General features: G+C 36.3%; 2 long non-coding RNA genes across 7 annotated transcripts; one reads left to right on the top strand and one right to left on the bottom strand.

The window, feature by feature from the left end:
* The first annotated feature begins 9,550 nt into the window (after window positions 1-9,550).
* On the top strand, window positions 9,551-57,871 carry LOC125691912 (uncharacterized). Of its 6 annotated transcripts, XR_007376325.1 has the most exons (10): window positions 9,551-9,644; window positions 30,388-30,476; window positions 31,842-31,906; window positions 37,702-37,826; window positions 38,801-38,990; window positions 39,406-39,506; window positions 42,205-45,262; window positions 45,515-45,600; window positions 51,739-51,877; window positions 54,679-57,871. It is a non-coding gene; the product is annotated as an uncharacterized LOC125691912 (long non-coding RNA). The 6 variants fall into 6 exon arrangements; XR_007376321.1 differs by having other exon boundaries at window positions 42,205-42,332; window positions 42,778-51,877; XR_007376324.1 differs by having other exon boundaries at window positions 42,205-42,896; window positions 44,058-51,877.
* On the bottom strand, window positions 51,867-115,419 carry LOC125691914 (uncharacterized). The gene is made up of 11 exons (XR_007376327.1): window positions 114,929-115,419; window positions 113,786-113,866; window positions 112,566-112,693; window positions 105,554-105,624; window positions 91,843-91,934; window positions 82,014-82,126; window positions 75,564-75,685; window positions 67,903-67,998; window positions 63,342-63,514; window positions 58,400-58,529; window positions 51,867-51,957 (listed from the first exon to the last, which is right to left on the bottom strand). It is a non-coding gene; the product is annotated as an uncharacterized LOC125691914 (long non-coding RNA).
* Between the last annotated feature and the right edge of the window lie 2,273 nt (window positions 115,420-117,692).

Below are 117,692 nucleotides of genomic sequence, written 5' to 3'. Positions count from 1 at the left end.
TTCATGACAAGGTTGCTGACTGAACAGATCATTAGAGAGAAAAGGATCAAAGCTACTTCCACATGTTATGTTTCAGTGAGATGTAAGTACGTCACTGACAAAAAAGCGAAAGTAGCAAACATCACGTCAGGTAAAGCCCACTCTTGTCTTCCTCTCCTCCTCATTTGCTTGTAGCAAATCACAATCTATTTGCATTTTGAAAGAGGCATGTTGGAATCTGCCTGCAAGGGTTAATATAACTCTGATAAGAGATTTATGAATACAAGCTGTCCTTTGTTACTAGTGGTCATGACAAATTACAGAATCACAAAATTAAGTATTTAGTTCTTAATGGCTCTCCACTTCTGTCTGGAATTGCTTTTTATTTTTTTTCTTTCCTGTAAAGAGAAGGCATGCATTTAAAACCAAATGTATTTGCAAAGCACAGAAAAAATATAGGTGGTTCAGCAAAACAGAAAGCTTCTACTGTTATTTTGCAAAATATTCCTAGTGACGCTGTAGTCCCAAGCACAAAATTCCCTTCAATTTAATTAGCATGTAAACCTATGGTTCTCCTTTTCTACCTGTATCAACTGATAGGAGATCCAATGATTTCTTCTAGGTATATGCAGTGTAAAACCTAGAGACCAAGGGCAGGGAAGCTAAGTTAGCTTGTAATAGCAAAGTATTCTGCAGGCAAGAGAGGTGCTTATGTTGCGATATAATGTCTTTTGAATATGTTGGATTGTCATTACTCACATTCATCTTTAAGTGCTTATCAGATTCTTGTATACCTGAAAGAAAGTGAGGAAGAGCTGCCCTAAGTTAAATGTTATGCAGTATGGTTGTAAGACATGTAGCCAAAGTGTTTCTCAAACTTTCTACAGATACTCCAACATATTTGAAAATTTTGACAGAAAAGAATAGGCAAGGGCAACGATGATTGATCCATGTTTTTAAGAAAAAAATTGAAGCCATATTTCCACCAGAGGCTTTAGACGGACATTGATATATTTATCAAGAAAAAAAAAACAAACACAAGCACAGCCTTTGCATCACTAACGTTGTAGCCTGGTGCCAGAATTTACAGCTGTAATGTAAGATTCATTGCCACTCTCTTTATTTATTGGAAAAATCTCTTGCAGCTGAGCAAAGGCATAAATATAAAATTAAATCACGAAAACTACTTCGAACTAATGCTAAAGATACTCCTTAAACTCATGGGACCAGGACAACATCAAACTAATGCTGAAACACAATTGAGACAAACGGTTTTTATTTAGCCATCCATTATGCCAAACATCACTTTACAGTCAATATGTAAAACCACAGATTATTTGAGAGTATTTGTTATGTAAGCTCAACTAGGGTATTCAAAGACAGCATGCTCAATGAAGATACTTCCATGAATTTCTGTCCTTACGATGTCTCATTTTCGTGTCTCTGTAAAATTACTTTTATAGTGTGTTTTACTAGTGTATAATGCAAGGAAACTTTATATGCTCATGAAAAATGGCTTTATAAACTACTCTAGTCTGCCAGATGATTCTTAGACTGCATAGATATGAGTATTAATGCCTGCAATATGTTGATAATATTTGTCCTTTTAGGTCAGTACAGACTTCTCAAGTATTTACAGTCTACAAAAATAGTGTCACAAGTACAGAATAATAGTTATTGAATATTATGGGTTTATAATACATACATATTTAAATATTTCTCATAAAAAATCTTCTTAAGAGTGCTAGTCTTAACTGCTGGACAACTTCAGAGATAAGTTATTTCAATTTAGACTTAATCATAAAAATCAGTATAAATTTTATGTAAAACATGCAAACATGTCTTCTTGCTCTAGTCCTGCTTGGTGCTATATGAATGTCCTGCACATGCTTGTGTGGTTGCACCTTTTGAACAGATACCACTTGGAATCACAGGACATGTCAAAGGCAACTCTCAGAGCTGAAATCAAACTGACTGTGGGACTGTGGGTAGGGCTCATGTGGGCAAGAGGGTCTGATTCCAAACTCATTCCTGTGTGCAGCTCCCTTGGGAAAGCTACTAAAGATGTTGCTGCCCACCATGAGCAGAGTGAAAAGGCAAAAAAAACAACTGTGTGTTCTTCAGTCAGCCAATGAGGGAACTAGGGCCAGCTAGATTTCAGGGATTTTAAAATGGAGCAAACTTCTTCTGTGTATGTAAATGATAGCGACTTCAACTTTTTGATGCCAAGATGTAAAATTTTCTCTACCACTTTAATCATTATGTTTGAGTACTTAAATCTGCTCAGTCTTGAGACAACAGAAGAGATAGAGATCTGCCCTTTCCCAGTCATGCTTGATTTCTTAAAGCCTTATTCAAGTCCTGCTAGATGCAGGCCCCACTGAAATTGAAAGAAAATGTTTATGCTGACTTCAGTGCTTTCTTTGTCACATCTGTAACTGCCACTTACCAAAGACCTGACTATAATTGTCCTTACAATGTCTCTATTTTTGGGATATTCTCACATCCTTGTGTTACCTTACAAACCAATGGAGGACTTCTTGCTTTCTGTCTTAACACTTCTTGCGCTAAGACATCTTATGCTTATCTGAAGCATGAAACCATTCAGTGGAAATATCTTTCAGGGATATTCTGAGCTTTCCTGGAGCATGATGTACTGTGTGCTTTATAAAGAACTGAAAAGAATATGGTATAAAATAGATGAGAGTATATATGCTAGAAAGAAAAAGAGATGTGGAGAGATGAGTCGTGTAGATGAGAACCTGCATGATGGTTTTGCGATCAGTAGAGGTCTCGTACCTGGCTGAATAAGAGGAAAACAGGAAAGAGCAGAGGGTAGCACTGGCAGAAACCAGAGCTAGAGATATTGCCTTGATCACTCATGGCCATGGGAGGAGACACACGGAGGATCAGAGCTACTTTCTTGCTCTAAAAACCAGGCGAAAGAGGTCAAAAGACAAAACAGCTCCAAGAGCAATTGGTGCTAATGTGCTATTTTAGATAATGATGGTCCTCATTTCTTATATAGTGACTTTTCATCTCTAGATCTCATAGCTCTTTATCTCAATTTTTCAGATTGCAAAACTGATTAATTACACTAGCAGCATTAGTATAATTAGTGCTGAGTATTCTCCAAGCTTCCTCTTCTTTAATCATCTGGGCTTTGAACCTGTAAATTGGAACTAAATCCCTATTTATCAAATAGCATAGATTTTAGCATCTGCAGAGGGTAGATTTTTGTTTATGTTGCTCTATCTTAAACTCAGATATTGTTGTAGAAGCTTTGGAAATGTGTCTGTGGGAGTGTACTGAAAATAGATAGACCAAGATTTGTCTGTCTCTCTCTTTTTTTTTCAGGTTTTTTTTTTTTTTTTTTTTTTTTTTTGTCACATTTGATCTCTTGGACATTAAGCATTTTGGAAGGGAAAGGGAAAAAAAGAGCAGTACAATGTGTGCTTCAATGTGTAGGTGGATTGAAATGTCTGGTTTTATCTATCTTGGATGCATAACAGTTATCACACGAAGTGAAGACAAATTGTGCAACTTAAAAATGACAAGGACAAGGGAAAGGCCTTTGTTCTCATCTGCTAGACTTCATGTCAAGACCTTGTGTCACCAATATTTACTTTCAGAGAAAATTGATGAGATTTACTTGGAGACACCACAGTTTATATGGCTCGGTCTCTGGTCTGCTTTCCATGCCTCTTGGATTAGCATAGGAGGTTGCCTTAGTTTTCTTTTTCCTCTTCCTAGTAGACCGACCCAAGTATCTGTGAAACCTCAGGATTCCGTAGCTTGCACCACCCTCCTCTTACCTCTACCTTCAGCTCAGTACTGAGGAGCTTCTGTTGACTCCTAATAGCAGCAAGTTCTCTAGTTTGCTTTTACTAGATCTTGGTAATATTCTGGTAATTCTTCGATTTTTTAATTTTGTTGTTGATATAACAACTCATTCTTTATCTACAAATGTGGAAATAAAAGCATGGATGGCTTACTGAAGACTTTCAGAAATTGCCTACCATGCTTACAATGTTATTCAGAAACTGAATCTATATAAAAGAATTAGGGAGAGAATTTCAATGGCCAGTCAGGACAAGTTGGAATTGTCTCTAATCAACAGTTGACAGAAGAAAAGAAAATATATGGAAGCAATATATGAATATTCTAAAAAAAATCTAAAAGATACAAAATCTAATGCAGAATACTGTTCATTCTGTGCTCCTTGTATTACCGAAGTCTAGTTGTGATGACATATCACACCTTCATAGGAGAGGAAAGAAGTGAACCACAGCTGTGATTAAATGATGTAAGTAAGGGAAGCAAGCAACTTGCTTCATCTTAAATGGTTCAGCAGCTCTAGGAGCTGATAATTCTTACCCTTTCTTTTGGGGCTTTCTAAATTTTCCCTCCTTAAAATGCTGTGAAAGTATTTACTAATTATGATGAATAGTTTTTTCTAGTTTCAGTTTCTCCTATATAAAAATCTTTTTTTGGCACACATATCATATAAATGTCTACTTAGTTCAATGATTTACTATTGATTCCTTTCATTAAGGCTATCCTATTACTCATTTGCTTCTAACTCTGGCATGTTTTTTCTGTGTTTAAATTTTTAATGTTCCAAGCTAATATAAAGATTTCAAGGTTTTAAGGATGCGTGCTCAGACTTATTATATTGCCCTAATAACTAGCACCAGAGCATGGACAGGTGCTGGCAGCTCAGATGGAGACAGTCCCAGTGAGGAGAGGGCAGGGTTTCCCCACACCTCTTTAGGTCAGTGGAGAAAACATGGGATTTACATGTGCACATAAAGAGCCCAGAGGAGAAGACCAAATCAGGGGTCTGATTCCAGGGCATCGAAAGCTGGGAAACAGATACTCTTTTTTTTTTTTTAATTTATATATAAAAAGTTTTAAAATTGGAATTTAACAATGTTTTGCTGTAGTCTTTGCTACTTTGACAAGTTGATAGCAACAGGGAGCTTACTTTCAGCTTTTTCCTGCCCCAGTCTAATCATCATTCTCTGGGAAAGTCAGTGTAATTCCGTAATTCACCAGCTCCCAGCATGTTACCCATTACATTATTTTTTTTCCATTTTTACTCAAAATGAAAAGAAACATAACAAGAGGAAAAAAACACACAGTCATATACCCTGGTTCTGTCCTGAACCACTGCTTAGGTAAACAACTTGCCTGAGATCTTTAATTGTTGATCATACTGTATTGGAATACGAAACATTTCGACTGTGCCAAAACCATTTCTTTTAGTTTATTAGAGTTTGTAAGTAATTATCTGCTACACAGAAGTGGTTGAGGACCTAGAGAGTAAGGGGAAGAGATGCTGGGTTGAAACAGTGGACTGTGGAAGCTTTTCTTCTTCTTCCCACCCTTCCCCACGTGCGGACTGACTCTCTTTGATCTGGTTCCAGTGCCAAACAGGTTTCTAACAGGGTTTTGAGGGATACCTGTAACCCTTGGTGTCTCCACAAACTTCTGTCCATTTCTGAGGGTTTCCACAGACATGGTACTGTGAATCAGCTGCTGGCCTTATCTTGTTCAGCTATGCATTTCAAATTTATTTAAACTTTATTTAAATTAGGTTATTAAGTTATTATCGTGTTTCTGTCATTTAAGTTATGCTTAGTCTTTTTCCTCTGTGTGTGAAATATGTATATATATATATGTCTATGTATATAAAGAAATATGTATCTTTAGACATTGATTCATCTTCTTTATTTAGCATTTCAATATTCTATACTTTGCGTATTTAAATTGCATTAATATAATTTTGAAGTTCAGTTTCAGTGATATTACTGAATAGGGTATGGTGCAGTAATTGTAATGTATGATATTTAGCAGCATTCACTGGAGATTTAGCATGTATAAATTTTTATTAGAAAAGTAATACTTGCCTGGCAAACAAGGTTATAGTGAGAAGGGAAAATTAATCTCTGGATTTACAGGATCTTTTTATTTTTTTAAAGGGAAGGTGTTTGTGTTTCCATTCCAAGTAGTGCTGGGTCCATGCTTGTCCTCGCCCATTTATTTGTACTCTATGTACCATCAACTGAATTCTTTGTTTCATGTTTTAATTAGACACAGGAAATACATGGTTCTACTTCAGATTTGGTTCTGTTTTTCTTCATGTATACCTTCTCTATCTGAAGAAATTTTAGGTATAGTTATTTTCTTCAGGTCTTTTGAATCAAAGATGTTCCTGTAATTAAAATCCACTAGTGGATTAAGAGGTTGGAGAAAGTCAGACTGCTGTTGAGGACAAAAATGTGTAATGTGTGTCCAGAGTTGATGGCTTTTTAGTCTAAGTTTTTAAAGTTCTTTTGTCTACATCAGTAGGGGAAGTCAGCAGGATTGAGTTCATATGTTGTGTGCTACCTCAACTAGGAAGATGTTTGTTATTGTTGTACATAAAAAGAGACTTGACACTGAAGAACCACAGAAATGAATGTTTTTTTTCTTTGTACACTGGACTGATATTCACATTGTGGTGATCTACAGTACATTTCACATATTAAAAGAAAACAAAACAGAAATACTGAACCTAAATTACACTCCTATAATACTTTCAACCTGATCTGACCCACACCCTAACTTCTTATTTATTTGGCATTTGAGACTCTGTACAAGTGCCAAAGAACCAAAGAACTCTGTACAAGTAACAAATTATCCACTTCTGTATAATGTGCTAAATCACACATATTGAATGGTCTTCATGACATTCTTGTGTGTTCATCCCATCTCTTCACTGAGTCAAAGCAGTAGAATGCTGAACACAGTTGTTATTACCTCTATATTGATCTCTACAGGCTGGTGGCGCTTGAGTGGGAAGAAATCAGAAGGGAAACGGGATGTTCTTCAGTATCATTTGTGAAATGGGAGCACAGGTGGAGTAATGACAGCAATAATACTCTTATCAGCCTGAGAAGGGGGCAAAAATAAGGAAACTATTGATTCTTTTAAACATTGTTAGAATCAGGAATGTATCACTTCCTTTTGAGAAATTAGCCATACTCCTCCCCTCCAATCCTTATTGGATTTTTATAATGAACTTTTATCAGATATCCTATTTTCTGTAAATCATCTGTAATAATATGGCACAAATTTCCTAACAGACAATAGTTTTCTCAGTAAGAAGGTTTATTAAATTCTTTATTTCGTTTTGAAAAATAGCATTAGGCAGTTAAGTCAGAATTGCAAGAAAAGTGATATTTAAAATATGAGTAAAAAAAATGTTATTTGTATTCCCTGTTTCTTTGTCAGACAAAGCATTCATCTTAAATATATGTTTAAATATTTCTCGGTTAGGATTTGATGTCAAAGACCATTAGAGGAGTAGCAAATTCTCAAGTTTAAGCAAAGATGTAAACTGTAAACAACTGGGCAATCAGCAACCTTGAGAGAATATGAAGGTGGCAAAATTCAGATTTGAGACATCTTTTGTTAATTAATTATTTGAAAGAATGTGATGCTCTGATTTGTATCGTACTGGTGAACACTGGAGTACAAATACAATGCAGTATCAATTATTTAAATACTTCTTGTAAGACAAAAGGCTCAGGAATTTCATCCTTAGACATTCCAGTGTTTGTATATCAATATACCAAAGCTTCTGTGTTTTTACATCCTGATATCTCCTCACAGTCACTCTTACCACTGATCTGAGGAACACCTCTACCTTAAAGGCAGATATTAAAAACAAAATAATCTTTGCACAACTCTTAACATCTGTTTCACAGTTTCTTGAAAGATTTAGCATATTTTCTTATGGAATCAGAGAGCTCATTTTCTCTGAAAATGACATAAGTTATTATTTTTTGGGGGTTTGAATCTCTCCCTGATGATTTCATTGAAAAGTGTTTCTTTTCTAGTGTTTTTATCAATAATATCTTGCACTTCATATTAAATATAATTGTATTTTTAGAGGATAAATCTTTTTAGATGAAGGCTTCAAGTTTCAACTAAAGGCTTTAAATTTAAAATAAGAAATTGACTGATTGGCCTGTGTTACACAGTACCAGAGTAGCCTTGTTCATACTTAAAAAAAACAAAAAGACACACAACTTGAATAAGGAGTTAATCTTTCTCTGTACTACCAGATGTGATAATGCATAGATGGGTATCAGTTCCTTGAGAAGTTTCAGCATACAAAAGTTGTTCTGCCTCTAATTCCAGTAGTGGTGGGAGATGCAGAGACAGACTCAGTGTTTTATCACCTGGTCAGTGTAAGGTTTGTGCATAGGAAGATGATCAATATGTGTTAGCTACTTTTCTGTAAACTCTGCAAAGACTCACAGAATGGTAAACATTGGAAGGGACATCTAATCCAACCTTCTCCTCAAGCAGGGCCACCCAAAGCAAACTGTCCAGGGGCATTTTAAGTCAGCTTCTGAAGACATCCAAAGGTTGTTAAGATGGTCCCAAACCTCCTCTTTTCCAGGCTGAACAATCCCACCTCTCACAGCCTCTCCTCACCTAAGAGGTTCTCATGTCCTTTGATCATCTTGGTACTCCATCACTAGACTTGCTCCAGTATGTCTAGGTTTCTCTTGTAATTGGTTACCAGTATAAGAATTGGAGCTATTACTTGGTGTTTGACCTCACCAATGCTGAGCAGAGGGAAAGAATCAATTCTCTTGACCTGCTGGTGATATTTGCTTAACACAGCCAAACCTTCATTCTGGCAAGGGCACATTACTGATTTGTGTTCAACTTTGTGCTTACCAAGACTCCTAGATTCTTTACAGCAGAGCTACAGAAAAAGTCCTGTCATTTTTATCAAATGTAACCAGACAAAGATGATGATGTTTCTCTGCTTGTGATTAACAATTTTTGAATTCATTTTCATCTACTGCAGTGTTAAAGAGATTGACTGTAGTTCAGTAGTTTTCCCATTTACCTAGGGAGTGGGGGACTGAAGCAAGTGGGGTTGTTAGCAATTAATACCTTTGGCTATTTTTCTTCTATATGGTGAAATATTTCTGCTTAGCTACTGAAACTCCATTTTTCAGACCTTTTGGGATAGACATCAGAACAGTGTGAACTATTCTGCTCAAAATAACAGCATAAACAATAGCAGAGGAAAGGACAGCACTGGAAAGAATGACATCAGAGGGATTTATTTTCAACCTACATCTTTTAAATCATTTTTACAGTTCTCCAAATAATTCTGACTTCATATACATATAAATAATCACAAAGTATGCGATGTTTTACCAAAGGCACATGGTCCTATTTTTAAAATAGTGTATAATTCTATGAGAAAACACTGAAATAGGATCAGACATTAATTTTTAAAGCTCTGTTCTGTACACTGTCATTTTTGAAGAAAACTAAAGAGACTTTTAGCTCAACTGATTTCACCTATACACTAGATCAGTACTTGTGATTAGTTTCAGTGTGAACAACAGAAGGTACTTTTTCCCATGAATTGCTTAAGTATCAGCTCAAATTGACTGTTTGTCATGCATTTATTACAAAGAATACTTGGAGACAAATATAAATATACTGCATTCTCTCACTGCCTTATAGCATTTCATTATTTCCATTTTTTAAGTTCTCTTTGCGATGAGAATTCTGCAAATGATGAATTCAGCTTGGTTTCGTAATTGCCATGGCATCAAGAACTTCTTTCCCTCAAGCTACTGAAGGTATGTTTATTCTTTAACAAAGTAGAGAAATCAGAAAAACTAAACAACAGACACAATTTTCCTTGAAACTTGCTCTGGTCTCACATCTTTTACTCTATACTCATGTTTCAAAGGGTTAAAACAATTGTTTTATCTATGTGATTCCTGTTCCAGAGGGTAATATTTAGGTTGGATATATCAATCCAAGCACTCAAAGAATAAAACAGATAAGAAATAGATATGAGGATGCAGTTACTGAGAAAATGTGTAGATTCCGGATAATGATTCAAATAGTGTGGTAGGATTCAAGGTCCCAGAGTGGCAAAATATAAACCATGCCACTTAGATTTAAATCTGTATTTGTGCATCATAGTAAATTTCATTCTAGGCTTCCCTAGGATTCAGGCTTATGTTAAATGTTTTACTGAACTGAGATGGTAATAGTGACATAGGAAATTACAGCTGATTAATTGTAATATTGTTGACAGGACATACTGATGCAATATTCTTGCGGTAGATGAGTTAGGGCAGCCAATTTATGAAATGTAATGAACCTGTAAGATCTTGTGCAACGTACACAGTTTTGTGTAACTGGAACAGCAGATTCTTTGTCCTCACTGCTAAGAAGCATGTAAGGTTCTAGAAAATACTTGCCTTTGACCAGCAAATCCCCAGTACAAGAACAGTGATTCTGTGTAATTCTTGTTCTGGAGTATTTGGGCAGTGGTTATCTGACCTTTTTCACCAAATTGTTTTAGGGATCCTCATGCAAGAATTTAATCATTTTATCCTTTGCTTGGTTTTGTTGTTCTTTCTTTGGTTTGTGCTAGGTGTTAGAAATGTCAAGTGAGCTTATCTTTCTCAAGCTAATCTTTGGGTCCCCAAGCTAAGTAACAACTGCTGCTTTAAACTATTTCTAAGTGGATTTGACCTTAAGGTTTACTCACACCAAAGAGCCAAAGAGGAAAGAGTTGAAAATATGAATGAAGTAATGAGTAAACCACTGTTCCAGAAAAGCTACCTGTCATTTTTAATTTAAACAGATTTTTCAAAAGTGAACTTTACAAAATAGACATGGTAGATTGAAGGGGAAGTAATCTCCAGCTACAAAGGGCAGTGCTGGCAGAAAAGTGACCTCTGCATATGGATGGGGGAAAGGTTGGACAAAGATCACTAGTCCAAAATGCCAAAATTAGCACGAGAAACAGGGAAAATGTAATGCCAGGAGATTATAATGTTTAAAGTAATACATAATTTCGATTGATGGCTTCTTATGTTGGAAGTAATGTGATTGTAGATATTCATTGGATAGACACGTGCAGCTCTTGAGAGAAGTGGTAACTTAATGGCCTGCCCTATGCCTCACCAAGTTGTTTAGTTCTCAGGTGGCTTTCTAAGATATCTGTAAGCAATCTAGCCAGTGTTGAAGAGGAAAAGCCATTTGTTAACTTCCATCTTGTATCCACCAATCTCTATAGAAAAATAAGGATGTTCCTTCGTTTTGTATATTCCTGGATAAGCACTATGTTGCCCACCTCAAACATTTTCTGTTTAGTGTATGACATGAGAGAGAATCAGTAAACACTGCAAAATGAGAGAAATAAGCATCCTGTCTTGGGGCATACACATAATCTCACAATTTTAAAATATTTTCATATGAATGTGTTACCTGATGTTTATTGAAAATGGTTTTTCTCCAGCTAGTCTATTCTGCAGGACTGCAGTTCTCACATGGAGTTGAGAGCTGGATCTGGAACCTGTGTCACTTGTGGGTTGTCACGTCAGGCAGAGTTGTGCTTCTGCCTCACGGTGCAGATGTGATGAGCCAGTTGTCCAGTTGCATCATGTGTGAGAACCACAGCAGGAAATGGTATAATTCATGAAGGAATTGATAAGGATTATAACTAATGTGAGGTGCCAACTAGTGATTAGCTGTTGTAAAAGCTAGGGTGAATACAAAGACTGAGAAGTGCCAGCTGCATGTATCTCTTATTTTAGCACAGCTGAAACTTTCAAGTATGCGTTTGGAACCATTATGTCCCAGGGAAATCTACAGATGTCAGGGCACTTGTCTCTCAGAGGTGTGTTCCAGAATGTAATATACAACTGGTTCTTACTTTTGCAAAAGAACTAGAGAAATTTTAGCTACTGATCTTCATGATTTGGCCCCTCATCTTTTTATTCATACATAATCAATTGCTACAAGTCTCTGAACCTGACAGAACTGAGTCATTTATAAAAATATAAATAGGAAAAGGCTGTTTTTAAAATTTCCATTTTCTTGTCCATAAGGCATGTAAAATCAACACATCTGCAGAAATGCAAATAGCTTATATGTGAGGACAAGCTGAAATTTAGCATTCTCAGGCAAATTACATTTATCCATCAGCATCCATAAACTGTCTCATCAACACATCTAGGCACTGCTATTTTTGAAAAACCTATTTTCTCACTTGTTGAATGTTTGAATCTGAACTTTTTTTTTTTTTTTTCCCTCAAAAATTACTTCTTAGATTGACAGATTTGCATTTGAAATAAAGCAAGCATAAAAACTCCACACTGCTATGCATGGAATGTAATGAGCCACATATTTTCTGTATGAAAACTTTGAACATATAAAAATGAAAGTTTTTGTTAGGTGGCATATGAACTTATATTAACTGATAGTTGTACATTTTTAAGCACTTTGTAGACATTTTACTGCCATTATCTTTTGTCCCGTACTATAAACAAGATTCAGGATAGGAAATGATTATAGATCTATATTTAGTATTGAATTAATCATAGGCAAAACTGTGCTGTGTCCATGCTGCAGTGAATGACCTGAAGTAGGGTCTGGCCTCTGACTTTTGTTTTATTAACTTTCTAGGAGGAAATTTGATCACCACAATTCAGTTGTTGCCATGGCCTGGCTCCAGCATGCATAGGGGCTGCTCCAAAAGTAATGCCTCCTATTTTATTATGTTGGCCCATGATATCAGAGGCAGATGTCAATAGTGTGGCAGTAGAGGTTGAACCTTCCCACTAATACTCCATTACATTTTGTTGCTGAGCAACAGATGGCAGCAGAGGGGCAGTCTGACAATCTAGCATGGAAGTGTGTATGAAACAAAGGGGTGGAATCGAATTCTGGGGATCAACATGCCCAGTACTACCTGCATGAAAATTGTCTAGAACAAGAAAAGCATATGAATCACAGAGCTAGCACATGAGCACTGAAGGATGACCAGATTTTCTGATCTCTATATGCTTCCAGTTTCTTTTGCTGTTTTTATTATTTTACTTATTTCACTGACAAATGTACTCTGAGTTCACAAGAGTTCCATTATCGAAGGCAAAAGTGAACAGATCTGGTATTTCTTACCTTTCTTAAGAAAAAATACTGGCAAGCAAGAAGCAAATAATAAAAAAGAGAAAGAAAAAAAGACCCAAAAAAACTAATTAAACTTACCTGAAATTTAAGGACAATTCAAATATGTAGTAGTATGTATGTATCACCACATATTGAGGTTGCATATGAAATATGTTAGAAATTAATAATGAATATTTCACATTTAGAAAAAAATTATATAGTTATACAGTACACACATTTCATTTCATGTTGTTTTTATAATTAGCTGTTCTGTTCCTGATAATAACTTTCTTTTCTTTTTTACAGATCACAGAATCACAGAATCACCCGGGTTGGAAGGGACCCCAAGGATCATGTAGTTCCAACCCCCCTGCCTAGCAGGGCCACCAACATACATATTCAGATCAGGTTGCCCAGGACCCCGTCCAACCTGGCCTTAAACACGTCCAAGGACGGGGCATCCACAACCTCCCTGGGCAGCCCGTTCCAGGGCCTAACCACTCTCCTAGTAAAGAACTTCCCCCTAACATCTAACCTAAATCTTCCCTCCTTAATGTATCATGTATCAGATGTTCATGTATCTTCTTTAATCAGCCAATGTACATATTTGTCTTACAGACAAATGCATTTTATGTTATGTATTGCATCACTGAATGGCTTCCAAAAATTAATTTATATGTCTAGTCTTTACAGATCAACAGAACACCACTATAAATCTTATGCCCTAGAAAGCTTTTTTTTCTTTTTTTTTTCCTTTTTTTTTTTTTTTAAATAGAGTTAAATTCTCATTCTGATGTTCTGTAATCAGCTTTGTAATCAGAAACACTGTGGATATTTATTTCTTTAAAACATTAGCTTACTAAAAATTCAAACCACTATTTATAAGCATCAGAAAGGAATCTGCATATTTGAAATCATTAAAAGATTGATGAATGGAAAAATCCTGTTAAATTAATTTCTTTACAACAGCCTTTGCAATTAAGCCATGAATGAATACTTGTAAAAATGTTATTCCTTACTCTCTTACACTAACTGAGATGGATTTCAGTTTACAAAACCATATTTTCCTCTCTTTAATGGCATGTACGTGTGGGTCAATTATAAGAAACCATAAACACAAGCCTTGAAGTACACGAAGATAGGATCTGATGTGTATTTTCTGGCTGCCTTTTGTTGTAGCAGTGAATGAAGTAGAAGTAACCACACGGAGCAAATATTGGTTTTGTACAGATGTGAACACCTGCATTTACCATGGTAAATTAGCCACCTGGTAAGGTTTAAGAAGGTACCTGGAGAAGAATGAAAATCCTTTAATCAACAGTGCTAGGGACCTCTCCCTTTGGCCATCTGCCAACAAAATTCGTTCTGGTTGGATACAGCTGACCACATAGCAGTATCTAATCTGAAGCAGGTAACTCACAAACTTTATTTAGCATAACTTGGTGCCTTGCTTAGTTAATTACAATCTGCATCATTTCTCTGGGATTTTTCAAAATGTCTAACCTAATTTTAATTCACTAGGATTTAAATCCTTCTAATCTTTTTTTTTGTCAGCTATAGACATAGATAATTATTTCCTTCTTTCTTTAGATGTGCCTTATATAAGCTTGTGTGTCATCTGTCTTCCTCACTGTTTACATTCTTAATCTCAATTAAATAACTCTATACTCCATCTTTGGAGACTTTCAAGGCGAGGCTGGAGAAGGCCGTGGGCAGCCTGATCTAGCTGTGGTGTCCCTGTTCATTGCAGGGGAGTTGGATTAGACATCCTTCATAGGTCCCTTCTTACTCTAAGAATTCTACGATTCTATATGAGGAGTGATAAGGAAAGAGTCTGTTCTTTCTCTGTGTGAGAAATGTGTAAAACATTCATAGAAATTGTCAATATTGAGGAAAAAGTGCAAAATGAAACATAACATAACTATATAAGATTGAGGATGCATGCCTACACTCGCTTCTTTCCATAAGGTGGGAACACCAAATAATCTGCTGAGGAGACAGTATGCTGCATACATACACTAAAAACCTGGCTAAATTATCATGATTGAATACGCACAAACTAAGCCTACATCTGATAATTGATTTAATTTTATGGTTTTTTAATGCAAAAAACAGTTTTTCTTGTTACAGTATGGGATAAACTACAGATGAATATTCTGATGTTGTTTTATGGTGTGTACAAGAAGAATGTATGTGCAATAGACATTTCTCTCACCAAAAGTTAAGCCAGTTGAAAAGTCAGTGTTAAAACAAATCTTATTATTGTTTTCAGCTAGTGATTACAGTATCTGTACAAAAGTAGGCATGCCTTTAGGCTTATTCTTGAAGTGTATTTACTGGCATATGGAATAATAAAACAAACATTTGATAGTTTGGAGCAAGACCAGCATCCAAAACAGGCTCTAAATGACAAACAAATTGGAGTAGGCACTTAACATCCAGAATGAGCCAAACTATACTGAATTTAGATAGTAAATGCACAAAATTATTATGTATGGGAACATCTTTCTGAGCTGAAAGTACCTGGAAGGAGGAATAGTACTTCAGGGATGTATCATATGTTTGCTCTGTTCTTACTTGTCGTTTGACAGATATCTTCACGTACCTGCTGCTGGAGGAAGACTTGAGATACCTGACCAAGTACTGTTTGGCATTTGTGTATTTTTAGTTTGCATTCAAGGGAGGATATTGCCCACTACCTTCCATCATTCCTCTCCTTGATTTACTTCAGCAGCTATTTTGGAATAATTGTAATGCCAATTCTGGGTTAAGTCACATAGAAATATTTTAACTATCTGAAATTGCCATGCTCATTTTACCTCAGCATTCTCAATGTTTTGTGGTGCTTCTGCAAGCATGTTCCACAGTGATCCAGCTCTGTTTAGCCTGGAAAAGTTATGAGTAAAATAGCTGAAGGTCATATGGCTACTATCCATGCATGGCTTAATCCTTTATCAGAACAGAAAATATCAGAAGTGAATTGCAAAGAAGGTTAAAATCTTATGCGTAGAAGAGTTTTGATGTTAGCTGATCTGGAAACAACCAGAACTGAGTGAAATATCTGCAGTGAAATGAAGATGATTATCTCTTTGCTTACTTACTCTGAACTGGTGGAAGTACTGTATGCTGAAAGCATTATTCAAATCAATGTTCATTTAATCTAATCTGATATCTAGGTGTGATTCTGTCTAGAGTCTAAGGAGATTAATGAAACTTTTATTTGTCTAAAACTGGCATAGTCAAAACCAGGTTTATTATGACTTACATTTTTTGGTAGTATAAATACCCAAGCCCAATAAAGTCTACCCTTTGTGTAGTGTATCTTCTGAGTACACTGAAGTGATATTCTGACCCTGAAATAAAATAGCTAACAAACATTCCAGTTTGACTCCACATGGAATTAAAATTAAGGAGATACATTTATTTTGAGAGAAAGACTGAGTAGATCAACCACAACAGCTGTAAAACAGGCAGCAAATGGTAGAATGGTCAGACTGTCCATCGTCTTATAATAAAAAAATAAATAAATGGCCTCTCATCATGAAAAAAGGCTTAAATTGAAGGAACTGCAGCCTAGTCAGCCTCACTTTGGGCTCGAGGAATTTATGAAGTGAGTCATCCGTGAACACACTTCTCGGCACATGAAAGAGAAAGTGGCTGGGAAGAGGCAGCATGGATTTAGCAAGGGTAAATCTTGCCTGACCTTGATATTTCTGTGATAAAATGACTAGATTAGCGGGCAAAGGAGAATAGTGAATGCCATTTACCTCATCTTTAGCAAAGCTAAACTGAAATGTAGTTCCAGAAAGTAGCAAGAACTTCTTAAAGAAAGTTTTAGTGCAGTTAGTCTCTGCTAAGCCATTCTGGGGAAAAAAATCCAACAGTACAGTATGGGATCTAGTAAGCCAAAAGCAAGTGTAAACCATCCCTCAATCTAATAAGGAAACAGTGCACCTTATGAAATTGCCTGTATATCTCATGGCTGGAATAAGTTTTTTCATTTTGTCACTGTTACCATAATCATAATTTGTGCATGTCAGATGCACAAATTCAGTGATGATCTAGTAAAATCTGAGTCAGTTCTATTTGTGTCTCATATGGAAACATATGTGCATATATATATATATATAAGTATGTATACATCTGTGATGCACGTATTGTTCAGTAATGAATTTGTGTTATAAGCAATAAAAAGCAGTACTGACTGAGACCAATGTAATGATGTCTTTTGGTAGTTTCAGCTACTGCGTAAGAAAAAGATAAACATCAATTTCCTATGCATAATTGATAGTGGTGACAATTATTAATTTGCTTTAGTAAGCCTGAAGAATTTAAGCCATGCAGCTGATCTGAATTCTAACATTTCTTTCAATTTTTAAGAAAGACACACTAATTGTACATGTCCGTTTTGGTGGTGACTAGATACAGTGGTGATAGATTCTTCAGAAGTGCTGAGAGAGAGATAAAGTTAGGCTAAACTGATGTATTTCATATTATGAGCAGCTGTACGAGCCCTAAATACCATACCCAAGTGATTAATTTCTGAATGGTGGTGAAAAGAGAGGGGGTGCTTAAATAAATCAATGGTGATTTTAATAAACTGGGAGCTTCTAGGTATTAAATCTGTCTGCATCTGATCTGAATTGCAATTACCTGTCAAAAATTCATCCATCATTGCAAGTTGCAGACAAACTTTCTGGCAGCAGATGTTTCAGGAAAGCCATTTCATATGGGAAATATATCGTTTGTTGTATAGCATTCCCAAGAACAAAAAGCAAAGTAGAAAACATTTCATGGATAACAGCAGTAACTTCTGTGTCATATCTAAGCCTAATTTATTGATGAATTTAATATGTAAATGTGAATTTCCAACATAAATCAGTCAATGAAAGACTACTTATAATTCAGATGATCTCAAATAGATGTAGTAATTAATTCAGTTTTTGAGTACTTGTGAAAGCTATAGTATTTCTAATAACTTTAAATTCATTATCAAATGCTGTCTGTTAGGTTAGAAGACTAGTACTTGCATTTCAAAAAAAAGTACTATGCTTCAATCACCATGCTATAGAAACTGCTTGCAGAGCTAGACAGCCTACAAAATGGTGTTCTACTCTCAGATATATGTTGGTTGTTTCTCCAAAAATAACACCTCCTATTTTTGTGTTAGGAAACTACAACAAAAGGAGAAAAGGCTGAATGTGGATTGAATTAAGTATTGAATTCAAAATACCTAAATTTCAGTTTCTCATTTACACCTGTTCCATCATTTGATACATGACTGGTACCATCTCATATGGCAAGAAGGCAACATAATGAACATTTCTTTGCAGCCATCAGTGAAAATGTCATATAACACTGCTATCTCTCATATGAACATGCACCTTGAAAATGACCTCTGAAGACAGGCTGGACATATGATTAGACGATTACAGTCCTAGCCAAATGATAGACCAAGAGCTGTTCCACTGCCACCTCTATCAAAATCCTTCATTCTGTTTGCCAATTATAATAGCAGAATCTATCATTCTTTTCAATTTTCATTATATCAGGAATTTACTTTGTACAATTTCTTTCTCTGTATAATATTTTAAAATCACATTCCACTAAATGTTGTTTCTAACATAATTGAAAACAATTCACTTATAAATGGATCTATCTGTCAGCACTTACTTTATATCCTCTATATGATATGCTGGTCTTCTTATCTTGTCACCTGTCTGGTGCTTGAGAATTCATCTTTTATATTAGTAGCTCAGAAAGCCTCAGCTTGATACACTATATCAAGTGTGTTAATTTGAGTTCTACTCTCATCATCCTATAAAACTGACAGCTACCAAACATTTGGAGAAACCATCTTGATTTGTCATTTATGCTGCAATATGTCATTTTTCTAAACTCCTCAAAAAGAACAAATGCATAAATTCTTGTGGCCTCTTCCAAAACACTTTGAAAGTAATAGGACTGTTAGTTCAAGAAATGGTGAGTCAGTCTATGAATGCCTTAAAGAGACAAATAGTTTAATATATTATGGAGATTAGGAATTTTCACAATGCAGTCTGGTCAGAAACACATTTTACAACTCTGCCAACTTCCATTTTTATTCCTGTGGTCCATCTTTCTTTGTCAGTGCATAATGTCACCGCACTACATGTTTTATGCATAAAAATGCCTTTAAGAATATATTTAAATGTTGTATTTTCATTAGTCTTCTTTATTTCACTCTTGCTTATTTATGCAGTATTAGCTGTAGGTACTTTGTGCAAATCACTTCTCAGGCTTGTAACGAAAGCTTGTGTCTTCTCCAAAGGGTTTACTGCCTTAACACTGGTCTTTCCTACCATCTGTCTGTTCCCCTCTGCCAAATACACAGAGGAAAACCAAAATATGGGAAGCAAATGGTCATCTGCATTTAACAGTGTAATACATGGGTGCTTGAACTGGCACTGTGCACTAATTAGAGAAGAGAGTCTATTTCTGGATAGTTAATGAGAAGTAGTAAGTAGAGTGTAAATTACAGTGAACCTTGAAAGTAAAGACAAATAACTTTTTTTAAATGCAGTAGAGAAGCTGGAGCCAGCAAGGGGAAAATAGAAAGGCAAATGGCATGGAAAATAATCCTGGCAGGAAGCTTCATAATGAGCAAATGGGGAAAGATAACTCGTATCCAGCCCCAAGCCCAGCAATAGCTAAGACTGAAGGGTGCAAGCCTAAAACTCATCCTTTTCCTCTCTCTGGTATAGGGATCTCAAAAGGACAACTGCCAGTTTTAAGGGCAGATGAAGAAGCAAATGCTTCATTCTGAATATGACAACCAGATGGCATGGAGCACGCTGAAGCAACCACCAAGCAGTGCCTTGAAAAGCAGTATAGCGTCGGTGCGAGAAGGTCAGATGTTGGGGCATGATTTTCTGGGGCTCCACATCCACGAGATGGTGTAACAGCATCACTAGATCAGCAGAGGAAACAGCTTTGAGGTGAAGTGGTATAGCATGCAAATGAGCATTTTCTTGTCCTGATGGGTTACTTGGCTCCTTGTGCTAATGGTGAGGGTATGATGAGAACCTGTTTAGCTATCAGCCATAACTGTGTTGCTTAAATTGCTTAAAGAAATCTTGTGAGGTGACAGTGGATTCATTATTATAGAAAAAAATAGGACTTACCCTGGACAGGGCAAGGTGCCAGTGCCAGTCAAACAATGCCTACTTGCTTGATTAGAAGCAAACCATTTGAAAGCAGAATTCTCCACAATTGGTGTTTTTAATTTCATTTTGCAATGAAAAGGTTATTGAAAAAAGATGTTACAGCTACTTTGATCATGCATTCCTACAGCTTTAAACTTATTCAAAGTACAGACCACACACATTTCAGGCTTGTATATCTAATATATTTCAACACTGCTAAAACACCTTTGCTCTCAGCACAGAAATATCACGAGAAGGGATTATAGAAGCCCACTAGAAGAAGGACAAGAGGTCTAAAACATAAAATAACTTCATTAAAATGATTTTATTATTATTATTATTTAAGCTTGACAAAATAAATAGAACAACCCTTTGAACCATTTTCCTGAAAGAAGTGACCAGGTATTTTAGAGGCATTTTTCATTTTATTAATGACATTTTATTAGAAGAATGCAAAATGTAGCATGCAGTAACTATGAAGGCATTCGGGGTCTTTTTTATTATGACCATGAACATTTATTTGTGGGATAAAATTGCCCATAAACAGTAAAGTCTGTTACTATTGTGTATATATATATATATATTGTGTATATATATATATATATATATATATATGTGCCTGGTTCTGTTAGCTATTGCTTTACCCATGACTACCATAATGCAGTACTGACTTTAGATGCATCAAATATAATGAAAATTATCATAGATCCAATACTGCATGACCACAATTCTGATATTCTTCATTGTGTACTGTGAGCTTTCTTTTATTAAAGAGAACAAGTATGAAACTTGAGTCATCCAAAGGAATTGCAGTTTGCAGCTACCTCCCAGAACTATGTGTTGATACCTAAAGAAAGCAATTTAATCCAGTACTTCTCAACCCACTCAATAAAGAGACAAAAATTTCAGTTTGTACTACAATAGCCTTGAAGTCAACTTAAAGATAAATAATGTTCTTTGCTGGTTTACATTAGAAATCAAGCATCTTTGTTCTGAATAACACTGTGAACAAATTAAGCAAAAAGAAGCACATCTTTTAGCTTTTTTTTCAGCGTCTTAGTTTATAATTTTTATATAGTATATTTCTTTAGTCTATCCAGCACGAGGCTGCAGTAATGATGTTTAAGTAGTGTTGAAGACAAAATATATATATATTGTATCAGGAAACATCTCCTTACCTTTTCCCTTTCCTAATCTAAACATGGACATTTTTCTTAATGATGTCAGAACTTTGAGGCCCCTGTATACAATCACTAGGTGTACAAAAGTTAGGCTTAGTAAGATTATCGCAATGGAAAAATAATCAAAATAAATGGAAATACTCACCAGTGTTGTAGACCTTGCAATAAACTCCACAAGGAGCAGTCTCCAGAAGGAAATCCTTCCTCAGTGGTAGTCAGCATTTAAATGGAATCTAGGAGAGATGAAGCCAGGCTCCACCCCTTCCTTCTGTGGCTGACTCATTGCTGCCTCAGGTGGTCAATCAGAAGTTCAGGCCATGATCAACAGTTCCTATACACCATGTTGAGATCCAGCTTGAACTTTTCAGTTCTCCATAGGAGATCCATCACATATTCTGTGATGAGAAATCTAATTCATACTGATCAGTGTGTTATTGATGTATGCAGAGCTCAATGAATGATTCTTATAATGCAGAATCATCTCCTCCCACATTTGGAAAATATTTTCAAAGCTCCATGTAACTCAATATTGTGAAAATGTCCCTGGTGTACAGTCTAAAACTGTTGTTACTGGATCCCAGCGCCAAATACACTGTGGCCATTGTAAGCTCATCACAACTGTGATGTCTGAAACATTAAGCAAGTTTCTATTCTAAATGCAGGTCACAAAATCTTTTTTCTAAGGAAAAAAGTCAGAAAATCCAGTTAAAATTCTCTCTTTTCAACACAGAAGATGAATAACTAATTAGGTAAAAAGAAAAAGAAATTGATTTTTGTTTTATGCAAGATGATAGTTTAACTTCTTCATGGAAGGTGATTTTGCCTAGTAGAACACTGTGTAGTCTTTCCATCTCTGCAAAATTTGTCATTTTATCAGTACCTAACCAAAAATTTATATTTTGTTGAACTGTTGAACTAAAGCAGAGAGCGTTTTTATATTTACACATGTGACTTATTGCCCCTTATGTTCTTGAGACTTCTCAGAAAATTGAGAAGGCTAAGGACACTTCCAAATCTTCCATACAGAGCTGACTCTGAGATAGTCTGTTTTTTTTCCTAACTTTCCTTGTTTTTTCCTTTTCACTCTTTCTTTTTTTGAATTATCTCTGTTTTGCTTCGCATTATGGCTTTTAATACTAACACCTGAGCACAAAAAATGAAAAATTAAGATACTGTTCCACTTGACTTAAACCATTATGCTAAGCTGTTGAAATAGTCTGAGTTATGCCAGCTATAGAAATTAGGTGAAGATAATTTTGCCATGTATAAAAGATTTCAAAACTAATTGCATTCATTTTCAGCTAGGGAACTGTAGTATTTAGTACTTCCAGTTTCAATGAGCTTAAGCTGTTCTTACTGGACATGAGTCATACAGAAAAGTCCAGCAGCTAAAAAAACCTAAGAAATAGAATTTAAAAAAAAATAATACGTTGTGTGGTTTAACAGCCTACTTGGAAAACAGAATATTGTTTAGTTTCATAGCAGATTAAGAGAACTGGTTTTTTGGTTTCTGAATATATATGGCTATGATTTAGCATAGCAAGGCAATAACTAGCCATGACTGTAGAAAAGAATATTATGAGACATATTTTCCTGGCTTTTTTAAAATTGAAGCTGTGTCATTTCCACTGTAAACTTTTTCCTTATCTATCCAGCAGCCTGTCTTTTTTCTTGCACTATTTCAAGTCTACAGTTAGAAATCTGCAATGCCAAATCTGTCTCATTACCGGGGGAGATTTATACAAGACAGAAGGTAAATGGGTACTAATTCTGCTTCTGTTTTCATGTTCTGTAGCAACCAGTGCCAGACCAGGTCTGCAGGATGACTACCAGGCCAGGAAGCCCACTGAGTTTTTGCCAAAATGTGGTCAAAATTATAGGACCCTTGGATGGATGCCAGGCACTGTGTTTTTAACTAGCAGGCTCAGGCAGGGCATGACCTTAGAAGGCACAGTACTGATACTGGCATCTCCAAAATGCCATACATAAGGTGCACCAAGAGGTTTTGTTTGTTGTTTTCATATTGCTGTATGCCAAGAGCACCCCTTGCAGGAAATTTGTGCCCAGATGCACAAAGTATGTCAACCTAAATTCCAGACCTCTGTACTGACAGGTTTAATTTTACTCCTCTTTTGAATTTGCTTGTAAATACATCCAGAAAATTTTCTTATGAAGTCTTCAATGGAAAAAAAAAAATAGCTTAGAGAGTCAAATCTTACAGCTGAATGTGCTCAGACTTAGAAGTTTCTATCTGTTTGGACAAGATATTTTCATTTCCGTTCCCAAGCAATGGCAAGTATTGGACTTTTGCCTAACACAGCTTAAATCATATTCAGGTACTCTCTCCCCAAATAAAATCTTCTGCCCAAAGGAGCTGTGGGTATATCCACAGATTCATCTGCAGCAAGAGGACAGTGAGAAGCAGTAGGGGACTATGTTGTGGTTAGCAGACATGACATGGCAAAATGGACTTTTATTAAATGTAGTGTTGGCCAACAGAGTATGGAAAAAAGCTACTACTACTACTCTTAGATGTCAAAGTATTTTCCTCATAGTTATGTGGGGGTTTTGTTGTTGTTAGTTAGTTAGTTAGTTAGTTTTACCTTCATGGAATAACTGGCAAAGGTATTCTCAAAATAAGGTATTTCCTCCAACTTATACTTATTGTCTCTTCAGATAAAACACCATAAGCGAGACAGAAGGATGGAATAAAGGAAAAAAACTATTTTAGGACATCTGTAAATAAGGCCTGTGGATTTCTTTCCTTAAATTCTTCAAACATCGTTTCCAACCTTGCAATTCTATGATTCTATGATTCTAAACAGGCGGTAATTGCAACTGTCTAAAAATTCATCTTCTTTCCACAAATAATTTTGATTTTTTCAAGGTGCCAAAAAACATTTTTCCATTTTGAGACACTTCTGATTTTCAAAATATGACATTTACAAAGGATGAGGAAGATTCTTAAAAAAGAAAAAAAAAAAAAAAAACCAACACTGAAAACATGAATTTCTACATGAATTTCTAATATACATACATATTAATATGTGAGAATCATACTGTACTCTGACAGGTACAGTCTTGTAGCAATAATTTCCAACAACTGCATGGCCTGGTGGGCCACAGAAATTAAAATTTTGCACAGTTAGCAAGATTTTTATTCTTTATAATCAAGTCATAGAAAATTAAATATGCGAGATTTTAATGGAAGAAACACAGGACTGTCATATGTCACCCTATAGATGGTGGTATGTCTTGGGGTTGCAGTTACATGGGCATCTCTGATCTGTTCTTGTAACAATGAGCTGTGAAATAATATTGAAATAGCTTTAAAATTCCTACAGCAATGCACCTATATGGAGATAAATGACTTTAAATGTATCTTTAAGCAATTGTGTAAATATCTAAGCTAAGATTATTCATATGAAATTGTAATAAAGCTCTGAACACAAACAGAAATTTGGAAACTGCAGCTTTTGGCTGCCTTTCAAAAAAGGCATTTTATTTTCACTCTACATCTACTAATCCAGAATGAAAATACGATTGAGATTGAAGGGTAACTGCTATGTCCTGCATTGATTGTGCAAGTTATTTTACATAGTTCTGGGAACATACAAGTTTTTCATGCTTTCATTTATAAAAATATTGCACAATTAGGTGTCTGGGGTAGGCTACTAATAATATGAGAGACAGCTCTTTACCTCGTACTTGTAAGAAAACATGCTGGAACAGTAAGACTGTTCCATGTAAATGGTGCCCTTGCATAAGTTTAACACTCCAGTTCTGTCTTCCTTCCTTCTCAATTTATTGCCTGATTTTTATTGACTCATTTTAATTTTAAAATCCCCAAGGTGAGGTCTTTATGTTCCTGCTCATCTAAAAAGCATCTTGAAGCCTACAGGGATAAATACGTATCATTTGCGATTAATGCTTAACAAGGTGCCTTGCAGTTCTTGGCCTTAATATTGACTGTTGGCTTACGCATGCACCAGCCAGAAAGTGGCATTAAAAATCATTTTTTCTTAGACTTCGGTGTGTTACACTACGTGATATGTGTAAAATAGTGGTATGGGGTTATGTTTGTTTTCAACCACAGATTCCATCTTTGCTAGATTGTAGTGAAAAACATGAATTGTTCTGTGGTTAATTCATATAAGAGAGATCATATTTTACAACTAAGTAGTGAGAAGCTTAAATTATTTCAAACAAAGCTCTAACATCTTGGATGATGTTTTTCCTATTTCTTTGTTTTCTTGCAAGTTCTCTTTGGTAGAGAGATGTAGTTTCACACTATTAGTCTGTGCCTCTTGCGCTTTCTAAATTTTTGTTCTTTAACGAATAGATGAAAAACAAGCAATGAATTTGCCACCAAAATACATTCAGTGTTAATCATTCATTTGTAATTATTAATAGTTTTTCTTCTAAGCATCTTCTAAGCATCTTCTAAGCATATCTATCACAGATAAAGTGTCAGTTTCTCCATCTCTCATTTGCACTGATTGATACCTCAACATGATGTTTCAAAGTTGAGTGTAATTACTTACTAATTTCCCAGTGTAAAAACTATTTATTTTACAGTAGCATCTTTTTAACCTTCTTTTAAATTATAAATATTCTTGACAAGCCTTCAGTCATTGAAATATGGAAACAACACCAGCAACAAAGAGGAAAAACAAACAAACGACAACAAAAATTACCATAATTCTGAAAGTAAATACTGAAAATCTTACCAGACTTTGTGAACAGTTTTAAATTGGTGAAAAAAACACATTTTTAGTAGGTGATACTCGCCTTTTTTTTTTTTTTTTTTTTTTTTTTTGGTCATATAGTCCTTCTTGACCTTGAGATCCAGACAAGATTTGCAGATATTGTGCAAAACAGCATTTGATATGCAAAGCATTGGTTACCAGCTCCTGAGTTTGCCTGAGCTTGTTCTGTTTAACAAACGCTCTGCTGGGTTTTTTTTTTGATCAGTTGAGCTTGTTAGCACATGTAAGTAATTCATGGAAACCACTAATTTTCATATTCCTCTTGTATACTTCAAGTTTTCATTCATTGAGCTTGTTGGGATCCAGCTAAAATGAATGTTTCTTGCTCAATTTTTCTCCACAAAAATAAAATTGCTCTATTTTAATCTATTTCAAAGTAATAGAAGTCTAGGGGAAAGGAAACAAACAAGGAAATATTTTATATGTGGATTTATCTTTTCATTTTTTAGCAGATGAGTCAGATTTTTCCATAGCCACCTTTTGAAATCACTATGTTATTTTGTCATTTCTTTCTGAAAGAGTAACAGTACTGAATCTTTATCATATTGATCATTTTACAAGTTTTCATCTGGGGTCCAAGATAATACATAACATTGTTATTGCATTATTATTTTTCATTTGTATCCTATTGATTTGCTGCCAGCAACTTACAGGTCAATTTACAAAAAGATGAGATATGATTTATTTTTTTTCTAAAAGATTATGCCACAAAGGGGATGTTTTTATAAGGCTGTAATATCTCAGGGTTTGTTTTTCCTTCTCACAGGAATGCAACACATTCATAAATTAATAGTGAAGTTCTACCTGAATTTACACCCAGAGTATCCATGGCTTCTGTATAATTCATATGAGTAAGTGGCTAGGCACAAGCTTACACTTAAATTAGAATTTTACTCCCAGGCATGGTTCTTTTGTCATTTCTTCCTGTTTAACTTAGAAATAATACCATAATTTCAGTATAGGTATACACATATAAAAGGGATTAGAGAGACTTTATATATCTAATCACAACAAGCTGCCAAGGTTTAAGACAGCCAAATGACAGCTACTAAAATTATACATGAAGATTTATTTTTGGCATTGACCAGCTTAATATCTGCACTGAAAATTCCCTTCTTACTAGGATCTTGCTCTTTCCCAAGGCCCTGCAATTCTTCTCCAAAACACTGGTATGAGTTTCTCCCATGGGATCAGCATTTAGCCCTGCTCAGTTCTCAGACATTTATAACCTTTTGTGGCCAACCTGCTTTGCCAGCATAGAAGGGCTGAAGAATTCTTGCATTCTCCATTCTCCATATCTGTACTGGAATGGGTACCATTGGGTCATGGTTTGCAAAAATGTTTGTTTTCTCACCCACATCTCCCTAAAAAATGTACTGACAGTACATTACTGTTAGTACACTTGTCTGTATTTAGGAGGCACACTTGAAAAGGAAAACAGGAATACTTAGCCAAATTTCCTTACTACTTATTTTTATTGTCATTAGCTACTTGGAAAGCAAGTATTAAAGCAGTATGTAGAACAGCGCAGGTATGCATGTGTTTTTATTCCTTCAGTATAAATCTATCACATAATTTTCAAGGGGTTGTTTTTTAATTATTTAATGCAAAATGTGCTAAATGCAGTGAGCTTGTGTATATATACACCCTGATATGTGCTATTATTTTTCTCTGGAACCCATCCAGGTATATCAAACACACAGTGAGCAACACAGGGCCTTCCAGTTCATGCTATGCTTACAGTGTATTGAATTTGTCTGGCATACTTTCAACAGGAGCAAGTCTGACGAGAATTTTTATAGCACAGAATACCTTTTCTGCCAGTGGAAAATTTCAGTTTTGGAAATGATCTGGCATTCACAGATCACACACAGCCTTTTAGACTGAAATCAGATACTGACATTACACCATACTCTTCACGACACAGGACACTGAAATAATCAGATGGCCCTAATACATTAATATTAAATTCTTCCAGAAGTTCACTAATGCACTTTTTATTGTTTGATATAATCCTAGTCCTGGGCAAAGTTGAACAGCTAATCTACTGTCAGGGTAGAATGTGTCCTTCCACAGCCAGTAGGTCTTTGAAGGGTTACTGATCACCGTCTGCTAACTTGGCCCTTATAATGTGAATAATTAATGGAAAGATCCCAAATGTTGAATAACAGGTTCAAATTTGCATTGAGGATAAACATATTTATCTAGCTTTAATGCAATTACTTATACTATTTCCTAATATCAAGGCAGCTCTTTCAGAAATTTTTGTATGTAAAGCCATCTATTCTGGTAAGTTATGAAAGCACATTACAGGGCTTTGGCAAACAATTCTATTTTATACAGTGTTATTACGGAGGAGCTGCCCAAGCAAATCAAGTTAGCAGTCTGCACATCAGAGCCTTAATCATCTGAGTTTTGCCTTTGCACACAGCAGCAAATAGGACCGTCATTCATATTATAATAACCTCTAATTTAAGTTCAGCCAGTGTTGCAAAACCAACAAATTGTTTAGATGTTTTGTTTCTGATATGAACACTTATTAGATCAGATTTCAGAAGACATTTGATGGCTAACCTTTGTCAATATCATGACTGTATACTGCACAGACCTATTGTGTTTGTTTTGTGGGCATAGACGAAACATTGCATAGATGTTATCAACGATCCCTTAGCGGTCAATCAAAATATAATTTATTCCTGTGCAGTACAGGTAAAACATATATCTACAAACTCTTTTTCCGGGGAGAGAAGACAAGATTTCATGCCAGATCAAATCATGTAGATTAAATGTCAACAGCCATAAACTTCAAGTAAGACTTGGAGATTCAATTACTGGATTATGCTAGGCTGTTCTAATTCTTCATAAATCTTTTATATATGTCTTTTGATTTCCTTACATTATATCTGTGATGATAAATTACTGCGTGATGACACAAACATACAGAAGCACCCAAAATTAAACTTGCTAATAAAAACTCTGTTAGGAAGCAAATGCTTCATTAAAACCAGAAGTTGTTATCATAATGTGGAAGTGGTGTGGACAGGACATTGTTCCATGATAATAAACATATTTCTCAATTTAATGTTCATATATTCTTTGAAGAGGACCAATTTCCTCAGTCAGTACACTGGTATTCTACCATTCAGCATCAGGACATTTGTAGATAGGGCATCCTCCTACTATGCAGTTCTACAGCGTAGATTATTGCACAGCTTTATTTAAGAATAATTGTCTTCTGGTAGTTGATATTTCCCATTTTTCATTCTTTCATATTGACCTAGAATTCATGTAAAAAATACGTGTTTTTTTACACAAATTACATACATGTATTGCTGTTCTTTTTTCCTTAACAAGTTACAAGTCGTGTCAAAAGTCTGCTTTAATGTTATGTTTAAAAGTGGAAAGAAAAGTCCCGAGTTTCTTGATTTTGTTAAAGCCCACTGAAGAGAAGAGTATTTCCTCCAATATCAGTGGTGTGACCATGCAATGTATTTCTGAACAAAAGCTGAAAGTTTTTTGTGATGATTTTTTCCCTCAGTTGTCTCTTCTGTTCATACTTCTAACCATGCAATGAGAGCAGTGAAGTGCACAGTTTATATTTCTGTGTCCCAGCACATCCTCATCTCCTGAACTTTTAGTTCTTAATAGTTTTCTTTTTCTCTTTTTTGAGTTATGAAAAGATCCAGCCATCACAAGAATCCAGACACCATGTTTTTCATTTGTGCTGGTTTTTTTGTTTGTTTGTTTGTTGTTGTTTGCTTTTCTTTACTATTTAATAATAATTCAAGGAAGCATTTTTTAATTTTTAATAATTAATTCTCTGAAAATTAAGCACACAGGCACTGTAACTACCTCTCTTTTCCCCATGACATCTATAATTGTTATTAAATGACTCTAGAAGCACCACAATCATTGGAAATCCTGTTGAGATTTAACAGGTGGCCATATGCTACTCTCGATTAGAGGAAGCAGAGGGCAGCAAGATGAACCTGAAAACCTGTCAAATGTAGGCAGAGCTGAGAGTTTACTACATTCCCACTTGGGGACCCCAGGACATATTTTTGCAAAGGGAAAGCTCATTAGCTGCAAGAGAGCAAGTAGCAGTACTCTGTGAAATCTTGGGATACGAAGCATGCTTTCCATCAGGGATGTATATATTACTGGCACTCAGCATCTTAATACTTTCTACTATTCTCCCCGCAAATCTCCACAGGTCCAGAACAGAGCAATTATATTTAGCTTGCTGTGTGTAATTTTTTTTTTTTTTTTTTTTGCTAGAAAGAAGGTGCAGCAACAGACAGTTGTTTTGGCTTCTCCATGCCTGGTTTGCTGTCAGTGTGATCAGAGAGAAGGAATCCTTCTTGAAGGTTTGGAAAACTAATGAAATACTGTGAAGTTAGTTCTTTCAAAGATGTAGATTTTAATGTAATCTTTGCTTTGAATGTATGTGTTTGTGTTTGCAATATGTATGTACATGCATGTTTTTAAGGGCTTCCAAAAATATTCCTTAATTTCTATTTTTTGAATTCTCAACATGTTATTTTCAGTTTTATGTATTCCCACAAGTAAATTCAATTAGATATATTTTTAATTATGGGCTGTTTGATGACTTGTACAATTGATATCACATTTTTTCCCCACTGCAAAACATATATCTTAGATTTTAAAATAGACTCAGTATGATGGATGGAAAGCACCTTCACCTGATGATGCTCCAAACCAATCCTGTGGTTTGCACTTTAGCAGGAATTTGGTTCACATGCCACATCCAGCAGCCAAGAGGAGTAAAACAGACATTTTTCCCCCCTGATTCATAACTTTTTGATTCTCTCAGTGGACACCAGCCCCTATATTAGAAGGTCTGTTTGCATGAGCTAAGAAAAATCCAGAAAAAAAAACGAAATACAAAATAACAGCAAGATCATGAAGAGGTATTCCATTTTGTCATAAAATCCAATAAAAGCTGGGATTTCTTCTCAAGTATTTACAAGAGACTATGAATCTTTCGCTTCTCTAGTGCATAATTTGTGTTCCAGTCTCTGAGTTCTTCTGAGTAAAAGGTAACTCTGTTCAGCAAGTCCTATATCTGCAGTCACTAGCAGGAACTTATTAACCAGCTATGCAGTAGAGCTTGCAATGTATTTTCTTTCTGTACTGTGGAAGCCATCAGTTTTCAAACTCCTGTAAGACTAGAAGAGCATTCACCGTGGCAGCACAGAAACACCTAAGGTCTGGACTGCCTACTCTGGGAGATCAGTGTCTTCCATTTCTGTCAGGTCCCAGTCCTCTTTTGGTAAGGGGTATTTTGTTCAACCACTTGGTTCTCCACTCATTGCTAAACTGTAGATTATCTGCTGTTACAGGGATCGTCCACAGAAGATCCATGACTGTATTCACCTTGTAAGACAGTTCATTTTGCTGGTCTAACTTCTGCTTCTTACTTTTCTGCATAGTAACTTTTATTCAGCAAACTGAACTGCTGAAAGTTGGAGCTAAAATTCTGAGCTAAGTCTGCTCTTCTAGTCTACAGTCTATAGTGCATGATAATTCCTTCCTTGTTTTCTTGTTTGTTTTTCAGCCATCGCGCTCCCTACTCCATTATTCCCTTTAAGAATATATGGTCATGCTTTTCTTAAATTTTCATATCACTTAAAAATACTTCTATCAGTCTAAAGAAAAAAAAACCATCTTTATTTAAATCTTTTTTTTTTTTTTTTTTTTTTTCCTGGCAGGATGTCTTCCCAGAGCTGAGGTGTCACATCTGAATTAAGTTCACAAAGGACAAACCAATTCTGAAGTAAGTACTATTGCTTCTTTTTAACCATTAGCACTGATATTTCCCACGGTAGTTGCTTTTTAATAAAATCTAAATATGTGAAGTCATTCTGGCTTATTCCCTGAATTATTTAATCATCTATGGACAGGCATGAGGATCTTCAGAAGTGTCTAAATTAGTTCAGAATGAGACAACAATGCATGTGTTTTACTACTGAAACAGCATACCAAAGAAAGTGTTAGACTTTGTCTTTTCAGTGCCCTCAGATTAAGACTTGGTGCCTTACTAGCTATACATAGCATGGGCTACTTGGAAAGATTCCAGGGCCACTGGGTGAGGTTATTTACTGTATTATGCAGGTGGTGAGTCTAAATGATCTAATGATCTTTATGCCCAGAAAAATCTCTTATTCTACATAATACTCTTGACATTTTTCTTTGTCACTTATTTATCTACACTTAGGAAAGGCTGATGTGTGACTTATTTTACTGATGGCATGCCCTGTGTCCCTGTACCATTGTTAATGTGCTGTGATTTTTTATTCAGTCATTAAAGTACTATTAAAGACCTCAATATTGGTCTTTATGTGGTCACTGGAAGAGTTTTAAGCAGGTTGTTATTACTCTTAAACTGTCTTGCACTATTCAGCATACTCTAAGCAGCAATTACAAAACGGGTTACTTAACATCAAACCTGTACACAGTAAGCTGGTGAAATATGTTTCAGAGGTATAATTCACCCATCCACCAGAGCACAATAAAACACCATCTGTATTTCTGATTTTATTGGTTCTGTCTGCTTTCATCTGGTGCCTGAACATTTTATCTGTTCATACTGTTTTTTCTAATGCAATAAAAAGATCGGACAGGATTTTGCCCTTTATTTTAAGTGTTTGCTGCATTTAGAGGTAAATAACAACCACTTTTTGTGTTGTATATATTCAGACTCTTGAAGGAAGAAAATATTTTGAGAATAAGCATTCTCTACTGCATCCAAAGTATGGTTTAATATGAACAGCCTCTTCTTAACATCTTGTTTTTGTTTTGCTCTCAAATGTGCCTGTCCCTTTCTACTTCAAAAACAAAGGAAGTGGAGTGGAGGAACTGATTTCCTTGCAGTAGGTTTGCATGTTGAAATAGTTGTCAGGTATACCTACCTTATAAAAATTTCCCCTTGTGCCATTTCCTCCAGTTGTCTCCACAGCAACTTGCTTTGTCATCTTCTACAATTGCTATGGAAGTGAATGCATGTGTTCTTATTAATCTAGCCAACAACTTTATTCCCAAGACAGCAGCATCATCCATTAGGGATGGGTAATAAAAGTGTCCTAATATTCTCCCATCTGCTATCCATGCTTCCAGGAGACTCATCTCTCTAGCAGAAAGGTGGCAGAGATAGACCCCATCAACTTGTGGTCTGCATGGATTGTTTCCAAAGTGTGATAGAGCCTGATTCTAGGCCTCAACCTGCAAAAAATAAGTTCAGATTGGAGCATCTAGTTTTTGATACTGTGTCCTCTAGCTCAGTAGGATACATCTCTGGGATTTAGGGATTTATGTTTCTTCATGCATTTTAAAAGAAAAAGTGACGCATGGGATGCATAAAAAATAAATTAGGGAAATACAAAATTTAACCAACCACAAATGCCCTTAGCCATGTCTGAAATGCTGCTGAAAGGTGCATCACAACACAAAAATTAGAGAATTTCAGTACAATGGTCTAATTTGAACTAATTTCTGACCATAGGGATCAATCAGGACTCTGAATCATATACTTTCCCATAAAATAATGCCGGTGAGGCCACTCTATAACTTATTAAAACACTGAACAAGTCTTTTAGCATATATAAGTTCCATTCCCCTCAGCTCAGAAGAGCCCAGCAGGGTTTTAACTTGGTGGTGGGCAAAGTATGGGTCCCCCATTAATTCTATCAAATCTATTGCCCTTTGCATGTAGAAATTAAGAATTAATTCATCCAGAGAGACTGAGCAACTTAGTCGTTAAGGCTTCACAGGGAGAGGAAAGATTTGGATTCCAGTCCCTGCAAAGATGGATTCTAAATCGTTTACATCAGGAGTGAGATGAGTAGAGATCCTCTCTTACAAGCAGATAAGTCTTTTCAGAAATGAGCTGACACTCTGAGCACCAAAACAGATCACAGGAACTACAATAAAAATCAGTGTTCTGCCAAAGCTAAAGGGATAGGAATCTGTCAGGGAGAATGATGGAGCAAGAAGAGTTTATTATAACAGGCAAAAGAAAAAAGCAAGTGAAAAGTGTAAGGAACTGGAAAGGACTTTAAGGAACACAGTGCTGTTTAATGGGGGAGAAACTGAGAGACAAGCAGTTAACAAGCCAGTGTGATGATTAGCATTTTTTTCAAGACAATTTGCAGAAAGTGACAAGTTAAAGGCTTTGATTTGCCTTTTTCTCACTCTGCTCATGTACTTACATCACTCATTCAATACAATAACCTATCCTAAGCAGTTGTAGGAAGCAGCATTTTTTTTGTTAACTTTTAAATAAGGAAAAAAATTGGAATTTGAAGTATGCATTTCTTTAATAGATAAAGGGTAAAATAAAGAAGTATAGCTGAGTGAATTTTTTGCTTGTCATTTGATAAATTAACATTCAGCATAGGAAGTCCAAAACTATTTAGTTCACATGATGTCAGTCTTTGTCTCCATTATAAAATTGTATCAAAATGAAAACATTCATTCCTGAGCTTGGAAGAACCTAATTCTTCAGATATTCCCTTAATGGGAGTCATGAGTGTTATTTTATTTGGGAGTCAGAAGTGCTGAGATAAGAAGCAGTAGCAGTTTTGGGATTTCTTTCTTCCCTTCCTTCTTATTCCTTTCTATTCAATCAGGAAGAAGTGCAATCTAGGTAAGTAACAGCAAGGCATCCTACATTAAGATAGCAAGTGAGGTTGAAAAGTCAATCTTACAGGCTTTAGAGGAGCTGATACTAGTAGAAAAAGAGTGCCTGCCGATCAAAGCCAGAAGATATAAACATCCTTCGATCTGCTTCCATAAGTCAACAAAGCACATAACCTAGAAAAAAAATGCTTTCCTCTGGTTTGTTTCCCAAAAATGAGAAACTGCGAAAGCCTGTAAGTAAAGAGTGAATATGAGATAGTTGTCAGTGTAATGTCAGCTTCTAGTAGAACAGAAATAACTCACAAATCTTGGAATAAGTTCTCTACTGCCTTGCACATTGTACAGTCTTTTAATCAAAAGCCAGAATGAACAGTTTCCATCCAGCCTCAAAATACCATGTTGTATTATGCAGAAAGAGGACTATTGCAAAAACGTTGCTTTTCCTGTATTTAAGATCTAAAACCACTACTATGCAGGGTTCTGCTTGAGTAATGACTTCAGTGGCATTCCCTTTTTCCTTTTGTATAAAATATATTTTGGCTTATGTTTTCTTTCAGCATACTTCTATAAATTCTCGTGGGACACAGTATGGGAGCCCTTCCAGGATGTGACCTTTAGATATAGATAGAGGAAGTGTGAATGCATATATTCTCATATGGTAAATTATGTATTGACCATAATGACAATTTTCCCTTGTTCCTTTCTAAACAGTTTCATTTTAGGTATTTGTATGACATCACAATATAATTAGTCTTCCATAACATATAATCTTTGGGTCAATTCTGTTTGTTTAGAGTCTTAAACACTGTACTGCATTTTGATAAAGACATTATACCGTTTAATGCCAGTGTACTATAATATCTTCCATCAAAAAGTGAAACATAGGTAATAATCTATTATGTGAGGCTATTAACTTATCTATCATTGCAAAACTAGAGCCACAGATAAACCACCTCCTATCCCTTTGTGGTCAGAGGTAATTCTTTTTGCTTATTAGCTGTGTGTTGGTTTTACAGATCTTGTCACTGGTGCCACATTTTCTGTGGCCATTTTCTATTGTGGAATGTTCTCTAATGACAATTGCATGGCAATTCAATACAAAACTAAATTCCAGTGGTGGAGGCCAGTGTCTTATCTACTTAATTGTTTAGTGCAGACAGAAATTTTCTCTCTGATTTCTTGACTCACACGGATAAATGATTATCCTTAGGAAGTAACTTACTTGTCTTCTGGTCATGCGTAAGGCTGTGTTCGAGACTATGATGCTTGGCCGCAGGCACAAGGCACTTTTTTGTGAGATCGAAAGGGGTGCTGTCACCAGTTGCATCGCAGCCCTGCAGCTGATATCCCAGTGCACAATACTTGCAATTGGCATAGCAAGCCAACCAGCTGCAGATCAAGATAAGCAGCTACATCTCTCCCTGCCTGCAGCCCTCACTACATAGTAATTAATGTAGGCTTTCAGTACTCCTAGGGTTTTTGCCTTGAGAATTAGAGAGGATATACATCTTCCTAATGATGCTGTGCAGCACTGAATAGACATGGTTGTTTATGGTGAAACAAAACTGTGATGTAAATAAGCAATCAGTTAAATCCAGTTAACTATTTAATAGTTTTGAGTGGCAAAGTATCCAAGTCCATGAACCTCAGTACATAATGATAGCTTGATATAAACGTCTTCTAGAAATTAAAATGCACTGAAATGCTGCAATATATATATAAGCATTAACAAACTTTTTGTCTTTCTTTCTTTCTTTTTTTTTTCCCCCACACTCTCTATTTGGTCTTCTAACAAAATCCTAATCAACAAATTTTTCTATGTATTACATTTGTATACATATTTTATACATTTACTTAAAAATACATGGAGAGATCTAAATATACTTCTCTTTGTGTTAGTGTAGGTTTAGCAAGCATGCAGAAAGCAGTCTTGCCAAAGCATGCAAAAACATTTTGGCTTGACTGTACTAGTATCTTTTTCTGATCAAAGTAGGTTATTCTTTTGGACATATATTTTCTTATACTGAAAATGCCTGGAAGCATAACAGGAGTAAATTAATTGCATGGTAACAGTTACAGCACTCCCCAAGTTCAAAAGGATGCAAAGTCAACAAACAATACAGTAAATGAGAATGTGAAGACAAAAAGTTTCTCTGTATCTTTTTGGCAAGGATGTAAGCTGGCATTGTTGCTCTTGGAATATCATCTTGGACCTCTGCCAGCTGTGCAGCATCTCAAAACATTTTCTGTTTTTGTTTCTTGCCTTTGTAGCAAGTGCTGAGTTTTGCTTGGAGATTTTAGCTTTTAATGAGTGAAAATCTGAGTGAAGTCCAGCTAAAGACTTCAACTTTTTCCTGTAATATCTGCAATATTGAGTTAAATTAAATAGGGCAAAATTGATCTCCAGTCAAGTAAGCTAGAGCTTTTCTGTTGACTGTTAGGTCAATTTTCATGCAACGCCCCTAAATTTTAAGGAAAAGCTTTCCCTTTGCATTAGGATTAACTAATAACTACAAAATCTTCAGTCGTGTAGTGCATGATCCCATTAAAGCCATCTGTAACATCTTGCCTTCAAATTATAATTGGGGTGCATCATTAACAATGAAACTGAATTGCAAATGGTGATTGTAGAGAAAGAAAACTGTACTGACTTCAGTAGGATCAGCATTTCATTTAGAATAATCTTATCTGTAGAAGATCATGGCCTGTGTATGGAGATGCCTATGTAGAATTTAGTGTGTAAGAAGGATTTTTACTTTAGAAGGATTTTTACTTGTATTTATTGCATTATTTGTGCAGAGGATTAACTTTCAGTTGGGATAAGCATTGTTAAAAGTCAGAAATCCCATAAACTTTAATGAAGTACTGCCTGAACATTCAGCTTATTGTGTATGTTCATTGTATTATTTTGTTTTCTATTTATCTATTGAACAGTTTTGTGCCTGCAGTATCCCAAACATGTATGGACAGTTAGTCTGAAAGTATAACAGGGACAAAGAAATGGACTTTGCCAAAGAAATATCAACAGGACTATCAAAAAGCTACTTAAAATGTTTAAGGTTAGTATTTGGAAAGAAGCATTGGTGTGCTGATGGTCACGTGGGGTGATTGCTTGCTCTCTCCCCTCTGTGACACTGAACAAGGATGTACCTTGCTTAATGTCACCTGAAGGCAGCAGAAATAGTCAAGGCAGTTTATGGAGTTCTGATAACTGTGTTGGAGTGTGCTGGATTTCTGGAGAGAAAGCATCTGTTTTCTAGAAGTGTGAAATGATGTGAAGTTAAATTGCTGATGTTGGTAAATAATTGTGGAGGGCACTAGGCCTATTTTTACAGGCAGTGAGTCCAGGAACCCATGATCACTTGCCTCCTGAAGAACATGATAGTCCTGTTCCACTCAAGGCTGCACTTAGTCACATTTGTTTCAAAATCAGAATATTTGTGCCTGGCACTCACAACAGCATTTTTCTAATATTGTCTTGATACAGGAGCTGATGAATCTACAATTTATAAGTGGCCAAATGCATGTTCTCCATGACAGGGTAGGGATTGGAGCAAATGTAGCAGTTAAGACAAATAATAAAAGCAGAAAGAAAAGAAGCCAACTTTCCTTCTCTTACTGTCACCTTCAGAAGGCAATTGTCAGAGAGACTTTTCTGTTCAGTGTATATCAAGGTACGGATCTGGTTTAGATTTTTGTGAATAACTTGAGCAGGTGAGTTAGCTTTGATGTCCTGCTTAGTGTGGTGGAAAGACCTATGCTGTAGTCTAGCATACATGCCCCCCAGCTAGGGCAGTGCTGCCTGCGCTCCAGCCTTCCAGACTCAGCTGAGGAAGCTTTGGTTTGTTTGCCTCACGGAAGCGGAAAAGGGGATGTAATTTTTTAACTTTTTGTTGTTGTTGTTGTTGTTATTTCCAGATTAAGCCCAGTAGGTAGATATTATTCAAATTTTAAAAATTACAACTTCAACCACATACAGAGTATGAGATTAAATGTTATGGCCATTTGAACTCAATGGAAACTACTTCTGCAGACTGTGAAGACTTGGGGTTTGGACAGAAGTGACTTAGCACATTATGGAGGAAGGTGCTTGAATGTGCTTCTGAGGGCAGCTGTTTCCTTTCACTTCTGCCCTGTACCAAAAGAAATGAAAGAAGAAAGAAAAACATAGGAAGAAAGAGAAAGAAAGGTGTGAGAGAGAGCTTTCATGTACAACTGAAGGGGTAAGTGGACGAAATACTGGGAGAGTGAGAAGAGAGGAAGGTCACTGTCCCAAAGGACAATGCCAGATGACTACAAGCATAGATTAAGAATTTTGCAGATATGAATTTTATGCTTACTGTTTGATTTTTTTTTAGCATAATTTGCACTGCTTTATTTTCATGACTGTTGGTAAGGGGTCAGATTGCTCTAAAAGCAAATATTTTATTGTATACATATAGTGGGATATTCAGAGACACTGCTGACATTTAACCTTCTCAGATCAGTTATGCCAACTGAGATGACAAGAACAAAAAAATCTGAGGATCTCTTACAATTGATATGCAAAAATACCCTCTTGTTTTCCTTGCATAATTATAACACATGTGCTTAGGTCTCCTGATGTTGAACAACCCTTTACTGCTTAAATTTATCCAGGTTTCTGTGCTGAATCAAAAATGTTCGGTGTTGAAGAGAATGCTTTGGCTTTCAAATATGGAGAGAAGGAGACATTTCCCATCAGTGTGACTAGTCTTTTTGTAAGTAAAATAAATGGTGGCTGCACAGTCATTTCTAACAGAAATTTAAAACCAAACCAACAAAATAACACACAAGCAAAAAACTGTTTTTTAAATTGTGGTTAGCAGGGAATATGCATAAGTGTACATTAGAAACATTTCCATTTGAACACCAGAGAATACTTTTTTCTCCTACAGAATAGCTAAAGAAGTTCAAAAAATACTAAAGTAAACCATCATTCATGTTTATATGAATTCTATATAACTGAACAATCAGGGCTTCAGATGTTTACTTCAGAACTCTTTGAGTTTTTCTTCACTTTATTGTGTTTATATTCTGTATGTATTCATTCTTGGATTCAAAGGAGTTAAAAATAATAAAAGGAAGCCTAGGGTAGGACAGGCGTAAACAAATGTAACTGTCTATGAGAAATGACACTCACATATTTTTCACTGATCCTTGAAAAATTAGATGAGCCTCAGACTTACTTTTGGATTTATCTGCCCTGGTTGTGCTAATGTCTTAGGGCATTCCCAAAGTACCCCGAAGGAATAAAGTCCTTATTTTATCTCCTTTTTCTTGTAAGAGCAAAGATGAACAAAGTGAAATATCGATTCAATTGCTTAATAAACTGATAAACCTGTAGGAGAAAAATGTTTTCTGCTGCATCATTTGTCATAAATGAAATTATTAAAATTAAAAAACAAACAAACAAACAAAAAAAAAAAACACACAAAAAAACAAAACCCTGGTGGCCTTTGCCAGAAATTGGATAAACACAGTAATCGTAAAACAATTGTTCCTTCAGTCTTCCTAATCTCTGGAGACAACTAAATTAACACAGAAATCAAAGAGCTTTCATTTACCCTGAAGCCAAGTGTTCCTAAAACCACGAAAACTCTTATTGATACAATTTATTGCAGACTCTGTCCTGAAGCAAAAAAAGTAACTTTGCACATATTTATTTTAATACTTTTGCCCTTTGACTAAAGCTTGCTTTTGACTTGCATGGTCCCATTGAAGAGCAATGCCTGGCAGTGACATACTTACTTAATAGCCTCAGTGCATACTTCATCTGTTTATGCAGAAGCATCATTTTTGTGCACACTGCTGAGAATAAAAACCAAGGTTGATATACCAAAAAGGAAAAACACCACTTACCAATTTTCACTTATGCTCTACAAACAATCTGCATTGAATGTAATGCATAGATCTGTCTTTCATAGAAATGCGCAGCCAAGTAAGTGTGAAACAAAGTTGGAGACGTTTTTAAGATACCCCTAAAGTGCAAAGACAAGCTTTCAGAAAACATTTATCTAATAAATAAATTTGATGAAGAATACTAGAAGAGACAAAACAAAAAAAAGCAGAGGAATTGTAGTTTCAAAATGCACCCAAGTTAGGGAATTGGAATAGATCTTCCCTCCTGACTCTTCAACATCTTCATAGCTCTCCCTTGGACATTTTCTAATAGTTTCACGTCATTCATATATTGTGACCTCAAACCCACATACAGCACTCCAGGTGAGGCCACACAGTCTAGAGCAGAGTGGGACAGTCCCTCTTCTTGCCCGGTGGCAGCACTAGACCTGATGCATCTCAGGGTATGTTGGCCTTTTTGGCTGCCAAGGCACAATGCTGACACTCATTCAACTTCCTATCACTCAGAAACCCCAAAGATCTTTCTGTGGGGCTGTCACTAGCCTGTTGTCCCTTTGTACATTTATCGAGGCTTGAGGCTATAAACTAACATTTCTGGAATCAGGACTCTCCAAAGTGTTTCTAACAAAATACTCCATCACTTCCTGTCACTTTTTATTCAGTGTAAGTAAGACAATTTCTGAGATCAACAATGAAAAGCAATACATAAAATCTAAGACAAATGATCATAAATGGCCCTGCCAAGAAACTAGATCATATATAATTTAATGGACGTAGAAGGTCATTCTAAATGCATTAAATAAAAAATCACATTACAGACAGCCAAAGCAGATCCTTATGTCATTGTGATATTGAGATGGAGAGATAACAAAATTGAGAATAATTTAAAAGGGAAAACAAAACATGCAAGGTGTTTTGGAATGTATTTTGCTAACTTTCTTTAGGGTTACATCTTAACAACAAAACAAAAACAGTGGTTATTTGGCACATAAGCTGACAAATGCCTGCGAAGTGTTTACAAAGTTTAAGTGCTTGGCAAACGGAAAACCACACCTTTCTACAGCAGTGTCATGCTAGGCACCACAGTATGAAACACCACAGTCATCCATCACTATCAGGACTCCTGAATTCATCCTGTTTTGGAGTACACAACAATAATTCAGATTGAGATTAAGGATAGCATTTAATAAGGGAAGAGGAATGAATGCTATCATCTGCATTCAATATTGGCAGAGTAAACACAACAGAGCACTGACTCTTTTATCTCCTTAAAGAGTTGAAAATGTGTGTGTGCATTTTCATAGTATTATTCGCACAGAATTTGTGTGTCCATTTTCAATCACATGGGAATTTTTAATATAATTTTTCTTAGCAATATTTGAAAATGTCTCCTACAAATAAACTTGGCATGCTTCCATGGCGAACTATTATGGTTATTTTAATTATGCAGAAAATTGAAGCTGATAGTGCTATTTTACATGGTGTCAAGACATTAAAGTAAGCTATGTAGAATATAATCAAAATTGCAAGCACTGTGCTTTTTTGCTGTCACTGCAGAAATGGAACTGAAATGGAACTTTCCAAAAGTCCACCACTTCGCAGCAACTGGTGTCATCTGCGAGAGGGAGGCAAAATGTTGGAATTTTTCTATAGAAGATATGTAAATGCAAAGCAACCTGAGAGTAGTAAGTACCAACGTGCTCCCAGTGCAGATTTAAGAGCCAGACTTCACATGCACTGCCTGTGCTGCCGTGTGTGGTGTTTTTTGGAGAAAGCATTTAAAAAGATCAAAAAATTCACAAGAGCATATGCCCTGCTGCCTTTTACTGCTCTGGAGCAGGGTTGAATGTGAAGGACTCTTTCAAGCATCTCTATTTTACCCCACGTTTGTGGGATAGAAGATGATGTTTCCTTGCAGATTTCTTTGCCCTGAACACAATAGACTTATCCCTGTGAACAACAAAAGACTAAGCTTTTAGTGATGCTCTTGATAGTATAACTTGATGAAGGAGCTGTACTTTTCTGCCATATTTATCTGCAGTATATTTTTTTATAGCAGCAATTCTCCTTACTGCAAATAAAAACATTTCATAAGATTTCCCTATTTTCCTTAACTCTCACTGATTTCAGGCAGTCTCACTTCCAGTAGTCTTCATCAACCTGAAGTGTGTTTCTCTTCATTTGCACAAGAACTGCATAAATGTATTTCTGCCTTCATTTGAAGGAAATCTTGGCATCAACCAACTCACGTAAGGCATATATCTCTTCCTGTGCAATATGTTTTTATCTTTCCCTTCCATTTAGTGGTTTCCAGATCATTCAGTTCCTCTGAATTGTCCTGTGGCACTCGCAATGGGTCTGTCTTGGAGCTATCCACTGAGACAAATGCTTTTAAAACCTTGAGGAATCAGATGTCTTCCTGTTAGGGCAATTTCTGCTTGAGTTAACTAGTCTATTTCCATGTTTTTCTCAGCTTAAGGGTCTGCCAAGTGCTAGGAGCCTACATTTCATTTAATTTTAGAATCTTCAAAATATTCAGCATGCACCAAAAACTAAAGAGTAATTCACATCTCACGGTTTCCATATAAGTGGAATGATGCACTAAAACTGAGAAACGTTTTTTGAAAGTGATACAATAAATTATTTCTACAGTTCACTAAGATATCTGTTAGTCTAGAATTAGTTCCCTATAGACTATAGATTGACTATATTTTCTTTCCTCAATGAGATTTATTTTTCCACAACACATGCTGTTTGGAACTGTGATGTAAGTTCAATTTTTAGCAAGTTTGCAGATGAAAGTAAAATCTGAATCTGTTGCTTGTACCTGAAAAAGCATCTCTAATATAAACATTGCTGTGTAAGTGAATAGTGCTAAGAAAGTATAAGAGAGAATATTTAAAGTTACTGTATTATATTATGGTAGTTAAAGTTTTTCTACGTGTGAACATCTCCTTTAAGCAAATAGCACTGTGATGAAAAATGACTGTTTCATTTCTGAATTTCGAGCTGGCAAGCTATAATCATTCTATCAGATTTTCTCACAACGTCAGATTGAATTTATTGTTTCCAGTACACTGGGAAGCGTGAGACTTATGTGAGCCAGTGTGAGATGAGGTGCCAGAGAAAAAGTTCAGAATCACTCAGATGGAACAACTTTTAAGATGGGCTGTGATTTTCAGTATCTAAAAAGATTAAATGTTTGCTTCCTGAAATTAGCATTTGAATTTCTCTATGAAGCAATGGGAAGGGCTGCATTTAACTTATCATGATGTCCATTGCTCAGAAAATTCAAGAACTTCTGGTAGTATTTTAAGAAACTCGAATAAATGTCAAAGAGCATACAATTTATACAATTGCTGCTCTGCAAGTAATGTCTCCTCTTTTATTATGTTGGCCTATGACATCAGAGGTGGATGCAGGTGGTTTGGCAGTAGAGGTTGAACCTTCTCCATCACATGTTGTTTCCATGTGACAAATGGCAGCAGAGCGGCAGACTGACAGAATGGCATCTGAAGCAAAGGTGTGTCACTGAATTCCTCCACGCAGGAGAAAATAGTCTCCTTCAGCTAAAAATATATCTTTTATCAATTATAAAAATAATTTTCATCTTTAATATTTTTAACAAACCTTGCATAAATTAAGAAAAAGAATGAGAAAAAGCAATGTGATATTTCCCAGAGATCTACAGAGCAATATTTCTTTACTGTTTCTTTCTTCTGAGGTTTCAAGGAAAATAAAATAACATTGAGGAGATCCATTTTCTATGGAAACCCATAAACAGGCTAGCCACTACTAAAATGCAATTGAAAAAAAGAAACATAGTTTTCCATTTACGACAGATTGTTCAAAAGGCAACTGACTGCATCAACTTTTCTCTCTTGCAGTTCTGATGACAGTACTAAATGTAACCTCAAGAACCACTTGGGATTTTCTTAATATTTCTTTGACAAAGAGCTATTTTTTTTGTCAACATAGCAAGTGAAATACACATAGGCAGTAGGAGCATGGAGGAGTTTATCCTTATGTTATTTCTGGTATAAGCAAGGAGGCTCGCAAGCTTTGTTTGTCTGGATGCTATCAGTGAGAATGGTGGTGGTGGTGGCAACAGCAGCTCCTGACCTGCCAATCCCTCTCAGAGAGGGACAGCTATTTCTCAAGCAAACACATAGTTTACCTGCACTGTATGTGCATTATATAGTCAACTCCTTCCAAAATATCTTACCCAATATGCCTATGTGTGACAGCAGATGTCCTGTGCAAAGGCAGTTGAGTGTAATTGGAAAGTTTTGTTTTCTATTATATAGCATGATAGTATGTTTGTGCCTTTGAAATGTGGGATAGAAACACAGCAGTCCTGTCCATGATCTCTAAAGCTAAAATCCTAAGTTAGTGTCACCTGTGTTAACTCTTGGCATTGCACTTACAGCCAATACTGTACCATTGTTTACAGAGCACACTCCAGTACTGCATGTACAATCCAGAGCTGAGATTTCCTGAGGAGAAAGTGCCCAATGATGGAATTTTACTTTCCAAGTGTGGACGACTGAAGGACAGTTCGAAAAGCCTTCTATCAATATTAGAGGATACTCAAAAGAGTTTACAATCTGCTTCCGTAAGTTGCTCAGAAATCCATTTAGTTTAAAATAGAAAGTCACACAGTAACAGAGCAGGAATGTAATGCTGGTCAGGTGGAGTAGACTAGCTTCTTGCCTGGTCTTCTTGCTACCTCTGCACTCACTGCAGAAATTGTGTCTCTTCCTTTGTCCAAAGTCAGAGGAAGGACCAGGCAGGGGGCCAAAGCTCAGTGTAGCTGGCTTGTATTCACATATGAAATTCATCTGATGGCAGCTTTCCTCTGCGGTAGGCTTTGAGATGAGGAGGAGACAGATGTGAGAGAAGGCTGGCACTGGCTTTGAGACGAGGAGCCACAGGCTGTCAGTGGTGCCGCTGGTAAGTCTGGGAACCATGTGCTCTTTAAGCAGTAATAAGTCACTGGGTTTAATATTCATTTTAGGTTTAAATACCACAACAACTAATACCAATATGCATTATGCAAAATTGCCACAGTAACTGCAGGCTTCAAAACAAAGATAAACAATGCTATTCTCCTTTACTTATTTTTTATACAATTATACAAAATAAGATTGATAATGCCTGCTGACATTTTCTTCCTTAAAATTCTAGGCCAATATTGTGCTACTAATGAGATTTCAAAGGCAGGAGATGAAAATAATAAATTAAAAGCAATCTTTGCATATTTAGCTTTCCATTTTAGAAATCTCTGTATTTATCTACATGGTCTTCTATTATCTTTTATTTTGTCTCTCTCTAATCTCATTATTATATCTTAATTCTAACCTGTTCTGCTTTTCGCAGTAAAGCTTGCTGTAATCTTTTCTGATAACATTAGCATGGGAAAACATTTTTATCAAATGGATAATAACAAAATAAATTACTTTTGCTCATTCTGCAATAAATAATATGATCTAAAGTTCATGATGTTGGGGGCTGAGGCTGTAAAACAAGATGTTACAATTCATAATTAGCTTTCTAAATAATGAATACTGAATCAAATGTAAGTCATAGCTTCAAAACTCATGAGTTTTCAGAATTCAGGATCAATAAAAAGCTCAGGTTTATCATGTCTGACTACTTATCCAAGGGGCTGACTGCTAATTGCTTTGGTCTTTATCACATTTCAGAATGGAGCTGTTCTTTTTGAGGTCTTCACCTGCAGAAAATATATATTACTGCAAAATACCACCAAAACAGAGATTACCACTTAAGATCTCTTTGCCATTTCTTAACACAAGAGGAAATAGCAGTCCATCAGGAAGGGGATAGGCAGTTAAAGCATCTTATTCCTTCTTTTCACTGGTCTTGGATTAACCTGTTTGACATTATAGATCATTCTGATATGTCTGCTTATTTTAGTGGAATCCCAGCAATGTGAAGTTACAGCAATGCAGAGCTGAGCCAAAACCCAGCTGTTTGTATGATCTTTTTAACTGTTTATCTCATTGGGAATTGCCATCTCCTGCCAAATCAGATGTGATTCAAAGGACATTTAAAAACGGATGTGATTATTTAGACATGTCCAGACAATCATTTAACTCGTGCAATGTGAAAATGTAAGTTTTGCTCACTTGCATGATATGCCATTGGCCTTGCGAGGGCTAGCCTATATTTGAAGGCATTTCATTGCATTCTCTTTTTTTTTCTTTTTTCTTTTTTTCTTTCTGATAGGAAATGTTATCTGCAATGAATTTTGGTATATTACTCAGAGAAGCCACATGAGCTCTCAGTCTGGAACTGTGTGACTTGGATGCCTTGCCCATACAAATCAACGGCGAGTTTTTTGTACGCTGTTCCAGAAACACTGGCCTTACTGGACATCATCTGTTCATTTGCAGCAAATCCAATATATCTTCTAAACACTGGGCTAACTGCCCATGGGTTACGTGCTGCATTAGATGCATACTTTAATCTAGTATATCCCTAACAGGAAGACGCTAACCTGTAGAGAAGTAGGACGAGAAAAAGACTGTCACCCTGAATTTCAGGATTAATTCAATGATCTTTTTATCATCCCAGTTTATGTTTTCTTCGATTTTTGCTTTTTCTTAAATTTTTGATTTTTACTTTTGTCAATCTTGCCACATTTAACATCCAATTTTTTAATACTCTGGCTTTTCCAGGCTGCTTCTGGTTCAGCTCACCTAACAGTTGTCAGATATAGCATGATCTTTTTAGCTTTAGCATCTTGTTCCATTTACCATCATTCCTAATTGCTATATGAAGGTGAATTCCCATCTGTAAATAGAGATTTGGTATCCAGGCCAAGAGAAGCAATCACCTGTGTCTACATTTCATAGTGTCAGGTGATATTTTATACACAGTTGTTTTCACAGACCTCACAGATCACTTGCAGTACAATATTTGGGGAGCTGGAAGCCTGACTTAATGATCACTGCTCATGCACATGGTTGCTGGAAAATCATTCATGAATATTGAATCCAATTATTATGAACAGGTGCAACCAAGTAACTACATTTCATGCTCACTGAGATATCACAAACACTTAAATTTGATAAAGTTAATACACAAATATATACTCTGGTACACAACAATAACTTCATGTACATTCATGAGAATGCAAATATAATGATCATGATTCTCAGTTTTGAGGTTGTGATCAAGATTCATTTGCAGTAATTTTAAACAATTATTTCACCTCATTGCTTAATTCTTTCTACAGCTGTGAATTCAATAAGGGGAGAAAGAAAATAGCTTGTGGTAATCCCTCTCATACTGAAAGCTGTAACTCATTTAGGTCTCGGGGAGAAAGAAAGGAAGTGATTGGTGCTTTCTGAAAATCTTTCTGAGCTGCATTGTTCAGTTATTTCCAGTAGTAGGCATTTCCTTTTTTAATTGGGACCAGGTCCCAGGCTCCTTCTGGAACTTGAATGAGTCAGTCATGGGCACATACCTGAGCATGTACTCACAGTATATACTCAAGTCTATTGGTTATACACTTTTGACAGCAACTATGTTTTTAATCATATGGAAAAGCATAGCAGCTTGTAGGTAGTCAAAGCCAGTTCACAGAACTCTGGTGCCACCGTTGTCAATCCAGCCCCACCAGAAACTTTTTAGAATCCAATTTAAAAATATGGAGACTGCTCCAAAAGTAATGCCTCCTAATTTATTATGTTGGCCCATGACATCAGAGGCTAATGTTGCCAGTATGGCAGTAGAGGTTGAACCTTCCCACCCATATTCCATTATATTTTGTTGCGTCTGTGTGACAGTTGGCAGCAAAGAGGCAGACTGACAAAATAGTATCCGACATGGAAGGGCATCTGTAGCAAAGAGATGTCACTGAATAATTCATCCATGCAGGAAAAAATGGCACCCATTGGCAACTGTCAATGCTTGTTGAATGTTTCTGGGTAACAACAAGTGGATGTGAGCGCAGTGAGGTGGTGGTGGTGCATTTCAGCAGTGTTGACAGTGACAGTCAGCTCCACTGGTGCAGATGTTTACGAGTGCAGTATGAAGGCTCTTGCTCATTGTGGGCATAGCTAATGTTAGTGACAATGTTGAAAAATAGTATTTTGTAGCCGAAAATTTGCTCTATCAAATAGAGTTGTTGTATTCTTTGTATCTGTTGCAGTTTCTGTGGACATAAATAGGAGTTCTTACTTTCAGAGAGACCTACATATCTTTCATCACTGCAGAAACCAGAACGTAAGAACTGGCATGAGAAAACCATGTCTGATTTCCTATCCAAATTATATTTAATTTCCCAGGATTGTCCTTTATCTTGCATAATTCTTCCTGCAATCTATGTACCAAAAGAAAAGATGCATATCCTTTTTTAGCCTTCTGCTGAAGATAACTTCCTGTCTTTCAGAATGAATGACTTTCTTTTATACCTAAAAATCCTTTATCTGCATGTATTCTCATAGTTTGTATTCTTTCCTGAGCTAGGATACCACAGACCTAAGCAGTGTTGTTCAGCTCCATTAATGCTTTTTGATTTGGAAGCACAAGTGGTGAGTTGCCTCCACTGCTCTGCTGTGATTGCACATTGCGTTCACAAGGGAAAAATGTCCTTATGAAAATTGGTCTCATTATTTTTATGCTTCATAGTTTCCAATAAAACAATTTTCACCAGAAATGGGACTGTTGTACATCACTGAGCAGAAAAGGAAATGTTCAGCAACCTGATAACCTTGTAGAAATTGTTGTTGCTGACCTGAGCCCTGAGCTGAAAGTTAAAATGATAACAGCAATAATAATAACAATACTATTAATCTCTAATGACTTCAGAAAATACTTCTTCCTGTTTAGAGAAATTCTGTGTACTGAATCTTTGAGTTCCATCCTCAGTATTCACTTGGGTTTCTGTATATAATGATTCCTTATATATTTATCAAAAGTCATCTTCATCAATTCAATCTTCTGTCTGTTGGGCCATATTCTCCCTCATTATTTCCAAGGTGATGGCAGGGCACTTTGCAATTGGCCTTCAGTGAGATCTGCTAACAAAATCTCTCTCTCCTTTAATATTTTTCTTTAACAGCAAGGAATAAAAAAAGGCATTTGAGTATTCCATAACCTAGACAAGGACTGAAAGTGGCCTGAATATGTCTGGAATAATAGAGACCAATTTTTGATTAGTTCTGGTTATGTAAAACCGAAGATAATTAGGATTTCCTCCAAAACTTTAAAATTAAAAAAGGAAGAGATTATTAAAGTCTATCTAAATAGTCAGATTAAGGTTTGCTCCTCAAGTTTTTAGCTTTGGCACTTCTTTAAGCAATGTGGAAATGTAGACTATGAGTAACTGGGATATGCAGCACAGAATGGTACTTGGAGGTTGAATTCATACTCCTACCCAAATCAACATACACATGTGCACACTCATTTTGCATTTGACTTAGGCAAGGACAGGAATTCACTTCAAAGTGTTAATACTGCCTACTTACCAGGAGGGTGACTTGGAGAACAACCATTTGCCTTTCTTATGTTTAGTGGGCATCCGCTGGGCAGATGTAGGATAACATATTTTAGATTAAGCCTTGTGTAACTGCTTAGAAGATGCTGTGTCTTATTTACATTTTACCATCTCTCAAGGAGAATGTAATGCTATTATCCATATGTCATCTGCTTATTGTTCTTGAATAATGCATACAAGATTCGTGACTTCCCACTGTGGTACTTCATACTCATGTTGCTGTAATATTACATCCATTTAAAGCTGTACTAATGTAGTGGCAAATAAGGCTATCCATACGTTCAGCATGTCTTTCCTATCCATAAAGAGAAGCCAAGTCACAGATGGTTTTTACAATGTTATAATTAATAATCATGGTATCATGTTAGTGTCATCTTAACATAATAAAAAAGTGGATCTATAAATTGTTTTCAGCTTTTTCACAGCATTTACAATGACTTTTTGTAGCTTTTCCCAGCAGCGGGATCTCTGACAGTAACATTTTTTGAGCTGCATTCACAAAGAATAATTTCAGGTTAATGATTTTTTTCTTGGATACTATTTGTGAAGTGGCATCATTAATTTTTTTCTATCTATCATTTTTTAGTCTAGTTCTTTATAGAGCTAGATTTTTAAAACAAAAATCTTACCTTTTCTTTCTTAGATTTCCAAGCAAATATACTTTGCAAAACATAGTGTGTTACATCATTCCTCTGCTGGCCTGAATTTTGAACAGCCTAAGATGAATGTCATTTCCAAGTCTCAGCACCATAATATCTATGTGGGCAGCCCAAACCTGGATTGATACAGAAATACTACCTGTTCTTTTGAGGTTACCTTTACTACCAATTCTGTAAAGCGATGGAGGAATATACAGTATGGGTATTGGTGAACTGTATCATTGTATGAGTATGTATTTTCTTCAGTGATTTGTGGTATTTCCTGTTCTTTCTCTTTGCTGAAAAAACATGGGTATGTTTCTAATTGAGCTCATGTTTGGTCTTTTTTTTTTAAATCTGGATAAGATTATACCAAGAGTAGATGCAGCTCTAAAACACTGCTCTTTCTGTAACCTCTAAAAGCACATTCGAAGTTCCCTTTTAATCTGGGTTTCCCTCAGTCTTGCTCCCACTCACAGGGACAAACCCTGTTGAGGGGCTCTGTATTACCATCTTGATCTTGACAGTAACTGGCAGTGAAATGGCATACTGGGATATGTTAAGGGTGGAGATGTCCTAGCAGTTTATTTCAGAACCTCAAGTCAAATTTCATTCAAGTTCTTTTTTTGAGAATGGCGAAGATTAAGCATATTCCCAGACTCACCTGGCTGTTGAGGAGCCCAGCCATTGTTGTACGTTACAGGCATGCTGGAGGGAATGTACTCTTCAAGAATAGTTATGTAATTTGATTATTTTGTTACCTAAACACATGTACTGTTTCCTACTCAGAAAAGAATAAATATATTTTTATACACAATAGCTGTAAATTACTTGATGTCTTCTGCTATTCTAAATCGGAGTTCTTCGTTGCAATAAAATGCACAAGGAGCAAGAAAATATTTACAGTCATATTGTTGTATATTTCAGAAAAAGTCTCTTGCAGTGGCCCAAAGAGATGATATCTGGAGAGTCTAAGGCTACAAGCTTAATGTGTGCCTGGTCTCTTCCAAGCTCCAGTCCTCGTTTTATTGGAAATTTACTGAATCACCACGAAGATTTGAGTTTAGTAAGTACTGATGTCTTCTTTCCTTCTGATGTATGTCTCTTTGGTTGCTGTTGGAATCCATGGAAGCTTTCAACATCAGCCTGTTGGTGGTGGTACATTCAACGAGTTAAGTACATCTCCTTTTTCAATGATTAGTGTTATAATTTCATCTAGAGATGTTTAGTTTTTAAACTGTGAAAAGCAGTGAATCACTGTTCCTAGAGATTTTCTTAATCAAGAGTCCTAGTCCATTCTGTTGTACTGTTCCTTATCCTGGTCATCTTTGATCTTTGTAGTCATATTAATTTTACTACAAAGAACACATCAGCTAAACCTGCAATAATACTATAGACACATATGAAATATAATGTGTCTGTTTCATTTTTCCAAGATACTTTAAAAATCTTTTGTCTATTATTCAAAGGCAACAACATATATTCAAAAAATGCAATGTATTTTTGGATTTTAGCAATTTTGACAGGGCATTTTAAAAACTGTTCTGTTCTGGAGGGCACCTTTGCAGATTCAGTTATGCAGTCAGTGCCACTGATGAGTAATCTTAAGTGACTAAAAACTTGGCACCTGCCTTGATCCACCACTATTTTTCAGATATCACATTGATCACTTTTACAGTCTGTTATAAAGAAAGCTTAAACTGAGCTTTTCACAGACTCAGAAATGCTTATGGTGAATATCCCCAATCACTTTTCAAGAGCATCCCATCAAGTTCAGTTGATAAAGATGAGATTAACCTATTATGGATGTCATTTTTCTAAAACACTGATATTTTCATTTGTCAGTTAACGCTGGTGAGAAACAGGTTTGACCTTTAGGACAGGAATATGTGAGAAGTTGTCAAAAAGGATCAGGAACTCACATAAAATAAATGCAATACAGCATTACCAGGACTCCAGAGTTCACTGATCCTTATGGTATTCCAGAAAACCCCTTCCTTCTAGAAACATCAGTGGCAAACACCATCAAATAACCACTTTGCTTAAAGATGAGGGCTGCTCTGAAAGTAACACCTCCTGTTTTATTATGTTGGCCCATGACATCAGGGGGGCAGATGTTAGTGGTATGGTAGTAGAGGTTGAACCTTCCCACCACCAGTATTCCATTACATGTTGTTGCCGTGTGACAGATGGCAGCAGAAGGGCAGTCTGATAGAATGGCATCTGACATGGAAGTGCATGTGAAGCAAGGGAGTGTCACTGTTAATTCATCCATATGGAAACAATGGCACCCATTGACATTTATCAGTGCTTACTGAATGTTTCTGGAGACCAAACGCTGGATGTGAGCACAGTGAGGTGGTGGGTGGTGCACTTCAGCTGCGGTGACAGTGACAGTGGGTCACCTCTGCTCATGCAGATTTTTACAATGTGGCATGCAGGCTCTTGTTCACTGTAGGTAAAAATGCATAGCTAATGCTGGTGACAGTGTTGAAAAATAGTGTTTTGTAGCTCAGAATTTTCTCTATCAAATAGTGTTATCATTCTCTTTGTATCTGTTTTAGTTTGAAAATGAATAGGAGGCATTTCTTTCAGGATGAACTATTTTAGCATACTTGCAAGGAAGGGGCTAATGAAACAGTGACTGACGTATGCAAAGCATTCCAGCTGCCAATATGGAGCAAGTCTGACTTTCCACAGTTATGGCACTTCAGCCTTTGTTGTTTTCATATTTGGGACTGAGGGTTGCTGAGTGACATACATTATGAGTTTATAGAGTAAGTTAATGAACTGGAGTTTTCATATTGTCTTGCTATCCTTTTTCTCACGTATTATCAGTACTAAGTGAAAATGTTTTACTTCTTTTGTCTTGACTTTCACCTATGAAAATAAGGTCCCAGTCTCAAGTTTTCATAAATTACAAATATGCATTCACAGCAGAGTGACTGAGTTTAGAAGAGACCTCTGGAGGTCTTCTTGTCCAAAACCCCTGCTCAAACAGGATCACCTAAAGCCAACTACACAGGTCCAAGTCTAGATGGCTTTAGAATAACTCAAAGAATGAAGACTACACAGCTTCTCTATGAAACCTGTACCGCGCTTACTCTCCTGCACAAGAAAAATCTGTTTGGCTAGAACTTGCCATGTTTTAGTTTCTACATTGTATCTGATACTATATCATCTATATCATCTACTGTTTATGAATTTAGATTTTGTGGTAAACAAGGAAGACAGATCATTCTAGACTATTTAAAATTAACAAGACAAATAATACTTACTAATGTATTAGAGAAGTGATGCAGTTATACAATATTGCTTTAAATAAGTGGTTCTTAGGTTATTATCTTAATAGATTTGCACACCAGAGGTTTATAAGAAAATCTTCTCTCAGGGTGTCTCATATTCCATTTCTGCAATGTGTTAAAGCTCACGTCAGCACTCAGAGTAATTGAAAACATAATATTATTGAAGGATTTAATCATCATTTTAATTCTTTGATATTGGCATTTTAACTGTCTTAAAATAAATTTTGGAGCTGGAAATAATGATAACATCAGCATTAAAGTAGCCATTGCGTAGTGGGGAATAGTGGAGGTTAAGATGCAAATGCAGAACATGTTAGATTTACTCTCAGGACAGTACTGAGAGCTCCAGCAGGAGATGACATAGAGCTATCTTCTTCTAGTAAATTCTGCACAGTTGAAAATCTGACTTCATGTTGTTAAATTATTTGTAAACAGATTTGGTGGTAAACGTGTCCTGCAATACGATACAGTAATGTTCTGCTTGTCTGTTTCCAGCAGTGTGTTACTAGTTGCTTCATCAAAGAAAACATTGCTCTGAGCTACCATTTCTTTTTTCCTTCAGGTATTAAACAATGAACAACTGGAAACTAGTAAATTTAAAACCATCAAAAAGCTTCAAGATTCTTCTTGGATGAAATCTTTGTTATCCTGGATTTACAAATCCTACTGTAATTCAGTGACAGTCAAACTTACTTTTTCCCACCTTCTTCAAAGCTATAAAAAACTTTGCTTGCTACAGAAATTGCAGAGTTAAATATACCTTCAGATTTCTGTGAATATAAGCCATTTCTCCCTGAATTTTGCTGGCTAGATTGAATTTCTCTCTCTCTTTTTTTTTTTTTTAAGGAAAAACGTAACATTTGGTATTAACTTATTAGGTGTACTTGGTAAGTAAATGTATTTTAAAACTTTTTTACAGAATATTTCTTTCAAAATAGCTGTAAGATACTGAAATACTTGTTTTATAACATCACCTATCATGATTGAATGGAACGAGGTAATGTCCAACACTGTCTGAGTAACTTCATCCTTCTTCCAAATTTGCTGAACGATCATTTACTGTTTCCTATTTCAGATGATCAAGCATTTTATTGATGAACCTTATAAAAAACTTATTCAAAACCATACTGGAATTCAATGACAGATCTGAAAATTGAATGGCTTTTGTGCATGGACCACCATAGGTTGTATCAGGAAGATCCTGATATAACCAAGTAGTCCTCCAAAGACAAACCTCTCTCCAGGAGTAAAATATGAGCTACAGTCCTGGAGGGGGTTAACCCTCAGTTCAAGAATAGTTATTCATTCCTGTAATTGAATACAAAAGACATAGGGATTGATTTTCACCTACACCCAAATTCATGGCTCCTGTGAGGGTCTAAGCTGCTGACAAATAATTTCAGCTTCAGCCATTGATTATGCTTCCATAGTGAACATTAGATATACACTAAAATTGATATAGCATGTATTGCAGGAGTCATATAATATAAGTACTCCCCATTTCTTAGCCAATCTGTCACTACTCTTAAGCTGTGCCATGCACAGGAGATGCAGGATTTGCTTTCCTAAGGAGGAAATGGCCATCAAGTAGAAAAATGAATTCACCTTTATTGTACTGTGGTGATGTGGTGAAGATAATTACTGCAGCTCTATTACATTTGTTTTGAAACACATAGCCTTTGCCTTTTCAAATTGCCTTGACCATATCACCACTCGTGTATTTGCAATGAAAATCTGACATCAGAGGACAGAATAATAACAGGAGAAATCCTCATTTCATATTTACCTTGTTTACTCTCCTGAGTCACTGAAAACACAGTGATCTAGGTCCATGCTTTTATACTTCTTTTTACTATATATACACACATATATAAAAAAATTAGCGTGTGTACTGCCAAACTCTGTAGGTCGCTACTCATCTTCCCAGGTATCTTCACACACCATAATTTCTGGTGCTTAGAATTGGTAGACTGCAAAAAGTAGCACTCCTGTGTTCCCTCTCATTCATACTGTGAATACTCAGTTCTCCAAGAATTTTGCTGCTGGTTTCTGACCAGCCAAGCCCATATCAAAACCAGCCAAAGTCTAATCATAATTTTGCCAATTAAAACTTGTGTGCTATTATTTGGTGTTTTTTTTTGTTTGCTTTTTATTTATTTTTTTTATAGTCTAAAGCATAATGTACTGTCTGCTGTTAAAATACAATCCTGTTTACCTCCTCATGGCTCACTGAAAAAAAAAGATATATGCTTACAATGACAACTTTTAAAATGTTTTTTATTTCTTCATATTTCTCCTCAAAGCTTCAATTTAATCAATAATTCTAACTAGCTATCAGAGTACTTATCTTTATTTTTCCTAATAAAAATGAATAGTTGGAGTAGAATGTGTCCAAAGCCATTTTTATCCATTCCTTCTTCATGACTTACCTCTTCTCTTTTGTGTAGTGAATTTTAGCATTTCAAATTTTAAGGTAAAGAAAAATCCTTCTCCTTGAAGAAGAATTTCTCATCAAGAGAGCCTTTTTTTTAAAGTAAGGATAGCAAATACAGCCTGATGGAATAAACACCTTAAGACATTTTCCATACATGAATATCTCTTTAACATAATTAAAATTCTAGAGATTAAATTCTTTGCAGGCTTAACTCAACTGAAAGAATAAAAGACATTGTGATAAAACTGTATGATTACTTCGGTCTCCATGTAGTATAAAGTACAATTCCATAGGATTTCTTCAGTAACCCACGTTCATAGTGATCTTAATTTTTGCTTTGTCAGAAGAGCTTTATGATAGGTTAATTCTTCAGAAATACATATCATCCTTTACAGCATATTTCATTTATTTCTCCATTATGAAACGCAATTTTTGGAATTATTATTCTTTTTATTATTATTGTTATTACAGAACTTCCAGTGTTGGACAAATTTACTGCTGGTACCTTCCTGTTTTCATCCCTTTTCTTCCAATTCCGGTGCCTAAACAATTGATTGTTCACTTGGAAAAACAATTTGTTTTCCCTAATGAAAAAAGATAAGACTGCATTGCCTATTTTGTGTGGAACCGGGGCTCCTCCACCTTCTGCATTTTATCCTATTACATCATAAGTCTTGCTTCTAGAGAGAAATCAGAATGAGAGATTGCAGCCTGTAGAGCTGCTACTTATATAGTTGCTACAGCTACTATCTTAGCATGCTCAAACATATTCCTGATCTGCTTTTTTTTTCCTCGGTTTTTTTTCTGATTAATGGTGGTTTTCCTGATATGTTAGAATATCATTGTTGTATCCGCAGAAATACTATCTCTCATTTGAAGGGTGGTGGGATTTTTTTCAACTTAAATGTTTATTTTGTGCATAATAATACTAATTTCAGTTCCTAATTTTCAAGTAAGGCAATTAGGACACTAAAAGTTCCCAATCATGGAAAAAATGATTAGTTGCTAGAAGATAAAGATTTGCAAATTTGAACAAATTTGTATGTATTTATGTATATATGAGTTGGTTTGCATGCGCAACTTTGAATTTTACATAAATGACATGAACTCATTTAAATATATAAAAGTTAAAATCCAGTATTTTTTCTATTCATGTTATGTGGAATTTAATAGCTTTTTAAAAAAGGCGTGCATTTTCATGTATTGAAATGTAAGCAAAATTATGTATATTCTTCATTAACTTTTGCAGTGTGGATATGTAAGTGAAACTAAGCACTCAAAAGCTAAGCAAAGTTTGTGTTGTTTACATAAAAGTTTTGGTAAATCACATTCTCCACCCCACAAAAAAAAAAAAAAAAAAAAGGAAAAAGACAGCATCAAAAAAAAGGAAAGAAAAAAGAAAAAAAAACCCAACCAATCTTATGTATTTTTGATTTTGGATAAAAAATGCACTGCTCAAAGACTTTCTTCTCTATGACTCAAACTTTCCAAAGGTTTTGAGTCAAATTATATCTGAGTGTTCACTTAAAAAAAGGAAAAAAAAAACAACAAAACAAACAAACATGCAAAAACAGAACACAGAGTTCTGTAGAAGATAGCTAGAAGGTAGCTATGGTAATAAAAAACCTTTCTGTGAATGGCCAAAAGTACCCAAATGTTGGACTCACTGGAACACGATATCTGTTGTAAAGGAAAGCTGATGTGAGATGTTCATACTGTTGAATGTTTCAGTCCCAGAACATCACTGGAGCTCAAACTGTTAACAGTGAAAGAGGTAAGATCTCCAAGACAAGATCTCAAAGAAAGAAGAAAGTGATGAGAGTACTTAGCTCTGATAATTTCAACTCACCTGACTAGCAGAGTTTTGGAAAATATTGGTTGGTTAGCATGATGAACCTTGAAAAATCAGGTGGTTATATTTTTGAGCTGTGGCTTGTTGTTTTTGCTCTTTGCAGTCATTTCGCATTCCTTCATAGAGCCTGAAAGGGAAAAGAGTTAAGGTAATACATGTAGATCAACACTGAGATTAGATGTCAATATATTCACTTGACTGTTTCACACATTAGAACCTTACAAGAAAACATTGCTCAGTCGTAACATTAAGCAGCAGGGTTGAAGTAAATAAATGCGGGGTGGGCAGCAAGTAGATAGATAACATGTCTTCAGAAAAAATTGAGATGAAGATTTAATATTTTTGCTAAAGCAAATGTTAAGCCAAATTATGCTGTAATGTGGCTTGTAAAATAGAAGATGAATTACCCTATAATACCCAGAACTTCTAGCATCCACTGAAGGGAATTCCCTTTCATTTTGGGCATGCATCTTCAAGAAAAACTGTAAATGAATAGCGAAAGCCCAAAGAAATATGAAAAAAAAAAGAATTTGAGAAATGCAGTCTATAAAGAAGCTTGTGAATTCCCATTTGTACTATAGTTAAAAATAGCAAAAACAGCAAAATACATGAAGGACTGTTGCAAAGAAGGCAGCAAATGTTGTTTTTTAATAATCTGTATACAGAAGACAAAATTCAGAACTTGAAGTTACATAGTAGAGAAAAGTTTCTAATTGCAAGGCTTGTGAGACATCAGATCTGGATAAAGAGGCTGCAGATTATTCTCACTGAAAGACTTTAAATACATATGGAAAAACAACTGCTATAGCAGACACAGTCCCAATTGATCCAGCCTTGGAAAATAAGCCTGGTCTCCTGTTAAGAGCCAGCCACTTAAACAATACTGTAGTTTATTAAATGTGAAGGAGTGAAAATGACAGAAAACAGAACAGAATGGTGACATATCTCCAGATAGGTGCAAACAATGCAGTTTTAATTATACCTTTACTGTTTTTTTCTTCCCCAGCCAAAAGTACTTCCTTTCTAAGTTTGGCTGGACATAATTTTACCTCTAATTTGATTTCATTTTTAAGAATCTCAATTTTTTTTATATACACTCATGTTTGTCAATTTAATATTTAATAAATATGTACAGCTTAAGGGTTTTTATTGCAATGCTCCACTTGCTTTAAATTAACCTTGCTTAAAATTAAGTTGAATGAGTAGCCAATTTCAAATATTCAGACAAAACATGTTTTAATCTCAAATTGTAGTTGTGTTGCTAATATTTGATAGTTTTCATTTTAGTACAGTATAATTCTATTAAGTAGACATTTGGTTCAACCGTTGACCCCACATTTACACCAAATAATATGGTGCTAAGTTTACTTATAAATGAATATAGTATAAAGCTAACTGTTGTTTCTTCGAGAAAAGTCCTCTACAACATAAAATTTCCTCCAAGTCAAAGAAAGTTTATTTCACTTCTGGTAATTTTATTGTGTGTATACTAGGTGGAAATACAGACCTGTGAAAAGGCTCATTTTAGCAGGGGTAACAACTCACAGAAGTTATTCTGAGGAATAGGGTGGAATGAATCATATTCATATGTGTGTGTGTTGGATGGCAAAAATCAATGCTTTCTCTTAGCAAAGACACTCTCGGGGATAGAGAAATCAGAGCTGCGAAAAACCTAACAAATTTTGCCTGACAGATTTTCCAGGCAAACTACACCGCTGGTGCACTGGGAGTGTGCTGAGGATGTCAGTCCCTGTGCCAGTTGGTGCAGCCCTGCTCATGGCAGCTCGTTTTGGAGCTCTAGGGAGACCAATAGCTCCCCCCATTGCCCCAACACACCCAAGATGCTGGCAAGCAGTCCTGGGGCTGTGAGAAGCCAGAGGCCTGCCCTGTGCAGCTTGGTGGAAGATACAGTGCACGCGGAGAGATGAGCCTAAAAATGCACAGAAAAACAGGAAAAGGCAAATGTGGAAGGGAAAGAGAAAGCATTTCGGGGTGAAGGGAAAAAATTGCTTAAGTCTCTATCCTATTAGCATCAGTAGCACAACCTCTTCTAGCTTCAGCAAGAGACAGATGTCATCTTATTGGCCTGCTTTGGTCCTGTTCCCTGTGATGCCAGTGCTGTTGGAGGTGAGTGGTGGGCTCACCACTCTGCAGATGGCTAACAGTGGTCAGGTTCTGGGATCCCAATTACCGCCAGTGTTTAATGGTTCTCTCTTACAGCATCCCAAGCTCCCTGAATCTTTAATAATACTCTTATAAGCAATAATCACATTGGGAATGGTGTATTCCTGCAGGCCTATGCCACAAAATGTAGCCATTGTAACTGCCTTAAATAGCCCCTGGGGAACAACTGGAAATTTGTTCTTCTACGCAGAAAATGGCCACTTCTGAAAGAGTGGAAAGCATCCTTTTCTTTCCCACCATCACTGGCAATTATACCTCTGCCTCTTTATTTGTCAGAGCTAATAACAGCGTTGTTGTGACTCAGAAAAGCGCGGATAAGACGATGAAAGATGCACCACCAGCATGGTACAGATGACAACTGAACTGCCTCTGTTCCTTGTTAGTGAAAATTATTTGATGTGAATGTTGTTGCCTAATAGGGCCCCATCTGACTGCAAATGATTGTAGCACAGGCAGCAGAATAATGGAAAATTGTTGCAGCAAGATAGTTGCTAGGATAACGCTAGCAGTAAGAAAGGAAGTAAGTGAAATTGAAAATTACATATTTAACAACCATATAAATGGCAATAATTATTTGGGACCAGAATTATCTTAATTTGCTTCTTCCCATTGTGGGTCATTAATTACAGGAGTAAATCTGCTGATCTGAGTGGGATAATTAAATCTTGACATTGGCATTGCCTTGCCAGTGTGAGCAAGGGGTTTTCAAACCATGGATGAGACAACAGAATTCCTTCCATCAGTAGCATGTTGAGGTGCCATGGAAAGGCGTTGACAGATGGTACACAGCAGAACAAGGTGGAAGGCTACAGGGAACCACCCAAGTCTTTTCCAGCAATCCTCTTATCTTTTCAATACTATGGACCAAGAAGCAATGCTGCTTTACGTTAAAAAAAAATAATAATAAAACAAAAAAGAGCAATCTCAGGACAAGAAGTTGCTACAGACATATAACCCTCATTTCTAAAGGCAAATCTGCCTTGCTTTCATTATTCAAAACAAAAGGGCAAGTCTGTTTACTTCATTCTCATCTGAAGTGCTGACCCTTGTTCTGCTAAACAGGATAGAGCCTGCACTGATTCTACCTGGAAAATAACATAGCTGAAAATTAGGTGGTTTACACACACCAAAATATGAAGCAATAATGAAGTTGGAAGAGCAAGGCTGAGCCTCAAGCTAGATCCGACTCATACCATGAAATCATCAGGTTTTGTAAGCTCAAGAGGGTTAGACTTCATTACCTGAATGAAAGACTTCACAAAAAGCCTCGGGAGCTGAAGGAGCAATGGATACTTCAGCTTGAAATCAATACACTGGCGTGCTGCTCGGTTCCTTGGTTCACTTTGTCACTTGGAGGTGAGTACCAGCAGGGTTTGAATGCTTATTGCCATTACAAACCCTGCAGCAAGAGCATCCCTGCATCCTGTTAACGCTCAGCTGACCTCTTAGAGAAGATTACTGGAACTAAATACCTTGCTGAAGGAAGTGACCAAGCTGTTGAGCCTATGTCTGCCCGCCCTTGGTCACATCAAGCTCTGGTCCTTACAGTACAAAGAGACCCCTCTGCTAGCTCAGCTGCTGGGAAGAGTGGGGTCATGAAGGCTACTGTGTGATGCTTTCCCAGTATTGTCCCAGCCTGTGAGTTGGAGGTGGACACCCTAAGCTTAAGGTGGACTTAGAGTTGCATGGTTTTTTTCTGTTTGCTTGCTTGTTTTTGTTTGCTTGCTTTTCAATAAATATGCATTTTTTCCTTTCTTTAGTTTTTCTGTCTTACCTATTTTGAACTATATAGTTTTGACATCCACAAAGCCCTGTGGCAAAGAATTTACCATTAGATTACACGTGAGAAAAGGCATTATATGTTTTGGCTTATTTTGAAAGATCAATCTGATCATTTAATTTGCCACCTCCCAGGTTTGTGTAATGAAAGGTGACAAAAAAGCAATTTTTGCTGAATAGCCACGCCACTTGCAGAGCTGCAGAAGTCCATTATAGCCCTTCTGCCTATACCATTTCTATACATACCCCATGCTCTTTCTTTCACTGAGTTAAAAGGTCCTAGTCTATTTACTCTTTGCTTATATGGACATTTACCACATTTGTGGCTATCCCTGTCACACCTATCAATACCTTATTTCAACAAAATGGTAAAGCTGGAAGACAGGAACTGCACACAGCACTCATTATGTGAGAGCACCATTTATCAGCACTGGTGTTGCCTGCCATTTTATCATTCTTCTGGCTTCCTCCTAGCAGATGAGAAGAGTTTGACTCATTCTCACTCACAATCATGCTTCTAGCATAGTTATTGATGCTAAGTTTAAAAGCATGCATTTTAGATGAGATCTCTCATTACATTTTATTTCTTACTGGAGGAATCATTAGAATGAGTGAACTTACACCATTTATACCTTTTCTACATCAAGTCTAGATGCTGGATTGAAGTAAAGTACCCATGAGTGTGCCGCACTCATTGCAGGCACTAATGCTGTTTATCTGCTCTTTGCAGGCTGCGCTGTACTCAAGGTGACTCTCACAGATACCTACATGCATAAATATTACACTAACCACTATACCTCAAGATATACATAATGCATTACTTAGTCGAAGCAGCAGCATGAGGCAATGCATTACACAAGGTACTGACACTGAAACAGACTCAGGGCTCTTACCAGCACTGAGAGCGCTTAATGGGGGCCTGCACCTGACAGGCAGCATCACTCAGCCTCTCACAAAAGAGGGCTAAGGTACTTACCCCAGAAATTGGAATGACTTTCTCCACAGCATAGATCAGCTACAGCGCTGCTCGATGTTCTTGTAGCATGATTCAGTGTCTGAAGAAAAAGGAGTTGCTGCTGCTCACAATGAGGCCAATGAATATTTTGCCACTGGATTCAGTGAAGATAGAGATCTACTTCTTGTGCTTTTCTATAAGGAGTAAATCAAACTGATGTCGTTAGTGAAATAATACACATAACCCATTTTCTGGGACTCTTACCATGCACTATTAGATGCTCAGCTGTGGATCACACACTGCGTGGGGTACTTGGGAGGGAGCTGCAGCTACAGTGGGTCCACAGTGCAGTAGCTTGGTTTGATCTCTGAAACTCAGCCCAGAAACTCCAGTGCCCTCATTGTCCTACTCAAAGCTCCTCATGCTTCATAGGTACCACTGGTTGGGGATTTTAACTGCTTCTGTTCTTTCAGCTTTTCTAGTTCTTCCTTTTTATGTGTACTAGTATGGTGACCAGCAATTACTTATGTTGTGGTTTTGTGATTTCTGTTATTGGTATTCCACATCTTAACATCATGTAGTGCACTGGGAGATAAAGAGTTAATGCTACAGTTCCATGGATTGCCAATAGTTCTGGGTGCCTGTCTCAGAAGAGAAGAGATGAACTACAGCTCCCAGAAGACTTCATTATTCCTTTTCTGTTTTTCATTTAGAGAGAAAGATAAAACTGTTTGGGAGTCACAAGACTGCTCTGTTTTTCTGCTTCAATTCCAATTGTATTGTATTATATTATCTCACATGCCGCTATCATATTTAATAAATTAGTTTTCTCCCTTGCTCGTTCCATGGTTTTTTTCTGATGAAGCCCATCCCTCTGTCTTCCTCCTTCCCCCTTTCCTGGGTTGTGGGTCCCCCTGCCCCCTTAACCCACAGAACTGGGCTGGACCAGGCTGGAACCATGACAGCTTAGTATTCACAAAAACAAGTTTTACTCTGTTGGTTTACTCTGTTGACACTGCTCAGGGTCCCTGTCAGCAGAGCTCAGACTCTGAAGAGAAACTTGTAGACAAATCATAATAAATATAAGAGGTTTTGAGCTCTGAAGTCATCATAATCCACAACCCAAATTCTGTGAGATGAGCAAATGAAGCTGGATTAAGTGATGATCTTTGATCAGATTTTAAAACATAAACTTCCTGCACTTACATTTAGCAAAGGGACTCAGAAATGGAAGCGATCAGTTTTTACGACTTCAGCCCATCGTACCTGCATCTAATGAACTCTTACAAACTGCTTGAAGATGAGAACAAATTTGTCACTTTCTTACTGCCCCTTAAATGAGGAATGAGCAATGAGCAATGAGAATAAGGAGGAGAAAAGTCAATAAGAATTATTCTATCCTTTTCAAATAAACTGCATAGATAATCATTTCTGTCTGCCTTCTCTGCAAGTACAGAAGTTTAAAGACGTTGATCTAAGTTCATATTGTATGTGAAGCTTATGAAAGGAAATATATTGGACATGAATTTAGTGATAGATATTTTGCTTGTTAAGACTCCAGCTCACATTAGGCTCTTAGTGAAATGCTACCTCTAGCATAATCATAGAATCATATCATAGAATCCTAGAATAACCTGGGTTGAAAACCTTCCTCCTAATGTCTAACCTAAGCCTCCAGTCTTAGTTCGAAACCATTCTCCCTTGTCTTTTCACTATCCACCCAATTAAACAGCCATTCTCCCTCCTGTTTATATTCTCCTCTCAAATACTGGAAGGCCAAAATGAGGGATCCCCAGAGCCTTCTCCTCTCCAAGCTAAACAAGCCCAGTTCCCTAAACCTTTCCTTGTAAGAGAGGTACTCCAGCCCTTTGATCATCTTAGTGGTCCTCCTCTGGACTAATACTTCAGCTTCAATAGACATTTGAAATCTGTGAAGATGAAGGGACAAAAAATAAAAGTCTGTGGACAATTCCAACAAGTTATCACAAGTATCAGAAATATTGCCTGATCCTCATTATTTGAAAGGCTTGCATAAATCAAAGTAGTGTCTTTTATCTGAGGTCACTGAATGCAGGGCACCAAACTGCATGTGAAAAAGAATCTGCCATATTAGCACTTCACCATTTCCTTTATGTCTTTAAACCAGTAACACAGCATCAACATCACCACAGGTTTGATTGACGCAACTTATATTTTATATCTCTGTTGTGTTCTTCAGCTAGCAAGCCATAGAGCATGCTCTGTATAAGCATTTCATGTTTTCTCCCAGAAAGCTGATTATTTACAAAAATTAATTTACTAAAAAGTCCATAATTGTCTCTCTCCTAAATGTCTTGATCTCTCTCTTTCACAATTCTTCTTAATCTTTTCCAGCTAATAGTCTTGATCCAGATTCCTTTTCCACAAAATATAAATAAGCTAACGACGGCTATTGTTTTTCTAGCCATCACTGCCATATATCTCCATTTTTTCTTCTGAGTTCTGCCCTGCTAGTCAAACTGTGCACCTAAACCTCCAGGACTGTCTATGGACCATGGGGGTAGTGATCTTCATCTTGCCTCACAAACCAGCAGCACCCTTAACCCCTGTGGTACCACCACCTATGTGGGATGGGCTCAGAATGCACTCAAGAGACCTTGTGTCCTGTATGTCTTTAGATTGCTTCTGCTTTTCCCATAAAGCAAAATTAATCCCCCTCAGCAACAACTCTTCAGACTGGAAATACTGTCTGTAAATGTGCTAGTGTATCATAGTACTTTTTACCTGCTAGAAACAAAGAGGAGTAAACAAGCAGTATTCAGTTTTGAAGACCATCAGCTCATGAGGAAATAATTACTATTGTTTTGGGGTTATTCTTCTATTTAAAATGAAAACAAAGAAAACAATTGGAAGTAAGGACACTACTCCTTCTAATAGAAGCCATTTCTGGGGTCTACCTACACTATGAGAGCCTACACCTGCTGCCTTGCTAGAAGAAGAAATGGTGCAATAAGCAGGTGTTTCTGCAGCAGGACCTTCTTGTCATTTTTTATATGTCCAAGCTACAGAGGAATAATTCACCAGGGCTAGTATGCAGGATTTGTCCCACTCAGTGTCTTTTCTATTGTAAATGCCACAGATGCATCAATCTAGACTACTTTTCACTTTTAATTTCCCAAGAAAGCACTTTCAAAAAAAGATGATGAGACAACTGTGAAAAAATTGCCACTTGTTTCTGTTAGTGAGAGAACACCCACCATTCACAGGTACAGTAAATGTCTGTTCTCATTCATGGCTATAATGAGGCTGTATTTCTCTCAATTTATAATACTGCAGTCAATGCTAGACTAAAGAAACATCTTTTCCACTCCCCTCTCTGAAACAGATACCAGCTGGCACACATGGAAAAGTACAGAGTGATTCCTCATCCTTTCCATTATTTAAATAGCATAGCTTTGTTGAAAAACAAAAAAAAAACCCAAAACCTCAACTTTACCTCCCGAAAATCTATCTACTAGATAAACTTTTTCCCTTTTGAACACCATAAAATTGCAGACGTTTTCTTCTAACAAAAAATTGTGGGCATTATTATGCTGAAAAATAATTCTCCAGATTTTATATCTGGAGACATAAAAATTGGGAGGATAAAAATTATTGGGAGGAATGTAATTTTCCTCTTTTATTCTTATTTCATTTATTTATTTATTTTTATTTAGCCCATCTTGGTGTGCATATTCTGTTCAAGGATTTCTCATGTTTTCAGTTAAGTTTTTGAACTTCCATCACAGAAAACATATGCTACTGCCTTCTTGGCATGGCAGGCAATTGGGAAGGAAAGCACTTTAGAACTGCCTCTAATAAAATAATAAAAGAATAAAGCACCTTTAAGTTTATGATAGAAAAATCTTGTCACTCAGTTTCTTATCTAAAGTTTAAAATCAATGTTGCGTTTAAGAAAATGACATGAAAAGAGTGTCTTTTTCTAGTTTCTCAAAGTCTGTAGTTAGAAGCAATCACTATTTGTGTTGCAAAAATTCACCAATTCTCCACTGATGAGTAGAGGCTGTTTTGTTAAATGTCATTCTTCACGAGCTGTCAAGCACTTCACACTACTTGAAAATAAGACATATTATTAAGGAGTTTTAAGAAGGTCTCCAGGACATAACTGTCAGTCTTTTTTTTTTTTTTAGTATCAGGTGATATTTTAATGTACAGCATTTTCAGTGTAGGTGTTTTTTTTCCCTCAGCTATCCCAAAGTTACCTGAATTCCAGAGCAAAACATGTAAAAGGTGTCTCAGCACAATACATTTCAGGTGGTTTGAACTTGGGAAGGTTACTGAGAGTGTGAGATTTATTGAAGAAAATGTATGTCCTTGAAATTAGCTCAAATCACAATACTGTAACTGCAAACTCCCAAATTTAGGACTTCTATGAATTACAGAGAATTAGAAAAAATTTCTCTGAATTCTCCATTTCTCTTCCAGGTTATTAGAAATCACTAAAAGATCAAAGTCTCAGGCACAAATCCCAAGCCTAGGGAAAGTCTGACTTGGCCAATACCCCTTCCCAGCTAAACCAACCTGCAAGATAAGTTTCAAATACCTTGGACAACGTCTTTCCTCCATCCTTTGATTTAGTAAGCATGCAAAAGTTCAGATAGGAAAACCACTGGATAAAAAATACCAAGGCCAGAAGAACCTGGAAAACAAACAAACAACAAAAAGAATAGTTGAGTTATTCTGCAAAATAAATCATGGTAAAAATCATTTTCCTTCAAAGAAAACAGAATAAATGCTAAATGATAATGTAGCAGTATATTTTGCTCTGACATGCATTGCCTTGTGCTGTTAATGTGCACAAATCACCAAAAGAACAGAAATTATAATCTTCAACAATTTATGAAAGGGAAATATCAATTGAACCAAAAAAAAAAAAAAAAGTATTATAGCAATGACAAACTGCACATACATTATTTAATTACTTGATGGTTAATGCCCAGGAGAATATAGTTCTGAAACTGATAGATTGCCAGACTGTTATCTCCCTTAATTTCTCTTTAATAGATTAAAACCCACCCCTCTTCTATAAACATAGTTATAGGTACTGGGAAGGTACATGATTTATAACGTTTCTAACTAGATGGCACTGTGATGAATTACCACTTTAGAAGATTAGTAGATTATTGGGTTGCGGGCTCTCTCTCATGATTATTCACTTTTAAAGCTTTGATTCCAACACGAGAACCCTCATAGATGTTACTGCTTTTACAAAGAAGGTGAGGCGTGATGATTCTGAAAGTCAGCCCTGCAGAAACCTTTTGGTATGAGGTTTTGGTTCCTTTAGGGAGGTGCACAAGGGAAAGCCTCACATTCATGGCCAGGGAGTAGTTGATAAGGAAACTTCACTGCTGTGAATTTAAGCAACCCAAGCATGGCATCTGCAGTATATGAACACCCACTTTGATGATAGCTCGTACGTTCCAAAATACTGCCTGTAAGCATCTTTTTAACATGCAACATTACTTCAAAAATCATATTTCCTATCAGAAGCTGCTTCTAGTTGTCAATCCTGTGCCACTATAACATAATAGTCATGTGGAAACGGTTTAGAGAAAAAATACTTGTGTTTTCACCCCTCCAGTTCATTTTAAGTGTTGCCTACCTACTTGTCACCGTGTTCTGGATGGTTCCCAGCCTGTGAAAATGTCTCATCAGGGAATTATGGATCTGAATTTTAAAATAAGGATGGTGCAAGGAAATGAGGAAGAGGAGGTCATCAAGAGACGTGTGCTGTTAAAATTCATTTTCCAAACTTCATTGGAAAGAAATGTTACGTTTCTTTGTATGTTCAGAGAACATGGACATGCTCATGTATATATAGGCACATTGTAAGAGGAAAAAAGTGCGAAGGACATCAATATCAGCTCAGGAGGTCCCTCCTTAGATGCCTTGTCTACTCTTCAATATTGCCCAAGTATGCTGAAAGTATATTCAATAACAGAGATTTCACAGCTTCCTTAGGCAGTCATTCCAGTGACATGCACAAACATGTGCTGCTATACATACGAAGATGTTATCATCCAGTTTGCTGGAAATACGTAGTTTAAAGAAATCCAGACTTTGTTACTTAAAACTGTTCTAATAAAAATATTAATGAACTGGAAGGATAATTTCCATTTTTTTAAGCTGGCAGTATCATTTTGAAATGAATTTTTGATATCAATTATGGCATGTTTTCTTCTGGATGAATAAAATCGTAACAGGGGAGCCAATACTATCAGCATGAGTCCTGTGCACCGGACAGTTAATTAATAGCTGATTGCTCTTTTTTTGATTACTTTTTTTTTTTAAATGTGAAGATCAGCATAATTGAATGTCATACAGAGTGTTATACAAAGCATCAATCTTTTTCACAAGGCAAGCAGGAGCTGAGTGCCATTGGAAAGGATGTGACAGAACATAGATGCTAGAATGCTTACTGCTTGGAAGTCTACAAATGCAAATTACAATAGGACTCATTCAAACCCTGTGGGAATCAGAGAATAACTGAAGTCCTGTTGGGAATGAAAAATCCACTGGAGCAACAATTCAATGTGCCAGGATAACAAAAATAGGTCTGAATCACATAAAGCCCTACAATCAGACTGGTGCATATTGCAAAGCACAGTAGCAGAAGTTATGCTCAGCAATGAAAACCAAAATAGAAGTGTTACCATGATGAGACTGGAGACTGAAGCAACTTCATTCTTTCAAATTAAATCCAGGTTACAATTATCTTCAAAAACATTGTTAACACATTCTTTAGTCTCCTCTTGTCCATGTGGAACTAAGCTTTTTATGTGTCCTCATAATGAAATATGTGTGATATCCAACTTATAAGTTAGTTTCCAATTAAATTGCTATTTCCAAATAATATGATCCTGCTAACTGAATTTCCTAGCAAGCCCTTGGCATAGTGCTTTATGAGCACCTCTGCCATCCATCAGTTGCTTTGCTGTCAGGCCTAGCGATGTGCTGAACAGATGGCTGAGGATGCCACTTGAATTCAGACTGATGAGTTTCTGCTCAAGCAGAGGCGATGGAAACCATTTCCATTTAGAGCACAGTTAAAATTAACCCACAAGATGTCACTGTTGCTCCAAAGAAACTTAGCAGCCAAGGGATTTTTCTGGGCACAGACAGACTGTGGCTGACTGGCTCAGAGCGGGTGTGAGCTGGGCTGCCATCTCCCAGGTCTGCTGCTCTTCTGCCAGCTCTCCAGCCTCACCACACCATGCAGTTGGCAATTGGTAACCCACACCTGGGTTTCTTGCCACGGTGCCCCTGTGCTAACCAGTACATCAGGCCTTTGGAGATATGGCTCAAGCAAGGCTTAGTTTATTTGAGCCATCACAGAACACACAGGCCATCTTTGGGCCCTGGTCCCACCTGGAGGGTGCACAGGCAAGCTCCTGACCCCATCCTCACTAACAGGAGTTTTGATCACTGTTCTTCACTTTCATGACTACCACTTATACTCACATCTTTAAAAAAAACAAGTAACAGAGTAGCTGTGGCAGTACCTACCCGAAGGTTATTAGATCCTCCTGCTTTCTGCTATCTCATCCATACTTATTCTCATACTGCTGTTTGGAAAATCTCCCCTTCAGATAAAATTAGTCCTACGCTATTACTTTAAAGCTGGTAAAATGAAGGCAGGTGTATAGCCCCTGCAGCTTCCAGATCCCAGTTGTGGGTGCCTCAGTGAACCAGGAGGGCAATCTAACAGGAAATACCACTCCACTGCTGATCTCAGCACTTAACAACCAAGGACATCCCTGGGCTTGGATTTTTTCAGTGAAATACTGGCAGCAAAAATAAAAATTGAAGCAAAATCTACCAGAACACATAGTTTCAGAACGTAAAAAGATTTTTGCAAACTTGCATTCCCATAGTTTTAGTCAAAAAGGGTTTTAGACATTTACACTTTACAGAAACATATCTACTGAAAATAAGCTAATATTTGTACAGGCAAGGATTCAGACTAAGCAAAAGCACATCCTCACAGTATCATCATATCTGGGTTCCCTAAAGAGTTGCCCATTTATTTTTTTCATGCTATTAATCATGTTTCTCTAAGAGCGAGTGGATAAATAAATGGCTTGCCTGCATGTTTGGTGCTGTGATTTCACTGAAACTTCTTGGCATCACTGCTATGCAGAGATGGCAGAGCTACTTCCATCAGTGCTGCACAAGTGGGATAAGGAGAGCAAAAAACAAGTTTTTCCTCAGGATCTTGGTTTTTTCTGTTGGACTGATGAAGAAACTGACATTCTCTAAAGCAAAGAAGTCTATTTTTCTTGTTAATCCAGTCTCAGCAGAAGAGACTATGCCTGCGTTGTTTTCTGTTATCTATCCTTAATTCCCCTTCAAGATAATGGGTTTGCTGGAAATAAGAATGGTAAGATTTTGTGGCTTCAAGTACCCTCACACTCCAGCCATTCTATATATTGCAGTGGAAGTAACCTCTTTTTGCTGCACTGACAGTGACTTCAAAGAAATGGAAATAACTCAGAATAGAAATGCAATTTTTCTAGTCAGGCACCTTATAATGCTGACCACATCTCTACTGCATGCAGATGGAGATGTCTCAAGTATCTGTACAAGATCTCCCTTAAAAGTATTCTCCTGCTGCATTGCTGAATGAACCAGATCTAGGCTTGCTATAATTAGAGAAATTCCAATTTCTATCCCACTGTTATCCTAGACAGTATTTTTCCCTATGTAACAACTGCACAGAGCTAATGCAAAAAGAATTATATCCTACGTAAAAATAGAGTTCAGTGTGTGGGTTGCAATGGCACCACTGAGTTTGTTTTAAGTTTCAATATCAAGTCAAAACTGCAGAATAAATAGACAATACTACGTAGGGGAGAGCAATTTTATGTATGACCATTTATCTTTAAGCCTGCTTTCATCTGAATGTATCAAACAACTCTTCAGGACCATGTCAGCACCTATGCCTAGATGTGCATCTACAAGGCACAAGAGGCTTCCATTATAAAATTATGTGATCTCTTCTGGAGTCCCTGGACCTTATTCATACAATGCCACTGAATCATGACTATGCATCATGGACAGATGCAGAGCACAAACTCCTTGGCTGACTGCAGATGCAGTCAAGAAGTTCCCTGCTGCCCAACCCCAGGTGCCCCAGCGGCACATTACCCTGGCTCTCAGCATGGTGGTGAGTGCCCTTGTTCTGCCACAGGTTACAGTAGGGCTAAAGATTCAGAACACCAGGAGGCCCTGTATTGTCCCCCTCTGGGTGAACTCATCTAATGGCTTCTCTGGAGATGTTTCACTGTTCAATCAAAACAGATTTTCCACAGCAAGGAAAAATTCCTTACAGGAGACATCACATTGTCTGGCCACAGCTTTATGTGATTTCCTCGAGTGTCAATACAGAAATATGTCCATTGAACATGTAACATCATATCTGATATGAATTAATTTTATTTTAAAAGTAGTCTAACTTTTTCATCTGTGTTGGTGAACATTTCCTAGTAATATTCCTATTGCTAGATTATTTGGAAATGGTAAGCACTGAAAAATTGGATTATTTCATTTGAATGTGTTAGGTTATATTTGCCATTGACAAAGACTACTTAGTGAGCATTTCTGAAATGCTGATTTGTTGTACTGAGAAACAAAAATGCCATCCAAGAATCATCTCAAAGATATAATAACCTTATAGCAATTTCCTAAAACAAAAAATGACCCATGACTGCTGTAGCATGAGTAGCTTATTTCCTGTTCCTTATCCATGGAAGGTCTTTAGCCAGAAACATTTCATGAGTTCATTTTCCCCAGGTGCTCTCTTGGGCTTGATATTAATTATTTCTGATGGTTAACATATACTGACGGGTACTGTAATAACCCTTCTAGAAATAAGGGAAGTAACTAATACCTCAGGTAAATAGAAAGGATTTTTCCCCAGGGACAAACAGAAATGCAATATGTGAAACCTTGATTTCAGAGTGAGCTGGTTGTTCTACATTAGCACTTGCTCAGAGAAAACCATATGTTGGAGAAAGCACCAGCCATCATCAACATCATGGCTGGGCTGGGACATGTAACCTCTGTTCCTGTAAGCCTCTGGGTGCTAAAGGGACCACAAACCTGAGAAGAAACATTGCTGTTAGGTCTAACTTCTGGAAACAGAGCTGAGAAACATCTCAGTACCAGGATTTCCTTAACCATACCAAAGGTCTCCTTGAAAAAAAAAAAGTCAAGATATTTAATGGTTTGTCTCTAAAACTACTACACGTTTACACATTCCATCAGTGAAACTCTTCCTACTCCCCTCATGTTCCTTCTGTTTGTGCCAGGAGAAATGATGAACACTCCAAAATCAAAGGTTCAATTCAAATGCAATTTTACAAATTGTGTCATTTTAAAGTAATAGTAGCAGGATTTTGATTGAAATGTGACCTACACTGTTAGCCATGGAGTGATGAGTTCATTTCTTTCTTGGAAAAATATGACTTAGTGTTTCTTCTAAAACAGTGAAGAACTTGGCTTTGAAACTAATGCTGTATTATTACCTTGAAACAGAAGACTTCAGGGCTTTGTCCAAATGCAGGTGCATAAATATCTTAAGAGTGGTAACATCATAAAGAAGTACAATGAAGCTTATTAACCAAAAATCTATTGATGTTAACTTGCTTCAAGCTAACTAAAGTAAATGTCACTTAATGGGGAGGTGAAATGGAAGACTTGCTTTCTCAGATTCCAAAAGCATCTAGGAGATCAAAAAGGGGTTTGGACAGGAGAGACACCACTCTTTCTGCAGATCTGAGAAAAACCATTCTAAATCACAGGGAAGTCTACCCAGAGAAGTGTAGGAACTTAGATCAAGTATATAGTGAGATTTCTCTTCTGCTCTCCCAGTTTCTCACAGAGTGCGGCTGAGAGATTTCACAAAGCAAAGATCTTTGAATTCAAATTAGGATATGGTATTTCCTTCATGCATTCAGCTAATCTCTATTTCACCCTAACAAAATGTCTGTAGTATGTGCATCTCTTTGGAGGCACTCATTTCCATTTTAAGCGTAATTGCGTGACAAAGGTCCTAAGCCTTGCTTCTGATGGGACAGGAGCCCAGGCTCCTCCCCCCTTGGCACATCAGAGCTCTTGCACTTGTTTGGGTGCTCAGTGCTCCTTTCTGATAATGATCTCTTTGCAAAAGAGCATGCAGCAGTTACAGCATGGGCAGATTTTAATTCTAGGCAGAAAATGAATAACTGATGAGACAGTATGTACTAAGGTGTTCTAAGGTATAAAGTCAAAATTCATCCTGGATTAAGCATCAACAGCTAACTGAAGACAACAGCCTGAGATGTTTCTTAAACAGACTATTCCCCCTAAATTTGATCACTACATTTTCTTGAATTGAAAATCACAGTGCATTATTGTTATCAGTAATTAGGTAGCTTCAAAGTCAGTTACTTAAACTTCTGTAGTTTCAACCTACTTACATTCTTAACCTGTTTTGTACTGTGAAAATTGGTTTATTCTACTGATGGTAGACAGGATAAGCTAAAATTGTTAATTCTTGTGGAAAAAAAGACAGTAGGTGAGTTTTTATAAACAAGAAATTACTGTGAAGTGGGTAGACTATTAATGGTATCAGATAACCTCTTTCTAAATTCTTACAGTCCCCATGGTTTTGTTCAGCTTCGTACATTGTTGTCTGAAAGGTGCAGAAAACACTTGATTTATGGCCCATGAAAATGTGAGAGGCGATTAACATAATAGGAGAATATTAAGCTCATGCATTCTGCTATTATTAGTTCTGTTCTCATTATCTGTATCAGAAGTGTGAACTGAAATTAGTATACACATTTTTCCACCATTTACAATACTTCACGTTCCTTTTCAATATTGGTAACAAGCCAAGTATATTAGAGGGAAAAAAAGCTGGTCAATCAGCTGTCGTTTTGTAGTGTACTGGTACCAGAACATGAAAAATGATTGTTATTCCACAGGTATCCCCTGTCTCCATCAGTCCCATTTACAGTGCTAGGCTCCATTCAGAGGCATCAAGTATCACGGTTCCACTCAGAGCCATCAATCTGCGATTGAGATAATTTTAGGCTTCTTGAGAGCTGTCTCTAGACAGCTGAGTGCCACAGGTCTCAAAAATCACAGTCTATATATACGTATTTTTAAAATATTCTCACACTAGTTATCACTGTGATCTGGCTGTTTCGTGTCACCCACCTTAGGCAGCAAGAGGTCTTGCATTTGAGTCCACCGAAGCCTTCCCCTGCTATGCTGCGACATGGTTTATGTTTTGCTGAGCACCAGACTATATGCTGCTGTCTTCTGTCCTGATTTCCTTTCTGCAACCAAGGAGCATTTGGAGGTATGGTTATTTACTCTGTATAAACAGCCTGTGACCACAGCTCAGAAATCAAAGTATCTCAAATTATTCTTGGACTGTCACAGTAAAGGGAGGTCAATAGTTACTTCAACCAACTTTATTATTCCCAATGCCTTCTGTGTAATATCCACTAATGCATTACATGTTGACATTACAAAATCCTGGCGTTCAGTAGGAACTAATGACTCCCAGTTATTTTCTCTGCCCAACAATATTAAGAATGGATACTCTGAAGAACAATTGTGATTTTAACTCACCAATATTTGAAATACGCCTGATTATCCATCTGAAAGTGAAATTTTATTCTCCTAAAGTAGTGCCACAAGAAATCCAAATGTGTTGTCAAGTGCACAGTTCTCCCTGACTTCAATACTTCTTGCAATTTCTGACACGAGAACTGAACTCCTGGCCAAACAATTTATGAATTAAATTAACATTAATGTAGCTCACAGCATTTAGAAAAATTCCACAGATTTGAGCATAAGTGACACATGCATATTCTTTTTTAGCTAACTGGGCATTAATTTCAGTAATAGAAGATACTTTACAAAGGCTTTCACAGCAGTATGGAAGCGAGATCTAAGCAGTGTGGAATATGGGAGATGTGTTCACAAAACACCCAACTCTAAATTAATGAGCCACGATAAGAGTCATCTCTTATTAAATCACTGAGCATTTCATATCTCTATCTAATGTAGGCATATCTGTCCCATAATGCCCCAACTGTACTACGTTGCTAAGACACTCAGGAGGAAAGGACTGCAGGAATATGGCAATGACTGGAAAGCGTGTGAGGGGGACCAAGGAGCAACTCTGAGGAAGCTGAACATGATGATTCTGTTCACCTGAACCAAAAAAAATCTCCACACTGCTTTTGAATTCTGCTGGCAGATGTGCTAAGTGTATTTGGCACTACAGGGAGAGTTACTATAGGCAATTTTTTTTTTTCCTCTGGTAGTTCTATAGAACATAGGTTTAGATTTAAATTTAAGGCAGCAGGCAATTCCAACCTGTTTATTAGAGTTGGCTTGTGGTCCATTTAACAAACTTGCTGGTATTAGGTCACTAGGTTGTAGCTGAGACACTGTGGTCCCACCAACAGTTCTTGTCTTTGTTCTTTGCTAGTAATATAACATTTCTCATTATTTGGTTTACAGACAAGAACTAGGGAAAAATCTGCCATTAATACAGTAGGGAGTTGTCCTGGTTGATCAGAAAATTCAGACTCTATTGTCACATCAGTGTCTAGGTTTTTTACTTGATACTGTAATTGTCATAAAAAGTTGTCAGAGTAATTTGTTTCTGTTGTCTGTTCCCCAAAAAATACACATCAGCAGGTTAATCATCCCCTTTATTTGAGCTAGCCTCAGCAGAAATCCTGTACGCATCTCTAATTTGGGAACATTTTTAAATTTGGGCTACTCATGTAAACCTAAATCCAGAAGAGTGCCAGTAAAATCTAAAATAAGCAGAATTTCAGCTTTAGTCTGAAATATAACAAGCAAGGAGCCTTTTTTTTGCAATGTTTTAACAATTGTTTTGAAGCTTCAGCACTTAAAATTTTACTTGAGCTTCTCCCAACCAATTGGTAGTCTCAAATAATACCATTATCAGGGCAATAAAATGGATTTTTTTTTAGATTGTGCAGGATCCCAGAGAAGATGGGGGGTGAGGGTGGGGGATATGAAACCTGGTGAGTTGAAATAAAAAGTGAAATTGAAGTTGAGGCAGTTACAGAGCATTTCTGAGTTGAATTTCTGATGAAATAAATTGTTTCAATGTTCATTTCTTTGGAATTAGTATCTTTAAGCTCAGGTTCATCACATCCATTTAAGCTTGTTCTGATGTTACACAACAACATTATTTTGAAGAATGGTACCATATTTCTAGAATTGAGCTACATTGTTTTTCTACAATGAAAATGTCTTCTTTTTTCCCACAGAACTGTATTTGTCTAAAATGAAGATTTTTAATTATAATTAACCTTCATGTACAAAAGAGTGTAAAATGTTCTGTATTAAAGCTGCACATGGATATTTTGAAAGGACACTAAGGAATCTGGGTACACAATGCCATTATCTAGCAGCTAAAATACCAAAGAACATTGCCGAATTTCCTTAAAAGAAACATAAATTTGCTGGTTATGTACACTTTGCTAACTGCTAGAGGATACAACCAAGGCAAGCCCTGTTTAACCAGACCTTTTATAAAAGAAGAGAGAGGAAAAGACGAGCACTGCAAACTGGAAGACATTTTAGCCTCATTATGTGTGCAGCCTGAAGGCAAGAGTTACTGCTCTCATTCAGCTGAGACTGAGAGAAAGGCACCTTCCTCCTCATCCTTTTCTTGCATTGCACTGTTCAGTCAGCAAACTGGGAGAGAGCTGTCACAAAAGATGCATGGGCTCTGTCTTTAACCCCCCTGGACCTAGCCTTCTGTACTGGATGTAACACGCATTGCAAAGAGAACTGAAGGAGTCAGAAGTCAGCAAAGGCATGTTGGCTTTGTGGCTCCACCTGTTTCAGCTCATTACATCCAAATCACCTGAATTTTATTAAAGCAACAGGTTTTTGTTGCTCAAGGTCAATTAAAAGCACATTTTTGTTAGAATTTCATAACAAGTTACTCAATAGCTAACTATTACAAATGTGTTTATAACTAAAAACAAACAAGGAAAACAAAGTTTTGCAATGACCTTGCCAAAAAGAAGAAACCCAAGTTCATCTCTCATGTAAGATGGTGGGAATACCAGAGTCCTATCTTCAGATTACAGCTTGATATTTTTGTTTCAAATTGGAATTGTATTAGTGGTCCGGATCGTATGACTGGGCTTTTCCTAGCTATGTATTTCATTCTACTAGGAGATATTTTATTTCCTCATAAAACCCCGTCCCTTACATTCTCACATCATCGTGCATACAACTTTCTCACTAGCACCTTTACCCAAAGCATCCCTCAGAGTGAGAAGCAGCTTTTCTGGAATTAAGACTGTTTCTGAAATCATTGTCAATATAACCTTTTGACAAGAATAGGTACTGAAACTTCCTGTAGTTAGCAATGCCAAGAGACTACATGGAAAATCCTGGAGCCATTGGTAGGCCAGTATCATGTCCCTCTAACCCCATCAGTGGGACACGAACATACTTGCATCTGAGACTGTTGATTAGGAAAATAAACTACATGCATATGCATAAATGGCCCACTGTGGCAGCACTACATTAAACCCTGATGCAATGAAACAAAGTGCCTTCATTACATCTCTATGATAAATATCTCCCTTGCACTGCTGCAATTATCAATGGGCTTGATTAAGGGATTGATTTGAATGCAAACAGCATAATTGACCCAAGAGGAAAGATGAATGAATATGGCCAATACAGCCTTTAAATAACTGTGCTACAAATACATGGTAGCATGGGGAAATGTCACCAGTCACTATTTATTATTTTGCCATTCTCCTCCAAAAGAAAAAGAGATTTCCTTTAGTTGTATACAGTATATATGCTACTTTTCAGCATATTATGCCTTTTCAGATTGTCTTCAAAACTTTTAAATGGGTCATCTAGTTTAGTGTATCTATAGAGTCGTGATATATATTAGCTGTGATCACATAAATAAATAAATAAATAAATAAAGCAATGAACATTTATCCAGAAGCCCTTTTATAAGCAACAATAAACAAGAAGTATAAGATTATTAGAATAATACTTCAGCTTGTTGTCACTTTCTACTGAGGGGATAAAAATGAAACAAAGAGCCAGAGCTCTCTGAAGTACTGAAAGCTTATTTCTGAAGCATTCTAAGGATATTAAACTTTTCACACAGTGTCTCTATTAAATGTCTGGGACATTTATCCTCTATTTACTATCATTTCATTCCCATGTGGACTAATATTTACAGCAGTTAGCATTTCTTTTGTGCTTTTCATCTTCAATTTGTGCTATGCATATCATCTAACAGTGTCTCAAACCTTTGAGAGGCAGTTAAGTAAGTGACGGTTCTTGTTAGATACCTCTATCTTAAAGATGGAGAAATTCAAATGTGAGTGAAGGACTTTTAAAAGTCAAGATCAATGTGTCAAAGCAGTTTCAGACTTGGGAACAGCTGGGTCTTGCTGATGGATGGAGAAGATTTTACTTTCTAGAGGCACAACCCTGAAGCACCTCCTTAGACCCTTACATTGAGATGCTGAGCATACGTAAGGGCACTGTTCAGGCCAGGTGCCTGTGAAGCCAGTTGCAGCCAAACACAGTCAAGGTGTTCTTTTTTGCGGCCTCCCTGTCTTGGTTTTTAAATTGGTCCTGATAAAGATGCTTGCTGCCCTGGGGTCCATCCTGGTTCTTAAGACTGCCCCATCCCAAGGTTTATTTTTCTATTTAAGCCCATGTTATTTCAATGCTTCAACATATCTATAAGAAGGTAGGTAGCTTAAGGTAGTCTGTTTTGAAACTGCACTAGAAATTAGGTTGTTCATCTGGATACTTGTTCCTTTTGTGGCAAGGGGAAGGATGGACACAGATTTGAAGGAAACTGCACCTAGCATAACAGGGATAGTAAATTTCAGTGACCATTACAATACCCACACTGAGAAAATTTGATCCTTGTGCCCTTCCCCATACTAGAAACATATTAGCCTGGAAACTGCAGGTGGGGGGAAGAAAAGTGGCACAGTTTAAAGGTGGGCAAAAACCTGTGGTCCAGGCAAGGTAAGGTGTTGAACACAGGATATTCAGCATGCAGAATGCAAAGAATTTTGGAATCAGCATAACATAAATTGCATGAAGAAATAGACAGTCCAGATAGTTAATAAACAAAATCAAATGTAACATCTATTGTTTTTGCTGGTATGTCCTACAAAAGGTAGTCCCTAACCTATTTTCCTAAGCAAACTAAGTGATGAATTCGGCTAACGTTCAGAAGAATAACCAAGCTAATGCAATCACTGAAATGACAACATCTATCTTACACCCTAAAAATTGCTGATGATGGATGAGTGACATTCTCTAAGAAGTAGGGAGATTAACAGCATTGCTTTAAGATATCCTGATATCTGAGCCAGATATTCAATCCATTTGCATTGTTGTCAACTCAAACTCAGTTCTTAAAAAACACAAAGAAAACAAGTTCTTTTTCACAAAAGGGGGGTACATTTACATTAGCTTGAAAAGGGTTCACTGACATAAAAAATATAGTTTTCTCTCCTGCACCATAGCTACTTGGTTTGTGATGACAGTATTTCCATTTCTACTGGTAGTAGCCACCCCAATCTTAGAGCCACTTCATTCATTTCTTTTTTGTACTAAAAAATAAATCTCTAAAACTCCATAACTATAGCCTGCATCAAACCAAACTAGAATGAGATTTTAATAATAGTAATAACCATTTTGATTCCTACTTCAGAGACAAACATATTCTCTAGACTAGATGAATGTATTGTTTGAAAATTTAGCATTTCACATTTTAGGAGGACTGTCTTCCATTTTTCACTCCTGAGCACCACTACTGAGATCATGTCATTTTAAAGCCATATTAAGGCCTTGCATACTGATCATTTTTGAAAGAAAAAGCTCTAAACAACTACAACAAAACAATATGAATACCAGTTTGAACAGTATTTTGTTTCAAAGTATGCTTAATTACTATCTGCCATTTATTTACATTGGTGCATCTGCAATGAGGATGTTTTCAGTATCATCTTCTAAAAAAAATTGATAGGATGAGAGGGAATGGCCTTAAGTTGTGCCATGAAAGTTTCTGGTTGGATATTAGGATTCTTCCCCAAAAGAGTGTTCAGATGTTGGAAGAGGCTGCCCATGGAGGTTACAGATTCAACACCCCTGGAGGTGTCAGGAAACTTTTAGATGTGGTACTTAGGGACTTGGATTAGTGGGTGATATTGGTGGTTGATTGACAGTTGGACTAAATGATCTTAGAGATTCTTACCAACCTTAATGATTCTATGATTCTTTGAAGAAACAGTGCTTTATGTAGTACCAGAGAATCAATAGAAATAGGTTACATTTATTGGATACATTTATTCAGATTTTGGAGAAAAATCTGACCTATGCGAAGTTATATTTCTTTAAATATACCTATACAAAATAGGTATTTGAAGTTACAGATTCTTACTACTAGTTATTACTAAACATAGCTTGAAAGGTTCAAGCTGTTTATGCTAACCCCAACAATTAAAAATCGTGTGGTTAATAACAAACACAACTTAAAGCAGCATCAGTACCACAGAAATCTGAAAGGACAGGAAAAGCCTTACATTATGAAATACTTACATTTGGAGAATGCTAGTAAATCTTCTCGTCACTTGAAATTTAAGTTGTAGGAATAGGAATATTATAAATCTTCAGTAGAATAAGGAACACAGCTCTCCAGACACATTTATGATCTAAGAAAAGATAGAAGTTACTTTGAGAGCAAGTCTCTTCTTAAATTTCATAAAAAGCACGTGAGTTACAGAAATGAGGTAAATGATACAAAGAATCCTGATGCACCCAGAAACTGCACTAATCTTGATACCGGCCCTGAATATATGTATTTCTGTCAGATTTGTCAAAGGAGATAAAAAGAAGTGAGGTGAGTACAAAACACAACAGAACAAATTTAGCTTATAACAAAACACGTTTTTCCTTGATAGAACAGTCTACTGAGTTTTGCCATCACTAAAATGGGCAGTCAGAAGCAATTCTATCCTGAAAAAGAATTGAAAAATATTTGTTCAGTGAAAGTTCATAAAAGCAAGCATCTGAGTAAAGGACTTTTCACAAATATTAAAAACAACCCAAGACTCTCAAAGCAATGTTATCACAGGATGCTTCTTGTGAGCAGCTGTTGATAACAAAAGCAGTGTAGCTGTGTTACTTTGCCCAGTGACAACAGGAATGATTTGGTAAGTCAAGGACAACATGGTGGTAATATTATCTCTAACAATTGGGTTCAAAGAGATGTGTCAGGGGTTTGGGTTTTTTTTTTTTTTTTTTCTGTACAGTATAGTTAAATATTGAAGGAAGTGGGGCCTGGAACCCAGATCTTTCCCTTATATATCCCCTAGAGCTCTCTTACTGCTCCAATAAATACTCACATATTTTATAGAACCCAGGGTGGACTTCACAAAGTCAGGGAGAGACAACTTTTTCCACCTTATGTACTTACTGCTGATAGGGCTTTCAAGCTCTGAAGGTCTAAGTGCAAAATGCTGAAACGAAAAAAATATTATAGTGCTCCCACATCCTGATAGAGAACTCCAGCCATAGAACTTGAATTTCAAAAATGCCATTGTAACCTATGGTCATCTCATCAAAGGCTTCCTTGATGTTTTTACTCAAATAGAAAAACTGGCTTATGTTTTAAGATCTCTGAGCATGCAGTACAGCTACTGACTTACCCAGATCTATAATAAAACCAGTCATCAAGTGTCTGTAGAGTTACTGGTGATCTTGTAGATGTATTTCAAAGACTACAATGCTCTGTGAAGAGCAGCTCTGTCTTAACGTGGTAGTAGGTAACAGGCAGAGAACAGAGCCAATTCACACTGCCTGGATCATACGTGAAATTTTACTCCTTACATAAAGAAACAAGCTAATTAAATACAGGAAACAAATAGAGGTAACAAATACAGGAAATTACAGGTAACCAGCAGTTTGAAAAGAAATCCAGCTTGAATCACTTAATGTTGATTTTCAATTCAGGGCCCTTCATTGTTAGGATTAATAAAAGTCTACACAGTTTTCCCTATCCATTTACTGCAATATAATAGGGATAAAATAGTGCAAGGTGAATGCAAATCATACTGGTGAGAGCCCTTCATCACATAAAGGCATTCAGACAAAGGTCAATTTATCATCCTTCATGCAACGTCTAGCAGCAATGGCAATATTCCAGCTCAAAACAAAACAGCAGTTGAGAAATATGGATACCTCAAACACTTCTGTTGGCCTGAGCTAAGCTGACTGAAGCCAATTACAATTTAAACACAAGAAGATAGAAACTTTGAAACTCCACTAGTTTTACTTTATGATCTAGTTCAGCATAACAGGACACGTAAGACAACTTCATCACTATTTGACCTCAGTCATACTTGTAGCAGGACACAGCTGCCAAGCATAAATATCTTCACCTGCATTGTATTTTTTTTCTCTTTCCCTTCTTCCTCTTTTCCTTCCTTCAATCATTTAAAAACTCAGAGTTTAAAATACAAAATATTTATTATGTGCACACTCAGAAGAATAAGCTAAACACGCTATGGAGTAGAAATGCTAGCTAGTCTTGAACAGTTCATGTAATGCTTTTAAATGAAACATTTAATGTATGGAAGAAGCCATCAAAAGCTAGATGTTCTGGTCTTACAGGTATTTTACTCAGTTCTAATCTCTGGTTGCAATAAATAGGCTTAATTTATCTTATACTGCCTTTCATCTGTTTGATTTTCAAATGTGTTTCAGATGAATAAATAATAGAGTAGAAGGTAAATGCATACAGGTAAGTTGACAGCTGTCAAGCTTACAACCAGCAACACGTATTGATGCTGTAGTTCTCCCTATCCATCTTCTGTATGCACTATCTTGATAGACTTTTGTACTAAACATGTTTTAAAAAAATCTAAAATGGCCACTTCAGGAGAAAAAATATTCAAAAAATATTAAAAAAATTCAATATTCAAAAAATATTAAAATGCTAGAAGAATTCTGAAAGTCTGCATATTCCTTACTCAAATTAGGCTTCCAATTAAAAAAAAAAAGCAAAAAAAAAAAAAAAAAGCAAAGAGTTTAAAACAGAATCCAAACTACACTAACGTCCCCTGCTAAGCTTTCAGTTGAAACACTAGCCTAATGATTTCATTAACATTATGAGTGGCATTTGTTATAATGGTGATAAAGTCATTTAATTACCAAAGAGAGCTTTAGAGATATGTGAGCATATCTTGAAAAGATGTGACATTTGATGACAGGGTGTTCTCATGACAAGATTGCCGATGCAGTTGGATAGTTCAGAAGCCTAGATCTGGATCTGCAGATTATCAATCACACTTTGATCTTATTTAACAACATAAAAAGTCAAAGACACAGACTAGGCCATTTTAAAATTAAATAGATTTTTGGATTTTGTATGTGTGTGCGCCAATGGACTATTAATAACAAAGTATTTGAGTTCCCTCTGCTACTCTCAGGTCACAAGCATTCATTTGTGTTCCACCTTTATCTAAAAGAAATAATTGAGAAAAGCAAGTTATACAGCACTAGGGTTCAGACGAGCAAGGAGAAGACAGATATGATGCCAACATATAGTGAAGAAAGGACCCAAAAACCAACCCTTTGTGGTTCCTCAGCTCCTTTTCATGTACCTCCAGGAGTGACAGCAGCTTGGCTACTTTCCCAGTATCAGCAGCAGCTAAAGACAAAGAGGGCAGAGGGGCCTCCTGGGGGAGATGAAAGATACTGCAGGGGGGGCACCTCTGCCTGGCATTCAAGAAGAGAGCTAGAGTGTGATAGGTGTCCATATCTCACCAGTTTGAGAACAGCAGAAAAAGCCTTTAGGGAAGGAGCAAGTCCTAAGAACTCACACGGTACCTTGCCGTTAGCATCCCACTCACATATCCCTTTATGTAGGCTTCCAAATCCAGTGACCTCTCTGAATAATTTTTTCTGCCCTGACTACCTCAGAATTTTTCTTTCTAATTTCCAAAAGACTCATCTGTATAGTAAACCTAAGGAGAATTTCAGGTTCTCTTTTCTTCACCTAACTCCAAGCCTTCTCTGGAGACAGCTTCTGAGCATAATGGACTGTGGCTTGACTTCAGATGGAGCTCATATGTTATTATATTGTATGATTTTCACACTAGTGCCTCTCCTGTGCATTTTAAATACTAATATTTCTCATGGGGTCAGAACAGTTAACTGAGATGAAACTTATATCAGCTCCTTATGAACATTATGGGTGGTAGTGTTTAACCTAACTAGGTCAAAGTGGGCACTGACATTATTAGGGCAGATGCTCAGGGGCTCAACAATGTTTTGCTGCAACAACGTATCCACTAATGACTTCTTCCTCTACTTCTCTTTGAGGAACAAAAATCTGACAACTGTGCAGGTAAACAGATGACGTGTAAAGAGAAACAGATTCAGAACATGGCTTGACAATCATACAGAAACATTTCCTAAGCCTCTATCCATGTATACTGAGGAAGACTGGTCTCCGTCAGTATACTAACTTCATATTCAGAATCATCCTATGTAATGGCACAGTAGAAGCATTTGTCAATGAAGCCCTTTCTACTCATATGTTTTTCAAATGTTTATGGCACTTTCATTTGTACTGGACATGACACTATGTCACTGCAGCATTTTCCTTCCTTACATCTTTGTAATGTTATTAGTGACAAGAAGAAAGGCATGCTGTGTGCATAATAACAGCTTTTCAAAGGCAAATAGCTCAGCTGCTGTGCCTGATTTTTATTTTATAAAGGGCAACAGTTAATGATTAATTATAAAATAAAAATGATGCAAAACAGCCCAAGATATCTGACTTCTCAGAAGCCATTACAGTACAGGCAAAATGTCTCCCTGTCCACTGTGAATTGCATTAGGCGAACACAACGTAGGAACTACATCTTCAAAGTAATAAATGCTTAAAATAAGATCATGACTGAATTCTTTCATGCTTCCACAAATGTCTCCATATTCACTACTTAAACCTTGGCAACAGTATAGAAATAAACGAAAATAAACTTAAATAACTAAACTAAAATAAATAAAATAAATCAGTTTTCTACAGCTATGGCTTCTATTTAATTAGATAGTTTCAAGAGTTTTGGAACTATTACAAGCTTTAGATACATAAAATGTTTCTTGCCAGGAATTGGATTACAGAACCAAGTCTTTCTGTCAGTCAAACTCCTACATGCCTACATCCTACATCCATGAACCTGTCCCATCCCTGTGCCCCCCTTGCCACTTCTCTGACAGCCTTTATCATTAAGCTCAGCAAATTTGACACTGAATTTTGTCAGACTCTTTTCAATGGCTTTAGACAATTCCCCTCTCCACTCTTTTGGCTTCTCCATCTCAGAGACAGAAATAAGGCTGCCTGGAGAGTCGGTGCTGAAAGCAAACACAGAAAAGAGCATTTTGAAGTCTGGTGGTTGGAAATGGGACTAAAGAACACAGTTTTATTCTATCAAAATTTTTCAGATTTATTCTATTATAGGAACAGACTAATCTGAAAATTGTCAACCCTTTTTTAACATTGTGTGATGTAGCACAACACCTTAAATTGTTTAAAAAATTAGCTTACAAACTGCAGAAGTTGATTAAAATACACTGCACAGGTCATTTATGATAACACACATGACCACATAAATTAAACTAGAAAATAAAAAGGGAGAAAAAAAATACAGGTAGCTTCAGTGGCGAGCGGCATAAGGAAGCAGTTACACTGAGAGGAAAATTTGTCAGAAACAAGATAAGCCTATGCCACTCTTTAGATCTGAAGCAAAACAGTATTTCTTGATAATGATAGAAATGAAGCTATATAATTTTTACCCTAGTAATGAGCTATCATCACCAAATGGCTGCAGGTAAAAAAGTTCAGTACGGAATCAACTTCTTTCCTTTGATTTTACATCTAACTCTATGTAAACAGCTTGAAGTAATCAAGAGCAGAAATTTCTGCAGAACATTCACTCAGTATTTCACCTATGGGAATCACAGCTGCTAACTGCAGTGTAAGCTGCATTAGTACCACGTAATAGTGATTATTGGCCTGATATACATATAATCAGAGGAAATATTCAAGGATCATCTCTTGTTCTGACTGGTTTCTGCCTCTATCAGGGACAGGAGACAGCTGCCAGCTCTGCCTGGATTCAAACTCCTTTCCTGTATCTTGAGTCCCAGTCCTGCCAGGGCTACAGCCCCTGTAGCACTGTGCGGTGTTACTGCCAGTGGCACATCCTTCCCCTAAGCAGCAGTCTGCTGATGGACAGCCACTGCTGGGCATCTCCTCTGTGCCAGACACCAGGTGTTGTTTCAGTGTTTGGCAAATCAGTATCTTTCTTCAACTACCTCACTGTGTGGTTAACTTTTTCTTTCTGATCTAAATTCTATAGCAATCACTGCAGGGGTGTGATGCGTTTGGTTTTTTGTGTGTTTTTGTTTGTTTGGGGGGTTTTGTTTTTTTTTGGTGGGAGAGGGTGGGTGCTGAGACCTAGCTATATTTTCTCTAGTAAGATGTCATTTTCAAGTGTTGCTATGAGTTTTTTAAGTACCATGATCCATTTTAAGTTCCTACGGGTTGGGTTCTCCTTTTTCTTTCAATCCTTAAAGCAGTTTTTATCTAACTATTTCAACATATCACTGAAGCTAATAGTTTAGTAGGCTCCAAGGGTGAATGGGATATCTGTAGGTAATAATAGCCTTCAGAATTAACTATTTACTATCATTAAATAGCTTCTAAAAGAATATAAAATCTTGTTATTACAGATTTGGAGTCTCTAAGGAAGAATAAATTCATCCTCCTGAAAGATGAATCTGTAACTGTCTTCTGCAGAATTCCTGTAGCTCTTCTCAAACCATCCAGTTCTTACCATCAATGATCTTTTACCCTAACTTAACCCGTATTACTGCTCAAATATATTTTGTTGTATTTTCAGCCTGCCCATTTTTCTTGGATGCTGACTTGCATGTTCACATTTTTTTTCACTTTCTTTAATAGTTTTATGGGAAGCAAACATTCCTATTTCTAATAGTAATTGCAACTACATAAGATTCAGAATTGCAGAACAAAGTTAAATAAGCAGTTTTCTTCTTAAAGTGGGGTTACAGTAATTAACTAACCATTAAGAATAAAGGTAAATTAATATTTTACGTAGATATAATATTTTACAACTAAAAAAAAAAAAAAAAACCCTGAATCTGTGAGTGCTGGTACTCTGATAGTCTGGTAAGTCTCACAAAACACCACTGTTTACTCTTAATGCATCACTAAAGTTACAGAATTAATAATCAATGAACTGGCAATAAAACATTTGAACTTCTCTTACTTTTGAGAGGTCTGGAAGAATAATTGAGCAATGTCACAGTTTTCATTTCTAATACTTCAGTAAGTTAGTCCTGTCAGTTTTATTCCTGAACAGTTATTTTTCCTCTCCTGCAGAAAAAGCACTGGCTGTGGCATGGATCCCTGTGGATTCTGAAAGGCTTATGTCACTTCCTGGGCTTGAACTACGTTTTTGTCACAGCATCACAAAGGGCTATGCAGAGATGCCCTATGAAACTCCAGCTATCTATTCAAAGAGGCTTTTGGATTAAGTTTCTTTTCATGTTTGCTCAATATGTCTGAGTTTGATCTGTTTGATACTGATTTTGAATCCAAAAGTTGAGTTTGACCACAATAAAGCATTTATGTTTTAGATTAAAGTAGAGATCATTATCTGATCTAATGTCTTTTATGTCTTAAGATCTTCAGCCTGGCACCTTCTATTCCCAGAATATAGTGAGCTTTTAGTCTTTCACAGTGAACACAACAACAATTATTCTTAATACTACTTACTGCCAAAAGGTTTGGCAGTAAGCTGTATTCAGGTGGCTCCACCTCACAGTCATGGACATGTCTACATACCCTACCATTTATCCCAAAAATCCATTCACCACCTGTGAATAATTATTAATTATCCTGATGGTTCTCCCTCAGTCTTCTTTTTCACTCAGACTTCCCAGTGACTTCCCACAGATGTCACTTTAAAAACAAAAACAAATTCTGAGAAACATGGATTTGATGGGGGTGATGATTGAATTAGATGATCTTAGTGGTCTTTCCAACCTTAATCATTGCCCGACTCTATTAGCTATTTAACTATATTTAGCTTTGATTTTACTCTGTATCCTGAATATCATCATAGTGGCTTTCCCACTCTCTCTTCTCTGTTCTAATGAAGTTAGAAGTGCTATCCATGAGGCAATATATCCTGTGAAAAGGAAATTGAAAGGAATCGTAGATTGGCTAAGGTTGCATTGGATCTTAAAGATCATCAAGCTTCAATCCCTTGCCATAGGCAGGGTCACTAACCACTAAATCAGGCTGTCCAGAGCTCCACTCAACCTGTCATGAACTCCTTCCTGATTCTGTCGTAGACAGAAAGGAAAGGGCATATACACAGGGATCCTGGAATCATAGAATCATTAAGGTTGGAAAGATCACTAAGATCATGTAGTCCAACCATCAACTTGTCACTTTCATACCATTAACAATGTCACTCAATGCAAAATGTACGCATTTCTTGAAGACATTCAGGGATGTGACTCCACCACCTCCCTGGGAAGCTCATTCCAATAGCTCACCAAGATTTGAGCATGAGTACAGATTTAAATGCAACTGAAAATGGAAGATTCCAGAAGTGGAGTCAGAACCTTGAGCAGCCATGGCTTCAGAAATACAGAAGTGGATACCTGAGCACTAGACAATATGCAATGGCCTTATCCCACAGGCACTGCAGCCGCTGCCACTTACCACATGTCATGTAGAAAGACAGATCTGCAAAGCTGGTCTTGAAGCACTTTGTAGACCCAGAACTCTCTCAGAAGTGAAAATTACAATTTTACCCACTACCAGAAGTTTGCCAAGTATCACATGTAGCTACTAAGGTTAAGAATTTGTATTTCTTCAGAAATACAAATGTGCTACTGAATGTCAATGGGATCATTTCTTGATATTAAATAGCAGTATAAAAATCATGGCTAGCTTTCTCAACAGCCATGCTCTCCAGGTATTCCTGTCTTGCCCACTGCTGGCCATAATAGTTAATTTAGTTGCAATCGATTTTCTGTATTTCCTTACTTAGCCTGAGAAATGATTAGGTGTGTCTTTCTACATCATTACCAGAATGGAGTCATAACGCAGTCCATAAATAAACCAGATAGTAGTTCAGTAGCATCGTAGTTTGACATTCCAGAAATGAAGAAAAAAGGACAAACAATTGAAACTGGCTATTGTATATTTTTTTAAGTACAATTAATTACATTTGCAAATACATTAGCTGCAACTTGAGAAAAGCAATTAGACAACTAACCATATAGGAGCTCACAAATGAAGGCTCAAACAGATGACCACCTGTCTGCTAGCCATCCCAGGTGTGTATGGGTTCTCTCAGTACTTATTTAGGTCCATAAAAAAGACATCTGTTCACAGAACTCAAACACATGTACAAAATGTTTTACACAGAAATACATACAAACTCAACCCTCCTACAAGCAGGACTGCTTTTCCTTCCTCATGTCACCACTGTCAGTCCAAGAAACAGCTCTTGAACCTACCGAAGCATATTGTATTTCAACATATGCACACTGAAATGCTTCTCTCATTACTAGATCTCATAAATGTGGTCACATTCTCTGCTCTGTAAGAAGGTTTGTTTTTAATTCCTTTTCTTAAAATGGGTGGGGGCATAACTTTTATAACTTTTTTTTTTCATTCTTCAAGGAAGAAGTATCAGCTAGAAACATACAATTTTTTTTAAAAAACAGCTTCAGAATTTGGTCACTCAGTGTTCTTACCCTACTATAACAGACCCTATATAATGCTCAGAATTGCACTATAATGTGATATGAAATTAGTATCTTTGTCTGAGTTTCATATGTCACTTTGCCACCTCTGGATGCAAAAAAATTGCCCTAACCCCTCCACCCTTCCATGCTGCTAAGCATGTCAGAAGCAGGCTCTTGAGATTTGGCTTGTGGTTTTTGTTTTTGTTTTTTTTTTTCCCCCTTTTGGGAATTATTCTTCTAGAGTAAAAGATTATCATATTTTTCTACATGACAGTGTACCATTTCTCCTGGATTAATATTGTTCTTTTAAGATCAGCTCTTTTACATTGCTAGATGCAGCCCTTATGAAGGGACTTTTTTTTTTCCTCCTGTAATTTATTCCCTTGAGAGTAGTTTACAGCAACTACACTAATTACAGAAGAATCTAAGTAAACATGGAAATGCTAATACGCTTCCAATTGCCTGCACCTAATGATTTAGTTTTCAGCTTTATATCTATTTTTAGGCTGCATGAGTTTCCTATGTGACAGCAGCGCTTCATTCCCCTCCCATGTTTGTGCCATCTCACCTTTTGCAGCTCCTGCCTCAGCCAGGAGAGAAAAGGCTGTTCCCATCTGTGCTGAACCTTGGATAGTTTTGTCATAGCTTGACAAAGAGAATCTGTGAAAATTAAAAAGAGAAAATAATATCATTAGGAAAAACATTCACTTTCGTGTAACTGTTCATTAAAACTTCAACATGTTAAAAGCAAACATATAATCTAGTATTCAAAACCAGGTTTATTTTTAAAGTGAACGTAGACTTTTGTTTGATTAATTGCATCTGTAATGCTGTCCTTACGCTACGTTAATACTCCACTGCACTAAATACTGAAGTTTAAAACATCTATAATTTTTTAAAAGTTGCCTCTTCAGTCATTTATATCCGGTCTTCAAAATTTCTGTGAATTTTTTTCTTTTTCTATGAGCCAACACCAAAACCGATTCTCATTTTGAAAATTTGAAAATAATGCCACACATAAATATATAGACACTTTTTTAGCTCTCATACAAATAGCTTATTAGGTATAGGGAAAACTTATAACAACTCTTGTGACAACTCTTCCAATCTTGTTATCACTCACACACTCAAGAGAAGTTTCACAGAAATAATATAGTGTAACCTGCTGTGACTCACCTCATCTTAGCTGTTTGGCTCCTGTACTTTTAGTGTTTAGCAGAACACTCCTGACATCTATTTTCTTTAATGAGCAGGAAGGTAACCTGCTGCTGTTTTAGCCATCGACTTCTACAGAATCAGACAGGGTCCCTTGTTAATACAAGACTGTTTTCCTAACATAACAGAAAAGTTTGAGGTTAACTGCAAGTCTGATTCTGCCACTTTCAAGCAGTGGGCAGAAGAACAACCCTGTCTGTTAGTTTATAAGGTGTAATAATTACATTAGTTTCTCAGTATTAATGAATGCAACTGCCTACATGGGGTCCTTCATGCTAAATAAGGCTACTTGGGCTGAAATTGTGCCACATTAAGAGGCTAATGTTCTTCTTTCTGCTGATCCCATTGCCCATTTAATCTCTACTGGAGGTTACAGACTTCTCCAAACTGTCAACTAATGGCACGTGTAATTGCTTCTAACCCAGTTCTGTCTAAATGACTCCAACAGTTAAAACACTTCTAATAGTAGGGGTTATCTAACACAGCTCATTTTAGCAAAACTGGCTTATGGCAAAACTACATGTGCAGTTACACTGACAGATCTGAGAGGCTGGTGATTTCAGGGAAGGGGTGATGAACAGCTGAAGATGAGGTGTGGAACAGCAGGAAAACTTTAACACAAGTTAACTCAATCCAAAATGGCAATCTGATAGGAGCGTTATTATACTATGTCACGTCCATCTTTCAGATAAATGCACAATAGATATTTATGCATGATTTAACAAAGCACTGTTTAGTGAACTTCATGCTGCATCAATCAGCTTTCTCATGCATTATTTTTCTTTTATAGATCACAGAATACCAGCAGTGAGAAAGCAAATAGAGTATTATTAGGGAAATCATACAGTCTAGCTGTAAGCTTTTATCTTGTCAAACACAGAGGGGAGGAATTATCTGCAGATAGGCACAGCCCTTTATTTATTTGCAATGAGAAGCAAATCAATACTGATGAAGAAAAGAGAGACCAACTCATTAACACTAAGGTAGGTAAGAGCACTTCCTGAAATTATGAAATACGTTTCTATTGTGCCAAGTGAGAGATTCTGTGAAGTATCTCTTTGAGATACTGACACATTGCTCATGGAAGGGCTGTTTCACCCTGCAATGTGCCAAACTCACTCAGGAATAATGGTGGGAAATGCTTACAGAGAGCCCTGTCCTCCCTTTAGGCACACACAGGCTTAATATGAGGGTGTCAAAGCTGTTGAACAGAGCTTGTAATTGGCTTTGTCTGTTCCAGAGAGCAACTCAAAGGAGCTTTTCAAGGCACTCTTAAATGGCTCAAGGGCCAAGTTAACGAGGAAGGAAAGGCATGGCCTGGATAGTTGGGTGAAGCAAAAGTTATAGGTGTATAGTAATGTAGAGCTTATAAATACCTTTCCATAATAACTTTCTCTATCACAAAAGTCATAAGAATGTGCTGATGTGTAAGTTACTATCAGTTCATCCCCTCCTCAACCCCCCCTTTAACTGCTTCTGTAAGACAGTCATCATGTAACTCAAACTAAGACAGGATCATTACAGTGCAGAGAAATTCCAACAAACTTTTGAACTTTGTCCATTTCTGTAATTGCACTGTTGCCCACCTATATTAATAGCTGTAAAAAATAAGTATATTTAACAAATTTAGCACATTGCTGGTTATGCTGTCACAGATTCAATAGATATGAAAAAGATGAAGAGAGGAAGGAATGCTGGAGTGATACTGCCCAAAAAGTATGTGTGGGGTATTTGTGCTGGGGTGCTGTTTGCCCTCCTTTGTGCATTCACCTCTTGTATCCACCCAAAGATTTTTACCAGATTTCCAGCTTCACATTTCAGAGATGAATCTAAAGTCTATGTGATTTCAAAACCTGGCCCTTCATTCAGACAGACTTAGGGGTTTCTGCATGTCTGTTCACACCTTCCAACTGCACTATTTAAGAATGTTTGAAGATCCAGGCAGAATGCATTAAAGCAATTTACAGTTAATAGCTGTTTCGAGGTTATTTTTACCATTTAGCAAGTTGGAAATTTAATTATCATCTTTCTCTCCACACCTCACAAGAAAACCTACAGTTCCAGGGCCTGAATGACAAAATTTACCAAGATAGATGCAGGCAGCAGTGAAAATCCTGACACAAGGTCAGACACAATTGCTTGTGATTGAAAGTCAGAGAGGATTTCCTGGGAGGCAGCTGTAGGAAGGGAGCTGCCAAGGGTTGCAGCTTTAATAGGCTGACCAAATGGTCCTGCCAGCACTGCCGAGCACCTTACACTTGAGGCTTTCTGTGCCTTCTGTCACAGCTGAGGTTTTCAACTCTTTCTAGGCACACGGGCTCTCCTTGCTTCATAATAAAAGCTTTCAGCAGCCAACAATTGAAACAGGTTTTACTTGAAATTTCCTCCATCATGTGTACAAATCTCTAAGTGAAAGAGATCTGATCAATTTAAGTGGCATCACAGATCCACTCCACTGCCTGCATCCCTCAGCTCAGCAGGAAATCCCAGCAAGCTGCTGGCTCTGCATGATATCCAATATCTGTGTCTGCTACAGCAGCAAAACCAAGCCCTGCAATACTAACTGGAAGATGGAGGTTTTTTGGCTATAACGAGATCTGTCTTTTGTTTGTTTGTTTGTTAAGCATTGCACAAAATGCTTTCTATTTAACACTGAGCATTGAAGGTTCAAGATCGTCATGGAGTCTGAACAAAAAGTAGTATGTGTAGGTCCCCATAAAATAGCCTTTGCTCATCACATTTGGACAGACACTTTCATTCTTTTTAATTTTTTTAAGATCCTAATTGAAAGCTCTGCAGAAAAGCTGTCAAGCTAAATTTATGACAAAGGTGGCTGCTTCAGCAGGTTGGTTTTCCCATTGCCAGCTGAAAATAAAGCTGACAGCCATGTGCATGACAGAAAAATAGCTCATGTTGAAGAACTTTTAAAAATTAGTATTTTTATAATTGATCTGAAGTTTTGAATCAGGAAGACAAAGATGCTGTGCTGTTTTTCAGAGCATTTACAGGCAGTGTTCCAGAAAATGACTTCCTCAGGAAAATTTCTCATAAGGATAGCATTTAAATGTAAGTCCCACTGAGATTTAAGCAATATCGAATGTAGATTTAAATGCTGCATTAACAAGGTTGCTTTTCTGAAAGAAGTTCAGAATACAAAATACAGAGAATATCTATATAAACAGGGTTCCCACCTCTGAGCTACACAAACATTGCCAGTAATGATAAAGCGCCGCTATGGAGACATTTCTGAACCACAAAGTTTCAAAATTTCCTGCTAGCTGAAATTTGCTCATGTCCTTTTGTATCCAATCTTTTTTTTTTTTTTGCTGTATTTTGATTCATTTTGGTAGGAACTGGTAGATCAACATATTTTATCAACTACAGGAGTTACATCTTTGATTTCAATTAGTCTTGACTCAGATCCTGACAAAATAAATAAATAAACAGGCTATGTCCACAAATGAATTCAGAAACACTTTCTCTGGAAAGTGGTATGTAACAGTGATTTGAATGCATATTCATCTATCTTATTATATAATGGCTTTGAATAGAAGAATCTGTTTTTCTTATACCAATGTCTCTGAATATTCAGATAATTTTCTTTTCTTTCCTCTGCATTTCTTTTCAACTTTCTGACTAAAAACCACTTCTACTTCCAAACCCTTTATTTTCACAAGTTTCCTCATTCCATCAACACATATGTTTTCTCCAATGCCTTTCATCAAACTCCATTTCAATCAGAACTTACATTTAAAATAAAAAAAAAGAAAGTACATAGTGAAAAGGGTACAACAGATGGGGGAATAAAATAAACCCCAACAGAATGCAAATTCTTTCAGCTGTTGCTTAAATATAATAAAATCTTTACCATCATGGAAAAGGCTTTTCTTTTCCCAATCGTTTCTCTGCCTTTGCATTTTTTTGTAGTAATTCCTAATATTGATGCCTTAACTCTAGCTGCTTGGATATGAAAAAAATTGGGAGCCCTAGAATCGGTGGTGGAGGAAGCCGTTTGTGGTGTGCATTGATCATACTTCCTAAGAGCAGCTTTATACCAACAGATTACTTTTGACATAAATTTCTTGTGTCATTCTTCTTTTTTATCGTATACTTAAATTCCATTATTAGTAGTATTTGCTCTATTTAGCCTTACACATCTGACACGGCAACTTGTGGCAAGTCAAATTCGGCTTCTCAAGCAAGTGGAGAATGAGACTCTTTTAGAGTCTGAGAGCTAATTCACACATCCATCATCAGCTATGATCATACAAGCTGTCAAATTCCAGGAAGACAAAACACTTCTAGTCATTAGAAGGAGAGGAAGGCTATGCAGAATCAGCACGTTTCAGAAGGCACAAGGAAGTGAAATCACGTCTGCTGGCCTGAGCATTCAAGCAAAGCCACCAGTATGCAGCAGGAGAAGGAGGTGCAATAAATGGCCAAGCAATTTAACTGTAAATTATTTTACGTCTGGGTAATTACATACATATGTGAACAAAGTAGCCCATCGTAGATGGTGAATTTGGAAAAGTGGACTTGCAATAAATTTGCAGGATCTAGCTTTGTACCTCTCATATAAACACAGGTAAAGATAACCACCTACCAATGTGAGTACTGTATTACTCTGGTAAAAAGCATCTGTTCTGCAGGACCTCAGTCACCCATGGGACATGCAGTCTGTTGCAACTATGTCAGAGAAGGTGCATTTCAAGGCCGCTGGATCCCACTGCTAGAAAACTGCTTTTAAATCCTAATGAATTGTTGAGTATCATACAGTACAAAAATCATGCTAAATGTATTCCATTGATAATATTAACAAATGTGACTGTTTCAGACATAACAGGGCAGATGTCATACTGCATACTTTTTCTAGTTGATCATAGGAAAAAAATACTGAATGATCGCATCAAGAGGCTACATCGTTATGCCTGATACCTGGAAAACTGATCTGATGCATCAGTGAGGACTGAGATAATCTTGGCGTTAGAGGCCAGAAAAGTGGCTCACGTGGCAGCTTTCTCAGAATAGAAATAATTGGCACTTTTCTCTAAGAGTAAAAAAACTAGTTGCATTGATCAGAATGGAGAAAAATTCCATGTACATGATCAAGTCAGAGATAGAAATTTTGACCAAAATTAGAAAAATTCTGAACCTAACACTACTAATTCTAAACACGTATTTTTGTTTGTTATAGACAGGAGAAATGTGTTTCTCCAGGAGAACATTAGCCTGTAAGATGTGAAAGCACTAGTATTGAGCATATACGAAAATCTTTAATTAAATACACGAGCTTGCAGGTATCGTCAGTATTTTATAGCAGAATAAGTTGAGAAGGAAATCTACAGATTTCCAGTCCTATGCCAGTGGAATTACTAAGCCATGCTCTCTCCCTGAAGAGCCCAAAGGAATCAATCTGTTTATCAGAGTTAAAAAAACATTTGAAATTTCATGATTATTTCCTTAATATTGATTTTTGCTCACTATTTCTAAAGATTCCCACTTTCTATCACATTCAGTAAATATTACTAGTTCGTTTACAGTCTACAACCAGAGTAGCTTATGCCTTCATCCTTTTATAGTCACAGAAGCATTGACAAAATCAGATATTTATGAAGCTCAGGTTCTAATTACTGGAGACGGGGCTGGCTGAAGGAGTTCTTTTATCTGCAGGATATTGCAACCAGAAAAATCTAATCCGTTAAGCTTGAAAATTCAAACTAGAGGTTCTGAGCACAAGCAAGCCAACTTCTCCCAGGGGATGAAGAATAAAAAAAAAAAAAAAAAAAAGAGAGAGAGAGAAAGAATAAAAAATAGCCTGCAAGTCTTCAGATGACAGTTGGCTGACTGAGACTGACTCACTGAGTTTTTGCCGTGTTGTGGAATCACTCATCCTCACCAATTATCAACACCTTCCCTTGAATATGTGCACAAAGGTATGTTGTTTCTGAAAAGTAAGGGCCACAGTGGTTTTGTTCATTTTTTTAGGCATATCTCCATCCCTGTCACAGAATTCTGACAACAGCTCCCAGCTATTGCTAATCCCCTCCCTAAAGGGTGGTTCCAGGGAGGGAAGTCTGTGTCCTTCTAGGCTAGATGTTTGGGTGCTTTCTGATAAGAAATTGCTCCTGTGATCAGAATCCTCCAGCTAATTCTAACAGCTCCATTATGGCTTATATGTTTGTCACAGAATAAATATTATTGTTATCTGGAAAGCAGCTGTATTAGCTATATCAAATCAGAACCTTTATGTAATCACGTTTTTCATCATTATTAACTATCTAGCAAATTGAGTATTTACACAGGACATCAAAAAATTCAGACTACCTGTAACTCAATGGAATTTGCTCTTGCTTAGAAACCATTGCCACCCATGGACTGTATAGGTGATAAGAAAAATACTGCTAAAGTAGCTTGATTGTGTAAAGAGCCTGATAAGCACTCTCTCACTAGCATATCTTTCTTTAATTTATGGAACAATTATTGTTGCTATTGGAGTAAGTTTTACCTGCTGCTTCATTACAGCACAGTATTAATTGGAATTTTATAACACATTTTAGTATATTCTTTGTTCATACATATACTTAAAATATGTTGATTCAATATAAAGAAATTTTCTTTTCACACTGCCATTTACTTCAGACACAGTACTTTTCAGAAATACATGATTTTGTTTATTTTACACATTTTTTACCTCTGTGAGACCAAAGGCACTGGATTTTGCAGGACACATCCTTTAAAGTAATTTCCATAAAGGCTTTGTGATAAGCACTGTTTTTTTTCTTCTAAAAATCACCAAAGACTTTAAATGTCTGACATAAATTGCTCTTGCTATTTAAGATATTGGCAAAATGTATAACTGCCATTACATGGTTGCTAAGCAGGAAAATCTAAACCCTGCCTTATGAAAGATTTGACATGGAAAAATGTTGGAGGTTAAATGGGAATGGGAACATACATCAGAAAGTAGGAAGTTGCAAGATTTAGAGGAGGTGCAGGTAATAAATGGTAGAACAATTCAGCTACTGTAAATGCCTACATGGAAAAAACAAAAAACAAAAAGCTTGTTCTGAAATAAACACAATTCAATACTCAGTTACTAAATTTTAGGGGGAAACACTGTTTAGGTAGCTTACCCCATAAACTATTTCTGTCTTCCTGAATTTTTCTGGTACATTCTCTGAAGAAAAAATATATATATATATCATTGAAGACCATTATGGCTGGAACTGTATTGAAATAGAGACCTCTGCAGTCAGAGTCACTGTGGCAGTTTGTGTGTTCTTGTAATTGCCCAAAACAGAGAAATTCAATAATCGCAAAGAAAAATAGTAGTACTTTATCTAAAAATAAATAAGAGATATGCAAAACCAAAAGGATTTGGACAGTGTTCCTGACAATTTACTATGAAACTGTAATTCCACAAAATACTATTGATGGTAGTAGTAGAGACACACATGGTCACTGCATTTTTAAGGGAATCTTCTAATATTAAAGAACAATCCTTATATATTTCACTTACACAAGAAACACTATTAGTATGTATGGTACCTGTTGAGTCATGGCCTGAACCACTGATTGAACACGTGGGGAAAAGACCAGGTCAGCCCTGGGAGCACAAGTGTGGAACCTGGCTACAGCTCTCTTAGACAACTTTTGAGGGCTGACTGCTGCTGAGAAAGGGTCTCTGGTTGGACATCCTTCCCTTGGATTTTTTCTGGTGAGCCTAGATCTTTGGAGACAGGTGAGCACTTCTTTTTAACACCTTTCTATTGTGTTAGTCCCTTTGTCATTGCACCTCCTGCATCACCATTCCATCATGTTGATCTTTCTGATTGTTACAGTGTCACTAACACAGAGAAAAATCAAAATAAAACATTCAAATAAGTACAGTACTTAACCACAATTTGGTACACTTAAGTGATTTTCTCACCAGCCAATGACCTTACATTAGTAGATCCTATAAAAAAAGTGCACTTTTTAAAGAGCTTTGATCCATGGGTATTAGTAGTGGCTGGAAAACATACCACTGAGAAACAGCCCAGAGTAACAATGCCTTTTTAAAATGAAAAACAAGTCACTCTCAAGAAGCAAGAACACTTTAACACAAACATTTTTCTCTTACACATATCCATCCTGATGTTCATGATGGAAAATCTATGATCAGATCACGTAAACCATGTACTTCAAAAGTTTACTCAAAACAGTTTAAACTCTTAACTAGGGCAAAGCTTTTAAACTTATAATTTCCACTGCTTCTTTTCCTTCTCCTTTGTTTTGACACTCAAGGTAATGAGTGAAATCAATTTCAATTTTACTATGTGGACTTCTGAATTTTATTTTTTTTTTTCTGCTGTGAAACCTAGTGCTCATTTTTTATCATACTCATATCACAATCAACACAACCTAACAATAAAATTCTTGGATACATTCAATATATACAAATTACAGTAGTGGCATATTTAAATCCTGGAAGTACTGAATACTATCTGTTATTCGCTTTGATGCTTTATCAGAACACAGGCTTTAGAGTAAATTGGGATTATCAAATTATGTAAGATACTAAAGAAATTCCTCTATCTAGCAATGGTAACCAATACTACCCAAATGTAAGGAAAGACAGCTGACTTTTCGATGTATCAGTGAGACAGCTTGTTTGCAAAATTCAGCAAAAAATCTTTCAAAACCTATTTACATCCTACAAAGCTGGTTTCTGTTCCCATGGGCTTTTTTACTAGGTTTCAGAGGTCCTATTAGAGGAATTTGGGGCAATTGGTCACGACTCTTTTTCTTAACCAGCTGTTTGGATATCTTTCATTTACATTCCCTCCTCCAAACAAACAAACAAACAAACAAAAAAATAATAATAATAAAAAAAATTGCAGTCTTCTAGTCTCAAAAAAAAAAAAACCTCTCTCCACTTTCACCCACTTAATGCTGCAATACTGCTCAGTCTCAAAGCAGCCTGCAGCCCAGTAGCACAATTCATCCTCACAAGGGCTTTTTTCCAGCTGTCCTCTCACTAGACACATGCAGACCTGATACACACTTTTGAGGGTACAAGCCCACTCTCATTTGACATCCTGCTGATAGTCCCTTTTGTCTGAGTATTAGTAAATGTCTTTACAGATAAGTAAATATTGGTATCAGCTTTAAATAGAGATTTAGATAAGTGTAATTCCAAAATTTGCCTGTGGGTATAAACAGCCAGGAAGTAATAGTGTCTTACATACATGTTTCTAGACAGAGCTGACTGGTATTCTTATCTCTAGCAGACAAAATCAGAATGCCCTTATATCCAAAAAGGTCTTTATTTTCCCTCCAATTTAGACCAAAAGTCTCCCTTTATAGCTTTATGCTCCAGATGCCAACCTAGAAAATGGAAATCCCAATTCACATCTCAGCTCCAGTGAGACTTCAGATGAATAACTTTGTGTCTCAGCATCTTAAATTCCCCTTCTGTACAAAGCAGGTAAAAATTCTTCCTAGGAGCAGCTATTTAATAAAATGATGGGATTTGTTAGGAACATTTACATAAACAGCTTTCATGTCCTGATAATAATAAGGGAAATCAATGTATTTCACTATTGGTAATTTTGCTGAGTCTAGTTTAACAGATTTATCATCATAGTGTTTTCTCAGCACTTCACTATACAGCATGCACTATGAATTTAGTTTATGCATGTACACAAAATTTAAAATAAAAATATAAAACTAAATTTAAGAGCTGAAATTGAAGTATTACATTAAGGCCACTGCCTGAGTAAAGTGTTCAAAATTGTCTTTTGTTTTTGTTCTCTTTGCTCATTTAGTTAGCTTCATTCCTGATGGTATATTTATATTTCTTACAAAATATTTCATTATATTTGATACCTAATGGAAAAATAATATGGCCATGAAAAAAACACTATGGCCATGAGATTCATATTGCTAAAATACAAGTGGAAATACATTATGGATGTCCTGGAATTGCGACTATTAGATATTTCCTAATTTGTGAGAAAATGACTCTTGATATGTGTTTAACTGAATTCATTTGAATAATATGTATACTCTTGCACATAAAGATATGTTTTTCTCAGTTATTTTAATATGAGTGATACCAACTGTAATCATGTCTACAGGGAAAATATATTTCTAAAGTTGTTATTGAATAATATTCAGACTCTAATTAGATTTTTTGGTGCTTCAAGCCAGCTCAAGCATATCTGTTTTTCAATATTTACCGAGTCCTTACATTTTTCATAGAAAAAGTCAGTTGAAAAATACTGAAAATATACAGTGATAGTCCCCTTATTTCTCATTTCTACTCACTAATTTTCTCTTCAATTTGCACTTAAGAAAGTTTGTCACTTTTGACAGTGTTTTCAAAATCCTATATATAGTTTAGAGCATACAACTCTAATTTTCAAAATCTGTCTAAACATCTTTTAATTTCAGAGAACCATTTGTTTTGCCATTTTTAGGTCCCCAATGTGCTTTAAATCATTTTAGCATAGCTACCTTTAGAATATTTTTGTTTTCCCTTAGTCTTCTTCTCTTCATCTTAAGTTTTGGAATCCATTAGACCTGATGGCCACATGCACTCTTAGCATTAAATGCATACTTGATTATCCTGCTGCTATGCCTCATTGAAAATAGCTCCAGTTTGTGAAGTGGAACAGAAGGAGATCAATAAACATCTATCTGTGTTGTTAGTAGAATACCTCATGTACTATGCACATAGGCTGTGCATAAAGCAGCACTGTAAAAGAAGAGAGAAGCCTTTCAATTACCTCAACAGACATTAATCACTTTGCTTTGTACAATCATTTTCACTTTATGAGTACAGCCAATACCGATGCTAAGCACATAGCCAGGGAACAGAAAGATGGATGCGCATTATAAATATTAACTAAAACACTTTTAGGCTACAAGCTCACTTTGTTTACTTCTTTGAAAGGCTCAATTCTCCATTTTGAAAAGTGTGTAAATGATGTGCCATCATGGTTCTCCTTCAAACCAAAGCTGTTCTCTAATCTCATGGTATTTCTTCCCTATTTTCTCCCTGTAAGACACTAAGATGAATCTCACCTGGAATGATTTTGCTATGTGCAAAATTCAGAGTAACAGTATTTCAGATTACTTTTGAAAGTCCTCTGAAACATGTAATTCATCTTGACTTTTTAGTGAGAACTTCAGCAGCATATAAAATTACTTAGTGAAATCAGAATCACAGTACAAAATAGATGTTCTGTGTCTGAGCTGACCTTTTTGATGAATAAATTACAAACAAAATAACCATTCTTCCCAGACTTGTAGCATGACTCTGCTGTTAATGCATACCACTGAGTATTCAATATTTTGCACAGGAGAAATGAAACGGCAAAGAAATCATCTCCTTTGGGAGGACATTCTCAGGGCAAAAGGAGGAGGACCTTGCGTATACTTAAATTAGGAAGGAAACTGGGAGGAAGGATCATTATTTTTACTCCAAAAAGCTTCCAAATCTTAGGTAGGAGAGATGTATGATGTGGCTAAACTGAGACTGGAAATCATCTGATATTCACACAGGAAGTTTTGTATTGTTCATTATTTCTGCTAAAATTTCTCCAAAAACCGTGAGAATCAAACTGCTTTTGGGGAAAGTTGTGCAAACAATAATGGGCTTGATCACAAAGAGCATATATATGTTATTTCTCTTTCAATGTGTTTCCTTTTTGCTTTCTATTTTTCTGTTTACTTGTTTATTTCCACATTTTGATTTCTCATATTGCAGCTTGTATCTGAGCCTTTGAAACATCTTTCATAAGATTTCAAGAGAAATCTTAATTTTCTTAATATATCTTACAATTAAGATAATCTTAAAATTAAATTATCTTAAAATCTTAAATTTTCTTTCTTTAAAAGACAAAAACTCTCAATTTCCATTCTCATGTTATAAACATTTCAGGACCTTCTTATTTTCAAAACATAGAACCTATTCTTCCTAACGATGTGTGATAATAGCAAAAATGTGTGTTTATTTATGCCTATTTAGAATCATGATGATTATACATTTTGTATTCATTGCTTGCTACTAGTTTAGGAGAGTCCAAAATAATTTTCCTCAATCATGTAATTACAGAATTTGCTACATCTGCATTGTTAGGCTTCAAAGAAGTATGTCAAGTCTCATGCTTCAAACATTTTTTTCTCTCTTCCATGAGCCTCTAATGCACAGAAAGTATAAAAGTATGAACTCCAGAAATTTGTACAACGAGAAAGGAAGGATGGCTTTGCAATAAAAGAATACAAGAGACTTACTGCCTGCCTCAGCAAAGTAGACTTATTTGTACAGGACCTTTTTTTTTGTTTTCCTACAGAGGCATTCCTTTAATTTAGCACCCTACATATTTCCTTTTGCAGGTTTGTTCTCTGTATACTGCTTCATAGATATGCACGGCATCTGATATACATCAGCCAGTGATGTAAAATGTTGCAAGCAACTCATGCACTCTAGGTTCTCATACATTTGAAGAATACAAAATGATAATGCTTTTGGAAATATACTTCTGCACCTCACTGCTTACACATGAAATCTCAGAGGGCAGTAGCATTTGTTGAGCAGAGAGGAATAGCCCTGTGTGAGAAACTTGTTCCAGAATTTCTCAGTAATTTTAAGTATGTCTTCTTCGTGTGCACGTTTCAAGTAGGAAGGAGATTTTTAGAAGCTTATTACAGTTTTCAGCAGAAGACATGCCTCAAATAAATAAGGTTTAAGATCCAGAGTATGCTGTAGTTAGAAGGTCACTTCTCATGCTTATCCTGAAATCCATACAACAGGAGCTTTTCTAGATGTTTTCAAAGAATACAATAATGTAACACTGGGTAGAATTCAGCACTCTGACAACTCTGACAATCTGATTATCAGAATATTTAAAATATTGCATAAAGTGTTCCCCCCCTCCCCTCCAGATAAGACAAGTAAGTAGAACTGAGATGGATATTTTAAGCACACTGAAAAGAAAAAAACAAGGGGGGGGTGGAGAGGAGAGGAGAGAGAGGGTAGAGATTTTTCTATGAATCAAATATTTAGGTTTACTCACGATGGAGGAAATTGGTGAAATTCCTCAAAACAAGATGGCTTTCCTGAGGTAGTGCCCCATGACCGCAGCATCTATGGACAAAACAATGGAAGAACAGAAGATCTGGTCTGAATAAATACCCAGAATCTATTTGATAACTACATTTGCAAGCTCACTTATACTTTGTAAGAATATATATTTGAGTATCCTGGAGACATTTTTCAAATAACTGCATGGCATAGATCTCATATCTTTTGCTAAGTCAAAGCTACAAAGTTATGAACTGGAACTTTTTACTCTCTACTCTGCAAGCCCACAGGAATAAAATGCACTGTTTATTTTATTAAGAAATATTATTAAAACAATCAATCTAGGATGTAAGAATCAAGAACAAGCTTTGTTCTCATACTGTGTGACATCCTATATGTCTTTAAATTACCTTTTAAATCATAAAAATACACTCAGATCTGGCCTCCAGAGCAAAGCTTTATAAAGGAAGACTCAAGGTAGTTATTAATTAAGTAAAACTTGTACATAAGGAGAAATGAATGGTAACCCAACTTTCTTGTGACACTGACCACTTTCTCTGGGTTGAGTTTGCTCAGAAGAATCACAGAGGAGCGTAAAATTGTATGTCAACTGAAAATCAGTCACAAAGTGCAAGTGCATTAATTAAAAACCAATTTTGAAGGAAGCACTTTTTTGTGGGCACTCTCTTTGCACTCTAAGTTTTACTACTAGTACTTTTTAAATTTATTATTTTTGTTTTTAAGAACTATATTTATTTAGAAGTGGCATATTATGAATATACATGAAAGTAGGAAGGCCAAAAAAATAATCCATAATAGAAATTCTTCACTAAGAAGGACATGAAAGACAAGCAGCTTCTCAGATGCTGCATAATGCTTAAATTATATAGACAAGGTAAAATAGGACAAGATGCAACTAAAGCCAGATGCAGAAAGATGGTTATTAAGTCTCCTTCAGTTTTCATCACTGGCAAAGAGTAATTTGTTTCTGTCAGTTTAGGAATCCCACAGCTGTCAGCAAGAGCAAGAAATATTCTCCTATAAATTGTATCTGCAGACATTCGACAAGTTTGAAGCCATTTACTTGTGAGAGTAGAGCATAGAGTCAAGAATTCTGCTGTGGCCACTGAGTGTGATTATGAAAGACAGCAGTGTGTTACAAGCTATGGCAGAATCTGGCACAGGGATTTGTGTTTCTTGTGAATGCCCCAGTGACCCTAATGCCAATGAGAGGATACTGTACTGTAGAGGGACATTTGTGGAAACACAGCTGGGCATATTCTGATGGGGGAAAACCAGCTTCCTACTCAAGGAAAGCTAACTTAACATCACCTTCAGCACAACTTGTCCAGGTGATCCTACACAGAATCATAAGAGTTGGAAGAGATCTCTGCAGACAGGAATGAATGAAGAAGTTCCTAAGGCTCTTTTCTTCTTGAACAGAAGGGCAAAGAGTGATTAGACAAAGATTTAGCAGGACTTCACCAATATATGAGTCACCAAAAGAAATAATTTTCACTAGGTGATGTATGATTGGGATATAACACTCCTTATGCTCCAGGTACCCGATAAAGTAGTGCAATTATGTACTCACGCAGTTTCAAAACCTCACTCTAAGCCTTATGCTGCTACAGTAGAGCAGATTTGAGCCTATTGATTAGATATCTATTTATGGTATAAAGGTACTTCACTGTATAAAGACTTTTTTTTTTTTTAACAGAATCTTATTTCTCTGTGGGGAAAAAAATATTTTAACTTAAATAAAATGATCAATTTGAGAAAAATTAAGTAATATGTTTAATAAAATCATAAAATGCAATTTTAAGCTGCAGTGAGCTGAATAAAATATGAAACAGGAGCTTGCATTTTTTATTAGAGTTCATTAATCTTGTTAATGACTTATTGAGTATCTTTAGTCACTGAGCATGATAAAAATTGATCCCAGTGGCTACACTGTTATATGCTTTAGCAACTCCTTTTTACAGCTGCGTTCAACTATTTCTCCAGTCCGTTCTTGCAACATTGCAGGCAACACTACAGCATGTGTGATTTATGGATGGGAAATACTTTAAAAGCTTTAACACTGTCCTGAACTGAATACAAATACTTTATTTTTTTCTCTCTTGCATATATGGCTACTCAACAACAGAATAACTTATCTATGAAGACAGTCTATCAGCTTTGCTTTACATTTTTATCTGTCCCAAGCTTACTGCAACTCCGTTTTAGATGTAGAATATTCAAATAAATTTTAAACACACAGTAATAGGAGTCCAGTCCCAAGTTACAAAGTTTAAATGCACTCAGGATATCCAGCTATGCAGAAGAACCCTTCAATTAACTCCTTGCAAAACAAACAGCTTGATTCAAAATGCTGCCTGGGCTTGATTGTGGCTTTGTGCCTTCCCAAAGAACTCTGCTGGTTGCCACTGAAACTGCCTTCCAGACTTCAAAATAGATCCCTGTGTGTACATTAAGCTCAAATTGAAAGGATGCCATCTGAGATAAATTAATACTCTTCTGTGATAAAGCTTTATGATGTCCTAACCCATACTAGCTTAAAGAGTCAGCCATACAGTGACAAAGAAAATATACCAAAGATCTATAAAAATCATGCTGAAATAAATACAGTCCAGTATTTTGTGTGCTTTGTGCAGGCAGTGGAAAAGTATTTGATGTGCTGTAATATAAAAAAAAAAAAAAAAAAAGGATCACATTATAGTCCACATTCCCCCATTTTATTGACACATAAAACACAGTACAACACAATAAGCTCAAGCTTGAAAGACGCAATGCCTACAATATAAACAGAAATCCTGGAGGGAGGAGCGAATAATGTAATTAGCGTGCCAAATAAATGTTAACCACTCTAACTGATGACTGTCAAATAAACCTGCTTATAAATGAAGACTGAGATAGGACTGCTGGCTTTGAAGCTTTTGTTATTCTACCTGTCATATGTACGTTTTTTTCTCTTCTGAAGAAAGTTTACAAGCCAATAGCCATGCATTTACAATTACATGTTTAAATGAAAGTTAGAAACATTTAGGGACAACCTGAATACGATGAACTCAAATGGGAGTTCATAATACACATTAAAACCAATTATATCAAGCTTTATGTCTAAGTAAAACTGAAGCAACTGCCAGCATCATTAAATGATGCTATCAACTTACAAATTCAGTAAATGAAAAAAGGAGAACTGGGAAGACAGATAACTCCCCTTTCTTCCTCTCCCTCCCCCCCCAAAAAAGGATGGAGTTCAGATAATATATCACTACAGAAAGCACTATTAACTTTATCATAACACATTTAACTCCAATAAAGTTTAGAAAAAATAGCACTATGATTTTATGTTTGAAAAAGGTTGTATTTGTTATAAATGAAAGCTATTTAAATTCAAATCCTTTATTAAGCATGGCACAACTTTGTCGTACCAACTAAACGTTTTTTCATGCAAAGCATTTAGATCTCTGTATATTCTCTGCTCTGATCCCCAGTTCCTTAATTGGGCAAAATCTTCTTGGATTTACAGTCTTTCCTTTAATACATGGTACCAGCAAAGATCAAACTGAAAATAGGCTCCATCTACTTTCTATCTCAAGGCTATTTATCATTTATAATCTCATTTATCTTGCTTCAAGGGCACTGATGAATTAACTAACTAAAGATTGCAATTAATAATCAAAAATTTTTAAAAAATATATATTTTTTTCCCCAATCTCAGAGATAGTACCTCACTACTGTTGTTTCGTAGGCTTTTGTTTCTTTTCTTTCTATTGTTACTTTTGCTTATAAAAATCAAGAACTTTGACAAAATGTTTGAGTCAGTGATATACCTGCAATCCACTGGAAAGCATGCCATGACAATTGATTTGTAGGTGACCCAGTCAGCAGAAACAAATATGCTCATTTATTTTAGAATATAGAAATAATCAAATGTTTTCAGAATAGCCTAGGTAGATATGGTGAAAAAATCAAAAGCTGCACACTCGTTTCAAATGTTTAGGAAGAAAGACTTTTTGCTAAAGCAGTGCATAATGTACTCTTGAAATTAATTTTTTTACTCTTGGGCTGGAATCCTGATGTTACTCCTATTTAGAGGGCAGCACATTTAGTCATCTATTTATATGGCTCATATATGATATGATACTCATATATGAGCCATATATATGATATATATATATATATATATATATATAAGGCTTTTACGTACAAATATAACCATATACCATGTACATATGGCTCATAAGGCAGATGAAGTCTTCCATGTATGACACACTCTCTTATGTATATCACAGCACGCAGAGGAGACACTGTTTTGGAATAAAAGCATTTTCCAACTGGTAAGCAGTTGTAGGCTGCAGTGTGTGGCAAGCCTTTCCCCAGAATGTAGTTACTAGTAAGAAAGAGTGTAGTACTTTAATAGATTAGCTCATTTTGTTTACATTATCACGCCTGATGAGTGCTATAAAAATCCTCTATTCAAGTTACTGCTTTAGTCTTTGATATTTCAGGAGGCATAATTAATTTCCTTCAGAGAATATGAAACGGCTGCAGTTCTGCTCCCTTCGTTTCTTGCTTACACAAGCCAGGCTGTCACTATGGCTTATCAGTACTGTCATTCAGGGGACTGTATACTTTGTTTTTCAGTTCTTTCTCCAGCTGAAGATGGAGAGTATAATGAATGCTTACAAAATGAAGAAATTCAGAGAAGCTTATTAACATGTACTTACATATATTTGTTGTGCTTTGCAGTTAACTTTTCTTCCAGTTGTATTTCTTTTTACTAAAAATAGATAACAACTTCAGTCTCTTTTTGGTCTTCCACTTTAATTTCTGGATTATCTTTCAGTATGAATTGTACACGGTTTCACCCATGTTTCTGCAGTGCAACAGATCTTGTCATTTTACCCAAGAGTCCCGAAGTAATTAATAAATTCCTTTTAGTACCATGTTAAATGATACCACTAAGCATTCTTTTTTCCAATCCAAAAAAACCTTGTTTCCTGGGATTTTATCCACCTTTTAGACTAAGGAAAATCATTGTAGCTTATCACATACAGTTTTGCTTTTCCCTTTTGAAAATGGAAGCTTTCTGAGATCTATTAAGTATTAGATTTGTTGTATGTCCCTGGCACCTTAAATAATAGATTTTTTTTTTTTTTTACAGTGTTTTTTTTTTTTAACCTTCACTGTTATTTATTGCCAGTATAGAGGGATACTTTGAAAATACTAACTGCATTAAGAACAACAATTAAGAAAAGTTCCCCAATCTGAATGCTATTCTCCAACTGTTTTCAACCACCAGGATAATCTTTGTGGAAAAAAGCACACGTGAGTTACAGGTTTGGAGAAACAGCCTGAGAAAAAACACCTGCAATAAAACTCAGTAGGACTCTTCAGGCATACAGGTAGGAGAAACTTAGCAATCTCCTCTCCCCCCAGAAATAAAACAAATAAATCCAAATTAATTCCTAGTTCAGGAACCTGTTCATCACATAAATTCAGGCATTCATGTGCTGTTGGATAAGTAGGCACCCACATCTTGGATTGGAATACTTCCACAGTATTCAGTGTTTTTTCACTGATTCTTGAAATATTTAACTTGAATAATGAGGCCATTAATAATACAAGACTGAATGAGGGGTATTATACTACTGCCTATCAGACAAGAATATTAATCATTCACTACAAGAATTAGAGTCAAAGAGGATATTTCACATACCCAGATCTTGCCAGGTAAGCAATTTCTGCTCCTACAAAGAGCTAATCACATTTTTTCCACATGCTATAGGTGCTCTAACTGTCCATACTTTCAGTATCTGGAAGCTTAACCTTGCTTTTATCTACATTACATTTTCACAGGTATCAATTCATTAAAGTCAAGGGATTTACTCGTTTTAATAAACAAAATAGAGAACGGATTATCAATTTTGCTCTAGAAAGTAGCTCTGGATAATACATATGAATTCTTTGTTATTCCTTTCACATTTTCAGTATGTAGATAAAAACGTTAGTGTTCACAGTAAAAATATGAGGATTGTTTTCACATTATTGTACCTATATAAAGAAAGTAAGTTAAATCTTGCAAGCTGCCTCATCTTGTTTATCTCTTCTGTATAAATTTTGCTCTACTGATGAAGTAAATAGAGTACGAAAACTCAGAGCTATTATTCTATCAGGATCATCACTGAGGTACATGATAGAGAGAACAACCATGTTTCAGAATTCTCTGTAGCTACATGCAAAAAATACATTTCTACCTATTGCCTCATTTTTGTTCAAATAAATTCTTTACTAGAATATATCATTGATGTCTTTTCACATCAGGATGACAGCTAACACCCACTTGGAATTTATGTGTCTTCCCCAAGTTTACTGTGTTCACTTGTTCATGAATTCTGTGAAGAAAAAAAAAATGAAACAAAAGACCTGGGAAAAATCTACACAGCAGTTATGGAATAACATCTGCATTAATAAATCCAGCTGCTAAAAGTCTCTGTGGGACCTTCCTTCTTTTGGAATATTTTTGGTAAAACCAAACCATCAACTAACAATATAATGTTAGAAACACTACTGTATCTCATCAGGGAGGGTCATGAGGCTGACTTACCAGTTTGATAAAATAGGTTTGATCCAATGGCATTGAAAAGAAGGGCATAAAATTTTATCAGCTGTTTTCACCAGTCTGAGATCGTCTCTTTCTTCACTTAACAAAAGAATCCTAAGTGTTTAATGCTTGAAACAAAACATTAAAGAACTAGCTCTTATGTCCTTCATTCACTGTTTTAACAACAAGGCATGATATTCTTTTAAGATTTTTTTTATTCTTTTAAGATTATTGACATTCCAGGTAAACTGTAAAAAGCAAAAAAAAAAACACTCAAAGAGATTTTTGAGTATGTTGACATGTACATGAATTGTACGTGAATCTTGCAGAATCAATAAACAATGCTATAACCACGTTGCAGTATAAATGACAGTAAAACTCAGGGACTTACTAATTCTGTGCTAGGACCATGCGCTCCAGCAGTGATGTGAATGAAGCTGCAGGTGAGTCCACATTCAGGGAAAAAACACAAGTTCTCTGTAACATTCAGTAATAGGCCTCTGTCTTGTTCCTCAGTGCCTGCAAATCAGAGTAAGTATGAACTGCATCATAACTTCTATGGGACATAGAATTCACTGGACATTTCTGCAGACTTCTAGCTATGTAGGACCCCACACTGTCACATACTACAAAATGCTTCTTTACAAACTAACAACATGATACAAAACACAGGATATTTTTCTCTTCATCTGCTCTTATGTTTTATGTTTATTTCACAGGGAAGAGGAGAAAATGACAGGAATAAGAGTATTCTGAGGTTAAAAAAAGATGTAAAGAAATGGATATTTTGAGGAATATTTTGGACGCATTTAAGCAGGGCTTGGATTTTTGTAAGATGATGCACGTTAGTTCTTATTATTCTGTAATTTTGAAAGCATTTCTGAAAGATGCCCTGGAATTCCCAAAGACAATATGCTTACTTATGTATTGATATATGGGTTTAAACTCTTAACCACTTATATCTCTAGGGCTGACTTTAAGCTGCTTCAAATGCATTTCATCAACTTCATCTAAACAATCATAATCACTATGTTTAATGAATTGCCTAACAAATATAATTCTGCTCCTTGGACAAAGATTTGAGAATTCAGGTAAACAGCTGTCAATCACCTAGCCAGCTGTCAGTGCCTAACTGGAATTAATTTTAAAAAGGAGCCAAATACTCTTTGTAAGGCAGAAGGGATCTCCATTGACTTAGTAGAGTTTACAAGCTTAACAGCATTTCACACTAGGTAAGCTCACATTTTACTTTTAATTCTCATATGCTCCTGTTTTGGAATATTTTCTCTATTTCAGAAGAACATCTCTGGATGTTACCAGTACTATCTCAGTTTTTCTACATAACTCAAATTGAGATAGATATTCTATCATAGAAATTAAATGGAGTCAAGACAAGAGCACTAAAACGACGGTGCAGCAGAGAAAACTGAAAGCAGTAAGTGGTTTTGTATCAGCACTTTTATATCAGACAATTTTTCCACACATGTAGGCTTCCCAACATATTCTTTTTGTCACTGTAATCACTGTCATCAAATATTTGTGAATGCCATTGCGAAGACTAACATAAACAGTTAACATAAAACCATATAAATTATTTCATATTTATCTTACCTGCATGACAGAAACGCTGAAAATCCCAGAATAAAACTGAAGCTTCTAATTTGACTTAATGAATTCAGTTTGAAGGAGTGTCTACAAATGACAAAATGTGGTACAAAATTATCCTAAAGAAATATGTTTTCTCCTATGAGGAACAGGAATATCTCAGAAGTTTTAATTCTGCACACGCCTACATATAACAGAACAGTGGATATGAGTAAACCTCATATATGTTTATTCACAGAAACATATCACACTGCCTTCATGGTGTAAGTTACACAACAAAGTCTTTACTAATCTTTTACACATTTTTATTAAAGAAAAAAATCTGCTTCATAGTAACAGAAATGCTTATATTTACTAAGCTGAAAGTTTTCATATATGAAGAGTAAACAAAAATATCACCATAATATTTAAGAATACTGAGGTATTTTATACAAACTAGCACTTCTTATCAATCTGATTTCTGACTTTTTTGAATCATTTACATACGATAATAAAAAAAAAGGAGATACTGTATGCATGTACTGAAAAGAGCATTGTCCATAACTTTTTTGCAAGAATATCCAGTGTTTCCTTCATTATATTATAAAAATTATCATTTAAAAGCAATATATTAGGCCGAATAGTAGGATCTTAATTTTTCATCATTATTAGATTCAGCTAGAATTAATTCAATATTTTTCATAGACATTTAGCAGAAGCATATTTTTCTTAATAAATATGTGAATTAATGAAGAAATAGAGAAGAGTCTTTGAATTATAACCTGGGTCATTTTTTCAATTAGAAAGTAGCTATAAAAATAAAGACAAGATTTGTCCCAATGCATTACCATCACCCAAATCATTCTGATCCATAAATTTGCTAATCAAGATTAATCTACCAGAGCTTTTTTTTCCACTAGCTGACTCCATCATCGATCCAATACATGATGTAATTTCCATTAATAAATACTCCATCATACAGGTTATTTATTTCATAATGAAAACAGAATAATATCAAAACCTCTGCAGAAAAGGTTTCCAAAGATCAGATTTAAATAACCGTAAAATAGATTAGTTGCATGTATTTGGTAATACAAGTCTCTCCTTCATAGTTTCAGAAAGACAAAAAGAAAAGCCAGGACAAAGAAAATCATAAAGTGTTCTTCTTACTCTCTCAGCAATTAGGGATTGTGAGGATGCTTTTCCTGCATGGTAAAGAAAAAAGAAAAAAGACAAGTTAACAGATGCCACCTCATTCTTCTGCTGACTATTCATGTTGTAACACCATACAGCTAACAAGGAAACTCAATTTTAAGTTCAAAAAGGGATTGTGGAGGTCCTTGTAACACTCTGACTGAACTAGCTATTATTTCATTGCCATTAATTATTGAATGGTGTGCCTTATTAGTAATAATTATTTTATCCTTATTATCATATCCTATCACTTTCTAATTGCTATCATTGAACTAAACCACTGAAACTATCATACTTCACAATTAGTTAAAAAATTTAATATTTAGTGATGGGACAACTAGAAAAGATTCTGTCAGTTTTTTCCCAAAAGCCAGCAAACAGTTGCAAAACATGGGCTGCAAGGGCAATAAATACAATAGACAGATGGCAGCCTGCAGAGCATGTCAACCTGGGGCCTTCTGCAGCTCTTCGGAGGCTGCCGCCATTTGGAAATAGCTGTATTTCGACTGCAGCCTCGTCCTACAGCTACACTGTGTCTTGTGACACACACCTCACACATTACATTGTGGGATTGGAGTAAGGACTTCAGCTCTTTCAGCATCAGAAACGTACCTACAGCTCCCGTGATCAGGGCTCAAAGGAAGTCAGAGGTTGTACAGGCATGTAAGTAATCAGTTTTCAAAATCTTAGGAGGAATAATTTTCAACCAAATTCAAAAAAATTTTGACCAAAATTTTTTTCCTTGAGATTAATAAAACAGAAATATTTAAATAAAACATCATTATTTGTATTCACCAAAATTTTCTAGCATATATAATTTAGTAAAGTTTGCTAGCCCTCTCTAGTCCTTGAATCTTATGCCCTCTAGTCTTATGTCCAAGCAGCAGGACACTCTGATGAAGAAATATAGGAATAAGGAAAAAAGACTTCTCCTTATTGTTTATGGAGATCTGCCCCACCATCTCCCTGTGGCCATCACTGCCATACGTACAGTAATTCAGAGTTTGTCATACAGACAGAAAGCTAAAAAAAAAAAAAAGAATAATTGGTTTGGTGCAGAAGATGAAAACACATTGAATTTAAAACCAAAAACTTCTGTCTGATCTTTTTGTCAAATATTTGATGCAGCAATGCTATCCAGCTAATGAAACAATTATATAGTCTCCCACAGCACAAATTTCATTTGTCCTGTTTCTTTTATGATGTTTTCCTTCCACTTCAGTATTCCCTACTTTTCCTTCTCCATATCTTTCCCAAGGTCTCCCTATGATAAGCGAGAGGCCTTCAGTGCTTTTTCCAGTCTTTGGTTACTTCCAGCTACCTTCCCCATCTTTCACTGAATAGAGGGACTGGAGGCAGAAGGAGGGCACTGGCTTCTGCTAATATTTATGGTTTGGCAAGTGCTCTTGGAATAGATGGGCGCTGAATTTTAATTTGCATTGTGCATGCTTCCTCTCTGTGAGCCATACATTAACCATCCCTCCACTTCTCAGTCAAGGAATTTCATGAAAGCACAGGATAGCTATCTTCTCTTTTCTTGGTTAAAATTGTCTGTTAAGTTAATGAGGAAGAAGGAGAGAAAAGGCCTCAAGTACAAACTAGCTAAAGCACAGTGATGAGCAAAAGTATCATCTACTTGAGAAAAGAAACTTGCAAGCCAGATGCTGAATGAAGTCTGTTTTTAATGAGACCACCTCCTCTAGTACACTAGAGATATCAGTCTCCAAACATCTCAGAAAGGGAAAATGAGGCCTGGATTTCCTGGAGATGTGCAACAAACAGAATCAGTACTACCATTATGTGAAGGATGCTTCTACATCTTTTCTCACTTAATGAATATTTTCCTTCTGCACATCTCTTAGAAAGTCAGTCCCAAGCCATGCAATTCTCCAACGCTGTCTCTCAATTTAAACAGCAGGTAATATTCCTTATAATGAATACAACTGCTTTGTGTACCATGTGCCTAGGCTCTATTACAATTTATTTGCTAGGAGAAAATAAATTAAAAAAAAAAAAAAAAAAGGTGAAAACAGTTGATTCTGAGGAAATTTATAAGATAAAAGAAACAAATGAAGTACAAGATAAAAAAAAAAATTAGAAAGAGAATGAAGTAATTAATGCATTAAGGATTCACCTGTTCCTACCAGTCCCTCCAATGAGATCTAATGTGAAACCTTGTGTGGATTAGCTTTGTAGATGTATTTTACTACCTAAGAAGTTGTGCTCATATTCTAACAGGGATTATAGATATTCTAGTAGGAGGGACCCCCAAGCCCCTTGTAAGCACTACTCTTAGTTTCTTTATTTCAACTTGATTTGCATCTATCCATACATGGTTCTCTGTTTTTCCTTGAAAGATTCTTCACTAGCCACACTTTTACTTTATATTCTATACATTGAATCCATCATCTGTTTTCTCCATAAAACATTGTGGATGAGGAAATGAAGACTTATTTCCTGTATATTGTGCTACGCAGTCAGCCAATAATCTAAGAATTCTGCTATATTTTGATTTATATTTACACAGCACAGATAGAAATCCCCATTTTGAAAGTTTGGAATGCAACTGCATCTGTAGGAATTATTTTTATATCTGGAAAGTTTGAGTCACTCGCCACACTGATTGTTAATTTCAAATATAAACTTTTTTAATATCCAGAGTAACGTTCATGTTGAAGCTCTCCCCAAACATGGACCCTTGCTTTCTGTGGCCATACTTTACCGTCAGTAAAGAAAGGAC

The sequence above is a fragment of the Lagopus muta genome, chromosome 4 (genome assembly GCF_023343835.1).
Source record: "Lagopus muta isolate bLagMut1 chromosome 4, bLagMut1 primary, whole genome shotgun sequence".
NCBI lineage: Eukaryota > Metazoa > Chordata > Aves > Galliformes > Phasianidae > Lagopus > Lagopus muta.
The sequence above is the reverse complement of the archived record's forward strand: the minus strand, read 5'-3'. Positions and strand labels throughout refer to the sequence as shown.